General features: G+C 34.1%; 6 protein-coding genes, 1 long non-coding RNA gene, 2 other non-coding genes and 1 pseudogene across 68 annotated transcripts; 4 read left to right on the forward strand and 6 right to left on the reverse strand.

Annotated features, from left to right (window-relative positions):
- Window positions 1-841: 841 nt before the first annotated feature.
- Window positions 842-1,910, forward strand: LOC110673024 (amino acid transporter AVT6C-like). The gene is made up of 2 exons (XM_021835998.2): window positions 842-1,371; window positions 1,455-1,910. Exons 1-2 carry the CDS (start codon window positions 911-913, stop codon window positions 1,540-1,542), a joined length of 549 nt encoding a protein of 182 aa, XP_021691690.2. The 5' UTR covers window positions 842-910; the 3' UTR covers window positions 1,543-1,910.
- Window positions 1,911-2,005: 95 nt separating this feature from the next.
- On the reverse strand, window positions 2,006-29,998 carry LOC110656451 (putative disease resistance protein RGA3). Of its 23 annotated transcripts, XM_058151887.1 has the most exons (9): window positions 28,940-29,579; window positions 18,934-21,208; window positions 18,708-18,841; window positions 4,147-4,334; window positions 3,874-4,041; window positions 3,511-3,769; window positions 2,925-3,339; window positions 2,585-2,699; window positions 2,006-2,492 (listed from the first exon to the last, which is right to left on the reverse strand). In XM_058151887.1, the coding sequence occupies exons 1-2, from the start codon at window positions 29,557-29,559 to the stop codon at window positions 20,767-20,769; spliced, it is 1,062 nt and encodes a 353-aa protein (XP_058007870.1). In that variant the 5' UTR covers window positions 29,560-29,579; the 3' UTR covers window positions 2,006-2,492; window positions 2,585-2,699; window positions 2,925-3,339; window positions 3,511-3,769; window positions 3,874-4,041; window positions 4,147-4,334; window positions 18,708-18,841; window positions 18,934-20,766. The 23 variants fall into 23 exon arrangements, 2 of the variants coding, with proteins under 2 accessions (XP_058007870.1, XP_058007869.1); XM_058151886.1 differs by lacking the exon at window positions 28,940-29,579 and having other exon boundaries at window positions 18,934-21,206; XR_009150763.1 differs by lacking the exons at window positions 3,874-4,041; window positions 28,940-29,579 and having other exon boundaries at window positions 3,515-3,575; window positions 18,934-19,487.
- LOC131182758 (small nucleolar RNA R71) lies at window positions 6,926-7,031 on the reverse strand. The gene has a single exon (XR_009151018.1). It is a non-coding gene; the product is annotated as a small nucleolar RNA R71 (small nucleolar RNA).
- An 18,212-nt stretch (window positions 29,999-48,210) lies between the features above and the next one.
- LOC131182392 (uncharacterized) lies at window positions 48,211-50,492 on the reverse strand. The gene is made up of 3 exons (XR_009150765.1): window positions 50,247-50,492; window positions 49,351-49,418; window positions 48,211-48,448 (listed from the first exon to the last, which is right to left on the reverse strand). It is a non-coding gene; the product is annotated as an uncharacterized LOC131182392 (long non-coding RNA).
- A 1,585-nt stretch (window positions 50,493-52,077) lies between these two features.
- Window positions 52,078-115,268, reverse strand: LOC110668080 (putative disease resistance protein RGA3). 37 transcript variants are annotated; one of them, XM_058151849.1, is made up of 10 exons: window positions 112,005-115,268; window positions 111,779-111,912; window positions 111,239-111,425; window positions 110,966-111,133; window positions 110,787-110,861; window positions 110,603-110,667; window positions 110,201-110,350; window positions 110,018-110,120; window positions 109,677-109,792; window positions 109,096-109,584 (listed from the first exon to the last, which is right to left on the reverse strand). In XM_058151849.1, coding segments are annotated over exons 1-2 (3,114 nt in total). In that variant the 5' UTR covers window positions 115,117-115,268; the 3' UTR covers window positions 109,096-109,584; window positions 109,677-109,792; window positions 110,018-110,120; window positions 110,201-110,350; window positions 110,603-110,667; window positions 110,787-110,861; window positions 110,966-111,133; window positions 111,239-111,425; window positions 111,779-111,910. The 37 variants fall into 37 exon arrangements, 36 of the variants coding, with proteins under 36 accessions (XP_058007853.1, XP_058007868.1, XP_058007832.1 ...); XM_058151848.1 differs by having other exon boundaries at window positions 110,018-110,350; XM_058151859.1 differs by lacking the exon at window positions 110,966-111,133 and having other exon boundaries at window positions 110,018-110,432.
- Window positions 72,596-73,736, forward strand: LOC110668046 (amino acid transporter AVT6C-like; annotated as a pseudogene).
- On the forward strand, window positions 75,493-78,309 carry LOC110668082 (amino acid transporter AVT6C). The gene is made up of 5 exons (XM_021829171.2): window positions 75,493-76,053; window positions 76,509-76,661; window positions 76,811-77,014; window positions 77,113-77,578; window positions 77,675-78,309. The coding sequence occupies exons 1-5, from the start codon at window positions 75,630-75,632 to the stop codon at window positions 77,799-77,801; spliced, it is 1,374 nt and encodes a 457-aa protein (XP_021684863.2). The 5' UTR covers window positions 75,493-75,629; the 3' UTR covers window positions 77,802-78,309.
- On the reverse strand, window positions 86,341-89,189 carry LOC110668086 (uncharacterized). 2 transcript variants are annotated; one of them, XM_058151889.1, is made up of 5 exons: window positions 88,597-89,189; window positions 87,377-87,455; window positions 87,171-87,229; window positions 86,837-86,941; window positions 86,341-86,744 (listed from the first exon to the last, which is right to left on the reverse strand). In XM_058151889.1, the coding sequence occupies exons 1-5, from the start codon at window positions 88,630-88,632 to the stop codon at window positions 86,529-86,531; spliced, it is 495 nt and encodes a 164-aa protein (XP_058007872.1). In that variant the 5' UTR covers window positions 88,633-89,189; the 3' UTR covers window positions 86,341-86,528. The 2 variants fall into 2 exon arrangements, with proteins under 2 accessions (XP_058007872.1, XP_058007873.1); XM_058151890.1 differs by having other exon boundaries at window positions 87,377-88,291; window positions 88,381-89,189.
- Window positions 101,498-104,197, reverse strand: LOC131182182 (putative disease resistance protein RGA3). Its single transcript, XM_058150860.1, has one exon. It carries the CDS (start codon window positions 104,195-104,197, stop codon window positions 101,498-101,500), a length of 2,700 nt encoding a protein of 899 aa, XP_058006843.1.
- Window positions 107,448-109,084, forward strand: LOC110668083 (uncharacterized). The gene is made up of 2 exons (XR_009150766.1): window positions 107,448-108,465; window positions 108,548-109,084. It is a non-coding gene; the product is annotated as an uncharacterized LOC110668083 (transcript).
- Window positions 115,269-135,339: the final 20,071 nt, after the last annotated feature.

Genomic DNA, 135,339 nt, shown 5'->3' on the forward strand with positions numbered 1-135,339 from the left:
CGGAAAGTTTGTTTGAAAATGGATGAAAGGACTAAATAGTTGATGGTGGCAAAATGTGGGAATGTTTTAATGAATTTTTAAAAATAAAAGGGTTGACTTACTAATAATGACAATGCCTAGAGATTAAATTGTAAATCTCTTTTTTATATAACATGGCATTTATAAATTGATTTGGTGTATATATCTAGATAAAGATAAATGTATGATAAATAATGCTAAATGATTATCTCATTAATTTTTTTTTAAATTTAGGTTTAAATTTAATAATTTAAGATTAAGAATTAGAATTTAGCGTTAAAAGTTTAGATTTCAGGATTTATAATTTAAAATTTTAGTGTTTAGAGTTGGAGTTTAAAATTTTAGGTTTTAGGATTTATATTTTTAAAATTAAGATTTTAGGGATTAAAGTTTGAATTTTTAATTTTAGAATTTGTGCGCTTACATAGCAATGATGTGGCAGTGCTGGTGTGTCGATGCCGTACCGCTGACATGGCAAGATGCAGGGCTGGATCTGGTGGAATGAGCACACGTTAAGGATCTGTGAGCTCAGCTGCAAAACTTTGACGGATCTTGACCCATCTCCGCCGAATCTTACAGAAGCGACTTCGGATGGAAGTGCCGACGACAAGAATGTGTCAGTCGGCGTTCTGCGTATCTCCGGGGACATGAAGATTGCGGAATCTGTTGAATTTCTTTCCGTGTTGTGATCCGGGTTGTGATTTGACCTGAATGGATCTTGGCTTCTAGGCCACTCCAGGCGACTGGACTTGTACCGATGCTGTCGCCTGGAGGTCTTCTGTGGATTGGCGGTCTCTTGTTTCACAATTTTTTTTAAACATATTTTGAAAACCAATTTGGCGATCTCTGCACTCATTGAAGGGAAAACCAATCTGACGAATGTCTTTGATGAATGTATGAAGTTCATCCGATTGTTTTAGAGCTTGGCAAACCTTCTTATATGATTTCAGCAGTAATCTGCGCTGCCATCTACTTCACCATAGGCATTATCGGGTACCTTTTGTTTGGAGAATCAATCGTGGTTGATATATTAGTAAATTTCGATAGAACTTCTGATACAGCAAGTGGTGCATTACTGAATGACATAGTTAGATTAAGCTATGCATTCCACCTTATGCTGGTGTTTCCTCTCTTGAACTTCTCCTTAGGGGCAAACATCGGTCAATTTCCTTTCCCCAAGAAGTCTTTGCTGGCAAGAGACACAACCAGATTTGTGTCCCTCACTCTAATCTTATTAATCTTCACTTACCTGTTAGCAATAGCCATTCCAAATGTATGGTACTTCTTTCAGTTTGTGGGATCAACCTCTGCAGTGTGTCTTGCCTTTATTTTTCCAGGTGCTATTGTGCTAAGGTACTAATCTCCATCAGAGTTGCATCTTCTTTGGCTATGCGCAATCTGATTTTTTTTTTTTTTTCCTTTCTGACGAATGACAGGGATACTCACAGGATATCTACAACTAAGGATGGGATCATAGTTGTCCTTTTCTTCACTTCTTTGTTGCCCAAATGTTTTTGTAGTTGAGGTGCCTGTTTTTTTGTGTATCTTAGAATTCAGCAGCCAAAATTAAGCAGGGTCTCTGAAAATTTAGTATGCAAACATGCAAGTTGAGCAGTTCATTGTTGCTATCTACTGCAACGAAGTTCTGGATATAATTTTTCATAATATCCTACAATGAGGCTACGAGGAGGAGCCCTCTTATCAAATTGAGTGAGACTCTTGGTGTCAGCAATCATCTCAGTTGCTCTATCCTATCTTTGATAAAAAATGATAATTCAGCTACCAATTCTATCAGTACATCACAATATTTGCAGAACCCATCTTTGTGCTTGTCTATTTCGTTTCATTTTATTTCTTGAAATGACATAAACAGAGTGTTTGTTTCAATCTCATTTCATTTTTTCCAGTCTCAATGTTATGTAAAACTATCACAATCATGGGTTATGAAACTGTGAAACAAAGTTCAGTCACAATGCAGCACACGGAAAAAAAAAATCGGTTGTAATATATGTTTCACAACTCATTTCAACATGTAGGTTGTAGACGTACATACTAGAATTTCATAATCAGGATTATCCTGAAATAGTGAAAAAATTTGAATTATTTCACATCCTTCTCTTATCTAAGAAGAAATAGGACAACTGCAACAAGGAGTGCTACAATGGGTAAGTCCTGTTGCATCTTCTAATGGTTCTAATTGCAAAGCAATTTCAATTGTTCATTTGGTCAATCTTTAATAGAAGTATTTTATCAAATTGGGACCTCAAAGCGCAAATTGCACAAGCAACAACACGAAGCTCGAAGTTTGAGTTGGTGATGTAAACTTTCTCTGCTCTGTTCAGTCTTTACAGCTTGAACTCAAAATTTAGCAGGCATAATCCCGTAAGGAGCGAAAAGGCCACAGTAACAATCTCTAAAGCTTTTTGGGTCTTTCATTTGAGACAAAATTGATGGCTCCAAAGTCCAAAGACATGCTGAAAGCACAATAACAAACATTTCATTTGTGATGATTGCAGTGACAGAAATTCAAATATCTATGGCAAATAAAATAGATCATCTCATTTACCTTTCTAGTCAGCTGAACAATTTTTTGTCTTCTCCCAATTGGCTCAAATGAAAGCAGAAAATGGCAGAAAAACAATGCAGCTGTACATCTGAGATGATCTTGCATCTTGCAATCTCTAATAAATAGTAAGATTATCAGAATTGATCTACATACAAGAATCTTTAAGTATCCCATTAGTAAATCCTTATCTCGTTGAATGAATGGATTAATTTTAATTCCTTTTCTTATATTTTCTTTGATCATTAGAGATTACTGATTTTCAAATTCAAAATATTAAAAAAAAAAGTTGAAATGATTTTTATATAACGGAATAACAATGGTTTCCAGCTACATAAAGTACCTCATGAAGTATAAAGTGGAGGACCATCTACCAATTTATCTTTCCTTGAAGTTCCAAAGCTTCCTTGTGAAGAAAATCACCAAAACAGCTAGCAAAGTTAATGCTGCAACAATAAACATGAAGTGATTTATAATTGAGATGGTTTAATTGAGTGTAAAGAATTTGGATAGTATCAAATTATACAAGTCTGCAGTATCTTCGTGTGCATGAATTCCACGAAGAAACTCGCAAACGATCGAACCCTTCCAGAATGTGGTGTTTCCCTTGAACATATATGGGAATCTTCAACACAAAATTTACAAGCCTCAAGATTTGCAAATGGCTCTGCAACTTCTGCATGCAAGTCAGCATGTGCACATAATTTAGCATGATCTTCTTCCCTTTTCCATCCAATACAATGTAGAGAATCTTGAATCTGGAAAATCTCCTAATTTTGAGTAAACTAAGTAAATAAATGGGGTGCATGAAGATCACATCTTTTGATGGACTTTCTGCGTTTCTTTTGCTAAATTATAAGCCAATGAAACATGGACAAAAAGGATATAAAGCACTTGAATTTTGGGAAGTACTAGTTTTGGAAAATTACCTACACTTTAAAGGAAACATGCCAAGGAAAGCTACATGCATTTTCTCATATCACAGCCATGCCCCCTGTTCATGTGAAAGGTTTCGAAAGTGGAAGTTTGTACAAATCATTACATAAAGGAAATATATCATAAAATAATGGAAAAACCATAGCATATGGGTTCAATAAGGGAAGTCAGACATACCAATGAAAAATGCAGTGAGTGCAGGAGATGGATTATTGATTTATAATCCAAAAGTTTCCATTTCCATGGAAGTAACTGAAAGAAAGGCATCCCATGAAATCATTAACAAGTGCTGGAGAGTCAAAAGGAAAAAAACTGAAACCAAAAGGTATAGACAAATGAATCATAATATTTCTCACGTGAACTGATATTTTGCATATTCCTCCCAAAATAATTAATTATAAATGCATCTCCTCATTTTCTTCTGTGATATTTGGGACCTGAGTAATCTTAAGGTGATGGAAACCATAGACTGAATAATGACAAAATTCATCTCTTCTTTCAGTTCAAAATAAACAAGCTTCAAGCTGTTCATATTTGTGATACTACCATTAGTTGAGGTCATTATTCACAAGAAGAAAGAAATCATCAAAATAATATTTGAAGAATGGAGATGAAAAGGATGGAAATACCTGAGAATTCACAAATAAAGCTTGTTCAGTGTCTACTCCCAAAGAGGAGAAAAAAAAGGTAAAGAATCCAATTTCTCTGAGAAATCACCAATTCTTAATTCCTCAATCAGGTGAGCCTGCCGAATATCTTCTCTGGAAAATAACTCAAATTTTGACGCACTGCTATTTTTAAAGAACGAAGAGAACACCTGAGAATTCGCACATAAAGCTAGTTCAGAGGTTTAGTTCACAATACACGTAGAAGATAAAACTCACGGAAGATTTTCTCATTAATAATTTACTAATATGAGCATGGAAATAAAAATCTTCTTTCTAGGAGCATGGAAATTACAGGAAGAGAACATAATCATTTGATGTGGGGATCTCACTAATCATAATCATAATCATGGAAATTACTAATCATAATCATGGAAATAATTTACTCTCACAAATAGTCATTAGGATTGGAAAATAAAATAACGTGGAGGATTAATGGCTCTAGCTAGTGTTATACTCATTTCATATAGGCATTTTAGGGTAGTTTTGCATCCATTTTGCCCTTATATTTTAGTATATTTTATGTTTTTAGCTTTATTTTAGCTTATTTGTTAACTTTAGATACTTTATATTTGATTTTTGTAATTTTATTATTTTTGATAGGATTTTGTGGCAAATCGAAGGCCAATGAGTGAATTAGGAAGTGATTTGAAGAAATTTGGGATTCTTTAAGCATGGAGGAAAGTTGAAGAAATCAAGCCTTGAAAGAGCAAACCAGCCGAAATTTGCTTAAGACCTTGCTTAAGGTCATGCTCAGGGTAAAGCGGCAATGCTTAAGGTGCAACACAAGTCAAGCATGAGCAGAAAAGTCCATTTTACTATAAGTCTGCCGAGATTTCTTTGAAGGTCCGCTTAACCTTAAGCATGCACACCAGAGGCTAAATTTGCTAAGAAGTCGCTTAGGGTTAAGCCAACCCTAAGCGTAATGCCCGTAACGTGAATAGTCTCACTGACTTGGATAATTTTACACCTCATTTTCTATCCACTCCTTGTCTTTTATTTACTTTTAGGGTAACTTGTAGGTACAATATAAATTAATCATTTCCTTATTTTTTCCAGAAAGAGTAAAGAGTAAGTGTAGTAAAAACAAAAAGGAAAGAAAATTATATAGAAAGAGGGAGAGAAGACGCCATTCTCTGGAGGAAGAGGAGCTGTTGCACGAGTTTGGAGCTCCAGAAACCAGAGACCTTGGTTCTTCCACCTGGGTTTTCCTATTTCAGTCCTTTTATCATGTTTTTCTTTATTCTTCCATCTATATTTCTTGTAAATACCATCATGAGTGAGTAATTTCTTTAGATTTCAGAGTTGGGAAATATGTTTTAGATTAATTTGTGGATTTGGACTGGGTATTTCCTTATTTTACATGAATATGAGTTTTGATTCCTTGTGTGCTTGATTTACTTGCCTAATGTTGGTACCCATTGGGTATTGTGTTAATCTTTGATTGAAGGACCGAAAGGTGAAAGTCATTGATAGTTAATCAAGGATTGGAACTTAAAATCACCTAGATTTAAAAATAAACTAGGACTTTAAGAGGAATTAATTATTGGTTACAAAACTTAATGGGTTTTAAAATAATCAAATACATACGAAAGTAGGTTTGGTTATTTTAGAATACGCTTTGATTTGCTTGAAAAAGATATCAAAGGGATTTAGAATCAATTTCCTTCAAACTCTATTTTTCCCTAAAAATTGGAACGCCCAAGACAAATCCCAATTAATTTATGCATAAACCCCCAACTCTGGAATCACTTTTACCATAATTAGACTTTCGTTTAAATTACCCATTGTTAATTTTAGTTTAATTGCGAGCTAGAATTAGAATTTATTTGTTTGCTCTTTACCCATTTCAATTAGATTAATCAATTTACCTTGCTCATTTACTTTGCTCATTTACATTTACCTTTTATTCATTAATCATTAGCCCAAATAATCGCTTCATTCATAGTTTAGTAATCAAACAGCAAATCCTCGTGGGAACGATACTTGATTCATCACTTTATTACTTGAGACGACCCGTATACTTGCGGATTAGTCACATCAAGTTTTTGGCGCCGTTGCCGGGGATTTGATTTTTGCTTGATATTGAACAATTGTTTGTTTGGTTAATTTGGGCATTTTATTTTATTTTCTTTTTACCATTTTACTTTGAGAACTTGTTTATTTTTGTTTTTCAGGTGCTATATTTTATGAGAAGGACAAAAAGTGAAGAAATCAATCTATTCTTTGACCCAGAAATAGAGAAGACAGCAAAAGCTTTAAGAGCAGAATCTAAAAGGAGAAAAGCTGAAATTAAAGCTCAACAACAACAAGAAAGAGCACAAGAGCAAGAGCAAGTACAAGAAGAAATGGCTGACAACAACAACAACAACAATAACAACCGCTCTGTGAAGGATCATGCCTATCCTAACATTGGAGATTTCATGCCAAGTATCACAAGACCAAGGGTAGAAGCTAATAATTTTGAATCAAGCTCTGACTCTGTCAAATGGTACAACAAGCACAATTTGGAGGAAATCCAAGTGAAAGTCCACATGTGCATCTGGCACACTTTCTTGAGATCAGTGATATGTTGAAGATAAATGGAGTTTCTGATGATGCAATTCGACTCAGATTATTTCCTTTTCTCTCAAGGACCGAGCTAGAGAGTGGTTACATTCTTTGCCACCGGTTCTATCACAACATGGGATGAACTTTCTCAAGCATTTTTAGCTCAATATTTTCCACCAAGCAAGACAAATTAAGCCGAGAAATGAGCTAACTTCTTTTAAACCTAGAGATGATGAGAGCTTGTATGAAGCATGGGAGAGGTACAAAGATTTGCAAAGGAGATGTCCACATCATGGGATTCCTAAGTGGATGCTTGTTCAACACTTTTATAATGGAGTTTCACCAGCTATTAGGAGTACAATTGATGCATCTTCTGGAGGTGACCTTATGGAGAAATCTTAAGATGAAGCTTTTTCTGCTCTTGATAAAATTGCTTATAACAACTACCAATGGAGTTGTGAGAGGAATGAGATCAAGAAACCAGCTGGTATGTTTGAGCTTGACGCCATGAATATGATTAATGCTAAGTTTGATGCTTTGACAAAGAAGATGGACAAGTTAAGTATGAAAGTAGATTCTTCAGCCGGAGGTTCTAGTAATTCACTAGAAATTGGGGTGCGCAAATGTCAATTGTGCAACAGATTTTTCTGCACTTAATCAAGATTTTTCAAATGAGCAAGTGGATTATGTGGGAAACTACAATCAAAGACTGTGGTAACCCATTTTCGCAACTTATGATCCAAAGATGGAGAAACCACCCAAATTTCTCTTGGGAGGTAGACAAGGGCAAAATCAGAATTTTCAAAGAACCTTACGGATATCAACAAAATCAGAATTTTCAGCAGAAGAGGTCCTCCTCCCGGAATTTCTAAACCTCAAAATGCACCTGCTCCACCTCTACCACAACAAGCACAACTAGACAAGACAGCTAGATTGGAATCTATGATTGAAACTCTACTTGTGAGCCATCAAAGTCAACAAGAAATGATTTCTCAATTAGCATCTAAAGTGGATCAAATGGCAACACACAACAAGATGTTAGAGAATCAAATAGCTCAACAAGCTAGCTCTTCAAGTAACAAAGCATTTGGGAAGCTTCCTAGCCAACCGTAAAATTCAAGGGAGCATTGCAAGGCTATTACATTGAGAAGTGGAAAAATATTGGAGAATGGGGATAAAAATATTGAAGAGAAAGTTGAAGAAAAGAAAAGAGAGAAGGAGATGAACAAACTGAAGTTGAAGTTAGAATTGAAGTGAGAAAGAAAATTCGTGGAAGAAAAAGGAAGTAAGGAGAGGGAGAGCAAAGAAGAGGAGCCCAAATATGTTGCACCTAAAGCCTACATGCCACCTTTACCATTCCCACAAAGGTTTGAAAGCAAAATTGGATAAACAATTTGGGAAGTTTTGGAGGTATTGAAGTCTTTGCATGTGACTATTCCTTTCACTGATGCCTTAGCACAAATGCCTTCATATGCCAAATTTTTGAAGGAGATTTTATCTAACAAGAAGAACTTGGAGGAATTTGAGACTGTAGCTCTTACGGAAGAAAGCAGTGCCATTTTGCAAAATAAGCTTCCACCCAAACTGAAAGATCCTGGGAGTTTCTCCATACCATGTCACATTGGGGATATTAGTATAGATAAGGCTTTGTGTGATCTTGGAGCCAGTGTTAGTCGATGCCATTGTCTATCTATGAGAAAGTGAAGATTGGAGAAATGAAGCCTACTACCATATCACTACTGATTAGCAGATATAGGTCTATTAAATTTCCAATTGGGGTAGTTGAGAATGTTCCTCTGAAAGTTGGGAAATTTTTCATACCAGTGGACTTTGTGGTATTGGAGATGGAGGAAGATGTACACATTCCTATTATTCTTGGTAGACCTTTCCTTGCTCTTCTGAGGTGTGATTGATGTAAAAAATGGGAGACTTACATTAGAAGTTGGGGAAGAGAAAGTTGAATTTAATTTGTTTCAAGCAATGAAAAAGAAAGATGATTCAAACTCATGCTTGAGAGTTGATGTGATAGATGAAGAGGTTAGAAAAGTGCTTAAAAAGCAACATCCTAAAGATCCCTTAGAAGCTTGTTTGGTTCATAACATCAAAAAAGGGGATGAAATTGAAGAAGCTGCAGAATATGCTACAATTTTGGAAGGAAATCCACCATTGCCTATGGCTGATATTGAAAAGATTGGGAACTTGAAGCAAGAAACGACTTCATCATCAAAGTTTGAAAAAGGTGAAGCACCTAAGGTAGAGTTGAAACCTCTTCCAACAAATCTCAGGTATGCTTTTCTAGGTCAAAATTCTACATATCCTGTGATTGTTAGTGCTAAATTGACTGATTGTGAGGTTGAGAAATTATTGAGAGTTCTTAGGAAGCATAGAAGGATAATTGGTTATACCATTGATGATATTAAAGGAATACATCCTTCTGTGTGCATGCATAGAATTTTGTTGGAAAATGACCATAAAGCCTCTCGAGAATCACAAAGGAGATTGAATCCAAACATGAAAGAGGTTGTGAAAAAGGAGATCTTGAAATTGCTTGATGCAGGTATCATTTACCCTGCTTCGACAAAGAATTGGGTAAGTCGATTCATGTTGTACCTAAGAAAGGGGGCATCACAAAGAGTTAAAAATGAAAATGATGAACTAATACCTACAAGAATCAGAATCGGATGGAGAATCAGATAGACTATAGGAAATTGAATAAGGCAACTAGAAAGGACCATTTTCCATGACCATTTATAGATCAAATGCTTGAGAGACTAGCTCATCATTATTATTTTTGCTATTTGGATAGCTATTCAGTGGTTCTTTCAGATCCCTATTCACCTGCATGATCGTGATATAACTACCTTCACATGTCCTTATGGTACCTTTGCATATCGAAGGATGCCATTTGGACTATGTAATGCCCCTGCTACATTTCAACGATGTATGATGTCCATATTTTCTGACATGATTGAGGGTATTATGGAAGTGTTCATGGATGATTTTTCCTGTATGGTAGATCTTTTGATGAATGATTATCTAACTTGTCTAAGGATTTGCAGAGATTTGAAGATTTCAATTTATTTTTGAATTGGGAAAAGTGCCATTTTATGGTACAATAATGAAATCTTTTGGGCCATCTTGTGTCAAACAGGGGTATTGAGGTGGATAAATCAAATGTAGAAGTTCTAGAGAAAATGCCACCCCAACATCCGTGAAGGGAGTGAGGAGTTTCTTGGGGCATCTGGATTTTATAGGAGATTCATCAAGGATTTCTCTAAGATTTCTAAACCTCTTACCAATTTATTGAGTAAAGATGTGGAATTTAATTTTGATACTAATTGTATGAATGCTTTTTGCAGGATAAAGGAAGCTTTGATATCTGCTCCTATTATGCAGCCACCCGATTGGTCAATACCTTTTGAGTTAATGTGCGATGCTAGTGATTATGCCATTGGGGCTGTTTTGGGACAAAGGAAAGATAAGAAGGTGTATGCAATATACTATGCAAGTAGGACCTTGGATGATGCTCAAATAAATTACTCTACTACAGAGAAAGAGTTTTTGGCGAGTATTTGCAGTAGACAAATTCAGGTCCTATCTTGTGGGGTCTAAGGTAATAGTGTACACAGATCATGCAGCTATCAAGTATCTCCTTCAGAAAAAAGAGGCTAAACCTAGATTGATAAGGTGGGCGTTACTCCTTCAAGAGTTTGACTTGGAAATTAAAGATAAGAAAGGAGTAGAAAATGTGGTAGCGGATCATCTATCTAGATTGAGGCAAGAACAAGGAGACAATCTGGGAAAAGAGCCCCAATAGATGATTATTTTCTGATGAGCAATTGTTAGTAATCATGAATGCAAAAACCCCTTGGTATGCAGATTTTGTGAACTATCTAGTGTGTGGAATCCTTCCACTGATTTAACATGGCAAAAAGAAGAAATTTCTTTTTGATGTGAAGGATTATGATTGGGAGGAACCATTTTTGTTCAAGAGATGTGGAGATGGGCTGATTAGAAGATGTTTAGCTGATGAGGAGATAGGGAATGTTATCAAAGATTGCCATTCTTCACTTTATGGGGGTCATATGAGTGTGACAAAGACTGCAGAAAAAGTTCTTCAAGCAGGGTTCTTTTGGCCACACATGTTTAAGGATGTGAGGAAGTTTGTAAATGCATGTGATAGGTGTCAAAGGATGGGTAATATCTCAAAGAGAGATGAAATGCCCCTCCAAAATATATTGGAAGTGGAACTATTTGATGTGTGGGGCATTGATTTCATGGGACCCTTTCCATCATCCTTGGGACACAAATACATTTTAGTTGGAGTAGATTATGTGAGCAAATGGGTTGAAGCTATACCATCTCCAACTAATGATGTAAGAGTGGTGATTAAATTCCTTAAAAAGTTCATTTTTACAAGATTTGGAACTCCACGTGCCATTATAAGTGATGGAGGTACTCATTTTTGCAACCATCAATTTGAAAGATTATTGCAAAAATATGGTGTGAAGCATAAGGTTGCAACACCCTACCATCCACAAACTAGTGGTCAAGTGGAGATTTCCAATAGAGAGCTGAAAAGAATTCTTGAGAAAATAGTGAATTGTTCGAGGAAAGATTGGTCACTAAAGTTAGATGATGCTCTTTGGGCCTATAGAACAGCCTTTAAAACCCCTATCGGAACTACCCCATTTAGATTGGTTTATGGGAAGGCTTGTCATTTACCTTTGGAGTTGGAGCATAGAGCATATTGGGCCATAAGGACACTGAACTTTGACTTAAAAACTGCAGGAGAAAAAAGAATGCTGCAACTAAATGAACTTGAGGAGCTTAGATTGGATGCTTATGAAAATGCCAAGCTTTACAAGGAAAGAACTAAGAAATGGCATGATAAGCATATTAGGAGGAAAGAATTTCAAGAAGGTGATGTTGTTCTCCTATACAATTCTAGGTTAAGGTTATTTCCAGGAAAATTGAAGTCAAGATGGTCAGGGCCCTACACTGTCATAAAAGTATACCCCTATGGAGCTGTTGAGATAAGCAATGAGACCTCAGGGACTTTCAAAGTTAATGGGCAGAGATTAAAACATTATATTATTGGAGAACCCACGCAAAAGTTTGTAGAGGTTTCATGGCTTGGTTCTCCAGTCAGGGATACTTAGGAGAATTGGAGTGGAAGGTCAAGCTTAAGACCTTAAACAAGCGCTTCTTGGGAGGCAACCCAAGCGTATCCTTTTATAGTTCATTAATTTTCCATTTCATTTTCATTTCAGTTTTCACCCTCATTAATCTCAAAAGTGACATTTGTTTATCTTTTGTAGGCCATTCATGAAGATTGGGCAAGTTTACACTTGTTGCAAAAACAAAGAATTAAAGGGAAGCAAGTATAAGCAACATTCTGCACTTTATGCAAGGCTCGTGAACAAGATAACACCTTTAAACTTGTGCTAAATTGCTGATATTGCAGTCTACTTGATAGCATATGTTTGATTTTGTGTTTTGTGTAAATTCTGTGAAATGCAACTTGAATGAGGATCAATTTTGATATTTAGGACTGATGAGAGCTTTATTGAAGTGCAAAAATAATGTTTGTTAAGTTTCACCTTTTAGTGTATATATAATTTTGTAGTCTGATAGGAATTTGCATGCTTTTGTGGAATTGCTGCTAATTTCTGCAATCCGCAGATTCATGCTACTGTTCATGCTACTGTTCATGCTGCTAAAAAGGTCAATTTCTACATTTTTTCTGCAATTCTTGGTTGATTGGAACTTGTCTGAAATGCTGCTGAAAATATGCTTTTAGTGTAAGTTTAGAAAGGAGACCATTTCATTTAAATGTGCAAAAAGGATAGTCACAATTGGTGCCTAAAATGAACAATAATTGCAAAAGCTAAATGAACATGTGCTATGCTTACTAAGTTTATGAGAGAGATGAACTTAAATCCCTCAATTTTATGGTGTTTGTGTGTATTTGGTAATTGTTGAGGGTTACAATAGCATTCCATAGCTTTTGGACTGATTTTGGTAAGCAAAACCATAATTTTGCCCAAAACCTGCCGAAACTTGCTGATGACATTGCTTGTCAAGCAAAGTCTTAAGCAAATTCTGCTGAACCTTATGCTTAACCCCAAGCATGGCCCAGAATACCACATGTCTACCCCACATTTTAAAAGGCCCAGCATTTCCGCCAATTTTCCAAAAACCTCGCCAACACTCCCGATAAACCTCATCGACTCCTTCCTCACGCCATTTTTTCCGGCAATTTTTACAGGAAGCCGAAAAGTTTCCTCCTTTTCATTAAAATGGTAAGAACCAAAATGTGGTCCTCTCACAAACCCAAACTCGATGAGACTTGACATTCTGTCAAATCTAAAATGGGTACTCCATCCTCATTACCCACAAACCCTAACCCCAGCCCCAGTCCGCCATTACCTCAGTCCCCACCACCACAAACGCCGCCATTACCACAATCACCACCACCTCAGTCACCGCCCCCGCCCCCAAGCCAAATACCACCTCTCATTCCGCCGACTCCCCTCTCGCCGCACTCCGAGCCGCAAAATGAAACACAAATTCCTGACACCCATTCCCCAGAACCTGCGCCTACCCAAACAAAAACAAAAGGGAAAACAAAAAGGGCCGCAGGTAGACTCAAAGAAACCCCTGTCGGAAAAAGGAAACGAGTACCCTCTATCCCTTTCGACTTAAACTCTCCACCTCAGTCCTCTGAACCAGTTAGCAAAAGGACTAGGTCTTCCTCGCAAACCCCAAAGACCAATGGTCCAAACACCAAGAACTTGCCTCCCTTACATTCTCCAAAGACTGCGTCATCTGCAGATACTATAGAGGAGGTAATTTCTCCATTACCTTGGGCTTTTAGGGATATGGATATGAAAAAGGCCTATGAGAAATTACTTTCTAAAACTATTTTGGCAAACAAGTATATGGATGAGCAGATTTTGAAAGAATTAGGCATTTATGATTCTGTATTTGCCTATTTGGATGTTATTAGCTGGATTGATTTTGCTAAAATTAGGGAACCAGTGTACAAGGATCTAACCCTCGAATTTTTGAGTTCCCTAAAGTTGAGTTTCAAACCAACAGTGCCTGAACATAAAGATATGATATATTTTCGATGTGCTGGAATTGATAGGGAGTTAGACATAGGTGCTTTGAATGCCATTTTTGGTTTTCAGGATTCGGGGTATAAAAACATTGAGTGGCAGCAAACTGTTTATGACCCTGTTCAATTCTGGAAAGATATTGCACCTTTTGGAGGTTATTATAGACAGAGGACTGCAAAAGCCTCTAGGATAGTTGACCATGTATTGAAATACCTCCATAGGTTCATTACTTACACTGTTTTAGGAAGGGGACACGAATGTGATTGTGGGTCTGGGATTTGTTTCTATTGTGGTGCATGAAGGAGAGAAAACAAGTAAGTACAGCCCATTTCATAGCTACTCATTGGCACCAAATTGTCACCAAGCATACTAAAGGTAGTATTGTTTTTGGGGGGTATATAACTGCCATAGCAAAATCATTTAGCTTTGATGCTAGTCTATATAAATTGCTGCCAGTTTCTGGGGAATCATACATAGACAAAGACCATGTTGCTGCATATGGATGTTTGTGAGAAAATAGGCCACACATATGCTCATACAGTGAAGACTCGATACCCCACCATCAAAAACCCCACCACTTTTGCAGCTGCAGTAACCACAACCAACCTCTACCCCACACTTCTCAGACATGTTATCCATCTTAAAATCCTTGGAATCCAGGATAACAAATTTCATCGCCCAAACATCCGCTCCCTCACGATACCACAGAAATTCTTGCTTCCTTGAAAAACTTAGAAATCAAAATTGAAGCCATGGGTCAAGAGCAGGTTAACCAAAAGAAGAAGCTAGAAAAGAAACTTAAAAAGAGATTTTTATCTCTTAAAAAGAAACAGAAGCAACATCAACTTCAAATGCTGGAGCTTTACAACACACTGGCCCAATCCTACAACAATTTATATCATTGGGGCCAAGCCATGTTTCAAGAAATGAAAGACTTAACAGAAAACTTGGAAACCGCCTCAAGCTTGGATCACAATGAACCAAGCTGCAGAACACAAGGCGGACTCGATGCAAAGAACAAAGGCTTGATAGCAGAACTTGATCAGTAGCAGCAGTTTTAATTTTTGTTTTTAAGTTTATTTTTGTAATTTGTTTATTTTAATTTTCAAACTTTGGTCATGGTTGTAATACTTTGGTACTTAGTTTTTATTATTATCTCTGTACTTCTTTCCCTTAGTTTACTTTATTTTATCTTCTGATATGGACATAAACACTCTGTGAATGTTTCTTAGTTTAATTTTTGATTTAACTGTTACATTTTATTTCTTTACACTCTTTCATTTTCTTGACCATTATTTTTGCACTTTATCTTTTCTTCAATCCTAATTTTGCTGACATTGATGAGTTGCACAAATTTTCTTTGAGCCGCATCTGTTTCCCATCATTTGGAGGTAACAGTTTACCCTTTTACCATTTATGCTTATGGTATGTTGCCAATGCTTCTGCTTTCGCTTTACCCTACGCAGCAGGTTAAGCAACATTTTAAGCAGTGTAAATCATACATTTGGGATACTTTTCCGCATTTTTTCTCTCTAAAGCTTCATTGTTAATATCACTTTGAGCTAATTTTGGAATCTTGACCTTATATTGATTTAATCCCCAATTGTATAAATTTCATTAAATTGATTAGTTCACACAATTTTGCCCACCTTTGCATTCCTTTTAGACATTGAGGACAATGTTTCATTTGAGTTTGGGGGTGAGGGCAAAATTTTTGCAAAATTTTTAAAAATTTTCATTCATTCATTTATTGCATTTCATTCATCCATATATAGATAATCCATACACTTATACATAAACCACACACATGTCTATACTCATACACATACATTTGCATATAGTTTTCATATAGATTACACTTAGTTTTAATTTGATTTATGCATTCATTTTAGGATCATGCATATCATAAAAACAAATTTTTACCTTGTCCTTAGAGGATTGAGAATTGCTTTGAAGAGCAATTGAGCTTACTTTTAGAAGGGTTTGATGGATTGAAAGTTCTAGATAGGTGCAAGGTTATTAGATTCTTGCCTTAGTTTATATCTTCTTAGCCAAGGGCCACCCAATCAATTGCATTGACGTTGAGTGCTTATAGAAAACTCTAGGGTGAGAAGTAGCTAATTGATGTCTCACCAATCCTAGAACAATCTTTCTAAACCTTTCAAGGCGAAATCATAGCATACACTTGAAAAAGAAATGATCTAGGCATTCTTTGAATTTTAAACCCATATTTTAGCCTTAGCCAACCTCACTTCAAAATTTCCCTTTGAAACCAATTTGAGCCTACATTTATCCCTCTTATTTCTTTGGAACCCACATTAATCCCTAGCCATAAACCCAAACACTTACCTACCCTCCATGAGAATAATTCTTTGAGTGATAGATACACTTTAAAAAAATAAAAATAAAATAATAATAATAATAATAATTAGTTGGGAGAAGTGATTCAAAGTATAAAAAAAAAAAAAAAAAAGCTAGCAAATTCAATTATGGTATGTAAAGTAATTCACCACCCAAGTACACAAAGAAATGAGTTTGGGGGTGAATTGAAAGGGACAATTATAATTCAAAGTCAATGTCATTTATGTAGTCCCTCCAAAAGCTTCAAAATTATATGCTAGCATTGGTGAATAGTTGTAAAGTTCCTTCTCCCAAATTGATTCATCTAAAAAAAAGAAAAAAAATTGTGTATCTTGATCTTTTAATAATTTGATTATTCTCATATTTTGTTACCTTTATCCTTTCCTTGTTAGCCACATTATCACCCCCTTAGCCCCATTACAACCCTTGAAAGTCCTTTTGATCTTTTGATAGTGTTTTGCTACATTAGTGGAGATTGGAATAGGAGAATTGCCTATGGGATTATGATATCATTAATCCATTCATTTATTTCCATTATTATTTGAGACACTTTAGTTTATGGATTACCCTATAGTCTATTTAGGCATGATTATTCTTTGTGATTGATTGGTTTGGGTTTAATGATATGGATAATTGACCCAAGGCTAAGCGGTGATAACTTTGGTTAGGATTGAATTCTTTGCATCTTGAAAGTGGGTATATGGTTTGTTGGTGGCTAAAGGTAAGCTTGAGAGTTTGGATAAGTAATTTTCATAAATTTAAGGTAAAGTACCCCAAATTGCATTAATTGTTTTAATTTGCTTGAGGACAAGCAAAGGTTTGAGTTTGGGGGAATTTGTTATACTCATTTCATATAGGCATTTTAGGGTAGTTTTGCATCCATTTTGCCCTTATATTTTAGTATATTTTATGTTTTTAGCTTTATTTTAGCTTATTTGTTAACTTTAGATACTTTATATTTGATTTTTGTAATTTTATTATTTTTGATAGGATTTTGTGGCAAATCGAAGGCCAATGAGTGAATTAGGAAGTGATTTGAAGAAATTTGGGATTCTTTAAGCATGGAGGAAAGTTGAAGAAATCAAGCCTTGAAAGAGCAAACCAGCCGAAATTTGCTTAAGACCTTGCTTAAGGTCATGCTCAGGGTAAAGCGGCAATGCTTAAGGTGCAACACAAGTCAAGCATGAGCAGAAAAGTCCATTTTACTATAAGTCCGCCGAGATTTCTCAAGGTCCGCTTAACCTTAAGCGCATGCGACTGAGGCTAAATTTGCTAAGAAGCTGCTTAGGGTTAAGCCGAACCCTAAGCAGAATGCCCAGAACGTGAATAGTGCTGCTGACTTGGATAATTTTACACCTCATTTTCTATCCACTCCTTGTCTTTTATTTACTTTTAGGGTAACTTTTAGGGACCATATAAATTCATCATTTCCTTATTTTTGCCAGAAAGAGGAAAGAGGAAGGGGAGGAAAAACAAAAAGGAAAGAAAATTATATAGAAAGAGGGAGAGAAGACGCCATTCTCTGGAGGAAGAGGAGCTGTTGCACGAGTTTGGAGCTCCAGAAACCAGAGACCTTGGTTCTTCCACCTGGGTTTTCCTATTTCAGTCCTTTTATCATGTTTTTCTTTATTCTTCCATCTATATTTCTTGTAAATACCATCATGAGTGAGTAATTTCTTTAGATTTCAGAGTTGGGAAATATGTTTTAGATTAATTTGTGGATTTGGACTGGGTATTTCCTTATTTTACATGAATATGAGTTTTGATTCCTTGTGTGCTTGATTTACTTGCCTAATGTTGGTACCCATTGGGTATTGTGTTAATCTTTGATTGAAGGACCGAAAGGTGAAAGTCATTGATAGTTAATCAAGGATTGGAACTTAAAATCACCTAGATTTAGAAATAAACTAGGACTTTAAGAGGAATTAATTATTGGTTACAAAACTTAATGGGTTTTAAAATAATCAAATACATACGAAAGTAGATTTGGTTATTTTAGAATACGCTTTGATTTGCTTGAAAAAGATATCAAAGGGATTTAGAATCAATTTCCTTCAAACTCTATTTTTCCCTAAAAATTGGAACGCCCAAGACAAATCCCAATTAATTTATGCATAAACCCCCAACTCTGGAATCACTTTTACCATAATTAGACTTTCGTTTAAATTACCCATTGTTAATTTTAGTTTAATTGCGAGCTAGAATTAGAATTTATTTGTTTGCTCTTTACCCATTTCAATTAGATTAATCAATTTACCTTGCTCATTTACTTTGCTCATTTACATTTACCTTTTATTCATTAATCATTAGCCCAAATAATCGCTTCATTCATAGTTTAGTAATCAAACAGCAAATCCTCGTGGGAACGATACTTGATTCATCACTTTATTACTTGAGACGACCCGTATACTTGCGGATTAGTCACATCAGCTAGCTCTTAAATGCTCATGTTTTTATGAAAAGACGGAAAGTATAAGAAAGAAGACTAACCCTTTTTACAAGCTCAAGAGCTTAAGGGTGGAGTTCTGTTTCCCTTAATGTGATGTTTTCAGCAGAGGTTAAGGGTAGCAACAATGAATCCAACTTTTCCTCCAATTACTAAACTCTCCTCAACCCAGTCTCTTCTGCAGAATCATCAAAATAATAATTAATTAATTAAAATATAAGATTATCATCTTCAAGAGAGATAGAGAGGTCAGATGATGGGTAAACTTACATATATGTATGTACGGGAGATGAGAAATCTTGGACCACTCAGAGCCACTCCCCTTGGCGCAATTTGCCCTAAGAAAGGGACAGTCACAACTACTAATTTTCGTTAATTTGGAGAGTCGTCGCATGGCTGTAGCTGTAGGTAGATACTTCAAATTGTCACAATCCCAAAAGCTAAGGTATTTTAGTGATGATAGGTTGCCCAACCACTCTGGCAAAGCTTCCATTCCATTGAAACGAAATATACGTAATGTCTTCAGGGTAGTGAGGCTTTGAAGTTGATCTGGCAGAGACTTGATTCTACCTCTAGCATCCCCATATATCCATAAGGTTTCAAGGGATGGGAGCTCTTGGATTGAATTCAGATAAGGGAAAGAATCCAACTCCTCCGAGAAACCACCGATTTGTAAAAATGTTAATCGAGTGAGGCCGCCTAATATATTCTTTGGAAAATAACTCAAACTTTGGCACTCTGTTATTCGCAAACGCCTAAGAGAATGAAATTCGCTAAAATATTCGGGAACTGATGTCAGCGCTTCGCATCTAAATATTTCCAATTTTTCTTCACAATCTTCGATTCTTAGTCTTACAAGCGATGAACAATCACTTAATGGAATTTTTGTCAACAGGGGACATTCCTCGATGGTAAGTTCTTCAAGGCACGAAAATACAACTGTTTCACCTCTCTCATCTACTGGCGCTGCCTTCCATTCAAGTAAGCTCTTCAAATAACGGAAACCTAAAACCTTCAATGCTGGAAAGGGCCTCACTCCATTGCTCGTGCTTCCATCGCCAATGCCATAGAATTCATTTCCTATACTTCTGATCTTATCCATTCCAGATATCCGAAGTACTTTAAGACGAGGAAGATGTCCAAGCATTGGGAGTTGTTCACACCACTTACAGTTCCGCAACATAAGCTCCACCAAATTATCGAATACTCTGGAAGAATTTCCGTCACTTGGAATTTTCATCATCAACAGCCATGGCGGGAATTTTTCACCCAAATAATTCTGTATCGTTATTCCCTCTATATTTGGGTGAGGCTCAAGGCCTTCCAACACTTCCACATCATTGCACCGTACTTCTCGTCCATAACTCCATTCAAATTGCAGGGTTCTTATTTTTGTTTTCCTCTGCAGATTTGATTTCTTAGCTTCTTCTTTGTCTCTCACCTCCTCAAGATGATTTAGTGTCAACTCCCCGCTTAGCTGGTTTAAGCATTTTAGTTCTTCAATGCTACCTCCCTTATCTGGACCCACAACAAAAAATGAGAGTGTTTCAAGACAAGTTAAACGCCCCACCATAGATGGCATATGGTCATCTTTAGAAAATTCAATATGCCTCAAGCTGATCAGATTGCACATTTTATTTCTAGGAACCTCTTTAAGCGAATTGCACCAACTGAATTTCAATGTTTGCAAATTGTAGAGCTTAGTGATGGATTCAGGCAACACTTCAATTTTAGTCCTTGAGACAATAAGATATCTTAAATGTTTCAACCAATTGAAGATGGCAACTCTTCAATATTAGCATCTTCCAAGTTTAGAGTCCGCAACCTTTTCAACTTCCAAGATCCATCAAAGGCAATTCCCTTTATGAATAAACTACGCAACTTCTTAGCATCCCTTTTTGAAAATGCTATCAAAGTTGTTGCATTTTGACAATCTACATATAAACGACGAGTGGAAGATATATCATCACCAGTTGTACAATTCTCCAAAGTCAACGTTTCAGACTTGGTCAAAGACAATGCAAGATCATGCACAAGATCATGCATCTTGCACCGATAAATATTCTCAAATATATCCCTTACCACATCTTGGAAAAAGGAATTCTACAGCAAGGCATTAAAATAGTTGTTGCCCTCATCTTGACTAGACGACCCAAGAAAACCTTCAGCCATCCAAAGCTGAACTAATTCTTTCTTTGCAATACCAAAATCTTTGGGGAAAATTGAACAATATGCAAAACATGGCTTCAAAAATGGAGGCAAATGATCAAAACTTAGCTTTAGTACAGACTCAACATTATCCTTGTTATCTGATGAATTCAAAACATTACTATTCATAATTGACAACCATGCTTCCTTATCCCTTCCGAAACCCCCCATCGTTCCACCTAAAACTTTTGCGGCTAATGGCACTCCTCTACATTTTTTTGCAATCTCCTTTCCAATGCACTCCAAATCTAAAGGTATTGATGCTTCTCCATTTCCAAATGCCCTTTCCTTCATTATGGACCAACATTCATCATCAGACAACAAATTCAATGTATGCCTGTGTCACGACCCAAAATTCTGAACCGTGACCGGCGCATAATTTAAGTATTCTTAAATCATGCAAGCCTTATCAGAGTATCTTGAATGAATATATATTGTCACTTACTAATCCCAAAAATAGACAAAATCCAAATAAACAAAATGCTGAATAAACATCATAAATATCCCATAGGTAAACTGCGGAGTCTCTACAGATTTCAAATAAAAACTTAAACTGTTCAATAAACTAAACTAATTATTAGCCCGAGAAAGTATGAATTCGGGCATACCATGAGAACGAATCAAATTTGTCCCTCTCCAGAAAATGGACTGAATATTGGATCAGCTGCAGAATTCTACTGATCTGAAACAAATAACAGACAGAGAAAACGTGGTTTGAGCTAGATGCTCAGTGAATGATAATTATAGCACACAACGGAATAGGAACAGGCAGACGCTTGATTAATTTCACAATAAATTTCTATTCAATAAAATCATGCTCATGCTGTCAAAATCATTAATAAAATAATTTCATAAACATATATATATATAATAAATTCATTCAATAAAATTTTATGGTACAGTGCACCAGGGTGATGATACCCCACATTACCAAAGGCCAGATGGTAAGCGCGCTACCAGATATTAGATACCTTCCTCCTCCTTCACAGATATCAATGCATATGATACTAATGCAAGCCATAAACTGCAATGATGCATGACTCGATAATGCAACCTAATACCGTGATAGTCCACACGGCGGGGCCAGATAACAGAAACAGATACTGGGCACAGGTACCAATTCAAAACAGAAAATCAATTTGTACAAATCAATCAAAATCAATAAAAAATTTCAGATAGCAAATAATAACTGATAGTGCAATTTCAATAGTGTATTTCAATAGTTTTAGAGAGTCAATAAAATCAAATCAAACTCAAATCAATTCAATAAAATCAAATCAATCTCAAATCAATTCAGTAGCACATCAGTAAATTTTATAGTCAAATATCAATCAGTATAAATACATTAAAGGCCTGTTCCCGGAATCCTAATGGGTCTAATGCAGAGATAGTTGGCAAAATCAATTATTTAATCAAAATCGAAATAAAATTCAATAATAAAATAAAACTCTAGAAAATCACATATAAAATCATTGTTAAAATATTAATTTAAAATTTTATTTAATAACAAACTTAATGCTAAGAAATTTTAAAAGGGACAAAAACGGTGCCATGTACTATAATTACCACTCACCTGGAACCTTCAAGACAATAATTATTTTCAATGGAAGGGAGACAATTTTAACTGACTGATTGAATATTTGAATCTCCTACATACCCAAAATATAAAAGAAAAATATTAAATAATAATAAAATAAATAACTTATATATATATATATATATATATATATATATATATATATATATATATATATATATATATATATATATATATATATATAGGGATGAACAGTGAGGCACCGAAGATGAACAGGGACGCTTCCAAAAACAAAAAATATATATATATATGAACAGGGACGCTTCAATTGTTATGTCAACAGGGACGCTTCCAAAAACAATATATATATATATATATATATATATATAAAATCTAAATTTAAAGATATTATCTCACAGTAATTATGATCAATCCAATTCAATACTAATGATCAAAGAAAAAAAAAAATTTCTAGGGTAGTTGTAACAAATCAATGAAAGAAAATAAAATCAAATCCATCCATTATTGAATAAAGAATGAGAATTTTTACCTTGAAAACAGAATCGAATGTGATGAATAGAGAAGGAAAAACTTAGGGATTCTCTGTTTGAGAGTATTTGATAGAAAAAGGGGTGACAAACAGGTTTTGAGAGCATAGTTTAGCAGAAGAGATGATTAGGGTATATATATATTTCAAGAGTTCTATTAGGTGTAGAATGGAAATAGAGTTATTATTGAACTGGGTTGTTCAGATTGCAGATATATATTTAATTTCAAAAATAATATATATATATGTAAAAATAAATAAGCAGACCATCTAATAAAAAATATATATTTTTTTATAAATATATTAAAATAATAATAAATAATAAATGTATATGGGTTTCCACATACTTCCCCCCTTAAAAAAAAATTCGGTCCCCGAATTTGAATAGACAAAATTCTAACCTGAAGAATCAAATAAGTGAGGATATTTGGCTCGCATTTCAGATTCTACCTCCCATGTGGCCTCACTACTTGAGTGATTATGCCACAAGACTTTGACCAAAGCCACTTCCTTAGACCGAAGTTTCCTAATTTGTCGATCTAAAATCTTTACTGGTTGCTCCTCATATGACATATCATCCCTAAATTGCATGGTTTGAGGTTGTAAAACATGAGATGGATCTGGTACATACTTCCTAAGCATAGAAATATGAAAAACTGGATGTACATGTGCAAAACCAGGTGGAAGGGCTAAGCGGTAAGCAACTACTCCAATTCTCTCCAAAATTTCAAATGGACCAACAAAACGAGGGCTAAGCTTCCCTTTCTTCCCAAACCTCATGATTCCTTTCATAGGGGAAACTCTCAGAAATACATGATCACCAATCATAAATTGTACATCTTTACGCTTAGGGTCAGCATAACTTCTCTGTCGACTTTGAGCAGTCAAAAGTCGATCACGAATTAGTCGAACCTTCTCTGAAGTTAATTGTATCAACTCTGGTCTAGTAAGCCTTCTTTCTCCAACTTCATCCCAACAAACCGGTGACCTACACTTTCGACCATATAATGCCTCATATGAAGCCATCTCTATACTTGCCTGATAACTGTTATTATAAGCAAACTCCACTAAAGGCAAGTGATGATCCCAACAGCCACCCAAATCCATAACGCATGCACGAAGCATGTCCTCTAATGTCTGTATGGTCCTTTCTGACTGTCCATCCGTCTGAGGGTGAAAAGCAGTACTAAAGTCTACTCGTGTTCCTAAAGCTTCTTGGAATTTCTTCCAAAATCGAGAAGTAAACTGAGTACCACGATCAGAGACAATGGAAACTGGAACTCCATGAAGACTAACAATCTTGTTTATATACAACTGTGCAAGTTTAGCAAAGTCATATGTAGTCTTCACAGGAAGGAAATGAGCAGATTTTGTCAATCTGTCCACTATCACTCAGATTGCATTGTAACCACCTCGTGTACTAGGTAAACCCACAACAAAATCCATGGCAATATGCTCCCACTTCCACTCAGGAATAGGCAATGGCTGAAGTAACCCAGATGGTCTCTGATGTTCTGCCTTAACCTGCTAACAAGTCAAACATTTAGCAACAAAGTCTGCAACATCCCTCTTCATGCCACCCTACCAATAATGCTCCCTTAAATCACGGTACATCTTAGTTGAACTTGGGTGTACTGTGTAAGCAGAATGGTGTGCCTCCTCCATGATTTCTCTTCTCAACTCATCAACATTGGGGACAAAAAGTCTAGTGCCATAACGAAGAACTCCATCATCATTCAACATGAATCCTTGAGCTTGGCCTTGATGAATACTATCTATAATCACACACAGCTAAGAATCCCTCTTCTGAGCAGCCTTAATTCGATCAATCAAGATAGGCCTAACTCGAAAATGTGCTAAGAATGATCCAGCTATGATTTTAAACTCTACTCCCTGATCTAGCAACTCATGTTATTCACCAATCAAAGGCCTCATCTTGGTAGATATATGGGCTAAACTACCAGAAGACTTCCTGCTTAGAGCATCAGCCACTACATTAGCTTTTCCAGGATGATATTGTATGGTGCAATCATAATCCTTCAGCAATTCTACCCATCTCCTTTGCCTAAGATTAAGATCACATTGGTCAAATATGTATTTGAGACTTTTGTGGTCAGTGAAGATTTCACAAGTCTCACCATACAGATAGTGCCTCCAGATTTTCAAAGTAAAAATTACTTCAGCCATTTCCAAATCATGAGTTGGATAATTCTGCTCGTGTCTTTTTAACTGACGAGAAGCATATGCAATAACCCGTCCATGTTGCATCAAAACACATCCTAAACTAATCCTAGAAGCATCACAATATATTACATAACCCCCTGATCCAGATGGGAGGGCTAACACTGGTGCTATAGTTAAACGAGTCTTAAGCTCCTGAAAACTTTTTCTCACAAGCCTCAGACCACTGAAATTTCACATTCTTCTGTGTCAACTTAGTTAAAGGTGCTGTAATACGAGAGAAGTCTTGAACAAACCATCTATAATACCCTGCTAAACCCAAGAAACTACGAATCTCTGACACAGTTGTGGGTCTAGGCCAATGAAGCACTGCCTTAACTTTTTTCTTATCAATGCACACCCCATCCTTAGATACTGCATGGCCTAGGAAAGCCACACTATCTAACCAAAACTCACATTTTGAGAACTTGGCATATAGCTTGTGTTCTCGTAAGGTCTGAAGGACAATTCTCAAATGCTGCTCATGCTCCTCCTTACTCTTTGAGTACACTAGAATGTCATCGATGAACACTATAACAAATTGATCTAAGAAAGGCTTGAAAACTCTATTCATGAGATCCATAAAAGCGGCCGGAGCATTGGTAAGACCAAAAGACATTACAAGAAATTCATAGTGTCCATACCTAGTCCTAAAGGCCGTCTTGAGTATGTTTTCTTTCTTGACCCTCAATTGATGATACCCAGATCGAAGATCAATCTTGGAAAAATACTTTGCACCTTAAAGTTAGTCAAACAGGTCATCTATGCGTGGAATAGGATACTTATTACGCACAATTACCTTATTCAATTGCCTATAATCAATGCACATTCTCAAAGACCCATCATTTTTCCGTATAAATAACACAGAAGCACCCCATGGAGAAACACTAGGGCAAATAAACCCCTTATCTAGTAGGTCCTGTAGTTGCTCCTTCAACTCCTTAAGTTCTGCGGGTGCCATACGATAAGGTGGCATAGATATGGGCTCAATTCCAGGAACTAAGTCTATACCAAACTCTACCTCTCGCTACGGGGGTAAACCTGATAAATCTTCTGGAAACACATCAGGAAACTCCTTAACCACTGCAACATTCTCCAAACCTGCACCTTTTATTTGAACATCTCTAACATAAGCTAGATACCCTTTACACCTCTTTCGCAATAATCGTCTAGCACTCACTACAGAGATAAGATTACTAGAGGCTATACTGCGATCTCCCTGAAATTGAAATTCTGCCTCCCCAGGAATTTTAAAGAGTATAACTTTATTACGACAATCCAATGAAACATGATAAGTGGCTAACCAATTCATGCCTAAAATCACATCAAACTCAAACATATCCAAAGAAATAAGATCTGCAGCTAATTCCCTATCTCCAGTGTGCACTATACATCCCCTATACACCATATCAGTGTCTATTGCATCCCCCATAGGTGTTGATACAGATAAAAGATATTCTAACAAAGTAGGTGGTGTACTAAATATCATGGAAAAGTATGGAGAAACAAAGGAATGGTTGTGCCCCAGTCTTAGCCATAGGCGTCTGTTCAGATGTCTGATTAATAGTTTGAGGTGGTACCTCCCCAGTTGGATCAAGGTTTGCACCATTAAGACCCTTGGCCCTAGTTCTCCTCTTACGTCTAATAGACCCAGGCACCTATTCATATTAATAAACAAGCATTAAATTTGAAAATGTGAGCCAAATTAAGACAGGTGAAAAAGTACGAAGGACGCAGATATCTGAAGCAATGATAAACTGAAAAGACGTTAAGGATCCTATGCTCCGCAAGTTTGCTAGACCTTAACCGAGCTCTGATACCAACTTTGTCACGACCCAAAATTCTGAACCGTGACCGGCGCATAATTTAAGTATTCTTAAATCATGCAAGCCTTATCAGAGTATCTTGAATGAATATATATTGTCACTTACTAATCCGAAAAATAGACAAAATCCAAATAAACAAAATGCTGAATAAACATCATAAATATCCCATAGGTAAACTGCGGAGTCTCTACAGATTTCAAATAAAAACTTAAACTGTTCAATAAACTAAACTAATTATTAGCCCGAGAAAGTATGAATTCGGGCATACCATGAGAACGAATCAAATTTGTCCCTCTCCAGAAAATGGACTGAATATTGGATCAGCTGCAGAATTCTACTGATCTGAAACAAATAACAGACAGAGAAAACGTGGTTTGAGCTAGATGCTCAGTGAATGATAATTATAGCACACAACGGAATAGGAACAGGCAGACGCTTGATTAATTTCACAATAAATTTCTATTCAATAAAATCATGCTCATGCTGTCAAAATCATTAATAAAATAATTTCATAAACATATATATATAATAAATTCATTCAATAAAATTTTATGGTACAGTGCACCAGGGTGATGATACCCCACATCACCAAAGGCCAGATGGTAAGCGCGCTACCAGATATCAGATACCTTCCTCCTCCTTCACAGATATCAATGCATATGATACTAATGCAAGCCATAAACTGCAATGATGCATGACTCGATAATGCAACCTAATACCGTGATAGTCCACACGGCGGGGCCAGATAACAGAAACAGATACTGGGCACAGGTACCAATTCAAAACAGAAAATCAATTTGTACAAATCAATCAAAATCAATAAAAAATTTCAGATAGCAAATAATAACTGATAGTGCAATTCCAATAGTGTATTTCAATAGTTTCAGAGAGTCAATAAAATCAAATCAAACTCAAATCAATTCAATAAAATCAAATCAATCTCAAATCAATTCAGTAGCACATCAGTAAATTTTATAGTCAAATATCAATCAGTATAAATACATTAAAGGCCTGTTCCTGGAATCCTAATGGGTCTAATGCAGAGATAGTTGGCAAAATCAATCATTTAATCAAAATCGAAATAAAATTCAATAATAAAATAAAACTCTAGAAAATCACATATAAAATCATTGTTAAAATATTAATTTAAAATTTTATTTAATAACAAACTTAATGCTAAGAAATTTTAAAAGGGACAAAAACGGTGCCATGTACTATAATTACCACTCACCTGGAACCTTCAAGACAATAATTATTTTCAATGGAAGAGAGACAATTTTAACTGACTGATTGAATATTTGAATCTCCTACATACCCAAAATATAAAAGAAAAATATTAAATAATAATAAAATAAATAACTTATATATATATATATATATATATATATATATATATATATATATATATATATATATATATATATATATAAAATCTAAATTTAATGATATTATCTCACAGTAATTATGATCAATCCAATTCAATACTAATGATCAAAGAAAAAAATTAAATAAATTTCTAGGGTAGTTGTAACAAATCAATGAAAGAAAATAAAATCAAATCCATCCATTATTAAATAAAGAATGAGAATTTTTACCTTGAAAACAGAATCGAATGTGATGAATAGAGAAGGAAAAACTTAGGGATTCTCTGTTTGAGAGTATTTGATAGAAAAAGGGGTGACAAACAGGTTTTGAGAGCAAAGTTTAGCGGAAGAGATGATTAGGGTATATATATATTTCAAGAGTTCTATTAGGTGTAGAATGAAAATAGAGTTATTATTGAACTGGGTTGTTCAGATTGCAGATATATATTTAATTTCAAAAATAATATATATATATGTAAAAATAAATAAGCAGACCATCTAATAAAATATATATATTTTTTTATAAATATATTAAAATAATAATAAATAATAAATGTATATGAATTTCCACAGCCTGTAATGAGTAGATGTCTCCATTATGGATGCCACTTGCTCGCTACGAGTTGTGACAACAATAGCATTTCCAGTGTTTCTACTAACTCTTACTAAGCGAGTCTTTAAACCATCGCATCTCTCTGATACCTCATTCCACACGTCATCAAGAACAAGTAGAAAATTTTTTCCCTCTAATTCCTTTTCGAGCTTCTGAAGTATTGCATCTTTGTTGGTCAACCCACCCATGTTTGCATTGAGAGTTTGCAACATCTCCCCTAAAATCCTTTGGTCATCAAAGTTATAAGAGACACAAACCCATATTTTAAGATCAAAAAACTTTTTTTCCATTACTTCTTGACACACCAATTTAGCTAAGGTTGTCTTTCCCAGACCGCCCATCCCCACTATGGACACGATGGTAAGAACTTGTTGGTCATTGGAACAATTCAACAAGTTCACAATTTTAGAGACATCAGCTTCCCTACCCACAACTGGGTGGTCGAGGACCGAGTCTGTGACCCGATCCAAGTCGATTTGAGGCATTATTCTATCTTTAGTTACAACTTGAAGTCCATAAACCATGGCATCATTCTTGATCTTATTCAACAACTCATTTATATTCTTAACTTTGCGGGCCATTTTGAAATGCCATGCAGCTTTCTTAATGCGTTTGGAGAATGAAAAGAAGTTGTTTACCTCCCTTCCCGATTGCTCTTGCATTTCAACCTTCCGTCGAAGATTCTCATAGGCTAATTCATCGAAAACATCTTCAGCCTCATAAGCTACCTCTCGGAGCTTCTTCAGCCAAAGCTTCACAGGCTCCCTCTCCGTTTGTTGCTCCTCTGCATCTTGAAGCGCAGCACGAATCATTGTGAGAGATTCTTGGAGGCGTTTCAAGTCATCCTTGAGATTCCAAGCAAGGATGATTTCATCAGTAATGAGTGAAACCACCCTGGACAGAGTTCCATTCACCAAACTCGGGACAATGTCAGCCATAGTCCCTTCTTTCAAAGATTGAAGAAAAGAGTTTGATCAAAATTTGAAAACAAGAAGACGATTGTGGTGGTAGCTAGCGATATGATTCAACGCTAATCACTCTACGAATATATAGGTCCGTGTGAACTTTCCAAGGGTGGCAGTCATTTTCAAATGTCAGAATTGATAATTATTTGTTTTTTTTTTGAACAGAAATTGATAATTTTGTTTATAAATTAATAATTGTGTTATCATTATGATAATGATTATTTATGATCTAATACTAAAATTATATAATGCATGATAGTAGGCTCTGTATTCATGTGTATGCATGTTTACAATTAAAACTTCTAATATCCAGTATCTTAAAAATGAAGTAATTTTTTTTAACAATGGGTTATGACTGAAATTTAAACTCAAAAACACAGAAGTCTGAAGAAAACTCTCATATCATTGAATTAGTTCATAAAAATGAAGCATTTTAATATCACAACAAACAATAAATTATATTATATGATGGTAGAAATGAGGAAGTTAAACCTAAAATTTCTTATTTATTTTAATTTTGACAAGAGCATATTAATTTCTTTTTCTAATAAGCAGTGCGGGTGGTTGGTGGTAGATCAAGTCAATTGTGGCTTTGCCAGCATTTTCCTCGTTTCTACTTCTCTCTTTATTACTTTTCTCTTTATTTCCTTATCCTCGGTCCTCTGCCGAAGACTTTGTGGTGGGTCAAGTGCTTTGCTGCCACAATAAATTACGTTAATTATGAGAAATTTTTATTTAAATTCCATCTATATCTTATATATTAAATTTGTAATAAATTAAATTTATAAAAAAATTCATTAATTATACACGTCTAGCTGGAGCCAGCTCATCTAAAAGAGACCAAACGGTCTTAACTACGTTAAAATATCAATTTTTTTTTATTATTATTCATCTCTCTTTCTGATCTCTTATATAATTTTTAAGAGTAATTTATGATTTACTCCTTAAAGCATAATAAAATTTTCATATTAATTTTTAATGTATTTTTAATAATAATTGAGTCCTCAAAAATTAATTTCTTAATAAATTAATCTTTGTCTTTTAAATTGCACCTTTAACCACTTTTCACTTAAAAAAAAAATAATAATTAAAATTTTATTTTATTAAAAAATAATTTTTAAATTTTATTTTATTAATTAAATAATTTTTATATCGAAATTTTATATTTAAGTAATTATTTATTTTATATTTAATAATTATATAAAATTATTTTTAATAATAAAAACTAAATTTAAATTTTTTGTTTTTTATAAAGGCAAGATGGGCTAATTAAAAATTGAGTTGATTTAGGGCTTTTTTTTTTCCTATGGATAAATTACACAATGATATCTTAATTAAGAAGTGTATTGTAACGGACTGTGGGGACGGCGATACGTAACGCCTGCAGGTGCCGCCCGTCCCACATCGGAAATGGGAGAAGGGAATCTGGGCCATATATGTGAAGTCACTAACAGTCAGCTTTTGGGAGCGAAACCTCCCAAGGGACAATCCGTGAGGCCCACGCCAAAGCGGACAATACCGACTGGTGGCTGGTCGTTACAATTGGTATCGAGCCGGACTCCTCCAAGACGCAGTGGGTGCGAGGACGCCCCAGCGGTGGGTTGTAACGATCGTGGGGACGGCGACACGTAACGCTGCAGTGCCGCCGTCCCACATCGGAAATGGGAGAAGGGAATCGGGCCATATATGTGGGGTCACCTAACCGGTCGCGCTTTTGGGAGCGAAACCTCCCAAGGGACAAATCCGTGAGGCCCACGGGCCAAAGCGGACAATACTGACTGGGCTGGGCTGGGTACTCCTTGTAACCTTATTTAGCCAGTATAATATATTTAAAAATGGGCCAAAGTAAGTTACTGGGTTTTGTATTTTAAAAATTAAAAATAATAAAATTTTATATTATAAATTAAAATTTAGACACCTTACTGTTATACATTCTTAAATTGAGGTGCCATCAGTGTAATTTTTTTTTAAATAAAAACTTATCCTATTTGAAGCCTAAACATCGTCTTCTTCTAGTTACAATAAAGCCGTGGTACAAACAACAATTTTATTGTATAATTTTTCCACATTGAACCCTACCCGCAATTAGGGGTCAGGGGTCACCACCGCCGTTTGATTGATTTAGAATCTAAATAGTAATGATTTAATTTAAAACTGAAATTAATTAAATTAATGAAGGTTTCTAATTACATAAATTAATTAAGTATCATACCGGGGACCATCTTCCAACATTTTCTCTTAATGAATTGAAATTCCAAATCTACCCTGTGAAGAAAATCAGCAAAAGAGCTAGTGGATCTGGAGCCAGCAAATATATTGCTGCAACAATAAACATGAATTGATTTTACAAGGATGGTATTTTTTATTATACCAGTCCACAGTACCATCAACTTCAAGTGCTTGAGGTCCACCAAGAACTCTCACATAATTGAACCTCTCCAAAATGGGGCGTTTCCCAGCAATATATATGCATCATATGAAACTTCAACATACATGATATGTGTTAGCAAGCGCACGAAATCGTATAAATAATACAGTGATTAATCAAATATTATTTTTAAGAGAATTGAAATTAAGTATTGAAAATACATGTTAATCCTACTATTATTTAGACTACAGAATTAATAAATGATTAATTAACTAATAAATAGGGAAATATATTATGAATTGAATACTTTAAGTGGTCTTCATGTGGCCTAATCCAAAAATCAAATTAAATTTAATGCAAATAGTCTTCAAGTGGCCAAAAGTGCCAAAAAATGAAACTAATTTATTCTATTAAATAAAAAATAAATTTTGAAACATAAAATTATCAAGAACAAATAAATCAAACTAAAGTATTAATAAATAAAATAAAAATAAGCTAAAATCAATAAAATATTAATAAAATGTCCTTAATATTTTACACAAATTAACACCATATCAAATTCCCCAAATTCAAGTATTTACCTCTCTCAAGCAAAGAAAATCAAAGCCCACTTCTTAAACCAACAAGCACAGTATATGCAGATTCTCAAAATAACTTCAAGGAAAACAATGCAGCCATAACTCATCAAAATATTGAAAAAATCAATCCTCCATTAAAGCATCATTGTTTAACCAAGTTTACATCACTACCATAAGCATGCATTCATAAATTAAGTACACAACAATTACTTGTAAGTAGCTAAATTCATATACAATCAATAATCTCCAACTACCTCTAACTAAATGAATAAAAATTTAGATCAACTTGACCTTTTTCCAATCTCATAAATAAATGTATCATTCCTATCTCCATTAATGCAGACATTCAAAGGATCAATAGGTCTTTATGATAAATATAGAGACTTTAGTTAACAAAAGTGCAACAAAGGATTAGTCTTGGTAGTTGGTGGTGGGTCAAGTCAATTGTGGCTTTGCTAGCATTTTCCTCGTTTCTACTTTTCTCTTCATTTCTTTATCTTCAGTCCCCTCCTAAAGTCTTTGTGGTAGGTCAAGTGCTTTGCTGCTACCATACGTTATGTTAATTATTCATGGCGGGTTGGAACCAGCTGTAGAAGACTGCTGAGCTAGATTAAAATAAGTGGCTTGTCATATAAGTTGTTCCACAGCTATTGTAATTTATTTTTCCTCTTTTCTTTTTTCCTTTCACATGGGCAGCATGTGTGCTAGACTTGTATATAAAGACACAGACTCTGTATTCTGTTTTCAGATGAATATATAGCAGTTACCATTTTTTCTCAATTCTTTCTAAGCAAGTTTGTTCATGGTATCAGAGCCAGGTTCAATTCTAGGGTTTGTTTCTTTGAGAAAATCTAAAGAAGCTGGAAGATTGAGTTGAGGAAATGGATGAAGAAGTTGTTAATTGAGATCAAAATTCTGCGACGGTAGAACGCGAAGCTACTCAGAATCAGGGTAGCGGAGATCCAATGAGTTTGCTAGGGTCCGACCATCCAGGTATGATTTTAGTTTCGACACCTTTGATAGGGAGTAATTTTCGATCTTAGTGTCGTGCTATGAAAATAGCATTGGGAGCCAAACAAAAGTTAGGGTTTGTGGATGGTTCTATTCTGGAACCAGAAGAGGGATCTGAGGGTTATGAGAAGTGGAAACGATGTGACTACATGGTTACATCCTGGATCTTGAACTCTATGTTTTTTACACCTTCTCATTCTTCCTTTGTTCATAATGTGTCTACTATTCATGAACCTACAACTTTTTCACAAGCTTCAACAGACATTAATTGGATTCAAGCTATGCAACAGGAGCTGTCTGCTTTGGAAAGGAATGAAACTTGGGTGTTAACACCTTTGCCAAAAGGGAAAAAGGCTATTGGGTCTAAGTGGGTATATAAGGTGAAGTGTAAGCTTAATGGTGAAATAGAGAGGTTCAAGGCTAGATTAGTTGCTAAAGGATATAATTAGGTAGAAGGACTTGATTACAAGGATAGGTTTTCTCCTGTAACTAAACTAGTTACAGTGAGAATATTCATTGTATTAGCAACTATTAAAAGATGGCCGATTTTATCAGTTAGATATAAATAATGCATTCCTCTATGGATACTTGGATGAAGAGATATATATGCATCCACCACAGGGGTATGAAAAAGCTAAACCTGGTCAAATCTGTCTTTTAAAAAGATCTTTGTATGGATTGAAGTAGGCTTCTAGACAATGGAACCTGGAATTTACTAGTTTTCTTCACTCTCTTGGATTTCTTCAGTCCAAGAATGATCATTGCTTTTTACAAAAACAGATTCCAACCAATTTATGGCTCTTTTAGTGTATGTAGATGATGTTATAATTACTGGCACTAGTTCAGAAGCTATTGCTACTATTAAACAGGCTTTTCATTCCAAGTTCACAATTAAAGACTTGGGATTTATGAAGTACTTTCTGGGATTGGAAGTGGCACAGTCAAGTTCTGGTACAGTTCTTAGTCAAAGGAAATTTATACTTGATGTGTTAGCAGATTCAGGTATGACAAATGCAAAATCAGCTTTGTTTCCTTTGCCTAAAGGTCTGCAATTGTCTACAGATTCTGGTGACTTATTATCTGAACCAGATTCTTATAGAAGACTTATTGGGAGGCTATTGTATATTAATATAACTAGACCTGACATCAGTTAAGCAGTTCAACATTTATCTCAGTTTATGTCAATGCCTAGGAAGCCTCACATGGATGCAGCTATGCATGTTTTAAGATACTTAAAATCCTGTCCATCTAGAGGATTATATTTTTTAGCTGATTGTGATTTGAGGTTATCAGCATATTGTGATGCTGATTGGGCATCATGTGTGTTTTCTAGAAAATCCCTTACTGGTTTTTGCATCTTTCTTGGTAATTCTCTTATCTCTTGGAAGACCAAAAAGCAAAATACAGTCTCCAAATCATCTGCAGAAGCTGAGTATAGAGCCTTAACTTCAACAGTTTGTGAATTATTATGGATTTCTTATATTTTTAAAGATCTGCAGATTCCCATTCAATTGCCTATTTCATTGCGATGTGACAATCAAGCTGCTCTACATATTGCAGCCAATCTAGTCTTCCATGAGAGGACTAAACATATTGACATAGACTGTCATATTGTTAGGGAACAGTTGAAGAAAGGTTTTATTGCTCCATCTTATGTCTCTTCACAATTACAGTTGGCAGATATTTTTACCAACCCTCTAACCTCTGAGCTCCATAGTCAGTTTGTTTCCAAGTTGTCTCTTATGTCACTTCCACATGATCCAACTTGAGGGGGGGATGTAGAAGACTGCTGAGCTGGATTAAAATAAGTGGCTTGTCATATAAGTTGTTCCACAGTTGTTGTAATTTATTTTTCCTTTCACATGGGCAGCATGTGTGCTAGACTTGTATATAAAGACACAGACTCTGTATTCTGTTTTCAGATGAATATACAACAGTTACCATTTTTTCTCAATTCTTTCTAAGCAAGTTTGTTCACCAGCTCATCTGAAAGCGGCTAAACTTAGATAAAATATCAAAATTTTTCCATTTAGGAAAAATTACTATTTAATCTCTGTATTTTAATGAAATTAACTATTTTATCCATATATTTTGAAAAATATAGTATTTAGTCCCTATATCTTATATATTGTATTTATAATAAATTAAATATAGATAAAAAAAATTCATTAATTATACATGTCTGACTGGAGCCAGCTCATCTAAAAGCTACCTAACTACGTTAAAATATAATTTTTTTTTTTATTATTATTCATCTCTCTTTATGATCTCTTACATATTTTTTAAGGGTAATTTATGATTTACTCCTTAAAGTATAATAAAATTTTCATATTAATTTTTAATGTATTTTTAATAATAATTGAGTCCTCAAAAATTAATTTCTTAATAAATTAATCTTTGTCATTTAAATTGCACCTTTAACCACTTTTCACTTTAAAAAAAATTTAAAAATTTAAAATTTATTTTATTAACAAATAATTTTTAAATTTTATTTTACTAGTTAAATAGTTTTTATATCTAAATTTTGTATTTAAGTAATTATTTATTTTATATTTAATAATTATATAAAATTATTTTTAATAATAAAAACCAGATTTAATTTTTTTTATTTTCTATAAAGGAAAGATGGGCTAATTAAAAATTGAGTTGATTTAGGCCATTTTTTTTTCCTATGGATAAATTACACAATGATGTCTTAATTAAGAAGTGTGTAACAATATAGTACCTAAACTTTAATTTATAACACAAGATTATTTATTTTTAATTTATGTAATACAAAACACCCTGTAACCTTATTTAGCCGGTATAAGATATTTAAAAACCGGCTAAAGTAAGTTACAGGGTTTTGTATTACAAAAATTAAAAAAATAAAATTTTATATTATAAATTAAAATTTAAGTACCTTACTGTTATACATTCTTAAATTGAGGTACTATCTGTATAATTTTTTTTTTAAATAAAAACTTATCCTATTTGAAGCCTAAACATCGGTATCTTCTAGTTACAATAAAGCCGTGGTACAAACAATAATTTTATTGTATAATTTTTCCTACATATGGAGCCTACCAGCAATTAGGGGTGACCACCCCAGTTTAATTGATTTAGAATCCAAATAGTAATGATTTTATTTAAAACTGAAATTAATTAAATTAATGAAGGTTTCTAATTACATAATTGAACCTCTCCAAAATGAGGCATTTCCCAGCAATATATATGCATCATGTGAAACTTCAACATACATGATAAGCGTTAGAAAGCGCACAAAATCGTATAAATAATATAGTGATTAATTAAATATTATTTTTAAGAGAATCAAATTTAAGTATCGAAAACACACGTTAATCCTACTATTATTTAGACTACAGAATTAACAAATTATTAATTAACTAATAAATAAGGAAATATGTTATAAATCAAATACTTCAAGTGGTCTTCATGTGGCCTAATCCAAAAATCAAATTAAATTTAATGCAAATAGGCTTCAAGTGGCCAAAAGTGCCAAAAAATGAAAGTAATTTATTCTATTAAATAAAAAATAAAATTTGAAACATAAAATTAACAAGAGCAAATAAATCAAACAAAATTATTAATAAATAAAATAAAAATAAGCTAAAATCAATAAAATATTAATAAAATGTCTTTAATATTTTACACAAATTAACACAATATCAAATTCCCCCAAATTCAAGTATTTACCTTTCTCAAGCAAAGAAAATCAAAGCACAAATTTGGGAAAGAAACTATTGGACATAGGTGTCTTAACCCATGTTTTGATGATAATAAACAATTAGTGTGCTACTAATATACTTTGGAAGTGTTTGTGTTAAGTTTGTAGGCCATAGACTCAAAATTGCCAAATTGCTTCAAATCAAAGTTAAGGAAGAGCAACATAAGGAAGTAAACATTTATAGAAACCTACAATGTAACTTTTATTTATTTTATATCTTGTAATCTCATTTTATTAATTATGTTGGCTCAAGTCTAGGTGGTACTAAGAATATCTTGTTCAACTTAGTTTTCACCTAATTTTTAATCAAGGGAAAATTAAATAAATTTTTCAAAAATGAAAAATTAATTTTGAAAAGTATTTTACTTGCAAAATACATTGAATTAGCTTTCCAATGGTTCAAACGGATCAAAAATCCGAGTTTGGATCAAAAAGTTATGAGTTTTTTAAACTCTTAATTTCTTAGTGTCTTTACTTGTAACTTTTTCTTGACCAAGGGGGACTAAAATGAAATCTTCACATTTGAGAAATATAAATTTGTTTTTGAAAGTGTTTTCATTGAAAATTTTATCAAATTAGCTTTCCATCGGTTCAAACGGATCGAAAATCCGAGTTTCAGTAAAAAAGTTATGCATTTCTGAAGCCTAAGTGCCCTTTTGACACTTTCTGTCCAGATAGCACTTCGACAGCCGAAAGTAGGAAGTTCGACAGCCGAAGTTCACTCTTTAAATCATAGTTTTTGAGCGTTAAAAGTCATTTTGTCCAGAGAGCACTCCGGCAGCCGAAAGTGGGAACTTCGACAGCCGAAAGTGACTTTTTAAAAGCTATTTTTTTGCGCTTCAACCTTTGGCAGCCAAAGTAAACAACTCCGGCAGCCGAACCTAGATTTCTGTAACTCGATAAAATAGAGCTTTGGGAGGTTGAACGGCTAGTTTTGCATTTAATGCACCCCCAACGGCTATTTTCTTGTAAAAACTATAAATAGGCACCATTTATGACTGAAAACAAGTTTATACAACAACAATCTTCTAGAAATTTATTGTATTCTAAAGATTTTCTTCATTCTCTCTCTCTAGAACTTGAGCTACCATAGTTAATATTGAGAACTTGATATTTGAGTTATAAATTCATTGTTCTGAGAGTTACTTCAAAGTTGTTGTGAGCACTTATTGTAATTTTGAGTGTGATAGAGCTTTAAATAGCTCTTGAGTGTAAAAGGATCTGTAAAAGAGCAAGGGTTTACATTTGTGGTGATTGTAAGGGCTTTATTCTTCACCCAAAGAAGAATTTTAGTGGAGTTAACTCTCAAGGAGGGCCTTGAGGAGAGGATATAGGCTTGGGATAGCCGAACCTCTATAAATCTCTTGTGTTATCACTCTTCCGTTTCTCTTCTTTGTGTTTAAATTTCTTTTAATCTTTAATTTTTCAATTAGAACCCAATTCACCCCCCCCCCCTCTTGGGTTGCTACAAGGGACAACAAGTGGTATCAGAGCAAGTCTCTATTCTACAAGATTTAATCATCTTGGAGTAAAGATCAATGGCAACCCTCAATGCATAAGAAGGTCAATCAGTGGTAAGACCTCCTTTCTTTGATGGTAATGACTTCTTGTATTGGAAAAATAGGATGTATTATTTCCTTAAATCAGAAGGGTTGACTTATGGGATGTTGTAGAAAATGGGCCATTCACCCCAACTAAAATTGTTGATAGTGTGCATGTAGCTAAGCCTAAGGGTGAATGGAGTGAGCAAGAGAAAAGAAGAGTTGCTTTAAATGATAAGGCTATTCATGTTCTATTTTGTGCATTAAGTAGAAGTGAATATAATAAAGTGTGTATGAAGTCTACTGCAAAAGAAATTTGGGATGCTTTAGTGGTTACTCATGAAGGTACTAGTCAACTAAAGGAGAATAAGATGGATTCCCTTATCTACCAATATGAATTGTTCAAGATAAGTCGGATGAAACCGTAAGTGAAATGTATGATAGATTTGTGGAGATTATAGGAGGAATTAAATCTCTTGGGAAGACATTCACAATTGAGGAGCTAGTAAAGAAGATTTTAAGAAGTCTTCCTAAGGAGTGGCTACCTAAAGTAACTTCACTCAAGGATTCCAAGGACTTGAGCAAGGTACAACTCGATGAGCTCTTAGGAAATCTCATTGACTATGAGATGACGCTCAAAAGAGAGCAAGTGGAGGAACCTAACAAAGCCAAAAAGACCATTGCCTTCAAAGTATCTTCTGAAAACTCAAGTGATGAAGATGATGAGTTTGATGAGGAAGAATTGGCTCTAATGACAAGGAGAATAAGGAAGATGCTCTTCCAAAACAAGAAGTTCATCCCAAAGAGGAACTTCAAGAAGGACAAAGGAGAAAGTAGCAAGAGGGATCTTCACATATGCTTTGAATGCAACAAACCGGGTCACATTAGAACGGATTGTCCCAAATTGAAGAAGCTTTCAAGAAGTTCAAGAAGAAGGCACTTAAAGCAACACGGGATGAATCAAGTGACTCCGAAGATGAGGAGATTGGTGATCAAGTTGCCCAAATGTGCTTCATGGTAATGGAGGAAAGCTCTAATAAGGTGTGCTTAAAATCCTCAAAGCTTGAAAGTAAGTGGTACTTGGATAGTGGATGTTCAAGACACATGAACGGAAATGCCAATCTCTTCCTTTCACTTGAAAAGAAAGATGGAGTTGGGCAAGTGACTTTTTGGTGATAATGATAAAGGTAAAATTATGGGAATAGGTAAGGTTGGTAAGAAAAACTTCCCTATTCTTGACAAAGTGCTTTTGGTTGATGGTTTAAAACATAATTTACGTAGTGTTAGTCAATTATGTGATAAGGGTTGTAGAGTTGTTTTTGAGTCCAAATCTTGCTTTATGTCTAGGATGAGTGATAACAAAATGTTGTTTATTGGTGAAAGAATTGAAAATATTTATGTTATCGATTTGCATGCTTTGTCTAACAAAGATGTCAAGTGCTTTGTTTCTATTAGTGATGACTCTTGGACTTGGCATAGAAGGCTTGCACAAGCTAGCATGAACCTTCTTGCAAACTTGAACAAGGATGAGCTAGTTGATGGGCTACCCAAGATCAAGTTTCAAAAGGATAAGGTGTGTAATGCATGCCAAATGGGTAAGCAAGTCAAGAGCTCTTTTAAATCTATTCATAAGGTATCTACTTCTAGACCTCTTCAATTGTTGCATATGGATTTGTTTGGTCCTACTAGAGTAGCTAGCTTCGGTGGTGCATATTATGCCTTGGTGATTATTGATGACTTCTCTAGGTATACTTGGGTTGCATTCCTTGCTCATAAGGATGAATTTTTTGATATTTTTGAGAGATTTTCAAAAAGGGTTCAAAATGAAAAGGGTTTTCAAATATCTTCTATTATGAGTGATCATGGTAGAGAATTTGAAAATGAGAAATTTGATAAGTTTTGTAACTCACTAGGGATCACTCACAATTTTTCTTCTCCTATGACTCCCCAACAAAATGGTGTTGTTGAAAGAAAAAATAGAATTCTTTTAGACATAGGGAGGACAATGTTAAACGAATATAATTTACCTACTTATTTTTGGGTAGAAGCCATTAATACGGCTTATTATGTTTGAAATAGAGTTTTGATTAGACCTATTTTAAAGAAAACCCCTTATGAGCTATGGAATGGCAAAAAACCTAAAATGGGTTATTTTAGAGTTTTTGGTTGTAAATGCTTCATTTTGAATACCAAAGATAACTTAGATAAATTTAGCTCTAAAACTGATGAAGGTATATTCTTGGGGTATTTTACATCTAGTAAAGCATATAGAGTCTTCAATAAGAGAACCTTAATTGTTGAAGAGTCAATGCATGTTGCATTTGATGAAGCTAACCCCTTTGGTCCTAGAAAGGATATTTCTTGTGATGATGATGTTGTAGGTAATCTTGATGAGTTAACTCTTTAAGATCCTCAATTTAGTGGAATTCAAGATCAACACATGGAAGATCCCTTGAAGGACTTGGGAGTTGATCAAGTTGAGCTTCAAGAGCAACAAGGTCAACCATTTGCATATCAAGAAGTTCAACAAGATCTACCAAAAAATTGGACATTCAAGAAGGATTATCCTCAAAACCTAATCATTGGTGATACATCAAAAGGGTTAACAACTAGATCCTTTCTTAGAAATATATGTAATAACCTTGCATTTATTTCTCAAATAGAACCTAGGAGCATAGATGAGGCCATTAATGATGAGATTTGGGTACTTGCAATGCAAGAGGAGCTCAATCAATTTGAAAGGAATAAGGTTAGCACCTTAGTTCCTAGTTCAAAGGACCATCCATCTATAGGCACCAAATGGGTGTTTAGAAACAAATTAGATGAGGATGGAAACATAACTAGGAATAAACCTAGGTTAGTAGCCAAAGGCTATAACCAAGAAGAGGGCATTGACTATGATGAAACCTTTGCCCCCATAGCTAGGTTAGAAGCCATTAGAATCTTGCTTGCATATGCATCATACATGAATTTTAAGCTTTTCCAAATGGATGTTAAAAGTGCTTTTCTAAATTGTTTTATTGATAAGGAGATATATATTGAGTAACCTCCTGGTTTTGAAAATCATGAGTTTCCAAACCATGTTTTTAAACTGACTAAAGCCTTGTATGGTTTGAAACAAGCTCCTAGAGCTTGGTATGAAAGGCTTAGTAACTTTCTTTTACAAAATGATTTTTTAAAAGGAAAAGTTGATGCAACTCTTTTTGTTAAAAATCATGTAAATGACATTCTTGTAGTACAAATATATGTTGATGATATTATATTTGGTGCTACTAATGAGTGTTTGTGTGAAGAGTTTGCTAATACAATGAAGAGTGAGTTTGAGATGAGCATGATGGGAGAACTCAAGTTCTTCCTTGGGCTTCAAATCAAACAAGCTAAGGATGGCATCTTTATCAACCAAGCCAAGTACACCAAAGAATTGATCAAGAGGTTTGGAATGCTGAATAGCAAGCAAAGTAGAACTCCAATGAGCACAAATACCAAACTTGACAAGGATGAAAAAGGAAAATCAGTTGATGAAAAGCTCTATAGAGGTATGATTGGTAGTATTTTGTATCTCACAGCTAGTAGACCGGATATTATATTTTCCATATGTTTATGTGCACATTTTCAATCATGTCCTAAAGAGTCTCATTTGCATGCTGTTAAACGTATTCTCAAATACTTGAATGGTATATTGCATTTAGGTCTATGGTATCCTAGAAATGCATCCTTTGATTTATGTTCATACTCGGATGCCGACTTTGCTGGAAGCATCCTTGATAGGAAGAGTACCTTAAATACTTGTCAACTCCTAGGACACTCTTTAGTTTCTTGGTGTAGCAAGAAACAAAATACGATTGCACTTTCTACGCCCAAAGCCGAATATGTGGCTGCGAGTTTTTATTGTAGCCAAATACTTTGGATCAAACAATCAAAGTATCTCTTGATTACATTCCTATTAAATGTGATAACACAAGTGCAATCAATTTGACCAAGAACCCATACAACATTCTAGAACCAAGCATATAGACATTAGACATCATTTTATACGTGATCATGTATTGAATGGTGATGTTGTTTTTGAGTTTGTTGATACACATCACCAATTAACTGATATCTTTACAAAACCTTTGTGTGAAGATAGGTTTAATTTCATTAAGAGAGAATTAGGCATGCTTGACAACCTTGATGCTTAAGATTGTGATTTACTGTTCACATTATTGTTCATGTTACTGTTCACATGAACAAAATATGGGTTTCCTATTTTTGGCTACCATATGATCACAATATTATTCCTCATTAATTAAGATTGTTCTCCTTTATTATTCTATGAAGGTTATTTGCCAAGATTCTGTTGATGCTCTGAATAGACTCCTTGATGGTTTTACAAGTCCTATGCAAATGAAATTAGTAAATTTGCATTGAAGTCCTCTTGACTCTTTATAGGCTGTTCTTTAGAATAATTGTTATATTGCCATAGTTCTTATATCTTTTGGCATGGTGGTACACCTTTGAATGATGCCATAACTTTTGTATATCTTTCCTTCTAGAGTGTATTTTGATGATGCCAAAAGGGGGAGATATATAGCTAGTGGATGAATTAGCTAAGTGATACATGCATTTTGCATAGTCATTTAGGTTAGATTTCATGGCCATTTCATTCACTTGTTAGTCATTTTTAGCCAATTTTATTAGTTATTTAGATAGTTTTCCATAATTGTCAAATTTTGGGTTAATTTGTGATTTTGTTTTGTTTTGTAGGTGAAAATGGTGTTTTGAGAGACTAAAAAGTAATTGCTCCAGTGAGCAGTGATTCTCAGAGCAAAAATTATCAAAATAAAGCTTAAAAGTTGAAGAATGCAAAGTGGTCAAAATGTGCATAATCTACTGCATAAGTTGTGCAGTTTTGCACAGGGAGAAGAAGTAATTTTCCAAACCTGTCGAAATCTGCATAAGTTAATGCATAACTTATGCAAATTCATGCCCTGTTTATGCAACTTCACGGAAAACTGCATAACTTATGCAGTCTCGCATCCTGCTCATGCAACTTCACGGAAGAGCACCCAAACTTGCCGAAATCTGCACAACCAGCTGCATGACTTATGCAGTCTCATGCCTCACTCATGCAATATCATAGGAAGCACCTGGCATTACCAAATTTGCTCAGAATCTGCATAGGAAGCTTGCACAACTTGTGCAAGTCTTCATAATGAGCTGGCAGAAGAATTTTTACACATGAATCCCTTCCTCAAACACACCATTTTTAGGGTTATTTGTCAGAAAGTATAAATAGTGCCCTTACCTCATTTTTGGCAAAAAGAAGAAAGAGAGGAAGACAGAAAAAGGGGCAGAAAAATAGAAGAGTAGTCGACTTCCATTCTTGGGGAGCAGAATCTAGCTTCTTCTTCTCTTCTTCACCATTTTCTACATTTCTCCAACTGGGTTTCTTTAGTTTTAGTTTATTTTCATGATTTATTGCCTCTTTTACTTAGAATTTCTTGTGTTAAACATGGATTGTGAGTAGTTTTCTTTGATTCTGGAGTAAGGAATGTAATATTTTAGTTATTTTTGTGGATTTGAACTGGGTTAGTCCAAATTTAATGAAATTTATGAGGTTTAATCCATTTCTTGTGTGCTTATTCACATGCTTAATGAAGGGCCCCATTAAGTTATGTTCTTAATCCTTGGTTGAAGCACCGAAAGGAGAAAACCAAATGATAGTTAATCAAGAAATTGGACTTAATTAGCTTAGATCTAGAAATAGACTAAGGGTTAAAAGGGTTTTAATAGATTGATTAAAGAACCTAATGGGTCTTGGTTAATTTTAACTCCACGAAAGTAGGATTAAGTTAATTAAGGCACTCTTTGTCTCACTCGAAAGAGTTTTCAAAGGATTTTAGAATTAATCTCCTTTAAACCCATAAATTTCATAGATTGGGCTAGCTAGGGAAAATTCCAAAATGACTTAAATATAAACCCTTAACTCTAGAATCGTCTTTTATCAATTATTGCTTAGAATTTTACTTTTGAGTGTTTAGTTTAATCTCATTTTATTAATTTTCATTATTAATATTATCAATTTCTTTATTTTGTGAATTATTAAATTAGTCATTGTTTGAATTTAGTTTTGCATTTTCATACCTTATACTTTAAATTCTCAAATTTCTTTTATTTATTTGATTAAAATATAATTTTAACATATTTTATTTTACATCAAAAATTCAATTGAAAACACAACTCTCCGTGGAAACGATATCTTTTTCTATACTACTTGAACAATCCGTGCACTTGCGGTTGGGACACATCACTAAGTGGATGAATAATTTCAAATTTTAAGCTTTAAACATGATATATAAATGATGATTTAGTAGGATACATGTTTTGGGTATACTTATGTGATGCTTCTTGGTAATCCTTTGATACATATTCTAAATTGTTTTTGATATAACAATAACTTTGCATCATCATTCACCTAGGACTCATGGCATTGCATTTATTGAGTCAAAGCCTCTCTTATGTGCTCTCCAAATTCTATTTAGTAAGGCAAAAACTGTTTTTGAAAGGGGGAGTACATTAAGGGGGAGAATTTATGAAAAACACACACTTCACTTGTGCTTAATTTTTCTCAACCACTAATTGTTTGTCATCAACAAAAAGGGGGAGATTGTTGGACCTAGGTGTCTTAACCCATGTTTTGATAATAATAAACAATTAGTGTGCTACTAATATACTTTGGAAGTATTTGTGTTGAGTTTGTAGGCCATAGACTCAAAATTGCCAAATTGCTTCAAATCAAAGTTAAGGAAGAGTAACATAAGGAAGCAAACATTTATGAGAACCTATAATGTAACTTTTATTTATTTTATATCTTCTAAATCTCATTTTATAAATTATGTTGGCTCAAGTCTAGGTGGTACTAAGAATATTTTGTTTAACTTAGTTTTCACCTAATTTTTTATCAAGGGAAAATTAAATAAATTTTTCAAAAATCAAAATTAATTTTGAAAAGTATTTTAGTTGCAAAATATATTGAATTAGATTTCCAATGGTTCAAACGGATCAAAAATCCGAGTTCGGATCAAAAAATTATGAGTTTTTTAAACTCTTAATTTCTTAGTATCTTTACTTGTAACTTTTTCTTGACCAAGGGGGACTAAAATGAAATCTTCACATATGAGAAATGAAAATTTATTTTTGAAAGTATTTTCATTGAAAAGTTTATCAAATTAGCTTTCCATCGATTCAAACGGATCGAAAATCCGAGTTTCGATCAAAAAGTTATGCATTTTCGAAACCTAAGTGCCCTTTTGACACTTTCTGTCTAGAGAGCACTTCGGCAGCCGAAAGTGGAAAGTTCAGCAGTCGAAGTTCACTCTTTAAATCATGGTTTTTGAGTGTTAAAAGTCATTTTGTCTAGAGAGCACTCCAGCAGCCGAAAGTGGAAACTTCGGCAGCCGAAAGTGACTTTTGAAAAGCTATTTTTTGGTGCTTCAACCTTCAGCAGTCGAACCTGGGTTTTTGCAACTCGATAAAATAGAGCTTTGGATGGTTGAACGGCTAGTTTTGCATTTAATGTACCCCCAACGGCTATTTTCTTGCAAAAACTATAAATATGCACCATTTATGACTGGAAACAAGTTTAGACAACAATAATCTTTTGGAAATTTATTGTGTTCTAAAGATTTTCTTCATTCTCTCTCTCTAGAACTTGAGCTACCATAGTTAATGTTGAGAACTTGATATTTGAGTTGTAAATTCATTGTTCTGAGAGTTTCGTCAAAGTTATTGTGAGCACTTATTGTAATTTTGAGTGTGATAGAGCTTTAAATAGCTCTTGAATGTAAAGGGATTTGTAAAAGAGCAAAGGTTTGCTCTTGTGATAATTGTAAGGGGTTTATTCTTCACCCAAAGAAGAATTTCAGTGGAGTTAACTCTCAAGGAGGGCCTTGAGGAGAGGACGTAGGCTTAGGATAGCCGAATCTCTATAAATCTCTTGTGTTATCATTCTTCCTTTTCTTTTCTTTGTGTTTAAATTTTTTTTAATCTTTAATTTTGCAATTAGAACCCAATTCAACCCCCCTCTTGGGTTGCTACAAGGGACAACAGAAACCACTCCTTAAACCAACAAGCACAGTATATACAGATTCTCAAAATAAGGAAACCAATGCAAGCATAACTCATCAAAATATTAAAAAATCAATCCTCCATTAAAGCATCATTGTTTAACCAAGTTTACATCACTACCATACATCACAACAATTACTTGTAATTAGCTAAATTTATATACAATCAATAATCTCCAACTACCTCAAACTAAATGAATAAAAATTTAAATCAAATCGACCTTTTTTCAATCTCATAGAATGCAGACATTCAAAAGATCAATAGGTCTTTATGATAAAGATAGAGAAACTTTAGTTAACAAAAGTAAAACAAAGGATCAGTCTTGGTAGCTGGTGGTGGGTCAAGTCAATTGTGGCTTTGCTAGCATTTTCCTTGTTTCTACTTTTCTTTTTATTTCCTTATCTTTAGTCCTCTCCTAAAGTCTTTGTGGTGGGTCAAGTGCTTTGATGCTACCATACATCATGTTAATTATTCATGGTTGGTTAAACTTAGTTAAAATATCAAACTTTTTTTATTAAGAAAAAATTACTATTTAGTCCTTATATTTTAACGAAACTAATTACTTAGTCCTTATATTTTGAAAATTACACTATTTAGTTTTTGTATTTTTCTTTTATTAAACTATTTAGTTCTTCTATCAATTTTTTCGTTATTCATATAATTCAAATTACTATTTAATCCCTCTCTTTTAAAGAAACTAATTAGTTGATCCCCGTATTTTGAAAAACACTATTGTTTAGTTTCACTATTTTAGTGAAACTAATAAGTTAATCCATGTATTTTGAAAAATATAGTATTGGATAAAAATAGAAATACAGTATTTTGAAATTTTACTATGTGGAGACTAAATCTGAATTTACATTTTTTTTTTAATTTTCAATTCCCTGAACATCATTTTTGTGTTTTCAATATTGAGAAATAATTTTCCTTGACTACTTAGAAATTTAAGAAAATTGATAAATATTTTTGTGTAGACAGCTTATATTATTTTTATTAATAGGTAAAAACAAAGAGAGAATGAGGGAGAGAAGGATGCAGACTTAGTGTCACATCCTTATTCTCTACTGTAGATTTCCTTCCCTTGCTTCCCCAGAACCATCGAGTCTAGCCAATCAGAGCTCTAAGATCCATCAAACTAATATCCACTATTCACCATAAATTTCCTGCAAAACTGATGAGTTGGGTGGGGTGAGTATAAACTACCCAGTGAGATGGCATTTACAATATACATCATGCAACAACAAAAAATATAGAAGAAATAAGCTAAATGGATAGATGAAAAAAATAATAAGAAGAAGAAATTAGAATAAGCTGAATAAATTGAATAATCAAATCAACATGCTATGCAATTCTAGAATCTCCAAATCACTCAAATTATATTCTTCCTAGTTTCTAAGTATTCCTCACAGATATAAAAATTATCGATAATTGGTGTTTGATATCCAAAGATATGCCGGAGTATCAAAATAGATATAAAAATCATAGCAATGCTGTGTCAAATCTCGCAGTGGCGGCTCCACCCTCTCTATGGACAGCCCTTTCCTACTTCACTAAACTGGACTGCTGGCACCCCTCTAATGGAAGCAAATATGCTAAATATAATTTTATATCTCATAGTGATACAAGAGCTTATCATGATTGTCAGTACCATAGACCATCTAATTCATAAACTCCAATAACCAACTTCTACGAAACAAATCATTGCTACCCAAAGTAGCCAAGCAATTCCATCATTAATACCCATAATCTCATAATTCTTCTTATAATTATAAAATATTAAATCACATCTGCTGAACTTTGCTACTATCATTTATCTCTCTGTACAAGCTATTAGTCTCATCATCATTTACCATTTATTTCAATTTCATAACCTCCAACTCTCTTTCTAGACTTGCTAGTATGCATGAAATATTGGAATGGCAATGAGCAACAATAGAATGGAATTAGATTGAACAATAAAGATGAATCAAATAATCAACAATAATATCGAAAGCAAATCACAATTTTCAATTTTCAAAGGATAAGAATCAATTGAGAAGCAAATTTATGCCATGTATTATAAATACTACTCACCTGACCTCATGATACCAACTAGTAAATATCACCTTCCATCCACTTAAAACCATAATCAAAAGCTCCTCCTAAAACCACAATAATCATAATCAATCATAACTTCACTTTCCCAAATTTCTCAAATCCACAAGCCATTAATCATATCAATATTTTCAATTATCCAACTTATAGCTCTATAAAAATTATAATATCAAAAATAATAATCAATTCCATAATTTCCTTAATCATTAAAATATACTCATACACCAAAAATCCAACTAAAATTCACATATATTTCTCAAAAAATATTCCATAATCACTCAAAAATTCAACAAATACCATATTCAATCTCAAAATAATCTTAGTTCCATCAAAATTACTTATTCAATTTAACCCAACCATTAATACCCAATCTGGTAGCTTGTGCATTCAAATTTATATATAATGATCCAACCGTCAGATAAATCCCAAATTTAACCATATATTCAAGACATCCCTATATAACATCAGTAAAAATTTTAACATCAATTCATCTATATATCATGAGATATCAAAACATTCATTCAACCCTTCAAAATCTGAATTTTGTAGAAATCAGTCTTACTCAGACAGCTCATGCAAAACAATTTATATGTCATAAATCACAAGTTCAAAATTCACAAAATTTTAACACAACAGCCTCAACATCCCATATATCATTTTTACCAAATTTCATAATTTTCTAAGCATCCTAAGTATTTATTTTCCTTAAATTTTAGTAGCCAAAATTTATAATTCCAATTGCAGACAGCCTGTGTTTAATAATATATTTCTCCAAATCTAACCGTTGAAAAATCACCAAATTTTAACCATAACTTCTACACATACAAACCTCAAACATACCCAAAAATCAACGGTGAAAGATGAGCCAAACTCACCTGGACAGAAGAAAAATATGCTACCTCTGCTGACCCCTGTTTTTGCTACTGTTCACCTTCTTCTCCATTTCTCTCCCTCAAATTCCTTGTAACCCAGATAAAAAATCCTTCTTTTCCCCTTGTTAGTGTTCTTTCTTGCTAGAAAAACTCGGAAAAAAAATCCAGCACCAACTCCCTCTTCCCTTCTCTTCTTCTCCTTCTTCCTTTCTTTCTTTCTTTTCCTTTCTTTTTCTTCCTCTCCTCTTTCCCAATTATTGTTCCCATTTCGTTTTTTTTCTTTTTCTTTTATAGAGCCTGCTGGAGAGTCACGTGGGTTGCAACCTGCTGTCCCAATTTTTTAACCAAATTTCATTTTGGTCCTTCAACTTTCCATAAATCCTATTTTCCACCCCAAAACTTCTGCAACTTTTCCTTCAAGTCCAAGTTCAAATTAAATTTTTCTCCCCAAAACTTTATAAATTTTATTTCCATTCAAATAATAATCATATTTAATATTTCTTCAAAAATTAGGGTGTTACACTTAGGGGAGAAGAAATTTGGAGAGAGAGAGAAATAATGGAAGACAAGAGAGAAATAAGTAGGAGAGAATTTGAGTAGCTTAAGTATAAATAATAATTATGGGAGTAAGTAGTTAACGGAGTCAAATTATAGGACTAACTAATGTATTTTTCCAAAAGATAGAGACTAACTAATTAGCTTTACTAAAATAGGTGGATTGAATAGTAATTTGATCAGCATTGACTAACGAAAAAATTGATAGAGGGACTAAACAGTTTAATAGAAGCAAAATACATAAACTAAATAGGATATTTTTTAAAATACAAAAATTAAGTAGTTAGTTTCATTAAAATACATGGACTAAATAATAATTTACCCTTTTATTTATTCATATCTCCCTTTCTCGTCTCTTATATATATTTTTTGAAATAATTTACTATTAACTTTTTATGGCATAACAAAATTCGCATTATTTTTTAAGTACTTTTTTTAACCATAATTTCATTATCAAAATTTAATTATGTTAATGAATTAATTTTTATCATTTAAATTGCAGCTTTAACTGCTTTTCAATTTAAAAAAAAATAGTAATTAAAATTTTATTTTATTAATAAAATACCATTAGACTACTGCAGATGGAAAAGAAATAGAAATTGAAAGAATTCACAGATAAAGCTAGTGCAATGTCCACACCAAAAGAAAACAAAAACAGTAGATCAAAGGAAAGGGGGGGGGGGGGGGAGAGGAGCTGAGCAGAGAAGAAAGGACAATTTAAGAAGAGAGAAATTTAGAATAATTTTCGTGAAATTTAGAATAATTTTCGTGAAATTCTCTATGAATGATATCTCTATGTCTGGGGGAGGCTCAAGGCCTTCCACCACTTCCTCATCATTGATTTGTCATTTCTCTTCCATCACTCCATATAAATCACAGGGCTTTTATTTTTTTTTTGCCCTCTTCTTAGCTTCTTCAGTCTCTCACCTCCTCAAGTTAATTTATTTCCAACTTCATTTTCATATACGTTCAATAATAAGCAATCTTTGTTTTCTCTCATTCTCTGTTATTCTTAAGAGTAACAGGGAGGATACATCACAACATTTGCAGAATTCATCTTTGTGCTTGTCCATTTCATTTCATTTTATTTCTTCAAGTGACATAAACAGAGTGTTTGTTTCAGAGTCTCACTTCATTTCTTTCTTTTTTCCAGTCTCAATTTTATCTGCAAAACTGCCACAATCATGGATTATGGAACTGTGAATTAAAGTTCACTCAGAATGTACCACACAGAAAAGAAATCTATTGTAATATGTATTTGAAAACTCATATCAAAATGTAGCAAGTAACAAAGTATAACAACATACATATTAGAATTCCATAATCAAGATTATCCTGAAATAGTGAAAAAATTGAATTATCTCACATCCTTCTCACATCTAACAAAATATAGAATAACACGGAACAAGGAGTGCCAGTATGGATAAGTTCTTTTGCATCTTCTAATGGTTCTAATTGCAAAGAAAATTCAATCGTTCATTTGATCAATCTTTAATTGAAGGATGATTTCATATAGAGAGCTCAAAGCTCAAGTTGCACAAGCAACCGTTGTCACTAGTTTTTTTTTTTTCCTCTTGCTTGGTCATCTAATCAGTTTTAGCTGAAGGATGTTGGCAACGCGACAAGACCTCAAGGCAGAAATTTTCTGTTCAGTCTTACTGCTTGAGACAAAGTTGATGGCTCCAAAGTGCAAAGACATGCTGAAAGCACAATAACAAACATTTCATTTGGGATGATTGCAGTGACTGAAATTCAAATATCTATGGAAAATAAAATATATCATCTCATTTACCTTTCTAGTCAGCTGAATAATTTTTTGTCTTCTCCCAGTTGGCTTAAAAAGAAAGCAGGAAATTGTCGAGAAAATAATGTAGTTTTGCATCTGAAATTATCTTGCATCTTGCAATATCAAATAAACAGTAAGATTATCAGAAATGATCTACATACAAAGATCTTAAAGTACCTCCATTTGTAGTCCTAATTTACTTGAATGAATGGAGTAAATTTAATTTCTTTTCTTATATTTGCTTTGATCATTAGAGATTACTGACTTTCAAATTCAAAATATTAAAAAAAAATGCTGAAATGATTTTTATGTAATGTGTTGTCCCAAAATAGTCCAAGAGGGGGGGGGGGGGTGAATTGGACTTAAATAATTTTTCGGCTCTTGCTTGTAGCCTAATGAAAAATTGTGGCTTTGTTCAACTAGGTGCTCATTTATATATAGTGAAAGTGATATGTATTTCAATAATGTGTCCATAAATTTCAATTCAAGCTTCAATCAATATTTATAGCAATCTTTGACATAACATGCATCACAAAATATTCAACTAATTTCTCAACCTACTCAATATATCTTCAAGTATATCAACTCAATCTATTCAATCAACATTCAATATCATGCATAGAAATTAAATTTCACAAAAGTAAAGAGATTAAGGTTAGAGAAATCAAACACAATGATTTTTATAGTGGTTCGGCTTAACTAGCTTACATCCACTCTCTCAAAGAACTCTATTTGAGTCTTCTCTCTAATATTTACTCTTTTAAAGGCAAGAGACCAAAAGCCCTTTACAACTTTTTTAACACCAAGCTTTTACTAAGGTAGCTTGAACCCTTGACAAGTACTATCTGAAGCACTCACACTCTCAAGCTTCAATAGGTGCTTGTACAACCTCTCTTAAATGCAATTTAATGTTTTAATACTCACTCTCTCTCAATACAAATCAAACTATAAAGAAGAGATGAGTTGATTTGCCAATGGTAGCTCAAACACTTTAAAGCTCTTGAAAGAAAGCAATAAATGAAAAATCATGATTGGAGTACAATTGTAAGCTTTCATCAAATGTAAAATGAAGTAAAGAAGGTGTATTTATAGTCCTAAATCATTTTAAACTGTTTGAAACCTTTTTGGAACGTTATACACTATGTTATAGGCAAAATAGTAGATATTTTATCTTTTTGTGCGAAGTTGAGCAACTCTAATCATTTAGCAAACTAATGAAATATTTGGCGACAGTAGTAAACTAGTTAGCAAACTAATGTTTTAGCAAACACATTAGCAAACTAATAGTTTAGCAAACAAGTTAGCAAACTAATTTACCAAATGCCTGTTTCAAATTGTAATCTTTAAAAATCTAATTTAGACCTAATATATATATATATATATATATATATATATTCCAATAGCAATATCCAAGGTCATGATGAGAGAATTTTATAAAGTAATTGAAAGAAAAATTAATTTTGAGCTCTATTTGACTAAAACTTTCATCTATTCTTTTTACACAAGTCCTAAGACTTAATTTCTAACTCTATAACTTTCATACCTTTACTTTGAGTTTCAGCTTTCATAATCTTGTTCTTTCTCAACTTTGATTCATCTTGAGATGCCTTTTAGTGCTCTTCCTCCTTTGATGCAACCTCAAAGATTCTTCATGAATAAGAGAAAGAATCTACACATCACTTAAAATTGAGTTAGATAGATTCTATTTGAGTTTTGTTATCATCAAAATCAATGCTCATTTTGAGCTACACGGTGTCAACAATCTCCCCCTTTTTGATGATGACAAAACTCAATTGAATCATCAATCAAGAATAAATAAAAGTGTGCATAAGTTTATGTATATCCAAGCATGTTAGTATGCGGGAATTGCTACCCCTAAATGTATGCACACAAGTTCAAAAAATAAAAGTATTAACAGCTATACAAAACTCCCCCTGAATTTATGCTACAAGAAATATTCATGAGATATCCATAGTTTCAATATGCAAAATATTAAACTTAATAGTTTGCACACATAAGCCACAATAGTTTGCATACACACTTCTAAAACAAAAGCATACTTCCATTTTCAAAATATAAGCACACATCCAATTTCCCAAAATCCAATTTCCCAAAACAAAAGCACACATCCATTCTCCCCCTTTTTGTCATCAGCCAAAAAGGAAACAGGAGATACTAATAAAAAAAAAAACCAAGTAAGCACAAACTGAAAATCAGTAAGATAAATAGTAGCAAACTGAAAAACCATTCAACAACAGTAGTAAACATATTAGTAAAATAAAAATGCAGATCATGTTCTAAACATTAAGCCTTTTGCTCCTTCAAATAGCTTTGGAAGGCACCATCTTCTTCTTGGAGGGTTTAGCAGCAGGTGGCTGAGAAACTTGGTCAGCCAAAGGCTCATGCTCCTATGACTCATCCTCATCAGATGGGGTTTGAAGGGCAGCAACCAGATTCTGATATGGATTGGACACCGTAGACTTAACTCTTTTCTTGCTCTTCTTAGCCTGAGAAGCTTCAGCTGCAGAAGGTTTAAGTGGAGCACTCTCCTGTTGATCCTTTAGAGAGTATTCCTTCTTCTGTGTAGACTCAACTACAGGTTCTACAATTTGTTCACTCTCAAGTTCAACAGTAGGCTCAATTACAGGTTCTACAACCTGTTCACTAACATGCTCAACAATAGGTTCAACTGTAGGTTCTACAACCTGTTCACTTTCATGTTCTACAGCAGCAGTAGACTTACCAAGCCCAGTACCTTCACACTTAACATTACCATGATAAAAAACATGAGCATCATGAGTAGAAGGGTCACCTGTAGGTATATCAGTCTCAACTTTGGTTGCAAAATCAGTTTCCTGTGCTTGCCTAAGATCTGCAATCTGTTTCTTTAACTCCTCATTTTAAGTAAGTAAATGACTTACTTTGTAATCAACAATATCCATAAATTTTCTCAGAAGTTCAATAGACTGATTTGATGTACTGAATTTCTCATTAATAAATGTTCTTAGTCCTTGAAGCTCACTCATAATCTCACTTTGGGAATCTAAATCAACTTTAGCTTTAGAAGATCCACCTTTTTCAAAACGTTTCTTTCTTCCATCAGTATTAGAATGAATTTCTCTAAGCACAATTAAATCTGCCCTAGAACTCTCCTTAGAGACATTTATCTCCAATTCTTTAAACACGGCAGTTAAGAGGTGTGCGTAGGGTAATTTACCAATCCCATAAGCTTTACACATATTCTTGAAAATCAGATAGGCCAAATTCATTCTTACTTTATTAACAATATGCCACTTGATGCACATATCCAAGTAACTCAAATATCCATAGCTGCCAGATTTAGGACAAAATATATAATTCACCATACTGTGAATAATCTTAATGTGCTGAAAGGCTTTAGTGCTAGTGGATTTTTCACTAGTGGCAGTGTTGGTAGGAAAAACTTCACTTTCAAATTCAGTCAAATTAAAACCTGGACCTAGCAACATCTCAATGAGCAGAGATTCTATTTCCATCATTCAGCAGTTTCAAGGCTTTAGCAATCAATTCAACAGAAATGTCATATGCTCTGTCATTCAAAGAAACCTCAAATATGTCTTCTTCATCAATTACTTTTAAAGTTCTATAGAATTCTTGGACTAGTCTAGGATAGTAAACATCAGTGCATTAACAAACATTCATCCATTCTTAAAATTCAAAGAGTTCGTTAAATTGAAAATCAACCTGATCAAAATTGTCCCATTTAATGAACTTACAGTCTAGAAGCGCTTTGTCAACAACAGAGCCTGATGATTTTGCAGCACCCTTTTTGCATTGAATATCAATCCCACGCATTTTCCTTCCCTTTTTCTTTTCTGGTGCCATCACCGCAGGTTCGACTTCCTTAGATGGGTCAGAGGATACACTGTCGGACTCAGGTACTAGTGTTTTCCTCTTTTCTTTCAATTTCTTCTTTAATGCGACAACAGGGAGTTCTTCAGATGAAGAAAAGGACGGCGAGGCAGCAGCAGCAGGGGATTTTCGTTTGCTGTGAGCCATAGATGGTGAACTAGAGGCGATGAAGAATTGGAAATTTAAAATGGGTTCTGGCGCAGTGAGGAATGAATGCGGGATTAGAGTTTTAAGTGATGATTAGAGAGTGAGATTGGCGCTTTGATGAAAATGGGTCAGTGTTAATGACAAGAAAATTGGTAAGAGTAGTACCATAAATCAATGCAGAGGAGAGAGAGAGTCGGGTATGGCGAGAGAAAAAAAAACGAGTTGATAGGTGAACGTTTCGTGTAGCAGTGGGTAAGATTGATTTTTCTTGAGTCCCGCGCTTTTCCTCTTCTAATTTGTTTTATTTGAATTTTATTTTTATTTTAAATGTATATATATATATATATATATATATATATAACAGCGAAGAAAATATGAATGGGTAAGTGCATTGATTGGCGCACAGAAAGTTCAAAACACAATCACTTTTTGGCTTAAAATTTGAACAGTACACGTTACAACAAACTAATTTTAGGCACGCAACAGTAGCATACAACTTAGTAAACTAATTTCACGAGTACAAAAATAAGTTAGATACTATTATTTAGAGTTTTCTTAGCAAATTTATATCACAGCAAATTACTCACACATTAGATAATATGCAGATATATTAAATCTATATGAATTGAATTTCAAGCAAGTGGTTTACTCATGTCAATTTCCCTTCTAATTTTGCAAAAAGTTTCCTCATTGAGTGGTTTTGTAAAAATATTTGCAAGTTAATTTTCAGAAGTAACAAATTCAATTTTGATATCTCCATTTTGAACATGATCTCTAATAAAATGATGTCTAATCTCAATATATTTTGTTCTTAAATGTTGGACCGGATTTTTTATCAAGTTTATGGCACTTTTATTGTCACACCTAATTGGAACAAGATTATATTTTAAACCAAAATCTTCCAATTGTTATTTCATCCATAAAATTTGAGCAACACAACTACCAGCAGCTATATATTCAAATTTCACTGTGACAGAGCCACTGAAGTTTGTTTCTTACTGTGCCAAGAAACTAGTGCAAAACCAAGAAATTGACAGGTACCTGAAGTACTTTTTCTATCCAATCTAGCCCCTGCAAAATCTGAATCACTATAACCTACGAGATTAAATGATTTACATTTTGGATACCATAAACCAATTGAGTGTGTGCCAATGAGGTATTTGAAGATTCTTTTAACTGCACTTAGATGGGATTCTTTTGGAAATGATTGAAATCTTGCACACAAGCAAACACTAAAATGTATGTCTGGTCTAGAAGCAGTAAGATATAAAAGAGAGCCAATCATACCTCTATAAAGCTTTGTATCTACTTCTTTACCTTTTTCATCATTGTCCATTTTAATTGTTGAACTCATAGGAGTGCCCATGCTCTTCAAATCTTCCATTTTAAATTTCTTCAACATATCCTTGATGTATTTTGATTGATTTATGAAGATGCCATCTTTTATTTGCTTAATTTGAAGTCCAAGGAAGAATGTGAGCTCCCCCATCATGCTCATCTCAAATTCATTCTGTATAATCTTAGAAAATTTCTTGCAAAGAGATTCTTTAGTAGCACCAAAAATTATATCATCAACATATATTTGCACAATGAGCATATCATTATGATGCTTCTTAACAAAAAGTGTTGTGTCCACTTTGCCTCTTTGGAAATCATTTTGTAAAAGGAATTTACTAAGCCTTTTATACCATGCTCTAGGAGCTTGTTTTAAACCATATAAAGCTTTAGTAAGTTTATAAACATGATTTGAATGCTCATGATTTTCAAAGCCTGGAGGTTATGTAACATACACTTCCTCATCAATATAACCATTTAAAAATGCACTCTTGACATCCATTTGATAAAGCATAAAATCCTTGTAACATGCAAAGGCACACAACATTCTAATAGCTTCAATTCTAGCAACCGGAGCAAAGGTTTCATCAAAATCAATACCTTCCTCTTGGTTGTAGCCTTGAGCTACTAGTCTAGCTTTGTTTCTAACAACATTGCCTTTTTCATTCATTTTGTTTTTGAAAACCCATTTAGCACCAATAATTGAATGATTTTTGGGTTTAGGCACCAAATTCCAAACTTTGTTTCTCTCAAATTGATTGAGTTCTTCTTGCATGGCAAGAATCCAACTTTCATCATTTTGAGCTTCTTCAAACATTTAGGTTCAATTTGTGAAACAAAGGCAACATTACCAAAATATTTTCTCAATTGTGCTCTAGTCATCATCCTTTGAGATGGATCATCAATGATGTCTTCTTAGGGATGATTTCTATGGAATCTCCATTCTTTAGGTAAATCTTCATGTTGGGGTTCATTCACTTGTAATTCTTCCAAATTTAGCATTTCTTTATTGATTTGATCATTGTTGGAATTATGGACATCTATTGTGGTATCTCCTTGAGTTTCTTCATCTTTGTCATCAATTTATTCCATTTCTTGACTTGATTTTACATTATCTTTTCCAAACACCTGCTCATTATTATCATAAAAAACATCTTTCCTTCTAATAGAAGGGTTAGCCTTATCAAACAAAACATGAATAGTTTCCTCAATAACTAATGTTCTTCTATTAAACACCCTATATGTTTTACTCTTTGTTGAATACCCAAGAAAGATTCCTTCATCGGATTTAGCATCAAATTTCTTCAAGTTATCCTTCTTGTTATTTAAGATATAGCACTTACATCAAAATGCTCTGAAATATGAAATATTTGGTTTTCTTCCTTTCCAAAGCTAATAGGGGGTCTTTTTTAAATTGGTCTAATCAAAATTCTATTTAACACATAGCAAGAAGTATTAATAGCTTCAGCCCAAAAATACTTTGGCAAATTATTTTCATTCAACATAGTTCTAGTCATTTCTTGCAAAGTCCTATTTTTCTTTTCTACAACCCCATTTTGTTGTGGTGTTCTAGGAGCTGAAAAATTATGGTTGATTCCATGTTTATCACAATATTTCTCAAATAAATGATTTTTAAATTCAGTTCCATGATCACTCCTTATAGATGTGATACAAAAACCTTTTTCATTTTGAACCATTTTACTAAAAGAGGTGAATTTCTCAAAAGTTTCATCTTTGTGAGCAAGGAAGAATGTCCATGTATATCTGGAATAGTCATCAACAATAACTAAGGCATATGTCTTCCCACTAAGACTAGCAGGAGACACGGGTCTAAACAAATCAAGATGAAGCAATTCTAATGGCCTAGTGGTAGAAATAATATTTTTAGATTTAAAAGATGCTCTAGTATGCTTTCCTAGTGCACATGCCCTACATTGAAATTCATTTTCATAGTTAATCTTAGGAAGACCTTTAACAAGTTCTTTCTTAGACAATTTTGAGAGTGTATGCATGTTTGCATATCCTAATCTTCTATGCCATAAACAACTAGAGTTATCAAAAGATACTAGACATGTACCATGATTAGTTTTAAAGTTATTCATGTCAAGCAAGTAAACATTATTAGATATATTGGCAATGAACAATGTGTCATTATCTAAGTTATTGATTGTACAAAGAGAAGAAGTGAACTTTACCTTAAAACCTTTATCACAGAGTTGGCTTACACTTAGCAAGTTGCATTTCAAACCTTCAACAAGTGACACATCTTCAATGCAAGGTTTGGTTCCAATTGTGCCATTTCCAATTATTTTTCCTTTTCCTTTATCTCTAAATTTCACATGTCCTCCATCTACCATTGTGATTTTTAAAAACTTGTCCTTTTTACCGGTCATGTGCTTTGAACAACCACTATCTATATACCATTTTTCACTTTCCTTCATCCCTTTGAAACAAACCTGAAATTTAATCATTTAGCTTTAGGTACCCAAGCAACTTTGGGTCCTTGGGGGTTAGTGACTTTATGTAAGGTTCCCTTTGGCACCCATACCTTCTTTACCTTAAGGAGACCCTTCCTAAGTGCACAAGAACTAATCATATGATCTCTTTTATTGCAATAATAGCATGTGACATTAGGTAAGGAGGATGTAGATGCTTTAATGAAATGATTCTTGTATTTACCATAGTTCATGAAACCATCAAAACCAATTCCATATTTTTCATTTGAAATTCTTTGGTTTTCAAGAAGTACATCTAGAGTTTCTTTTCCTTTTGTAAATTTTGCCAAATCATTTGCCAAAGATTCTATTTTAGCTTCAAGAACCTTATTTTTCTCAATGAGCTTTTCACAAGTTTCTTTTGAGTTTTTGAACTCCAAATCTAGCTCTTTAAACAAAGTAATTTGTTCTTTGTAAAATTCATTTTCTTTATACACGTTGGACATGGCAATACTTTGTGATCTTAATGATTCAATTTCTAAATTCATTTTAGTGCACTTTCCCTTATAGTTTCTATACTCATCATATACTTTAGCAAATGTAAGTTCAAGTTCCTCTACATTAGGAGGTTCAAGAGAGTTTACCTCATTATCACTTTCTTCTTCCTTTTGTGAACTTTCGACTTTCTCTTCAAATGCCATCATACAAAGGTGAGCAGTCTCCTTGTCACTTAATTTATCATTTGAAGATTCTTCACTATTGCTCCATACTACTTTCATAGCTTTCTTGCTCCTGTCTTCTTTTCCTTTTTTCTTTTTGAGAAATGGACATTTGGGCTTGATATGTCCTGGTTTGTGACACTCATAACATACAATTTCTTCTTTTGAATCCTTGAAACATTTATCCTTGGGAGTATACTTTTTCAAGAATTTCTTGTATTTACTTCCTCCCTTCTTGAAAGCTCTTTTGAATTTCCTTGCAAGCATAGCCATTTCATCTTCATCATCATCATCACTTGAAGCACTTGAGTTGTCACTTAAGTCAACTTTAAGTACAACTCCTTTCTTCTTATCTTCATCTTTATTTGACTTGAGAGCAATGTTTTTCTTCTTCTTTTGCTCATTTTCAACTTCATCTTTCTTATATACCATCTCATGTGCAATGAGAGATCCAATGAGTTCATCATAGGTGAATGTTTTAAAATCCTTGGTATCTTGGATAACTGTAGTCTTTGCTTCCCAAGATTTTGGAAGTGATCTAAGAATTTTCTTCACAAGTTTGGCTTCCTCAAATCTTTTACCAAGTGCTTTGAGAAGATTAACAAGATCGGTAAACCTTGTACTCATATCCGCAATTGATTCTTTTGGCTTCATTTCGAATAGCTCATAATCTCGGATAAGGAGGTTTGCTTTGGACTCCTTGACGACATCCGTTCCTTCATAAGTGACCTCAAGCTTTTCCCAAATTTCCTTAGCAAATTGACATCCTGAAACACGATTGTATTCATTAAGGTCAAGTGAGCAATGCAAAATATTAATAGCTTTAGCATTTACAGAAATTTTCTACTAATCATTGTCATCATATTCATCTTCATTTTTAGGAACTTTAGTATTTCCTTAACCATTCTTTCGAGGACCATGTGGACCATTTTTATGAAGATTCTTATTTATGTTCAAGGGAAACACCTCATTTTGGAAGGGTTCAATCATTTGTGAGTTTCTTGGTGGAATTCATGCACACGAAGATACTGTGGGCTTGTATAAATTGATAGTATCCAAATTCTTGACACTCAATTAAACCATCTCAATTATAAATCACTTCATGTTTATTGTTGCAGCATTAACTTTGCTGGCTGTTTTGGTGATTTTCTTCACAAGGAAGCTTTGGAAGTTCAAGGAAAGATAAATTGGTATATGGTCATCCACTTTATCTTTCATGAGGTACTTTATGTAGCCGGAAACCATTGCTATTCCATTATGTTGACCCCGTGTAGCTCAAATGAGCATTGATTTTGATGATAACAAAACTCAAATAGAATATATCTAACTCAATTTTAAGTGATGTATAGATTCTTTCTCTTATTCATGAAGAATCTTTGAGGTTGCATCAAAGGAGGAAGAGCACTAAAAGGCATCTCAAGATGAATCAAAGTTGAGAAAGAACAAGATTATGAAAGTTGAAACTCAAAGTAAAGGTATGAAAGTCATAGAGTTAGAAATTAAGTCTTAGGACTTGAGTAAAAAGAATAGATGAAAGTTTTAGTCAAATGGAGCTCAAAATTAATTTTTCTTTCAATTACTTTATAAAATTTTCTCTCATGACCTTGGATATTACTATTGGAATATATATATATATATTTTTTAAGGTCTAAATTAGATTTTTAAAGATTACAATTTGAAATAGGCATATGGTAAATTAGTTTGCTAACTTGTTTGTTAAAATATTAGTTTGCTAATGTTTTTGCTAAAACATTAGTTTGCTAATGTTTTTGCTAAAACATTAGTTTGCTAACTAGTTTACTATTGTCGCCAAATATTTCATTAGTTTGCTAAATGATCATAGTTGCTCAACTTCACACAAAAAGACAAAATAATAGCTATTTTGCCTAGAACAGAGTGTATAACGTTCCAAAAAGGTTTCAAACAGTTTAAAATGATTTGGGACTATAAATACACCTTTTTTACTTCATTTTACATTTGATGAAAGCTTACAATTGCACTCCAATCTTGATTTTTCATTTATTACCTTCATTCAAGAACTTTAAAGTGTTTGAGCTACCATTGGCAAATCAACTCATCTTTTCTTTATAGTTTGATTTGTATTGAGTTAGAGTGAGTGTTAAAACATTAAATTGCATTTAAGAGAGATTGTACATGATCTTCTTCCCTTTGCCATCCAATACAATATAGATAATCTTGAATCTGGAAAATCTCCTAACTTTGATTGAACTAAAGTAAAAAAATGGGGGGCATGAAGATCACATCTTTTGATGGACTTTCTGCTTTTCTTTTGCTAATATGAGCCAATAAAACATTGACAAAAAGGATATAAAGCATTTGAATTTTGGGAAGTACTAATTTTGGAAAAATACCTTTCCTTTAAAGGAAACATGCCAAGGAAAGCTAAGTGCATTTTCTCACATCACAGTCATGCCCCTGATCATGTGAAAGGTTCCAAAAGTGGAAGTTTGTAGAAATCATTACATAAAGGAAATATATCATAAAATAATGGAAAAACCATAGCATATGGGTTCGATAAGCCAAGTCAGACATGAAAATGAAAAATGCAGTGAGTGCAGGAGATGGATTATTGATTTATAATCCAAAAGTTTCCATTTCCATGGAATTAACTGAAAAAAGGCATCCCGTGAAATCATTAACAAGCGCTGGAGAGTCATAAAAGAAAATAATTACTGAAACCAAAAGGCAAAGAAAAATAAATCATAATATTTCTCACCTGAACTGATAATTGCATATTCCTCCAAAAATAATTAATCATAAATGCATCTCCTCATTTTCTATAGTGATATTTGGGATCTGAGAAATCTTAAGCGGATGGAAACCATAGACTGAATAATACCAAAATTCATCTCTTTTTCAGCTCAAAATAAACAAGCTTCAAGCTGTATATATTGGTGTTACTACCATTAGTTGAAGTCATTATTCACAAGAAGAAGAAATCATCAAAATAGTATTTGAAGAATGGAGATGAAAGGGATGGAAATACCTAAGAATTCACAAATAAAGCTGTTCAGTGTCCACTCCCAAAGAGGAGAAAAAAAAGGTAAAGAATTCAATTTCTCTGAGAAATCACCAATTCTTAATTCCTCAATCAAGGGAGCCCGCAAAATATCTTCTCTGGAAAATAACTCAAATTTTGACACGCTGCTATTTTTAAAGAACGAAGAGAATGCCAGAGAATTCGCACATAAGCTAGTCCAGTGGTTTAGTTCACAATACACATAGAAGATTGAATTCACAGAAGATTTTCTCATTAATAATTTACTAATTCGAGCATGGAAATAAAAATCTTCTTTCTAGGAGCATTGAAATTACAGGAAGGGAACATAATCATTTGATCTGGGGATCTCACTCTTACAAATAGTCATTAGGATTGGAAAATAAAATAACTTGGAAGATTAATGGCTCTACCTAGCTCTTAAAAGCTCATGGTTTTATGATAAGAAGGAAAGTATAAGAAAGAAGACTAACCCATTTTACAAGCTCAAGAGCTTAAGGGTAGAGTTCTGTTTCCCTTAATGTGATGTTTTCAGCAGAGGTTAAGGTTAGCAAAATTGAATCCAACTTTTCCTCCAATTACTAAACTCTCCTCAACTTAGTCTCTCCTGCAGAGTCAGCAAAATAATAATTAATTAATTAAAATATAAGATTATCATCTTCAAGAGAGATAGAGAGGTCAGATGATGGGTAAACTTACGTATAAGTATGTACGGGAGATGAGAAATCTTGGACCACTCAGAGCCACTCCCCTTGGCGCAATTTTCCCTAAGAAAGGGACAGCCACCAATACGAAGTTGCATTAATTTGGAGAGTCGTCGCATGGCTGTAGACGGAAAGGAATGCAGTTCATCAAATAAGTAACTCAATTCTTCACAATCTTGGATTCTTAATGGAATTGTTGTCAACAGAGGACATTTCGTGATGATAAATTCTTCAAGGTAAGAAAATACAACTGTTTCAGCTCCCTCATCTACTGGTGCTGCCTTCCATTCAAGTAAGCTTTTCATAGAACTGAAACCTAAAACCTTCAATGCTGGAAAGGGCCTCACTCCATTGCTCGTGCTTCCATCGCCAATGTCATAGAATTCATTTCCTATACTTCTGATCTTATTCATTCCAGCAATCCAAAGTTCTTTAAGACGACGAAGATGTCCAAGCATTGGGAGTTGTTCACACCACTTACAGTTCCTCAATCTAAGCTCCACCAAATTATCGAATACTCTGGAAGAATCTCCGTCACTCGGAATTTTCATCATTAACAGCCATGGCGGGAATTTTTCACCCAAATAATTCTTTATCATTATTCTCTCTATATTTGGGTGAGGCTCAAGGCCTTCCAACACTTCCATATCATTGCCACTTGTTTCTCTTCCATATCTATCTGATTATAATTGGTAAGTTTTGTTACCTCTTGTTTAACAATTTCTTGATCTGCAGGTTGAATTTACATGTTGCATAGATATCCATAGCACTTACTTTACAATTATGGGTAAGTGTGAATGTGATGCGAAAGCAGCAATAGCTCATCATTTCAATATCACTTGTTTACTTCATTTGAGTTTTTAGGGTTATCAATGATATTATTCAAGGTTTATCAAAGTCTTAATTGGCTGTGAATTGTTTGATTATGGTCTGTTTCCTTCTGCCGAAAATGTTCTTGTTTTGCAGAGTCCTCAGCTGCAGATTTCATGTTTGAATAAATGTTTCTATGTATCAGGAAGCAAATGTTTGAGTAGTTTACCCCTTCTTGAACCCCAGTGTACCATGTTAACAAAACATAATCTGAGTTCTGGCCTTAAAACTTGAATAATTTGATCACTTCTTTGCGCTCTAGGATTGAAACACTTTTCTATCATATCACCACGGACGCTGTCTAATAAATTATGTACTCTTCTCCTACGGGATGTTCTGTGTGGGAATCAATCTGGTGAAACCTTACACTTAGGCATTCTACAAGAATGGTTTGGTATCCATTGGTGGAACTCACGAGCTTATGCCATTCTATTCCTAGTGCTTATTGTGATGCTTCCCCTGGTCTACGCCGAGTAGGTGAGCCTTGTATTGATTGATTTTCACAGAAAGGAAAATGATGGAATTCTGATATGTCTTAGTTTTGTCATTGAGATTTTTGCTTCTTTCTCCCAGATTCACTAAAGTTCACTTTAGGAGTCTCCTTTCTCCTTGCATTAGTGTTTGTCGACACCATATTTTGGCCGACCTCCGAAGTCAAGGGACTTTTAAATCGACTTTATAAGCCGCTCTCAGCCGATGTCCTTCGATAACAAATGACTTTTCCGAACTCATCGATTTCTCGACCACGGAATAAACCGATTCCACACTTAGTTAACTGTTTTCCGATCTCTTATCAGATGGGTTCGAATTGATGACGGGTCTCCGTACCATCCAGTCTTGCCTCCGATCTCTCTTTACAAATATTGTGGAACTTCATTTAGCTGATGTTAGAATCGGGCTTCTCACTTGAATGTCCCAGATATTCCTTAAAATAAAGTTAGGTTTGTGTCCGGTCTAATGACAATCCCGATCTTAAGAATTCAAATCAAGTTTTTCCAATTCTAATGTTCTAAAGTTTTACCCGGTGTTTGGTCATGACTGAGTCCGATCTCATGCTTACGTGTAATGTTTTTCCGATCTCTTATACTTAGGTTAATGGTTGCTTTCAAGTTTAATGTTCCAATACATTCAAACAATTAAGTATTCATACAATTTGAACGCTTGCCGATCTCATCAAGAAATTGAACCAAAAAAGGACTTCAATTTATTTCAAAGATAAAAATTTACAAGTCATTCGGCTGGAGGGTATCCCTCAGCCTGCTCTCTAGGTACATCATCATTTCTCTCATTCTCTCTCTCTCTCTCTCTGGCTCCCCGTTGCTCTCATCTTTGGCCTCTGGGGCGAGCTCATTCATCCAGGAGAAGTCTTCTTCAGGATACCGCTTCCTCAGCTCAGCCAGAAGATCATTATAGGCGTTCACATAAGCCCCGACCTCCTTTGTGGTGCTCTCCTCTTCCTTAGCTTAGAGCTCCTCATCCTTGGCTCAGAGCTCTTCCTCCTTCGCCCGAAGGTTTTTAGCATAACGAGCGAGATCAGCAGACCGACCAGCTCAGGAGTCTTCAAGTTCTCGCTCCACCTCCGTTATCCTCTCCTCATAATGCTTCATCTTATCTTCCATTCCGACGATGTAGTCATTAGCAGTGGAGAGCTGAGCTTGTGCAGCTGAGGCGTCCTGGACCGCCTTAAGGATATCCTTCCTTAAGGTGTGGACCTTTTCTCTGATTACGTGCTGGTTTGCAATGGCCTCCAAGCCTAAGCTCATTGTCTGAGCTAAGATATCATCGATGCTCTCCTCTGCCAACCTGTTCCGATCTTCTTGGAAGCAGATGGAAGCTCTCATGACTTTGGCTAGGCCGAGATTCCCTCTTGTATAGCGGTTCCTTTCCAGCGATTGGATCAGGAGTTGAGCACCCCGGGAAAGTGTCCTAACCGTAGGACCCGAGGCCTCCCCTTCCACATTGGGGGAGATCGAAAGAGGCAGGGGAGGCGAAAGCTCGATTTGTTGAGGAGCAGGAGCGACGACCTCTACCTCAGGGATCAGTTGCTCCTGAGATCGGGGAGGAGAGCTTGGCACCTCTACTAATTCACGACGAGGGGTCTGAGCATCAGCAACGATGGCCCCCTTCATTGCCCGCACTTTTCTAGAGACCTCCCTCTTTCGCTTGCGGCTCTCTTTGGAAGCATCGCCGCCAGCGTACCTGCACAGAAAGGAAGTCAGTGAGTTTGCTAATATTCAAAGGCCAGAGATATGGATAGTACCAGGGCCGAGGTCAGAGAGCTGAAGTTCGTAGTCTTCGTCAGTGATTAGCAGCATCATCCAATACTTTAGTTCGGCCATAATCGCGTCTAAGCATGAGAATTTCTGGGTGGACGCCTGAGACTTTAACTCTTTCACCAGGGCATCTTCATCCTTATTTAAGGTGATCTTCTTTGGGATCAGAGCAACCAAGTGTTGCCAACTCCGTGGGATACCCTCAAAGCCGTTCGGAATCTTGCTCCTCAATATGAAAAAACGGTCCTTCCAATTCTTCAATGAAGAAGGGAGATCGGTAAAGAGGGAGCAGTTTGGCTTAGCCTGAAAGAACCAAAACTTGTCATTCTTCCTTCGGGCAAGCCTATATAGCTCGACAAAGACTTTAGCCGTGGGTTCCAATCCCTTAGCTCGGCAGAGGCATCGGAAAGCTATTAGAGTTTGCTAGGAGTTTGGATGCACTTGAGCTACCGAGACGTGGTGGAACTTTAGGACGGCTTTGTAAAATTCGTCCAAAGGAAAATGGAGCCCGGCATTCAGCTGCTCTTCGTATACTATTATGAGATCGACTTCATCAAAGAAGTGATCGGCCCGATGGTCACCATAGCACTTGATCAGTTCGAAGGAGTCGATCCGCAGGTTGTACTCTTGGCTTATAGATTAAAGATCAGTTTCTCTCAGGACCGAAGGCAACTCATCCACTGGCAGGTTTTCTCTTTTGGAATATGCTCCTCGCCTTGATCTGGCAGCCGGACCAGTAACCGGAACGATGGCCATGCTGGTTCGATCGCCTGATCTAATTACATCGCCCTCTTCCGAGGTCCACGAAACATGGACGGAAGGCAGGCTCGCAGCTCTCTGACCCTCAGCGCCTCTCATTTTCAAGAAAACAAAAGAAGTTAACCAAGAAAAGAATCAAAATCCTTACCGGAATGTGATCGGTGCCAAAAAAAACTTGAAGAAACGAGAGAATGCCGAGATTGCTAGCAAAGTTCTGAAAATGACATAAGGGAGCAATTGATTTACCCTCCCCCTATTTATACCTATCTGAGCATTTAATGCTCACGAAGTCCCAAGCGACGCATTGGTTAGCGGAATCGGGTCGCTTTTCTGGCACGTCGGGGGAAGGTTCCAGAAACACGATAATAAAATCGAATAAATGAGATCAGTTAGTTAGGGTTATCGGATTGAGCAAACTTTCAAAATCATGGATCGGCTAAACGGCGATTCATTTAGAGATCAGATCGGATATGCATATCAGAGATCAGAAAAATAACTAATGCAATAATAAAATAAAAACCTTCAAATAAAATTTCATTTCATTTCCAAAAGATCGGATTACATCATTTGGGCAATCTCAAGAGATCGGATTACATTATTAGGGGAATCTTTAAAGATCAAATTACATCATTTGGCGATATCTAAAGATCAGCACTATATCTTACCTAGTAAGGGCCTATGTCAAAGCCTAGTCTTGTGGCTGAATCAAAAGATGTGTTTGATCAGAAAGCCAGCCACAAGTATTGGATAGATGTGCAGCTCAGATAGGGTGACTATGACTCTCATGATAGTGAGCGGAGTCATCGCCGATGTCATCGACCAGAACCGAGCTATAGTCGGGACGCCCGATGTGGTGAGGAGCCAAATGAACTTCAAGAGGCGGTCATCGACATTAAGATTGAAATTAGTAGTCCTCTTGTCCGAGATCGGTCCACTAATTACACCAGTAGACCAATTCGAGATCAGCACAATCATCACTTTCAATCTTGATCGGTAAATTAGTCTGGTTCCCTCACTGTCATTAGATATTGTCCTCATGGTTTTTCGATCGCGAGGATCATAAATTTTCAGGCGAAGTGCAAAGAAAACAGTCGGAAAAAGATCAAAAACAGTCACCATAATCAGAAATATTACCGAAAAAGCTAGAATTGGAGAAATGGAGAAACTGAAGGAGGAGAAGTGAAGTGTGGAGGGGATTTCCCTGTTGGTACATATATATAGGGGCTAGGCATTTATTGCATACAGAAACCGAAGCGGATGCATCGGTAATAGAAGAATTAATGGCATTGACCAAAACAAGTTAGATAAGGAAGAAAGATCTAGAATGGGAGAGATCAGGGAATGAGAAGGGACCTGATACTAGAGAGATCAGAAGAGGAGAGGGTCATAATAGGGAGATCGGAAGAAATAGAGATCGAAAAGCAAGAAGAGATTGAATAGCTTTCAAATAACTCTCTTCATAATCAGAGCCGAGTTAGTTAAAGTGTTACAGGCGTGATCAAATCTTCACCGCACGCCTCATTTGCAACAATGCCTACCTAGCTGACAGACGCCAAAATAGTTATGGCAGTTCTGTACACCTCAATCTTCACCGTTGATCATACTTGTAAGGACGGACCTGAAGCCCTTGGATCAAAAAGCAGACGACAGGATCGACACTTTTTATTCCCAGCCCTTGGTTCCATCTTGTAAGGAAAGACCCAGAGCCGTTGGATTAAGAGAAGAAAGGACGGATATTCTGAATGAAATCTCAACCTCCATTTTGATTCTCTTTAATTCTCAGACATCGGATTGTGTCCTTTGAAATCTAGACCCTCCGTCTCCCCTGATGAGATCCTTACCCTTCATAAGGAGCACCCATTCCCTATAAATACCTGCATATAATACTGTAGAAGGGACGAAAGAAAAGTGGTGGTGATTATAGTGGAAAGACTCTGAAATTTGATTCAGTCTTGCTACTCTCCATTCTGAGCTTTCGAAGTGTGAAAAAACTTCAGAAACCAGTTTTCTTAAGTATTTTCATCGAAAAGAGCTCTGAGTCCTGAAACTTCCATTCTCAGTTCCTCTGCAATCATCTTCACTCCACCTCATTCCCACCACCCTAGTATTTGACTTTACCTTTCGGGTTCAGCATCGTTTCGACCTATCCTCATTACTCCGGGTAAGCTCAAGTTCTCTCGCAGTCAGCTCCCACCTCTATAAGATTTGTGGACACCGGAGTTACCTCATCTGTCTCCTTAACTTCCCACAGGTAAGTGTTCAGACTGTTATTTTGTCGAATATTCTTATTTTATTTTCTCTCTTAAAATTTCTTTTATATCTAGTCACACTAAATCTCTAAATAGATTATCTAGGCCAATATTCATTCCCTGGGTCTTCTTTTTCTATTCATTCGTAAACTTTATTTATCATCTCTTAGTTTTCATTTCCTTCGAAAATAGACGTTCAAGTCATAGGCAACTTGTAGATACTCAAAAGAATATAAGCAGGGGTATTTCGACATGAAAACTTTCGGTCAAAAAAAAAATAAAAATGACAAAGGAAGATAGGTGTAGCATGGGTCGGGCAGGTTGGAAACAAGAATAGGTCAAACAAATAATTTGTGAGGTCGAGCCAAGGAACAAGCCCAGGTGATAATATAATAGATCGGGAATCAAGATAAGCTCGGATCCCGAGCGAGCAATTAAAAGAGATCGGATCAAGGAGTTCGGATAAAGTGATCACACGAAAGGTCGGCAAGGAGTTCGGTCTTTCGCCCACTATCTAGTTATAAGGTCCCATAGGCTAGGAAAAGCTTTACATGGATTTTTTGTGTCTTCGGTACTCCATTCCCAAAAAAGAGGGGTCCAGAAGGACCCTTTACTTAAATCCCTAGTCCCAGGTTCTTATAAAACGCCATTCTAATAAACACATTAAGAGTTCGGGGGGAGAGTTCTTACCCGAACTCAGTCTAAATTTTAACGCAACACATTAAGAGATCGGGGGAGAGTTCTTACCCGAGCTCAGCTTAATTTTTAAACGCAGTATGATACATTAAGAGATCAGGGGAGAGTTCTTACCCCAGCTCAGCTTAATTTTTAAACGCAATATGATACATTAAGAGATCGGGGGAGAGTTCTTACACGAGCTCCGCTTAATTCTTAGACGCAATATATTAAAGAGATCGGAGGAGAGTTCTTATCCGTTTTCTCGGCGAAAACCCTATTAAAATGTGGAGATCGGAGGAGAGTTCTTATCCGAAATCTCCCGCTTAAATTTTTAAACAGAATACACTAAGAGATCGGGGGAGAGTTCTTACCCACATTCTCGGCTGAAATCTTACAAAATATGAGGAGATCGAAGGAGACTTCTTATCCGAAATCTCCCGCTTAAATTTTTAAACAAAATACACTAAGAGATCGGGAGAGAGTCCTTACCCAAATTCTCTTAGCTTAAATCCAAATTAAAATATCAAAACTCCAAATATGCGAATTAACCCTCAACAAGACTCTGTTACGTTGCATCTAATCACTAAAGGGTCATCTCATGTACTCGTGTTCTTGGGCAACCCTACATGGTGAAATATCAAATATTCCTTTTATCCTTATGAAAGATTAACATCGTCACTCCAACCCCCAAATTACCAATTTTAATTCATAAAGAGCATAATGTTAAATCTGCTTACCCTTGTTGAAGGACGCGGTGGGGTGCCTAATACCTTCCCCACCCGCATATGGACCCCAAACCTAGAATCTCTATTTTTGAAGTGTTTCTTTTTAATTTACCTTTACAAATGATTTTCTTTAATTTTCCTTAAAATTAAAGTGGCGACTCCTCACTTTTCCCACTTTGGTGAGAGTTCATCTAGGCGACCGCAAAATACCTTGCGACAGTGTTTGTAGCCATAAGTTCAGCAATGACAGTTTATGCAATGTGGCAAGGGAAGACTCAGAAACTTAGACTATTCCCAGATTTTGCCAATCAAGCATCCTTGTTTGATCTTTTCACCACAATCCCAGTCTTTGTAACTGGTTTGGGATTCCATGTTAATGGTAACCATTAAGGTTTTCAATTTGGTAATTAGCAAATTAATGAATGCGTATTAATTAACTTGGTTTAATGAATGCAGTTCACCCCATTAGATCAGAACTTGGAAAACCTTATGATATGAACTCAGCTGCCAGGATTTCCCTCATCATTGGCATTGCAATTTACTTTGCAATTGGTTTCTTTGGCTACTTACTATCCGGTGACTCGATCATGCCTGACATTCTAGTAAACTTTGATCGAAATTCTGATACACCAACCGGTTAAGCTATGCAATCCACTCGGTTTTCGTATATCCTGTGATGAGCTTCTCTTTGAGGGCTAAAATAGATGAACTGCTCTTCCCCAAGAGGCCTATATTAGCCATGGAGACTACAAGATTTGTGTCTCTAACTTGTGTTCTATTAGCTGTTACTTATATAACAGCAATAGCCATACCCAATATATGGTATTTTTTCTAGTTCATGGGATCAACAACCATTGTTTTTCTCTCATTTATTTTTCCAGGCTTGATCATTCTCAGGTAATAATACTACTGATTACTAATCTCTTGTGCTCTTTGTTAAGTCTTTGCCAACTACTAATAAGCCTTCTTTTCACAGGGATGTTCATGGTATTTCTACAACAAGGGATAGGATCATGGCAGTATTAGTGATAATTCTTGCTGGGGTGAGCAGCTTCATTGCCATATATTCCAACCTGCAAAATTCCAGGAACAACAAATGATGAATTTTTCCTTTCCTTTTCCTTGTTCTACATCTCTTGCGAGAGGAAGGGGTGAATTTTCTTACCACCATATATGTTGAATTCAAAACAAATTTTCATGGTGGTGAATTGTCAACTAAAACATAGATTAACGGTTGTATTCTGATTATTTATTATGTATAAAATTAGATGATTAGATTGTGATCATTGATTATAGTGACTTGCACATGAGTTTCATTATAATTAAAGATTATGATATATTTATTGTATATGCAATTGTTGCATAAAAAAATTTTCCTAAAATAGAACCATTTTGATGAATTTTAATATTTTATACTGCTTCTTAATCTACATTATCATGTGTTTTTCAAGGCACAAAAACTATTTTTGGATTGCTTTACAAGACAAAAGGACCCCAACCGTCAACTAGAATCGATAAAAACAAGGTCCCTTAAAGGCTTGTGAAAATGCTATCTTTGATTGTCTTTGTCTCCACCACTGGATGCCGCGGGCTATGCTAATGTTGACTTCTTCGATTTTATTAAATAACTTGCCAATCATGCTGAAATTAGAGATTTACAAATAAAGAAAAATAATTAATTTAGGCACACTAAGTCTCATTTGTCTTGTATGATGCTAAAAAATCTTGTAGTATTATCCAATAAAATTAAATCTTAATTGATTCTTATCTATTAGATTAATTTTATTAAATACAAATGATAATGAATTAGATATTTTTAAATAGTTATAAATCAAACCCTATTGAGATGAGTTCGAATAAATTAAATATTCGATATCCATTATAATATTAGATATTTTTAAATAGTTGATCAAATCGAATCTATTGATATGATTTCGGATAATGTATAAATTTAAAACGATTTTGAGTTTAGAAAATAAAGCTTATATTTCATTCAAATTTTATATATTGGATATCTATTATATGAAACTGATTAAATAAATAGTTAATTAATTATAAATATATATTTTATTAAATTTTTTTCTAAAATGCTTGAATATTAAATTTTAAATAAAGAATCTAAATATTTTCATATGATTATTGAATTTTAAAATATAATTATTAATAAAAAAAATTCATATGTGAATATGAATTATTATGAATGAAATTAATCATATCATCTTAGGCATGATAAATTAGGCAAAATTAATAATGATTAGATTTAATAAAAAATGAAAACGAATTATATATGATAAGCATTGACAACATGTAATTAAAGGAGGGAGCTATACGAATTGACTTTGTAGGTATATATTATATATAAAGTAGAAAGTCGACATCGATGAGATGATGCTGTGTCAGACATATATATATATATATATAATTATTCAAATTAAGAAAAAAATTGAAACTTTTAAATAAAATCTCATAATATATATTTAAATAATAAAATAATAATAAAATACTATTTAAAGTCATATTTTTGTTTTTCTTAAAAGTTATTCTATCTTCCAACTTACTCATTATTCTATCTTCGAATTTATACCGCTGACACGTTATTCTATCATGAAATTTTAAGTCAATTTGGATACCCTTTATTATCAAATTCAATAATTATTTTACTTTTTTTTACGCATACCAGTTACCATATCTTTTACCATATAAAATTAGCTCAAACCCCAATTAAGGGTACCTAAATATTATTTTCGATAAAAAAAAATTCATAATTGAAATATAAATAACACAATTAAAAAATTAAGGAACGTTCTTTTAAATCAATAATATATATTATTACATTAGAAATCAAATCAACAACATAGAGGGTGACATCATTTTGAAGTGAACTGGAATCAATTGGATTGGTTCCGTGGCTGACCTTTGCTAGACATGACCCATGTGGCCACAATGGCCCAAGAGCCATTTGATTTATGGCTACCTTCAGCGTCCAAGTTCAACTACTACTTTCAATTGACACGCTTTGTGTCCATATTTATTGATTTTCAAAATTATATTGTCCCCACTCGACTCCAAGCTGTCCTTTTCCGCTAATCTTTCTCTCTTTGTTCCAATCTTACCATTCTCTTAGCCACCTAAAAAATTGCCATATCCCAACTCTACCAATGTCATTTTGGTCATTGGACCACCCGCATCCCAACCCCCATTCCAGTATAATTTATAAATTAATGTACATTAATGACTAATTATGTACAACAATACAACGTGTAAAAAAAACCATCTTCTAGCCGGAATATTCTATCTGGGGATGTCACCGACAATCGGAGTAGATGTTCCGCTTCTGCCGGAGCATAAGGTGACTGAGAAACGTGCAGCATCGGTGTCTGGAGCAGTGTTCAATGTATCGACTAGCATAATAGGTGCAGGAATTATGTCCATACCTGCCACCCTTAAGGTGCTGGGTGTAATTCCTGCTTTTGTATTGATTGTGGTTATTGCTTGGCTTGTTGACATTTCTGTGGAGTTCTTGATGAGATACACATATTCCGGCGAGTCAAAAACATATGCCGGCGTCATGAGGGAGGCCTTTGGGCCGGTCGGATCTGTGGCTGTGCAAATATGTGTCATGATCACTAATCTTGGATGCTTGATCATTTATTTGATCATTATTGGTAAGTATGGATCAACTTGAGCTTAATTTTCATATGTTGTTTTAATGGAGCATTAGTACTTGTTTTTGTATTCTGAAGATACCATCTAGTACTTAATGAAACTAATCAGCAGAGTTCAAACTTTTAGAATTGTTCTTATCAAAGTTTGTAAGTCACAGTTATCTTTTTAGATGGGTTTGGTTAACCCATTATATATTTAAGACTCAATTAAGCTAAATTTTGCCTCACTTTAACGCTCATAAGCTTGTTAATTTGGTGGGTAATAGTGTTGTCCATTGGTTTCAGTTCTTGTTCTGTTTCACTCATATTATGATCAGGCTTTCTGTTCTTGAATTTCTATCTATAATGAATCAAGATTCTTATAGCTTATATTCTCGTGCTTTTTAATTTGCCAAAATTTACTTGGTTTCTTGTAGCTCATAATACAATTGACAATTGTCCCTTCTGTTTTTCAGGGGATGTCCTGTCAGGAAATGTTCATGAGGGGTCAGTGCACTTGGGGGTGTTGCAAGAATGGTTTGGCATTCACTGGTGGAATTCACGCGCTTTTGCACTCTTCTTCATTGTTGTTTTTGTTATGCTTCCTCTGGTCTCCTTCAGGCGTGTAGGTGTGTACACTTCAAACCTTTGTTATATCTGGGTTCTTGAACCTGCGTAAACAGATGTAATTGAAGTATTTGCAGTTAAATTTCTTGTTTTCAACTCGATACTACAAGATCAAGTACTATACTAAGTATTTTGTGTGTTTTGTTTACAGAATCACTGAGGTTCAGCTCAGCTATATCAGTTCTCCTGGCAGTAGTGTTTGTTGGGATTAGCTCAGTTTTGGCAATCTCTGCACTCATTGAAGGGAAAACCAATAGTCCAAGATTGTTGCCCCACCTAGACAATCAAGTTTCCTTCTTCGACCTTTTCACTGCTGTGCCAGTGATTGTGACAGCCTTCACCTTTCATTCCAATGGTTAGAATAGCTTTTTGATATCTTAATTCTTTTAGCTATATGCTATTCTTTGAAATGGTTCTTTCTGACCAATGTCTTTGATGGATGTATGTATGCAGTTCATCCGATTGGTTTTGAGCTTGGCAAACCTTCTGATATGATTTCAGCAGTAAGAATTTCACTAGTAATCTGCGCTGTCATATACTTCTCCATAGGCATTTTTGGGTACCTTTTGTTTGGAGAATCAATCATGGCTGATATATTAGTCAATTTCGATAGAAGTTCTGATACAGCAAGTGGTGCATTACTGAATGACATGGTTAGATTAAGCTATGCATTGCACCTTATGCTGGTGTTTCCTCTCTTGAACTTCTCTTTAAGGGCAAACATCGACGAATTTCTTTTCCCCCGGAAGACTCTATTGGCAAAAGACACTACCAGATTTGTGTCCCTCACTCTAATCATATTAATCTTCACTTACCTATTAGCAATAGCCATTCCAAATATATGGTACTTCTTTCAGTTTGGGGGATCAACCTTTGCAGTGTGTCTTGCCTTTATTTTTCCAGGTGCTATTGTGCTAAGGTACTAATCTCCATCAAAGTTGCATCTTTTTGGGCTATACCATCAAAATTTATGAAAAATCTGATTCTTTTTTTTTTCCTCTCTGACGAATGACAGGGATACTCACAGGATATCTACAACCAAGGATAGGATCATAGCTTCAACAATGATAATTCTGGCTGTGGTAACGAGTACAATTGCCATATCAACCAATATATATAGCATGACGTCAAATAAGTCATAGTTTCCTTTTCCTCGCTTCTTTCTTGTCCAAACGTTTTTGTAGTTGAGGTGCCTATATTTTTGTGTATCCTTAGAATCCAGCAGCCAAAATTAAGCAGGTTCTGTGAAAATTTAGTGTGCAAACTTGCAAGTCGAGCAGTTCATTAGTGTTGCTATCTACTGCAACGAAGTTCTGGATACAATTTTGCATAATATCCTACAATGAGGCTACAAGGAGGAACCCTCTTATGATATTGAGTGAGACTCTTGGTGTCAGCAATCATCTCAGTAGCTCTATCCTATCTTTGATTAAGATATGATAATTCAGCTACTGATTCTATCAGTACATTACAACATTTGCAGAATCCATCTTTGTGCTTGTCTGTTTCATTTCATTTTATTTCTTGAAATGACATAAACAGAGTGTTTGTTTCAGTCTCATGTCTTTTCATTTTTTTTTTTCCCAGTCTCAATGTTATCTGTAAAACTATCAAACTGTGAAACAAAGTTCAGTCAGATTTCTGTTGTAATATTTATTTCTCAACTCATATCAATATGTAGGAAGTAACAAAGTGTTAGAACAGTAGGCAAATTTGAGGCGGTCACACAAATCATATAGTTACATAGTATAAAAAAGAAAATAAGGATAATACAGGTTTTAATTAATGTGGTTCGAACATAAGGTCTACGTCTTACGGGTAAGACAAGAAAAAATATTAAACTATAATGAAAAGAGTAATATACAATCACTCAGAACTTTTAAATTCTAACTCCAGTGTGTTTCTCGAATATTTCACAACTCTACCGCAAGAGTATATTTAAAATTTAAGTCATATAAAAATAACACGAAATTTTAAAACATACATACTAGAATCTCATAATTAGGTTTATCCTGAAAATAGTGAAAAAATTGAATTATTTCGCATCCTTCTTACATCTAACAAGATATAAATAACTGCAACAAGGAGTGCCGCAATGTACAAGTCCCGTTCCATCCTCTAATGGCTCTACTTGCAACACAACTTCAATTGTTCATTTGGTCAATCTTTAATTGAAGTACTTTTTCAAATTGGGAGCTCAAAGCTCCACTTGCACGAGCAACAGTTATCAGTAGTTCTGGTTTGCTCTTGCATTTGCTCTTGCATCTAGAATTCGCTAATTCTCTTCCATCTCCACATAGTTCCAATGGCCAAGCGAGACTACTAGGTTCTCTATTCAATTTTAGCAGAAGGATGTTGATAGAGTTAGGAACAATGGAAATGTAAAGTGTAACACCCCAATTTTAGAAATAATAATAAAGACTAATTTATAAAAGATTTGGGGAGAAAATTTTACTTTTTAATTAGACTTAAAAGTGAAATTTTAGAAGTTTAGGTGAAAAAGAAAATCTTGAAAAAGTTTAAGAACCGAAAGGAAATTATTTAAAATAATAATAATAATAATAAATGATTTTCTAGAATTGTATTCCTCCACCATACCAGTGGGATACGTGGCACTAATCTTCTCATTTCAAAAAAAATGCCATTCTTTTTCTAGGAAGTTCCATCTCCATTATTCTTGTTAGAAAATAGATGAAATAGAACAATTCCAGAATAGAACAAGTCTGGAATATTAACTCAAGAACTGTGAATTAGCACAGAACTAGAAATGGAGCCCAAAAGACACACTTTCATATGTGTGTTCTCATATCTTAATTCATTGATAATGAGGGCTTATATAGATACAGAATATTGCATTGAAATACTTAAAAGTCACTTAGAAAAACTACCCACATAAAGCAACCCATATTCCTAGATTGACCATTTTAAATACTACTAAAAATAGTAAACACAAAATATAAGAAACTTATTAACTTCAACACTCCTCCTTAATAAGTTTTCTTGATAACCCCAATCTTCTCTCTTAATTCTTCAAACTTTGCTTTTCCCAAGGACTTGGTCAAAATATCAGCTAGTTGATCATTTGAACTACAATGGACAAGAGAAATTTCCCCATCTTTTCTCGCTTGTCGAATTGCATGATACTTAACTGAATATGCTTGGTTCTACCATGTCGAATCGATTCTTGGCTATTAGAATAGTGATTGATTGTCCACCTTGATCCTTTGTTGGATCAAGAAAGCGGTCTTGAGCTAATTGTCTTGATTAGCCTTGTTACATTGTAGCTCAAGAGATCTTGTGCATTTTAGATCTAAAAGAACTTTTCTAAGCCGCATACTTGATTAGCGGCATTGCAGCCTATATACTCTGCTTTTTGTAGATTGAGCTACCACATCTTGCTTTCTTGAAATCCATGAAAAACTCCCGATCCAAAGAGAAAAAATAGCATGTGGTGCTCTTCATATCATCTAGACATCCAGCCCAGTCACTATCCACATATCCACACAACTTTCCATCTTGAACTTGTGTGAAAGAGATACCATAGTCCATAGTACCTTTGACATAACGAAGAACTCTCTTTGCTGCAACTAGATGATTTTGAACTGGTGCTTGCATAAACCTTGATAGCACACTTGTTGCAAATAACATATCTGGTCTAGTGGCAGTCAAGTAGAGTAAACTACCAATTAGACTTCGGTAGTAGCTTAAGTCAACTTCTTCTCCTTTTACATTCTAGACGACTTACGATTTTGAGCTAATGGAGTGCTAACAGCCTTGCAATTCTCCATCTTGAACTTCTTCAATAAATTTTGAGCATACTTCCTTTGGGAAATGAAAATGCCTTGTGAGGATTGGCAAATTTCCATCCCAAGAAAATATGTCATTAGACCAAGATCTGTCATCTCAAACATTTGTTGCATCTCCTTTTTGAATTGATCAATCAGACTTGAGCTAGTTCCTGTAACTAACAAGTCATCAACATAAATAGAGACAATTAGCAAATCACCATTTTCAGTATTTTTTACATACAAAGTTGGCTCATTTTCACTCTTCACAAAGCCACAATGAGCTAAGTAAGAATCTAGTTTGATGTTCCACGCTCTTGGAGCTTGCTTAAGACCATACAAAGCCTTATGAAGCTTGTACACCTTATCTTCCATGCTGGGAACTTTGAAACCTTCAGGTTGTTCTACATACAGCTCCTCTTCAAGTTCACCATTTAGGAATGCCGATTTGACATCCATATGATAGATTTCCCATTGTTTTTGAGCTGCTAATGCCCAAAGAAGCCTAATAGTCTCATGTCTCGCAACTGGAGCAAAAGTGTCTCCAAAATCAATACCGGGTTGTTGAGAATAACCCTTCACCACAAGTCTGGCCTTGTGCTTGTTAATTGATCCATCTGGATTTAGCTTGAGACGATACACCCATTTTACTCCAATAGCTTTCTTCTCACTTGGTCTATCAACCAATTCCCAAGTTTGATTCTTGGCAATCATCTTCATCTCCTCCTTCATTGCAACTTTCCATTCTTCCTGTTTAATAGCTTCTTCAAAGCTTGAAGGTTCCTCCATAGCAAGACAACATTGCTCATAAATTTCAGAAAGTGATCTAGTCTTTTGAACTAGTGGCTCTTCTTCCTGCAATCTGCCTTTTTGTGCTACTGCCTTTTTTGTTAGACCAGAAATGGAAGACTGATCTACATTGTTGTTAGCACAAGGAAGTTGATTTGTGCTACACTGTCCAACTTCAAAATTGGACGATCTTGAGCTAATCACGCCATTAGAGAGCTGAGTGCTACTGTTTGAGCCAATAGCACTGGAGTCTGCAGAACTAGGCCAAGTGGGAACTTGATCTAATTCAATTTTCTTCAACTCCCAATTCCAGTGAGATGTTTCATCAACCACAACATCCCTACTAATCTGAACTTTGTTGGAAACAAGATTATAAACCCTGTAACCCTTAGATGCAGTGGAGTAGCCTAAGAAAATTCCTCTTTCTGCCTTTTGATCTAGTTTGGTTCTTTTAACTGCTGGAACATGAATATAGCAAATAGATCCAAACACTTTCAAATGTTTTGCTGTTGGTTTCTTTCCGGACCAAGCTTCAACTGGAGTGAATTGATCTACTGCCTTTGTAGGAAGTCTATTTAACAAATAGACTGCTGTTGATGTTGCTTCAGCCCAAAACTCTTTAGGTAGGCTCTTTTCTTCTAGAAGACATCTTCCCATCTCTACTACTGATCTATTCTTCCTTTCACACACACCATTCTGTTGTGGTGAGTAGCTCACTGTCAGTTGATGATCTATGCCACTGTTAGCACAAAAATTTTGGAAATCATGGGAAACATACTCTTTCCCATTATCAGATCTCAAGACCTTCAACTTGCATCCACTTTGCAATTCCACCATGGATTTGAACTTCTTGAAAACTTCAAGAACATTCCCCTTATTCTTCAAAAAATAAATCCATGTCATCCTTGTAAAGTCATCAATGAATAGCACAAAATATCTACTTTTGCCAAAAGATTCCATGCTCATTGGACCACAAATATCTGTGTAAACCAACTCCAACTTGTTCTTTGCTCTCCATGAAGAACTAGAAGGAAATGATTGCCTTTGAGACTTTCCCAATTGACAAATGCCACAAACAGCTCCATCATCAAAGGAAACATACAAATCTCTTGTCATTCCTTGAGATTGCATTTCCTTCAAAGCACCCATGTTAAAGTGCCCATACCTTTTATGCCATAGAAAAGACTCATCCAATTTTGCATAGTTAACACTATCACAAAATGAATTCCAATTTAATGGAAAACATTTCTCCACCATAGCAACTTTACACATCAAATTACTATCTTTGTCATAAACAAAACAATGTTGGCCCTTGAAAGTTAAGGAATAACCATTGGCCATCATTTGAGGTACACTCAAGAGATTTTTAGCTAGAGAAGGAATGAATAAGACATTGTGAATAAGCTTTGTACCAACATTAGTTTTCATAGAAACAGTGCCTCTTCCTTGAGCTTGAACTACTTGTCCATTCCCAAGAGTGACTTTGGTGTTGACTGATCTATCAAGCTTGCTAAACATGCTTTCCTCCTTGGCCGTATGACTAGTACAGCCACTATCAATCAACCAAGTGTGTTGACTGACCTCTTTTGTGACTTGAGCTATAAAAGCATTTCCGACTCATCTTGATCATCCGTATAGTTAGCTTGTCGCTTATCTGATTGGTGTTCAGTTCTTGGCACGATAGTTGTTGTCTTGATTCTGCTTTTGATTTACAATCCCTCTCAAAGTGTCCAAACTTCTTGCAAAATCTACATTGAGCCTTGGACTTATCTTTCTTCCAGCAATCTTTCACCAAATGATTAGTTTTACCACAAAAAGAGCATGAGAGAACCTTGCCTTTTCCTTTTCTTGTGCTAGTAGACCTCCCTTTATCAGATTGTTGTTCCAATCCAGCATTCTGAGTTGAGCTAGTAGATCTGGTTTGATTAGCTTGAAAGGCTCCTTCACTTGACTCATTCTCCCTTAAATTAGTTCTCTGCTCTTGGGCTTGTAATTTGCCAATTAGTTCAAAGAATAGACAAATTGGAAAGATCACAAGACTCCTCAATAGAAGAAATCTTTGGTTCAAATCTTGCTGGCAAGCTAATCAAGATTTTCTCCACCACTTCAGCATCTTCAAACTTTTCTCCAAGCAGCCTGATCTTATTCACCAATTCCATCAACTTTGAGGCATATTGCTTCACGGTTTCATCTTCTTTCATTCTAAGCATCTCAAACTCTCTTTTTAGAGTTCAAAGTTTGACTTTCTTCACCCTATCACTCCCTTCAAACTCCTCCTTAAGTTTATCCCAAACTTCTTTTGGAGTTTCATAAGCCATAATTCTAGTGAAAATCACATCTGTCACACTTGAATGAAGACAAGTCAAAGCTTTCGGCTTTCTTACACTTGCTTCTTCAAAATTCTTGATTTGATTCAAAGTTGGATTAGGACCAAGGGGAGGCGGATCTGCTCCATTTTCAACAGCATCCCACAAATTCAAAGCCTTTAAATAAGACTTCATTTTAATCTCCCAAATATGGTAATTTTCTCCATTAAACATTGGAGGACCATTTCCAAGAGAGTTGTTACTAGAGGCCATTTTCGGGTTGTGTTTTCTCTCACCCAAAACCTGAATTTCACTCACAAAGAAAAAAGTGTTTGAACCCTTCACAAGTCCCTCAAGAACAAGGAAGCTCTGATACCACTTGTTAGAAAATAGATGAAATAGAACAATTCCAGAATAGAACAAGTCTGGAATATTAACTCAAGAACTGTGAATTAGCACAGAACTAGAAATGGAGCCCAAAAGACACACTTTCATATGTGTGTTCTCATATCTTAATTCATTGATAATGAGGGCTTATATAGATACAGAATATTGCATTGAAATACTTAAAAGTCACTTAGAAAAACTACCCACATAAAGCAACCCATATTCCTAGATTGACCATTTTAAATACTACTAAAAATAGTAAACACAAAATATAAGAAACTTATTAACTTCAACAATTCTTATCAAAAGAACCATAGCTCTTCTTTCAAATTTCATTCTTTTCTTCCATGGATTCATCCTTGTTAAAGGTTAACTCCATCACTTTTAAGAGATTAAAGAACCAAAAAAAAAAAAAGATTTAAGGAGAATGGTGCCATGCTTGTGTGGAAGATATGGCAAACAAAATAAGAGAAAAAAGTGTTTCAGCACTTCTCCATGAGATATTGTGTTTTTCTTAAGAAAGGTGAGTACCCAAACTTTAATTCTCTCTCAGTATTTTAATTTTCTTAAACTTGTCAGTTGTCATAGATTTTATTATATTTCTCAATACCTCTAGAGAGATGATGGATATGTTTATAGGAAAATTTGGGGCAACTATAGCATAGGGGATATTAACCTGGCATAATTAGGTTTTGATACACATAATAAAGCTGAAATGAGAATATTTTTACACTTTAATTAATCACAACAAACACAAATTGCATTTGGAGAAATGTTTAAAACTGAATCCTCATCCTACAACTCCTTCCGCTTGTATTTTTAAGAGAATACAAGAGTCTCCAAGGCTGGAAGGACTGAAAAGAGAGAGAAACATAGTCAGAACTGTAGAGAGTATGTAACCACATGGAAAATTGAGGCCACTTGCCAATATCATCTCCATCTCTAGCAACCAGCAGTAGCTGGGACAGCAACTGGCCTTGAATCTTCTGCTTTCTCATGTTCCATGTTAAGAATCTTGTTGTTGATCAAGTTATGGAGAGCAATTACACTTCGGATCAGGGAAGGATAGATAACCAACGTCATATAATTGGTTTTAACAGCAAAAGCCTTGATTAAATTAGCTACTTTGAGGTTTGGAAGTAGATTGAATACATGCTGTGAATGGAACAAATATGTGATATTTTAGAAAGATAAACGTTGGGGTCTCTTTAAAATACTCTGTATATAATTGATATTTTAGAGATCCTAATAGCCTTAAATTGGGTATGATATTGATAGGTTAAATCAATTTAATTTATTTATATGGTTTATAAGGTTAGGAAAAAAAATTATTAATTACAAATATGTGCCAATAAAAATAATAATGTGTGGGTTTTAGAGCATCTCATTTGATAATTATGAGTAGTTGTGCGGGTAACTCAAGGGCTGTGTAACTTGCAGCCACCAGAAGACATATTTTCCTTTGGAAAGATCGTAATTTGGTTTGACCGTGAATTTGGAGAAGGGGACAGGACATAGAACTTCTTACTTGGTGCCTGAACATGGGTGCTGATAGAAAAGTGATGAATTGTTCGACAATTCACGTGCTAAATGGGCAACGTCTTCACTAATAAAATGAGAGATATAAATCAGACCATGCACACTTGTATTAATAAATCAAAGGGTAAATGGTGGGGACAAGTTCCCACAAATGAAATGAGTTTGGAGAACCACAAAATTTCTCTGAGAAAGCTTAATGTAAATTACTGAAAAAAAATAAAAGTAATAAAAATAAAAATTCGTAAATGATTTTCTAGAATTAGAATTGAGCTCAAGCTCCTATAGCATTACATTTTAAAGTCGTTAACGATGCAGAATTAAGAATTACGTGGACCTGATCCTCCATCCTCCATGTTAAAATAAAGGTACATAGGCAGCCTTCGAGCACGATTCAAAGTAGGTAAAATTTTGTTCTTTTTGTTTTCAATGTTCCATTTTTTCAGTTTCCTAAATATTTGGATCCAAAATAATATTTGTAAATATGATGTCTTAATATATAATTTGATTTATTAATATATTTAATTAGTCGCTCCGGAAAAAAAAATTATGTTTATAGTAGGTATTTATAGTTGATCAATTGTTTCTAGAAACCTATAGTTTAGTTTCAGGTTTCACATGTTTTAGTTAGGAGAATGGTGTGACATAAAGTGATTGATTGTGAAGAAATATATGAGTTTGTATTGAAATGAAATGGCAGAACGTTTACAAACAAATATCTTAGTTACAATGACAACTCTCTTCCTCAACAATTCTCTAATGGCGATAACACTGTTGGAATATAACAGTACAAAGAAGCAAGAAGATAAAAAGCTAGCCGCAGCTTATAGTTGCAATTCAACACAATGATATCTGCATGCACCTATTCTTCCTTATAGATTCTCGCCTGTTTCTATTTGCACATGTCATTCTGTTAGCAGCTTGCTCCCCCATGCTTCTCTCTTCCTCACAACTGCGCACAGAAACTTCAGCCGATCTTCTACTAACTTCTGTCACAATTCCAGAACATGCTGCCAACTCTTGGCCTCTTCAACTCTTCTAGTCCTTCTGGTTCTACGACACATTCCTAACAAATGTTGGCAACGTGATGAGAACTTGAGGGCTCAAAGCTTGAGTTGGTGATGTAAACTTTCTCGATTTCTGTTAAATCTTTATTGCTCAAACTCAAAATTTGGTAGGCATAATCTCGTAAGGAGCAAATAAAAGGCCACAGTAACAATCTCCCAAGCATTTTTGGTTTTTCACTTGGGACAGTTTGATAGCTCCAAAGCCCACAGACATGCTGAAAGCACAGTAGCAAACATTTCATTTGTGATGATTGCACTGACTGAAATTCAAATATCCATAGGAAATAAAATAGATCATCTCATTTACCTTGGTACTCAGTTGAACAATTTTTTGTCTTCTCCCAAAGACTGAAATGAAAGCAGAAAATTGCAGACAAAACAATGCAGCTGTGCATCTGAAAATATCTTGCATCTTGCAAAAAATAGTAAGATTATCAGAATTGATCTACATACAAGGATCCTAAAGTAATTCCATTAGTAATCTTAATCTCCTTGAATGAATGGACTAATTTTAATTTCTTTTCTTATATTTGCTTTGATCATTAGAGATTACTGATTTTCAAATTCAAATATTACAAAAAAAAAAATTGAAAACTGTTTTATATCTCAAAATAATAGTGGTGTCCAGCTACGTAAAGTACCCTATGAAGTATATCGTGGAGGATCATCGGCCAATATATCTTCTCCTGAAGTTCCAAAGCTACCTTGTGAAGAAAATCACCAAAAGATCAAGTAGACGTACAAGAGCCAGCAAATTTAATGCTGTAACAATAAACATGAAGTGATTTTTTTAACTGAGATGGTTTAATTGACGGCAATGACAAATTGGATTGGTATTAAATTATACAAGTCCACAGTATCTTCAATTGCATGAATTCCACCAAGAAACTTGCAAATGATTGAACCCTTCCAAAATGAGGTGTTTCCTGCAACATATATAATAAACTTCAACACGAATTACAAGCCTCAAGATTTGCAAACAGCTCTGAAACTTCTGCACATAAGTAGGCTTCTGCATATAAGTTAGCATGATCATTCCCATTGTCTGTCTCAAAATATACATAACATTGCAGGCAATCTTGTACAATATTGCTTAAGGTAGATGATACAAACTTGAAATGCTGAAAGAAAATACATTCATGCACATACTTTTAAGTAAAGTAAATAAATCGGGGAGCAAGAAGATCACATATTTTCATGGATTCTGTGTTTCTTTTGCTAGAGTTTGAGTCAATGATACATGGGCAAAAGGATATAAAGCACTTCAATTATGTCAATTGCTAGTTTTGGAAAAATACCTATATCTTAAAGGAAACATACCAGGGAAAACTACCTGCATTTTCTCTTATCACAGCCATGCCCCTGTTCGTTAAGGGTTTCAAATTGGAAGTTTGCAGAAACCATTGTATATCATAAAATGATGCATGAGTTCATTATGGCATGTCAGACCTACCAACGAAAAATGCGGTAAGCGAAGGAGATGGTACATGTGAAAGGCAAAGCAATAGCCAATAACTTGTGTGTTTTATTGATTTATAATCCAAAACATTCCCTTTTCCATGGGGCTAACCGAAAAAAGGCATCCCATAAAATCATTAACAAGTGCTGGGACGTCATAAAAATAATTAATGAAACCATAATGTATGGAAAAATAGATCGCATGCAATATTTCTCTCCTGAACTTAAGCCAAAAATCTTCTGATGAAGGCAATCGACCCTTGTGTATGACTGTAGACTTCAAACACCATGAGATGATCATTTACTGATAAACAACATCCTGTAGTAAGAACTTTGAATTGAATATAAGATAGTTTGCATATTACTCCCAAAAATAATTCATTATAAATGTACCTCCTTATTTTCTATTGTGATATTTGAGACTTGAGAAATCTTAAGCTGATGGAAACCATAGGCTGAATAACGCTAAAATTCATCTCTTCTTTCAGTTCAAAATAATCAAGGTTCAAGCTGTATATTAGTGTTAAAAACATTACTCGAAGTCATATTCACAAAAAGAAGAAATCATCAAAATAATATTTGAAGAATGGAGATGAGAAATCGAAATACCTGAGAATTCACACATAAAGCTTGTTTAGTGTCCATTCCCAGAGAGGAGAAAAAAAGGCAAAGAATCAAATTTCTTCGAGAAATCACCAATTCTTAAATATCCCTCAGTCGGGTGAGCCTACCAAATATATTCTCTAGAAAAATACTTAAATTTTGACACTCTGCTATTTGTAAAGAACAAAGAGGATGCCTGAGAATTCACACACGAATCCAGTTCAGTGGCTTAGTTCACAATACACATGGTGGATCAAATTCATAGAAGTTTTTTTTTTTTCATTAATAATTTGCTAAATATGAGCACTGAAATAAAATTTACTTCTAGGAGCATGGAAATTATAGTCAAGAGAACAGAATAATTTGATCTGGTGAGCTCACTCTTACAAATAGTCATTAGGATTGGAAAATGAACTAACTTGGAGGATTATTGGCTCTAGCTAGCTCTTAAATGCTCATGGTTTTATAAAAAGATGGAAAATACAAAAAAGAAGACTAACCCTTTTTCGCAGCGGTCTGGGGTAGCAACCATCATCTACGACACCAACTTTTCCACTTCTTTCTTACTCTTCTCAGGGTAAACGTAATTCTTCTGACGAACCAACAAATAATAATAAATAAATAAATAATTAAATAATTAAAGCATAAGATCATCATGTTCAAGAGAGATAGACAGGCCAGATGATTGGTAAACTTACGTATATTTAGGGCTTTTGATAAAAAAGGTGTAATTAAAATAAAAAAAATATTAAAAATAGGTGAGTTTAAAAATAATTATAAAAAAGGAGTAAGTTTTGTTGAGGTGGGACGCTAATTATATTAGCGTTTTTAATGTTCGGATACTATTTATAATAACGTCCGCATCAAAATTTTTAAAGGAAAACTGGATGCTATTCAAAATTGCGTCCGGCTATCCTTTAAATAATAAAAAATTAATTAATAAAAAATTTAAAGGTTGGACCCTACTTATAGTAGTGTCTAACCTTTTTTTTTAATTTTTAATTATTTTATTTTATATTTTAAATAAAATATAAATATTATTTTAATAAATAAAATTATAATATATAATATTATATATTATAATATTTTTATTATAAATATTATTTTTAAATTTAAAATTAAATTAAAATCTAATAAAATAAAAAATTAAAATTAAAAAAATAAATAATTAAAAAGATTTAAGAAAAGTTGGACGCTGCATATAGTAGCGCAACTTTTTTTTAATTTTTAATTATTTTATTTTATATTTTAAATAAAATATAAATATTATTTTAATAAATAAAATTATAATATATAATATTATATATTATAATATTTTTATTATAAATATTATTTTTTAATTTAAAATTAAATTAAAATTTAATAAAATAAAAAATTAAAATTAAAAAAATAAATAATTAAAAAGATTTAAGAAAAGTTGTACGCTGCATATAGTAGCGTTCAATTTTTTTTAATTTTTAATTATTTTATTTTATATTTTAAATAAAATATAAATATTATTTTAATAAATAAAATTATAATATATAATATTATATATTATAATATTTTTATTATAAATATTATTTTTTAATTTAAAATTAAATTAAAATTTAATAAAATAAAAAATTAAAATTAAAAAAATAAATAACTAAAAATTTTAAAAAAAGTTGGACGTCCAACTTTTTTTTAATTTTTAATTATTTTATTTTATATTTTAAATAAAATATAAATATTATTTTAATAAATAAAATTATAATATATAATACTATATATTATAATATAATATATAAATAAAAATATTATAATATATAATATTAATTATTATAATTTTATTTATTAAAATAATATTTTTAAAAATAAATAATTAAAAATTTTAAAGAAAAATTGGAAGCGTCCAACTTTTCTTAAATCTTTTTAATTATTTATATTTTTAATTTTAATTTTTTATTTTATTAAATTTTAATTTAATTTTAAATTAAAAAATAATATTTGTAATAAAAATATTATATATTATAATATTATATATTATAATTTTATTTATTAAAATAATATTTATATTTTATTTAAAATATAAAATAAAATAATTAAAAATTAAAAAAAGTTTAACTTTTCTTAAATCTTTTTAATTATTTATTTTTTTAATTTTAATTTTTTATTTTATTAAATTTTAATTTAATTTTAAATTAAAAAATAATATTTATAATAAAAATATTATATATTATAATTTTATTTATTAAAATAATATTTATATTTTATTTAAAATATAAAATAAAATAATTAAAAATTAAAAAAAGGTTGGACGTTGCTACAAGTAGCGTTCAACTTTTCTTAAATCTTTTTAATTATTTATTTTTTTTAATTTTAATTTTTTATTTTATTAAATTTTAATTTAATTTTAAATTAAAAAATAATATTTATAATAAAAATATTATAATATATAATATTATATATTATAATTTTATTTATTAAAATAATATTTATATTTTATTTAAAATATAAAATAAAATACTTAAAAATTGAAAAAAGGTTGGACGCTACTATAAGTAGCGTCCAACTTTTCTTAAATCTTTTTAATTATTTATTTTTTTTATTTTATTAAATTTTAATTTTATTTTAAATTTAAAAATAATATTTATAATAAAAATATTATAATATATAATATTATATATTATAATTTTATTTATTAAAATAATATTTATATTTTATTTAAAATATAAAATAAAATAATTAAAAATTCAAAAAAAGTTGGACGGTGCTTCCTTTAAATTTTTCTTAATTAATTTTTTATTATTTAAAGGAAAGCTGAACGCTATTTTGAATAGCGTCTAGCTTTCTTTTGAAAATTTTTGAAATTTTTGATGCGGACGTTATTATAAATAGCGTCCGAACCTTAAAAACGCTAATATAATTAGCGTGTCGCACTCACCTCGTCTACCTCAACATAATTTACCCCTTTTTTATAATTATTTTCAAATTCACCTGTTTTTGATATTTTTTATTTTTAATTACACCTTTTTTGTCAAAAGCCCAATATTTATATTCGGGAGATGAGAAATCTTGGGCCACTCAGAGCCACTCCCCTTGGCCCAATTCCCCCCAAGAAAGGGACACCAAAAAATACGAAGTTTCGTTAGGTTGTAGAGGCGTTGCATGGCTGTAGCTGTTGGTAGATACTTCAAATTCTCACAATCCCATAAGGTGAGGGATTTTAGAGGTGATAGGTTGCCAAACCACTCTGGCAAAACTTCAATTCCATTGAAATGAACTATAGTTAATGAGTTTAGGGCAGTGAGGTGTTGAAGGTGATCTGGCAGAGACTTGATTCTACCTCCAACATCCCCAAATATGTATAAGATTTCAAGGGATGGGAGGTCTTGGATTGAATTCAAATAAGGGAAAGAATCCAACTCCTCCGAGAAACCACCGATGCTTAAAAACCTCAATTGGGTGAAGCCGCCTAATATTTTCTCCGGAAAAGAACTCATACTTTGACACTATTATTTCTAAACGAGTAAGAGTGTTACGACCCAAAATTCTGAACCGTGACCGACGCATAATTTAAGTATTCTTAAATAATGCAAGCCTTATCAGAGTATCTTGAATGAATATATTGTCACTTACTAATCCAAAAAAATAGACAAAATGCTGAATAAACATCATAAATATCCCATAAGTAAACTGCGGAGTCTCTACAGATTTCAAAAAAAAAAAAAAACTTAAACTGTTCAATAAACAAAACTAATTATTAGCCCGAGAAGACATGAATTCGGGCATACCATGAGAACAAATCAAAGTTGTCCCTCTCCAGAAAATGGACTGAATATTTGGATCATTTGCGAAATTCTCTTGATGCAAAACGGATAATGACGAGAAAACGTGGTTTGAGCTAGATGCTCAGTGAATGATAATTATAGCACACAACGGAATAGGAACAGGCAGACGCTTGATTAATTTCATAATAAATTTTCTATTCAATAAAATCATGCTCATGCTGTCAAAAATCATTAATAAAATAACTTCATAAAATATATATATATATATATATATATATATATATATATATATATATATATGAAATTCATTCAATAAAAATTTTATGGTACAGTGCACCAGGGTGATGATACCCCACAACAACAAAGGCGGATGGTAGCGCGTTACGGATATCGATACTTTCCTCCTCCTTCACAGATATCAATGCATATGATACTAATGCAACCATAAACTGCAATGATGCATGACTCAACAATGCAACCTAATACCGTGATAGTCCACACGGCGGGGCCAGATAACAGAAACAGATACTGGGCACAGGTACCAATTCAAAACAGAAAACCAATTTGTACAAATCAATCAAAATCAATAAAAAATTTCAGATATCAAATAATAACTGATAGTGCTATTCCAATAGTGTATTTCAATAATTTCAGAGAGTCGAATAAATCAAATCAATCTCAAATCAATTCAATAAAATCAAATCAATCTCAAATCAATTCAATAAAATCAAATCAATCTCAAATCAATTCAGTAACACATCGGTAAATTTTATAGTCAAATATCAATCAATATAAATACATTAAAGGCCTGTTCCCGGAATCCTAATGGGTCTAATGCAGAGATAGTTGGCAAAATCAATTATTTAATCAAAATCGAAATAAAATTCAATAATAAAATAAAACTCTAGAAAATCACATATAAAATCATTGTTAAAATATTAATTTAAAATTTTATTTAATAACAAACTTAATGCTAATAAATTTTAAAAGGGACAAAAACGGTGCCATGCACTATAATTACCACTCACCTGGAACCTCCAAGACAATAGTTATTTCAATGGAAGAGAGACAATTTCAGCTGACAGAATGAATATTTGAATCTCCTACATACCCAAAATATAAAAGAAAAATATTAAATAATAATAAAATAAAATAATTTTAATATATATATATTGAGTGGACGGACGTGTACGAACAAGGATACAAGGTTTGTATGAACAGGGGATTCAAATGTTTATATATATATATATATATATATATATATATATATATATATATATATATATATATATATATATATATATAAACATTTGAATTCCCTATTCGTACGTCCACGTCCGTCCAATATATATATATAAACATTTGAATTCCCTGTTCGTACGTCCACGTCCGTCCAAGGTTTTCATATATATATATAATAATATAAATTGAAGGTTATTATTTCACAGTAATCATGATCAATCCAATTCAATACTAATGATCAAAGAAAAAAATAAATAAATTTCTAGGGTAGTTGTAACAAATCAATGAAAGAAAATAAAATCAAATTCACCCATTATTGAAAAAGAATGAGAATTTTTACCTTAAAAACAGAATCGAATGTGATGAATAGAGAAGGAAAAATTTAGGGATTCTCTGTTGAGAATATTTGATAGAGGTGACAACCAGGTTTTGAGAGCAAAGTTTAGCAGAAGAGATGATTAGGGTATATATATATATTTCAAGAGTTCTATTAGGTGTAGAATGGGATAAGAGTTATTATTAAACTGGGTTGTTCAGATTGCAGATATATATTTAATTTCAAAAATAACATATATATATTTTTTATAAATATATTAAATTATTGTTAGCTTATTAAAATAAAATAATAATAAATAATAAATGTATATGGGTTTCCACATACTTCCCCCCTTAAAAAAAATTCGATCCCCGAATTTGAATAGACAAAATTCTAACCTGAAGAATCAAATAAGTGAGGATATTTGGCTCGCATTTCAGATTCTGCCTCCTATGTGGCCTCACTGCTTGAGTGATTATGCCACAAGACTTTGATCAAAGCTACTTCCTTAGACCGGAGTTTCCTAATTTGTCGATCTAAAATCTTTACTGGTTGCTCCTCATATGACATATCATCCCTAAATTGCATGGTTTGAGGTTGTAAAACATGAGATGGATCTGGTACATACTTCCTAAGCATAGAAATATGGAAAACTGGATGTACATGTGCAAAACCAGGTGGAAGGGCTAAACGGTAAGCAACTGCTCCAATTCTCTCCAAAATTTCAAATGGACCAACAAAACGAGGGCTAAGCTTCCCTTTCTTGCCAAACCTCATGATTCCTTTCATAGGGGAAACTCTCAGAAATACATGATCACCAATCATAAATTCTACATCTTTGCGCTTAGGGTCAGCATAACTTCTCTGTCGACTTTGAGCAGTCAAAAGTCGATCACGAATTAATCGAACCTTCTCTGAAGTTAATTGTATCAACTCTGGTCTAGTAAGCCTTCTTTCTCCAACTTCATCCCAACAAACCGGTGATCTACACTTTCGACCATATAATGTCTCATATGGAGCCATCTCTATACTTGCCTGATAACTGTTATTATAAGCAAACTCCACTAAAGGCAAATGATGATCCCAACAGCCACCAAAATCCATAACGCATGCACGAAGCATGTCCTCTAATGTCTGTATGGTCCTTTCTGACTGTCCATCCGTCTGAGGGTGAAAAGCAGTACTAAAGTCTACTCGTGTTCCTAAAGCTTCTTGGAATTTCTTCCAAAATCGAGAAGTAAATTGAGTACCACGATCAGAGACAATGGAAACTGGAACTCCATGAAGACTAACAATCTTGTTTATATACAACTGTGCAAGTTTAGCAAAGTCATATGTAGTCTTCACAGGAAGGAAATGAGCAGATTTTGTCAATCTGTCCACTATCACCCAAATTGCATTGTAACCACCTCGTGTACTAGGTAAACCCACAACAAAGTCCATGGCAATATGCTCCCACTTCCACTCGGGAATAGGCAATGGCTGAAGTAACCCAGATGGTCTCTGATGTTCTGCCTTAACCTGCTGACAAGTCAAACATTTAGCAACAAATTCTGCAATATCCCTCTTCATGCCACCCCACCAATAATGCTCCCTTAAATCACGGTACATCTTAGTTGAACCTGGGTGTACTGTGTAAGCAGAATGGTGTGCCTCCTCCATGATTTCTCTTCTCAACTCATCAACATTGGGGACACAAAGTCTAGTGCCATAACGAAGAACTCCATCATCATTCAACATGAACCCTTGAGCTTGGTCTTGATGAATATTATCTATAATCTCACACAGTTGAGAATCCCTCTTTTGAGCAGCCTTAATTCGATCAATTAAGATAGGCCTAACTCGAAAATGTGCTAAGAATGATCCAGCTATGATTTTAAACTTTACTCCCTGATCTAACAACTCATGTAATTCACCAATCAAAGGCCTCATCTTGGTAGATATATGGGCTAAACTACCAGAAGACTTCCTGCTTAGAGCATCAGCCACCACATTAGCCTTTCCAGGGTGATACTGTATGGTGCAATCATAATCCTTCAGCAATTCTACCCATCTCCTTTGCCTAAGATTAAGATCACGTTGGTCAAAGATGTATTTGATACTTTTGTGGTCAGTGAAGATTTCACAAGTCTCACCATACAGATAGTGCCTCCAGATTTTCAAAGCAAAAATTAGTGCAGCCATTTCCAAATCATGAGTTGGATAATTCTGCTCGTGCCTTTTCAACTGACGAGAAGCATATGCAATAACCCGTCCATGCTGCATCAAAACACATCCTAAACCAATTCTAGAAGCATCACAATATACTACATAACCCCGATCGGATGGAAGGGCTAACATGTGTCAGAGTAGTTAAACGAGTCTTAAGCTCCTGAAAACTTTTTTCACAAGCCTCAGACCACTGAAATTTCACATTTTTCTGTGTCAACTTAGTTAAAGGTGCTGCAATACAAGAGAAATTTTGAACAAACCGTCTATAATACCCTGCTAAACCCAAGAAACTACAAATCTCTGACACAGTTGTGGGTCTAGGCCAATGAAGCACTGCTTCAACTTTTTTCTTATCAACGCACACCCCATCCTTAGATACTGTATGGCCTAGGAAAGCCACACTATCTAACCAAAACTCACATTTTGAGAACTTGGCATATAGCTTGTGTTCTCGTAAAGTCTGAAGGACAATTCTCAAATGCTGCTCATGCTCCTCCTTACTCTTTGAGTACACTAGAATGTCATCGATGAACACTATAACAAATTGATCTAAGAAAAGCTTGAAAACTCTATTCATGAGATCCATAAAAGCGGCCGGAGCATTGGTAAGACCAAAAGACATTACAAGAAATTCATAGTGTCCATACCTAGTCCTAAAGGCCGTCTTGAGTATGTCTTCTTTCTTGACCCTCAATTGATGATACCCAGATCGAAGATCAATCTTGGAAAAATACTTTGCACCTTGAAGTTGGTCAAACAGGTCATCTATGCGTGGAAGAGGATACTTATTACGCACAGTTACCTTATTCAATTGCCTATAATCAATGCACATTCTCAAAGACCCATCCTTCTTCCGTACAAATAACACAGGAGCACCCCATGGAGAAACACTAGGGCGAATAAACCCCTTATCTAGTAGGTCCTGTAGTTGCTCCTTCAACTCCTTAAGTTCTGCGGGTGCCATACGATAAGGTGGCATAGATATGGGCTCAATTCCAGGAACTAAGTTTATACCAAACTCTACCTCTCGCTCCGGGGGTAAACCTGATAAATCTTCTGGAAACACATCAGGAAACTCTTTAACCACTGCAACATTCTCCAAACCTGCACCTTCTACCTGAACATCTCTAACATAAGCTAGATACCCTTTACACCTCTTTCGCAATAATCGTCTAGCACTCACTACAGAGATAAGATTACTAGAGGCTATACTGCGATCTCCTTGAAATTGAAATTCTGCCTCCCCAGGAATTTTAAAGAGTACAACTTTATTATGACAATCCAATGAAACGTGATAAGTGGCTAACCAATCCATGCCTAAAATCACATCAAACTCAAACATATCCAAAGAAACAAGATCTGTAACTAATTCCCTATCTCCAATGTGAACTATACATCCCCTATACACCATATCAGTGTCTATTGCATCCCCCATAGGTGTTGATACAGATAAAGGATACTCTAACAAAGTAGGTGGTGTACTAAATCTCATGGAAAAGTATGGAGAAACAAAGGAATGACTGGAACCAGGATCAAACAAGATTTCTAGCATCAAATGAGCAAATAGGAAGTGTACTGTCACTCTTGCATTAGATGCCCGAGCATCCTCTTTGAGTCAAAGCAAAAACTCTAGCTTGACCTCTACCACGGATGTCCGTCTCGAGTTTGAGCAAATCCTCTACCACGAACCTCTACCACCACGTCCACGACCACGGAACCACGATTTCTGCCACTATACTGTGAAACTGGTTGAACCTGAGAGGGAGCAGAATGTGTTGCTTGACCAGCACCCTGAGTTGTCTCACTAGTAGGACAGTCCTGTCTACGGTGTCCCAGCTGTCCACAACCAAAGCATGCTCCAGTGACCCAATGACAAGTGCCCTTATGTGGCTTACCACAATGATGACAAAGAGTGGTAATAGGCTCAGTGCTAATCTGGTTATACCGAGCATTCCCTGTATGTGTCCTCTGCTCACGTCCCTGACCAACTCCAGATTGATGTGCCCTATTGCCAACTGTAGACTGAGAACCCTGCTTATTATCCTGATAAGAACCTTGATGACTCTGTCCTCTGTTAAATTGATTACCTTGACTATCTTTCTTAAACCGCTTGCGCTGCTCACGAGCCCAACGTTCATCATCATACATCTCCATCTGTCTAGCCCGATCAACCACCTCCTCATATTTAGGTAGTCGTAAAGGAGCTACACGATCAATTAGCCTGTCTCGTAAGCCCCTTTCAAACCTGCGAGCCTTCTTCTCCTCATTTGGAATCAAGTGTTTACCAAAACGGGATAATTTTGTAAACTTCATCTCATACTCTGTAACTGTCATTTTACCGTGCTTCAAGGTTTCAAACTCCAAAGCCTTAGCCTCTTGAACACTAAGAGGGAGAAATCGCTCCAAGAAGAGAGAGTGAAATTCAGGCCAGAGGATAGAACCTTCAGGTCTCCCATTCTTCTTAGAGATATACCACTCACGAGCAACTCCCTTAAGCTGATTTCCTGCCAACATCACCATCCTAGCACTACTGCAACCCATAGTGTCATGACACCTCTCCATGTCATCTAGAAAATCTAAGGGATCAGCTAATGCATCCTCTCCAGTGAACTCCTTTGGTTTTAGCTTGAGAAAATCTGTAGAGTCAAGGAATCGAGCCCTATCCTGAGCTGGTGCTGAAGTAGAGCCAACCACTGGTTGTTGTGGTTGAGTTGTAAGGTACTCAGCTATAGTATTAACAGCACGATTCACTGCATGTAATCCATGCACGGATCTCACATAAGAACTTGACCAGCCCTAGGTGCTTGAGCTGCAGTAGCTAATTGGAATGGTTGTGCCCCAGTCTTAGCCATAGGCGTCTGTTCAGATGTCTGATTAATAGTTTGAGGTGGTACCTCCCCTATTGGATCAAGGTTTGCACCATTAAGACCCTTGGCCTTAGTTCTCCTCTTACGTCTAATAGACCCAGGCACCTATTCATTTTAATAAACAAGCATTAAATTTGAAAATGTGAGCCAAATTAAGACAGGTGAAAAAGTACGAAGGACGCAGATATCTGAAGCAATGATAAACTGAAAAGACGTTAAGGATCCTATGCTCCGCAAGTTTACTAGACCTCAACCGAGCTCTGATACCAACTTTGTCACGACCCAAAATTCTGAACCGTGACCGGCGCATAATTTAAGTATTCTTAAATCATGCAAGCCTTATCAGAGTATCTTGAATGAATATATTGTCACTTACTAATCCAAAAAAATAGACAAAATCTAAATAGACAAAATGCTGAATAAACATCATAAATATCCCATAAGTAAACTGCGGAGTCTCTACAGATTTCAAAAAAAAAAAAACTTAAACTGTTCAATAAACAAAACTAATTATTAGCCCGAGAAGACATGAATTCGGGCATACCATGAGAACAAATCAAAGTTGTCCCTCTCCAGAAAATGGACTGAATATTTGGATCAGCTGCAGAATTCTACTGATCTGAAACAGATAACAGACAGAGAAAACGTGGTTTGAGCTAGATGCTCAGTGAATGATAATTATAGCACACAACGGAATAGGAACAGGCAGACGCTTGATTAATTTCACAATAAATTTTCTATTCAATAAAATCATGCTCATGCTGTCAAAAATCATTAATAAAATAACTTCATAATATATATATATATATATATATATATATATATATATATATATATATATAAAATTTATTGTGAAATTAATCAAGCGTCTGCCTGTTCCTATTCTGTGAAATTAATCAAGCGTCTGCCTGTTCCTATTCCGTTGTGTGCTATATATATATATATATATATATATGAAATTCATTCAATAAAAATTTTATGGTACAGTGCACCAGGGTGATGATACCCCACATCACCAAAGGCCAGATGGTAAGCGCGCTACCAGATATCAGATACTTTCCTCCTCCTTCACAGATATCAATGCATATGATACTAGTGCAACCATAAACTGCAATGATGCATGACTCAACAATGCAACCTAATACCGTGATAGTCCACACGGCGGGGCCAGATAACAGAAACAGATACTGGGCACAGGTACCAATTCAAAACAGAAAACCAATTTGTACAAATCAATCAAAATCAATAAAAAATTTCAGATATCAAATAATAACTGATAGTGCTATTCCAATAGTGTATTTTAATAATTTCAGATAGTCGAATAAATCAAATCAATCTCAAATCAATTCAATAAAATCAAATCAATCTCAAATCAATTCAATAAAATCAAATCAATCTCAAATCAATTCAGTAACACATCGGTAAATTTTATAGTCAAATATCAATCAATATAAATACATTAAAGGCCTGTTCCCGGAATCCTAATGGGTCTAATGCAGAGATAGTTGGCAAAATCAATTATTTAATCAAAATCGAAATAAAATTCAATAATAAAATAAAAATCTAGAAAATCACATATAAAATCATTGTTAAAATATTAATTTAAAATTTTATTTAATAACAAACTTAATGCTAATAAATTTTAAAAGGGACAAAAACGGTGCCATGCACTATAATTACCACTCACCTGGAACCTCCAAAACAATAGTTATTTCAATGGAAGAGAGACAATTTCAGCTGACAGAATGAATATTTGAATCTCCTACATACCCAAAATATAAAAGAAAAATATTAAATAATAATAAAATAAAATAATTTTAATATATATATATATTGAGTGGACGGACGTGTACGAACAAGGATACAAGGTTTGTATGAACAGGGGATTCAAATGTTTATATATATATATATATATATATATATATATATATATATATATATATATATATATATATATATATATATATAAAATATAATATAAATTGAAGGTTATTATTTCACAGTAATCATGATCAATCCAATTCAATACTAATGATCAAAGAAAAAAAAAATTTCTAGGGTAGTTGTAACAAATCAATGAAAGAAAATAAAATAAAATTCACCCATTATTAAAAAAGAATGAGAATTTTTACCTTGAAAACAGAATCGAATGTGATGAATAGAGAAGGAAAAATTTAGGAATTCTCTGTTGAGAATATTTGATAGAGGTGACAACCAGGTTTTGAGAGCAAAGTTTAGCAGAAGAGATGATTAGGGTATATATATATATTTCAAGAGTTCTATTAGGTGTAGAATGGGATAAGAGTTATTATTAAACTGGGTTGTTCAGATTGCAGATATATATTTAATTTCAAAAATAACATATATATATTTTTTATAAATATATTAAATTATTGTTAACTTATTAAAATAAAATAATAATAAATAATAAATGTATATGGGTTTCCACGAAGAGAATGCAATTCACTCAAATATTCAGGAACTGATGTCAAAGCTTCGCATCTAAATATATTCAGTGTTTATAGAGAAGTGAAGGAATTTGGCCCATTTGGAAGACAAGTTAATTTACTACAACCACCAATTGATATCTTTGCAAGAGACGAAAAGGAGTGGAGTTCATCAAATAAGTAACTCAATTCTTCACAATCAACGATTTCCAATCTTTCAAGCGATGAACGATTACTTAATGGAATTTTTGTCAACCGAGGACATTTCCTAATGGCCAATACCTCAAGGCAAGAAAATACAACAGTTTCGCCTCCTTCATCCACTGGTGGAGCCTTCCATTCAACTAAACTCTTCATAGAACCAAAATATAAATCCTTTAATGAAGGAAACGGTCTCACTCCATTGCTCGTGCTTCCATCATCAATGCCATAAAATTCATTCCCTATACATCTGATCCTATCCATTCCATGCATCAAAAGTACTTTAAGACGACAAAGATGAGCAAGTTTTGGGAGCTCTTCACACCACTTACAATCATACAATCTAACTTCCACCAAATTATCAAATACTGAGAAAGAATCGCCATCACTTGGAATTTTCATCATTAACAGCCACGACGGGAATTTCTCACCCAAATAATTATTTATCTCTATAATCTCTATGTTTGGGTGAGGCTCAAGGCCTTCCAACACTTCCTCATCATTGCTTGTGAATTCTCTTCCATCACTCCGTGTAAATCGCAAGGCTTTTATATTTGTTTTCTTCTGGAGGTTTGATTTCTGAGCTTCCTCTTTGTCACTCACCTCCTCAAGATGATTTATTTCCAACTTCCCGCTTAGCTGGTTTAAGCATTCTAGTTCTTGGATGCTACCTCCCCTATTAGGACCCACAACAAACAATGGCAGTGTTTCAAGACAAGTTAACCGCCCCACCATAGAAGGCATATGGTCATCTCTAGAAAATACGACATGCCTCAAGCTGATCAGATTGCACATTTTATTTCTAGGAACCCGCATAAGTGAATTGCACCAAATGAATCTCAATGTTTGCAAATTGTAGAGTTCAGTAATTGATTCAGGCAACGCTTCGATTTTAGTCTCTGAGATGTCAAGGTACCTTAAATGTTTCAACTTGCTAATTGAAGATGGCAACTCTTCAATATTAGCACCGTTCAAGTTTAGAGTCCGCAACCTTTTCAACTTCCAAGACCCATCAAAGACAATATCCTTTATGAATAAACTTCGCAACTTCTTAGCACCCCCTTTTGAACATGCCATTAAAGTTGTTGTATTATCACGATTTACATATAAACGACGAATAGAAGACATATCATCATTCGTTGAACAATTCTCCAAAGTTAATGTTTCAGACTTTGAAAAAGACAATGCAAGATCATGAACAAGATCATGCATTTTGCACCATCTAATATTCTCATGTTGATCCCTTTCCACATCTTGAAAAAAGGAATTCTGAAGCAAGACATTAAAATACTTGTAGCCCTCATCTTTATTAGATGGCTTAAGAAGACCTTCAGCCATCCAAAGCTGAATTAATTCTTCTTTTGCAATCTCAAAATCTTTTGGGAAAATTGAACAATATGCAAAACATGACTTCAAGTATAAAGGCAAGTGATCAAAACTTAGTTTTAGTATAGACACAACATTATCCTTGTTATGCGATGCATTCAGAACTTCACTTTCTTCAATTAACAACCACGCATTTTTATCCCTATTGAAACCCATTGTCCCGCCTAGAACTTTTGCAGCTAACGGCACTCCTCTGCATTTTTTTGCAATCTCCTTTCCAATGGCCTCCAAGTTTGAGCCTAGAGGGATTAATGGTCCATTTCCTAAAGCTCTTTCCTTCACAATAGACCAACATTCATCATCAGACAACAAATTCAATTTATGCCTATATGAAGTAGAAGTCACAACTTTTGATGCCGCTTTCTCACTCCGAGTAGTAACAACAATAGCATTTCCATTGTTATCACTATTTTTTTCCAAACGGATCTTTATATCATCCCACCTCGTTACTACATCATTCCATACATCATCAAGAACAAGTATAAATTTTTTCCCCTCTAATGCCTTTTCAAGCTCCTGAAGTATCGCATCTTTGTTGGTCAACCCACCCATGTTTGCATTGAGAGTTTGCAACATTTCCCCTAAAATTCTTTGGTCATCAAAGTTATCAGAGACACAGACCCATATTTTAAGATCATAAAGCCTTTTTGCTATTACTTCCTCACACACCAATTTAGCTAAGGCTGTCTTTCCTAAGCCGCCCATCCCCACTATGGGAACAATGGTAAAAACTTGTTGGTCACTTGAATAACTCAACAAGTTCACAATTTTAGCAACATCAGCTTCCCTCCCCGCAACTGGGTTGTCAAGGACCGAATCTGTGACCCGATACAAGTTGATTAGACGCATTATTCTATCTCTACTTACAGCTTGAAGTCCAAAACCCATAGCTTCATTCTTAATCTTATTCAACAAGTCATTTATATTCTTAACTTTGCGTGCCATTTTGAAATGAAATGCAGCTTTTTTAACATAACGAGTGCCTTTGGAGAATGAAAAGAATTTGTTTACCTCCCTTCCCGATTGGTCTTGCATTTCAACCTTCCGTCGAAGAATCTCATTGGCCAACTCATCGAACACATCTTCAGCATCATAAGCTGCTTCTTGGAGCTTCTTCAGCCAAAGTCTCACAGGCTCCCTCGTCGTTTGTTGCTCCTCTGTATCTTGAAGCACAGCACGAATCATTGTGAGAGATTCTTGTAGGCCTTTCAAGTCATCCTTGAGATTCCAAGCTAGGATGATTTCATCAGTGATGAGTGAAACCCCCTGGACAGTGCTGCATCTACTACGAAACTCAGGACAAAGTCAGCCATGGTCCCTTCCCTTCTTGCAGAGATTGAAGAAAAGAGTTTGAGCAGAACTAGAAAACAAGAAGATGATTATGGTGCTAGCTACCGCTATGATTCACTCTATATGAATATATAGGTCCACGCCAAATTTGCAAGGCCGGCAATAATTTTTTTAATGTCAGAATTGATAAGTTGAAGAGCTTAATAATTTTGTTTTCAATTATTGATGATCCAATGCTAAAATTATAAAATGCATGACAGCCATTGCAAATATATATTGAAAGGAAATTGGATGAAAAGTTCATTTGATTATAAAAATTAATTAATATTATATTAAATTATAAAATTAATTTCTAATTACAATCTCTTCAAAAAAAAAAAAAAGGCCAAAAGTGTGATTATTTATTTATTTATTTCATTTTACCGTTAAAGAGATACAAACAAATTCTCTAGTGTCCATATAACTAATTGGGGCATCGATGTATAGGTTGGTTCAAGATCAAAGTATTGTATAATTAAAAGTTTTGTTTCATCCCAATGAATTTTTAGCTCAATTAAGATTGTGAAATATTGTATTTGAATTCATAATTCACTGTAATTTTTTAGAATAATTAACTATGAAACTTAATTTGAGCTTTCATATAAAACTTAAGAACCTTCATGTGATAATTTTTTTTTATTGATCAAAACTTTTATAAGAAAAGTTTATAATTTAAAATTAATAAAATTATAACAATAATTAATTTTATATAACAAAATTTTCTCTATCAATACTGTCAATATATTATAATTAAGAATTGAAATATAAATTTAAAAATTTAAAGGAACGAACTGTATTTCACCTTAAATTTAGAAAATTTTTACAGTTAAAACTTATAATACCAAATATCTTTTAAAAATGAAGCATTTTGAATATCATATCCGTTGGCACTAAGTGAGATAATTTAATGAGTCAATATTTTATTTAAATCCCTTGATTTATAGTGCCTGAATTATTAGGCTATAAATACTTAAAATTATACACCGCTAACAATTTAAACTTTTAACATAATAATAAGCATTTAATCTTACTATAAATAATTAATTATATTATATCATGGTAGACATCATGAGGTAGATAAACACAAATTTTCTTATTTATTTTAATTTTTGCATGAGGATACTAATTAAATTCCACTTATCAATTATTACAATTTTTTTTTCTTTTTCTTAACATATATATATAATCTTAAAAATTAGGGGGTGGAAGACATCCATAGGTTGGTTGGTGAGTTATACATTAAATTAAAATTGTACCACCACATTTGAAAGTGAGGAAACTGTTTTTAAAGATCAACTTGCTATTGGGAAGTTAAGCATCTTTTTATATACCAAACAAAGACTATATTCTAAAGAAATATTAAGCTTGTTGGATTTCATTTCATTAGAATAGTGCTTGAAATGGTGAGTAAGGTATTGATATTCTTTAATTAGACAATTCGCTAAAAAGCAGAAAAGTAACTACAAAATTTTATAAAAATGGAATAACTGATGAGGTGAATTATATTTCCCAACATCTTTATCAGATTGTGTTCTTTGTTTTCATATGGAAAACAATATCTAGAGAGATAAATAGAAAATAATCTTAATATCTATTCATGGGGAAATAATCCAAATTAAAAAAAAAATTGGGATAGAAAACATCCAATGGTTAGGTGGTGAGATATACATTTGAAATTGAGGGAGCAGTTTTTATATATCAACTTGCTATTGGGAAATTAAACTGCTTTTCATATACTACATATATGCGTTTTGGTGTAATTGTGTTTATTATGAAGTTGGAAGGAGTACTGAAAATTAAATAAAGATAACTATTTAACGAAAATAATACTAATTGTGTTCAAGGAAAGAAAAATAAATTTCAAATTTATTGATATTAATTGTTAATCATTAAAAAAAAATTCTAAGAAAATCTGAATTATATAAATATTTATAAACTAATATTAATACTATTATTAGGATTAGAAATCTCAACACAATCATTCTAAATAAAATATTATTTCCTAAGTATAATAAAATTCTTAAATAATGTAAATTTTTAATTAAATTGAAAATTGAAAATAATGTAAATTAAATAATCTCAACACCAATTTGTCTTGCCTGATACCAAATTGAAAGACCAAAACTATTCAAGATGGGTTTATTACCAAGAATCCCCATGAAAACAGAAAAACAGGAGTTAAAAGTTTTGGATATCAAACATTGTGAAAAGAATTCATCTAATATGGAAAAGAATTCATTTGAGTTTATTGCGAATTGTTGGGTGTAAGGAATTGAAAATACACCTTTTGATTTTGCTTATTGGAGAAATTAATGAGTTTCAAATCAATAAGATTGAATTTCTAAAGCATGCAGATTATACTTAGAACAAAGGTGATGGGTTTCACCTCTACACCATGCTCTTTACTGGCTCATGATGTTTTTTCTCTTTGCAAATTAGGTTTGGAAACATTTTTATCAAGAATTTAGGCAGGGCTATTAACCTCAAAGCATTGCATGATGATTTCTCGGCATTTAAGAGCATCCTATCTTGAAAGGTAGCTACGGATTCCATTGCTAGTCAAAGGGCCATGGCTTTGTTTTTAATCATTTTTGTTTAATCTTCCAAGCTTGTAGAGTCATCTGGGATGTTGAAGAAGCTTTTGGGCAAATTCATTATTTTAAAGTTTAATGGAGGATTAGGGACAACAATGGATTAATGGAGGGTAATTTTGGACTTTTGGAATTTTCTCTTCCTTTGAACTAATTTTTTAACGGAAAGTTTGTTTGAAAATGGATGAAAGGACTACATAGTTGATGGTGGCAAAATGTGGAAATGTTTTAATGAATTTTTAAAAATAAAAGGGTTGACTCACCGATAATGGCAATGTCTAGGGATTAAATTGTAAATCTCTTTTTTATATAACATGACATTTATAAAATGATTGGGTGTATATATATCGATAAAGATAAATGTATGACAAATAATGCTAAATGATTGTCTCACTAATTTTTTTTTTAAATTTAAGTTTAAATTTAATAATTTAAGATTAAGAATTAGAATTTAGAGTTAGAAGTTTAGATTTCAGGATTTATAATTTAAAATTTTAGTGTTTAGAGTTGGAGTTTAAAATTTGAGGTTTTAGGATTTATATTTTTAAAATTAAGATTTTAGGAATTAAAGTTTGAATTTTTAATTTTAGAATTTGTACACTTACATAGCAATGACGTGGCAGTGCTGGTGTGTGGATGCCATAACGCTGACATGGCAAGATACAGGGCTGGATCTGGTGGAATGAGGACACGTTAAGGATCTGTGAGCTCAGCTGCAAAACTTTGACGGATCTTGACCCATCTCCGCCGAATCTTACAGAAGCGACTTCGGATGGAAGTTCCGACGACGAGAATGTGTCAGTCGGCGTTCTGCGTATCTCGGGGACGTGAAGATAGCGGAATCTGTTGAATTTCTTTCCATGTTGTGATCCGGGTTGTGATTTGACCTGAATGGATCTTGGCTTCTAGGCCACTCCAGGCGACTGGACTTGTACCGATGCAGTCGCTTGGAGGTCTTCTGTGGATTGGCGGTCTCTTGTTTCACAATTTTTTTTAAACATAGATGTTACACAGGTGGAGGGCGCATATTTTGAAAACCAATTTGGCGATCTCTGCACATATTGAAGGGAAAACCAATCTGACGAATGTCTTTGATGAATGTATGCAGTTCATCCGATTGTTTTAGAGCTTGGCAAACATTCTTATATGATTTCAGCAGTAATCTGCGCTGCCATCTACTTCACCATAGGCATTATCGGGTACCTTTTGTTTGGAGAATCAATAGTGGTTGATATATTAGTAAATTTCGATAGAACTTCTGATACAGCAAGTGGTGCATTACTGAATGACATAGTTAGATTAAGCTATGCATTCCACCTTATGCTGGTGTTTCCTCTCTTGAACTTCTCCTTAGGGGCAAACATCGGCCAATTTCGTTTCCCCAAGAAGTCTTTGCTGGCAAGAGACACAACCAGATTTGTGTCCCTCACTCTAATCTTATTAATCTTCACTTACCTGTTAGCAATAGCCATTCCAAATGTATGGTACATCGACCAATAACCTCTGCAGTGTGTCTTGCCTTTATTTTTCCAGGTACTAATCTCCATCAAAGTTGCATCTTCTTTGGCTATGCGCAATCTGATTCATTTTTTTTTTCCTTTCTGACGAATGACAGGGATACTCACAGAATATCTACAACTAAGGATGGGATCATAGTTGTCCTTTTCTTCGCTTCTTTGTTGCCCAAATGTTTTTGTAGTTGAGGTGCCTGTATTTTTGTGTATCTTAGAATTCAGCAGCCAAAATTAAGCAGGGTCTCTGAAAATTTAGTATGCAAACATGCAAGTTGAGCAGTTCATTGTTGCTATCTACTGCAACGAAGTTCTGGATATAATTTTTCATAATATCCTACAATGAGGCTACGAGGAGGAGCCCTCTTATCAAATTGAGTGAGACTCTTGGTGTCAGCAATCATCTCAGTTGCTCTACCCTATCTTTGATAAAAAATGATAATTCAGCTACCAATTGTATCAGTACATCACAATATTTGCAGAACCCATCTTTGTGCTTGTCTATTTCGTTTCATTTTATTTCTTGAAATGACATAAACAGAGTGTTTGTTTCAATCTCATTTCATTTTTTCCAGTCTCAATGTTATGTAAAACTATCACAATCATGGGTTATGGAACTGTGAAACAAAGTTCAGTCACAATGCACAACACGGAAAAGAAATCGGTTGTAATATATGTTTCACAACTCATTTCGGCATGTAGGTTGTAGACGTACATGCTAGAATTTCATAATCAGGATTATCCTGAACTAGTGAAAAAAATTGAATTATTTCACATCCTTCTCTTATCTAAGAAGATATAGAACAACTGCAACAAGGAGTGCTACAATGGATAAGTCCTGTTGCATCTTCTAATGGTTCTAATTGCAAAGCAATTTCAATTGTTCATTTGGTCAAATCTTTAATAGAAGTATTTTATCAAATTGGGACCTCAAAGCTCAAATTGCACAAGCAACAACACGAAGCTCAAAGTTTGAGTTGGTGATGTAAACTTTCTCTGCTCTCTTCAGTCTTTACAGCTTGAACTCAAAATTTAGCAGGCATAATCCCGTAAGGAGCTAAAAGGCCACAGTAACAATCTCTAAAGCTTTTTGGGTCTTTCATTTGAGACAAAATTGATGGCTCCAAAGTCCAAAGACATGCTGAAAGCACAATAACAAACATTTCATTTGTGATGATTGCAGTGACAGAAATTCAAATATCTATGGCAAATAAAATAGATCATCTCATTTACCTTTCTAGTCAGCTGAACAATTTTTTGTCTTCTCCCAATTGGCTCAAATGAAAGCAGAAAATGGCAGAGAAAACAATGCAGCTGTACATCTGAGATGATCTTGCATCTTGCAATCTCTAATAAATAGTCAGATTATCAGAATTGATCTACATACAAGAATCTTTAAGTATCCCATTAGTAAATCCTTATCTCGTTGAATGAATGGATTAATTTTAATTCCTTTTCTTATATTTTCTTTGATCATTAGAGATTACTGATTTTCAAATTCAAAATATTAAAAAAAAAAGTTGAACTGATTTTTATATAACGGAATAACAATGGTTTCCAGCTACATAAAGTACCTCATGAAGTATAAAGTGGAGGACCATCTACCAATTTATCTTTCCTTGAAGTTCCAAAGCTTCCTTGTGAAGAAAATCAACAAAACAGCTAGCAAAGTTAATGCTGCAACAATAAACATGAAGTGATTTATAATTGAGATGGTTTAATTGAGTGTAAAGAATTTGGATAGTATCAAATTATACAAGTCTGCAATATCTTCGTGTGCATGAATTCCACGAAGAAACTCGCAAACGATCGAACCCTTCCAGAATGAGGTGTTTCCCTTGAAAATATATGGGAATCTTCAACACAAAATTTACAAGCCTCAAGATTTGCAAATAGCTCTGCAACTTCTGCACGCAAGTCAGCATGTGCACATAATTTAGCGTGATCTTCTTCCCTTTGCCATCCAATACAATGTAGAGAATCTTGAATCTGGAAAATCTCCTAATTTTGAGTAAAATAAGTAAATAAATGGGGTGCATGAAGATCACATCTTTTGATGGACTTTCTGCGTTTCTTTTGCTAAATTACAAGCCAATGAAACATGGACAAAAGGATATAAAGCACTTGAATTTTGGGAAGTACTAGTTTTGGAAAATTACCTACACTTTAAAGGAAACATGCCAAGGAAAGCTACATGCATTTTCTCATATCACAGCCATGCCCCCTGTTCATGTGAAAGGTTTCGAAAGTGGAAGTTTGTACAAATCATTACATAAAGGAAATATATCATAAAATAATGGAAAAACCATAGCATATGGGTTCAATAAGGGAAGTCAGACATACCAATGAAAAATGCACTGAGTGCAGGAGATGGATTATTGATTTATAATCCAAAAGTTTCCATTTCCATGGAATTAACTGAAAGAAAGGCATCCCATGAAATCATTAACAAGTGCTGGAGAGTCAAAAGGAAAAAAACTGAAACCAAAAGGTATAGACAAATAAATCATAATATTTCTCACGTGAACTGATATTTTGCATATTCCTCCCAAAATAATTAATTATAAATGCATCTCCTCATTTTCTTCTGTGATATTTGGGATCTGAGTAATCTTAAGGTGATGGAAACCATAGACTGAATAATGACAAAATTCATCTCTTCTTTCGGTTCAAAATAAACAAGCTTCAAGCTGTTCATATTTGTGATACTACCATTAGTTGAGGTCATCATTCACAAGAAGAAAGAAATCATCAAAATAATATTTGAAGAATGGAGATGAAAAGGATGGAAATACCTGAGAATTCACAAATAAAGCTTGTTCAGTGTCCACTCCCAAAGAGGAGAAAAAAAGGTAAAGAATCCAATTTCTCTGAGAAATCACCAATTCTTAATTCCTCAATCAGGTGAGCCTACCGAATATCTTCTCTGGAAAATAACTCAAATTTTGACGCACTGCTATTTTTAAAGAACGAAGAGAACGCCTGAGAATTCGCACATAAAGCTAGTTCAGAGGTTTAGTTCACAATACACATAGAAGATAAAATTCACGGAAGATTTTCTCATTAATAACTTACTAATATGAGCATGGAAATAAAAATCTTCTTTCTAGGAGCATGGAAATTACAGGAAGAGAACATAATCATTTGATGTGGGGATCCCACTAATCATAATTATAATCATGGAAATTACTAATCATAATCATGGAAATAATTTACTCTCACAAATGGTCATTAGGATTGGAAAATAAAATAACTTGGAGGATTAATGGCTCTAGCTAGCTCTTAAATGCTCATGTTTTTATGAAAAGAAGGAAAGTATAAGAAAGAAGACTAACCCTTTTTACAAGCTCAAGAGCTTAAGGGTAGAGTTCTGTTTCCCTTAATGTGATGTTTTCAGCAGAGGTTAAGGGTAGCAACAATGAATCCAACTTTTCCTCCAATTACTAAACTCTCGTCAGCCCAGTCTCTTCTGCAGAATCATCAAAATAATAATTAATTAATTAAAATATAAGATTATCATCTTCAAGAGAGATAGAGAGGTCAGATGATGGGTAAACTTACATATACGTATGCACGGGATATGAGAAATCTTGGACCACTCAGAGCCACTCCCCTTGGCGCAATTTGCCCTAAGAAAGGGACAGCTAAAACTTCTAATTTCCGTTAATTTGGAGAGTCGTCGCATGGCTGTAGCTGTAGGTAGATACTTCAAATTGTCACAGTTCCAAAAGCGAAGGTATTTTAGTGATGATAGGTTGCCCAACCACTCTGGCAAAGCTTCCATTTCATCGAAACACCATATATATAATGCCTTCAGGGTAGTGAGGCTTTGAAGTTGATCTGGCAGAGACTTGATTCTACCTCTATCATCCCCATATATCCATAAGGTTTCAAGGGATGGGAGGTCTTGGATTGAATTCAGATAAGGGAAAGAATCCAACTCCTCCGAGAAACCACCGATTTGTAAAAACGTTAATCGAGTGAGGCCGCCTAATATATTCTTTGGAAAATAACTCAAACTTTGGCACTTTGTTATTCGTAAACGCCTAAGAGAATGCAATTCGCTAAAATATTCGGGAACTGATGTCAGCGCTTCGCATTCAGATATTTCCAATTTTTCTAGAGAAGTGAAGGATTTCAGTCCACTTGGAAAGGGCCTCACTCCATTGCTCGTGCTTCCATCGCCAATGCCATAAAATTCATTTCCTATACTTCTGATCTTATCCATTCCAGATATCCAAAGTACTTTAAGACGAGGAAGATGTCCAAGCATTGGGAGTTGTTCACACCACTTACAGTTCCGCAACGTAAGCTCCACCAAATTATCGAATACTCTGGAAGAATCTCCGTCACTTGGAATTTTCATCATCAACAGCCATGGCGGCAATTTTTCACCCAAATAATTCTCTATCGTTATTCCCTCTATATTTGGGTGAGGCTCAAGGCCTTCCAACACTTCCACATCATTGCACCCTACTTCTCGTCCATCACTCCATTCAAATTGCAGGGTCCTTATTTTTGTTTTCCTCTGCAGATTTGATTTCTTAGCTTCTTCTTTGTCTCTCACCTCCTCAAGATGATTTAGTGTCAACTCCCCGCTTAGTTGGTTTAAGCATTTTAGTTCTTCAATGCTACCTCCCTTATCTGGACCCACAACAAATAATGAGAGTGTTTCAAGACAAGTTAAACGCCCCGCCATAGATGGCATATGGTCATCTTCAGAAAATTCAATATGCCTCAAGCTGATCAGATTGCACATTTTATTTCTAGGAACCTCTTTAAGTGAATTGCACCAACTGAATTTCAATGTTTGCAAATTGTAGAGCTTAGTGATGGATTCAGGCAACACTTCAATTTTAGTACCTGAGACATTAAGATATCTTAAATGTTTCAACTTGCCAATTGAAGATGGCAACTCTTCAATATCAGCATCTTCCAAGTTTAGAGTCCGCAACCTTTTCAACTTCCAAGGTCCATCAAAGGCAATTCCCTTTATGAATAAACTACGCAACTTCTTAGCATCCCTTTTTAAAAATGCTATCAAAGTTGTTGCATTTTGACAATCTACATATAAACGACGAGTGGAAGATATATCATCACCAGTTGTGCAATTCTCCAACGTCAACGTTTCAGACTTGGTCAAAGACAATGCAAGATCATGCACAAGATCATGCATCTTGCACCATCTAATATTCTCACATGCATCCCTTTCCACATCTTGGAAAAAGGAATTCTGCAGCAAGGCATTAAAATACTTGTTGCCCTCATCTTGACTAGACGACCCAAGAAAACCTTCAGCCATCCAAAGCTGAACTAATTCTTCCTTTGCAATATCAAAATCTTTGGGGAAAATTGAACAATATGCAAAACATGGCTTCAAAAATGGAGGCAAATGATCAAAACTTAGCTTTAGTACAGACTCAACATTATCCTCGTTATCTGATGAATTCAAATCATTACTATTCATAATTGACAACCATGCTTCCTTATCCCTTTTGAAACCCATCGTTCCACCTAAAACTTTTGCGGCTAATGGCAATCCTCTACATTTTTTTGCAATCTCCTTTCCAATGCACTCCAAATCTAAAGGTATTGATGCTTCTCCATTTCCAAATGCCCTTTCCTTCATAATGGACCAACATTCATCATCAGACAACAAATTCAATGTATGCCTGTAATGAGTATATGTCTCCATAGATGTCTCCATTATGGATGCCACTTGCCCGCTACGAGTTGTGACAACAATAGCACTTCCAGTATTCTTTCCACTAACTTCTTTTAAACGATTCTTTAAAGCAACCCATCTCTCTGATACCTCATTCCACACGTCATCAAGAACAAGTAGAAATTTTTTTCCCTCTAATGCCTCTTTGAGCCCCCGAAGTATTGCACCTTTGTTTTTCAACCCACCCGTGTTTGCATTGAGAGTTTGCAACATCTCCCCTAAAATCCTTTCGTCATGAAAGTTATAAGAGACACAAACCCATATTTTAAAATCAAAAAACTTTTTTTCCATTACTTCTTGACACACCAATTTAGCTAAGGTTGTCTTTCCCAGACCGCCCATCCCCACTATGGACACGATGGTAGGAACTTGTTGGTCATTGGAACAATTCAACAAGTTCACAATTTTAGAGACATCAGCTTCCCTACCCACAACTGGGCGGTCGAGGACCCAGTCCGTGACCCGATCCAAGTCGATTTGAGGCATTGTTCTATCTTTAGTTACAACTTGAAGTCCATAACCCATGGCTTCATTCTTGATCTTATTCAACAACTCAATTATATTCCTAACTTTGCGGGCCATTTTGACATGCAATGTAGCTTTTTCAACATAACGAGTGCCTTTGGAGAATGAAAAGAAGTTGTTTACCTCCCTTCCCGATTGCTCTTGCGTTTCAACCTTCCGTCGAAGATTCTCATAGGCTAATTCATCGAAAACATCTTCAGCCTCATAAGCTACCTCTCGGAGCTTCTTCAGCCAAAGCTTCACAGGCTCCCTCTTCGTTGGTTGCTCCTCTGCATCTTGAAGCACAGCACGAATCATTGTGAGAGATTCTTGGAGGCCTTTCAAGTTATCCTTGAGATTCCAAGCAAGGATGATTTCATCAGTAATGAGTGGAACCACCCTGGACAGTGCAGCATCAACCAAACTCAGGACAATGTCAGCCATAGTCCCTTCTTGCAAAGATTGAAGAAAAGAGTTTGATCAAAATTTGAAAACAAGAAGACGATTGTGGTGGTAGCTAGCGATATGATTCAACGCTAATCACTCTACGAATATATAGGTCCGTGTGAACTTTCCAAGGGTGGCAGTCATTTTCAAATGTCAGAATTGATAATTATTTGTTTTTTTTTTTTGAACAGAAATTGATAATTTTGTTTATAAATTAATAATTGTGTTATCATTATGATAATGATTATTTATGATCTAATACTAAAATTATATAATGCATGACAGTAGGCTCTGTATTCATGTGTATGTATGTTTACAATTAAAACTTCTAATATCCAGTATCTTAAAAATGAAGTAATTTTTTTTAACAATGGGTTATGACTGAAATTTAAACTCAAAAACACATAAGTCTGAAGAAAACTCTCATATCATTGAATTAGTTGATAAAAATGAAGCATTTTAATATCACAACAAACAATAAATTATATTATATGATGATAGAAATGAGGAAGTTAAGCCTAAAATTTCTTATTTATTTTAATTTTTACAAGAGCATATTAATTTCTTTTTCTAATAAGCAGTGTCGGTGGTTGGTGGTAGGTCAAGTCAATTGTGGCTTTGCTAGCATTTTCCTTGTTTCTACTTCTCTCTTTATTACTTTTCTCTTTATTTCCTTGTACTCAGTCCTCTCCCGAAGCCTTTGTGATGGGTCAAGTGCTTTGCTGCCACAATAAATTACGTTAATTATGAGAAATTTTTATTTAAATTCCATCTATATCTTATATATTCAATTTATAATAAATTAAATTTATAAAAAAAAAATCATTAATTATACATGTCTGGTTGGAGTCAGCTCATCTAAAAGTGATCTAGCTACGTTAAAATATCAATTTTTTTTATTATTATTATTCATCTGTCTTTCTCATCTCTTATATATTTTTTAAGGGTAATTTATGATTTACTCCTTAAAGTATAATAAAATTTTTATATTAATTTTTAATGTATTTTTAATAATAATTGAGTCCTCAAAATTTAATTTCTTAATAAATTAATCTTTGCCATTTAAGTTGCACCTTTAACCACTTTTCACTTAAAAAAATTAATAATTTATTTTATTAACAAATAATTTTTAAATTTTATTTTATTAGTTAAATAATCTTTATATCTAAATTTTGTATTTAAGTAATTATTTATTTTATATTTAATAATTATATAAAATTATTTTTAATAATAAAAACCAGATTTAAATTTTTTGTTTTTTATAAAGGCAAGATGGGCTAATTAAAAATTGAGTTGATTTAGTGCTATTTTTTTCCTATGGATAAATTACACAATGATATCTTAATTAGGAAGTGTGTAATAATATAAAAAATAATTATTCATTTTTAATTTATGTAATAGAAAATCCCCTACCACCTTATTTAGCCGGTATAATATATTTAAAAACCGGCTAAAATAAGTTGCAGGATTTTGTATAAGAAAATTTAAAAATAATAAAATTTTATATTATATATTAAAATTTAGATACCTTATTATTATAAATTCTTAAATTAAAATATTATCTATATATATATATTTTTTAAATTATCCTATTTCAAACCTAAACATCATCCTCTTCTAGCTGTAATAAAGCCGTGTTACAAACAATAATTTCATCATATAATTTTTCCAACACCTGGACCCTACCCGCAATTAGTGGGCTCTTATACCACGTGATCACAGTACCTTCAACTTCAAGCGCTTGAGGTCCACCAAGAACTCTCACATGATTGAACCTCTCCAAAATGAGGTGTTTCCCAACAGTATACATGCATCATATGAAACTTCAACATAAATGATGTGCGTTAGCAAGCGCACGAAATCATATAAATAATATAGTGATTAATCAAACATTTTTTTTAAGATAATTGAAATTAAGTATAAAAACACACGTTAATCCTACTATTGGTTATGGTTAGACTATAGAATTAACTAATAATTAATTAACTAATAAATAGGAAAATATACTATGAATCAAATAGTTAAAGTGGTCTTCATGTGGCCTAATCCAAAAATCAAATTAAATTTAATGCAAATAGTCTTCAAGTGGCCAAAAGTGCCAAAAAAATGAAAGTAATTTATTCTATTAAACAAAAAATAAATTTTGAAATATAAAATTAACAAGAGCAAATAAATCAAACTAAAGTATTAATAAATAAAATAAAAATAAGCTAAAATCAATAAAATATTAATAATATTTTACACAGATTAACACTATATCAAATTCTCCCAAAATCAAATTCTCCCAAATTCAAGTATTTACTTTTCTCAAGCAAAGAAAAACAAGGTACAAATTTGAGAAAGAAACCACTCCTTAAACCAATAAGAACAGTATATATAGACTCTCAAAATAACTTAAAGAAAACCAATGCAGTCATAACTCATCAAAATATTAAAAAATCAATCCCCCATTAAAAGCATCATTGTTTACAAAACACATCTGGAAACTTTCTTACCACATAAGGTAATTCTGATTCACATATGTTCTCCACAACCTCTTTGATATGGGCTAATAACTCTCTACATCATTTTCGGAGCATTTTGCTAGCTTACATTTTGGAGATCATCCCCTTGACTGCTAATGTCTGATCTCCCTAAAAAACTACCTCTAACCTATTTGGTCCTTTGAACTTTACTGCCTTGTTTCTACAGTTTAAGGCGGTATAATTGACTGAAAACCAATCCACTTTCAAAATGACATAAAAAAATATCAATTCTAGGACCACTAGCTGAAAAATATTTATCCTTCACTATCACTGGACAGGCATAACAAATCATCTCTATCATTGAAGGTTCACACTTAGGCTCACTGACAAGCAACGAACATTGCAAACTTGAAACTACTAAACCCAACCTTAGAACTATTTCAAGGTTTGAGATGCACTAGGATCAATCAAAACATGTATATCAAAACTTCCAATGCACAGGTTATCAATTGGCTTTCTGTAGTGTCATGATAAAAATCTGTACTAGTGTTGTTGAACACTTTCCTTAAGAGCCTACCATAGAGGAAAAAAAACCTCGTCCTCTACCATATCCTTTTCCTGTTGAGGGACTCACAGAAGTCTATCTTGCTGTCAATTGAGCCACACTACCTGACTCAATTTGCTGTTGTGAAGCCACCCTTTCTATGTTAGGACACTGATGCCTACATTTTATATCATCATCTAGGTATAATATTGCACCTAATTTACCCTTATTTATACATTTTATAATAGAAATTAGCCTTTATTTAGTTAATTTTATATTTCTACTCTTAGTTTAATTTTTGAGATTTATTTATTTTGTAGGTTAAAATTTGGAGAATTTTTATGATATTTTAATCAGAATAACTATTTGAAGGAAATCAGAGTTGAATTGTAAAATTTTAAAAAGAAAATTTTAAAATTAAATTTTAAAGAAATAGAAAACTCCCATATCATTGAATTAATTGATAAAAATGAAGCATTTTAATATCATATCAAACAATAAATTATATTATATGATGGTCAAATTTCTTATTTATTTTAATTTTTACAAGAATATATTAATTAAATTGCACTTCACATCTTTTTCTAATAAGCAGTGTCGGTTGTTGGTGGTAGGTCAAGTCAATTGTGGGGCTTTGCCAGCATTTTCCTCGTTTCTACTTTTCCCTTTATTTCTTTGTCTTTAGTCCCTCTCCGCAAGTCTTTGTGGTGGGTCAAGTGCTTTGCAGCTATCATGCGTTAGGTTAATTATTCATGTCTTTATTCATGTCTGGTTGAAGCCAGCTCATCTGAAAGCGACCTCACTAGGTTAAAATATATTTTGTTATTATTATTATTATTATTATTATTATTATTATTATTCATATATCTCTTTCTCATCTCTTACGTTGATGTGTTTTTTTTTTTCCTCAAATTTACGATTTACTTCTTAAGGTATAACAAAATTCTCATATTAATTTTTAATATATTTTTAATAATAATTTAATTCTCAATATTTAATTCCTTAATAAATTAATCTTTGTCATTTTAATGGTACCTTTAACTACTTTTCACTTAAAAAAATTTAATAATTAAAATTTTATTTTATTAAAAAATACTTTTAAAATTTATTTTATTAATTAAATAATCTTTATATTTAAATTTTATATTTATTTATTTATTTTATATTTAATAATTATATAAAATTATTTTTGATAATAAAAAGCAGATTTAGATTTTTGTTTTTAATAAAGGCTAGATGGGCTAATTAAAACTTGCGTTGATTTTGGGATTTTTTTTTCTTAAAGATAAATTACACAATAATTTTTTAATTAAGAGATAATTTTAATTTTAATTTATAGTACAAAACCATTCATCTTTAATTTATATAATACAAAACCTCCTTAACCTTAATTGGTCAATACAAAATATTTAAAAGCCACCTAAAGTCAGTGGGAGAATTTTGTGTTACAAAAATTAAAAATGATAAAATTTTGTATTGTAAATTAAAATTTAAATATTTTATTATATATTTTTAAATTAAAATACTATTTTATATAAATTATTATTATTTTTTAATTAAAATTTATTTTATTTAAAATCTAAATATTATTTTTTTAATTATAATAAAATCGTTACACATCCATTAACTTTATCATATAGTTTTCCTATAAATGAACTCGGACCCGCAGTTAGTGGGCTCTCATACCCCGTGAACCCTTTTATCCCATCACCAGTGATGCCACTAGAGGTCACCGCCACAGTTTGATTGATTTAGAATCCAAATAGTAATGATTTAATTTAAAACTGAAATTAATTAAATTAATGAAGGTTTCTAATTACATAAATTACTTAGTTAAGTAAAATATAGAGGACCATCTTCCAACATTCTCTCTTAATGAATTGAAGTTCCAAATTTACCCTTGGAAGAAAATCTGCAAAAGAGCGGGTGGATCTGGAGCCAGCAAATTTATTGCTGCAACAATAAACATGAAATGATTTTACAGTGATGGTTTAATTGAGTGCAAAACCAGTTTGGGTTGGTATTTTTGATTATACCAGTCCACAGTACCTTCAACTTCAAGTGCTTGAGGTCCACCAAGAACACTCACATAATTGAACCTCTCCAAAATGAGGAGTTTCCCAGCAATATATATGCATCATATGAAACTTCAACATACATGATAAGTGTTAGCAAGCGCACGAAATCGTATAAATAATACAGTGATTAACCAAATATTATTTTTAACAGAATTGAAATTAAGTATTGAAAATACATGTTAATCCTACTATTATTTAGACTACAGAATTAACAAATGATTAATTAACTAATAAATAGGGAAATATATTATGAATCAAATAGTTCAAGTGGTCTTCATGTGGCCTAATCCAAAAATCAAATTAAATTTAATGCAAATAGTCTTCAAGTGGCCAAAAGTGCCAAAAAAATGAAAGTAATTTATTCTATTAAACAAAAAATAAATTTTGAAACATAAAATTAACAAGAGCAAATAAATCAAACTAAAGTATTAATAAATAAAATAAAAATTAGCCAAAATCAATAAAATATTAATAATATTTTACACAAATTAACACGATATCAAATTCCTCCAAATTCAAGTATTTACCTTTCTCAAGCAAAGAAAATCAAAGCACAAATTTGGGAAAGAAACCACTCATTAAACCAACAAAGACAGTATATGCAGATTCTTAAAATAACTTAAAGAAAACCAATGCAGTCATAACTCATCAAAATATTAAAAAATCAATCCCCCATTAAAAGCATCATTGTTTAGAAAATATATCTGGAAACTTTCTTACCGCATAAGCTAATTGTGATTCACATCTGTTCTCCACAACTTCTCTAATATGGGCTAGAAACTCTCTACATCCTTTTCGGAGCATTTTACTAGCTTATATTGCGGAGATCATCTCCTTGACTGCTAATGTAACACCTCTAATATTTAAATTTATTATTTTGTGGAAAAATATTAATATTTTATTTTATTTAAATTTTAAGAAATTATTTGAAATTTTTTGAATTTTAGAAATTGGATTCGATTTTCCGAAAATATAAAACTTTGATGATTTTTAAAAATTAATTTAAAGACCATGTGTTAAAACTAAAAATATATTTGGACTCTACGAATTTTTTTGAGTTTTCTAGAATTTTTTCGAAATTTTTGGACCTCGTTTTCGATCCCAAGGCAGAGTAAAAATTTAAAATTTTATATCATAAATCAAACCAGCAGAATCGAACCAGACTGAATCGGACCTATCGAATCGGACCGGCCTCCCTTCTTCTTTTCTTCTCTTCCCTACGCGTCTCGACCCTTCTTCCTCTCTCTCCCGTTTTCTCTCTCCTCCCTCCTCCCTACGCCGGCCAGCCACAGCCCCAGCCTCCCTAGCTCGCCGGCGCGCCGCTTTGCCCTTCTCTCCTCGCCGGCCACAACCTGGAACGCCGAGAAAGTGCGCGCGAAGACACCCGACATGCAGCGCTCCGCTTCAGCTTCCCGGCCAGAATCCGGCCGATCCGGCCACTGTTTGGGCCGGGTCTTATGTCAAACACCATCTACACCTCGAGAGCTTTCTATAGACACCAAGAACACCAAAATCCATCAAGCGGTTTGTCTAATTTTTGTCCGGAAAGTTTTAGTCCATCTCGACTTTTGGGCTAGATTTCTCTCAAACCGTGAACCTCACGAGAAAACCGAGAGTACCAGAGCGTTCCACTCGTCGAGAGCTTCACGGCAATATAAATTTCAAAATTTTTCGACACCGTTTTTCGGTGGGTCCTATGAAACTTCGTAGTGTTTTTCGAGCATTAAATGAGCTTAGAAAATTTCGTAAAAATTATATACTAACCCCCGTGTTGTGGGCTTCGTGTAGGTATCTTCAATTCGTGGAAATTCGACAGTTGCCTGAGTCTGTGAATTTCCGGCCAGACAGACAGGCTACCGAAAAAGTCTCAGAATTTGGTCGAGATTTTGGCTACCCCACCATCGTCAGACATCTCGAGCGCGTTCCCGAGATTGGAATAGGCTTAGGTAAATCCAAACCTTACTTTTTCGTAATTTTCTAGTGCTTGAATGGGATAAAAAAATTCATAAAATATTCGTGGTAATTCAGAAAATTATGATTCTTTTTCTATTAGCTTAGTAATATTGTTAAAGACCGCGGAGCAAAGTTTTAGAATTTTTAGAGCTTATTTGGATAGTTTTTTGTAAAAAGGGTCAATTATAAGGACTAAATTGTAATTTTACATATTATGATTGATGACTGTTTGGATGGGCCCAGGAGGGGCTGTGTGATGTGATTGAGTTGTGGGTGTATGGTTTGTGGATATAGAAGTGTGTTTTAAGCCCTTTTGCAGGTTGGGTAGGTCCTAGGTATAGGGGAGACTCTGCCGGATTTTTAGCACGACTTATGACATCTTTGGTCTTTTTCTTAATTTGTATTGAGTCAAATGTATTAAATAATTGTAATAAAATTGTCAGGTGAGCCTGAATAGCCTTCCTCCTCCACCCAGCAGCCACAGTGACTGCAGTTAAGTCTGTGAGTAAAATATTAATTTTAATTATAATTTCGATATTATTATATGTTCAAGAATGTCCATGCATCACTTATATGTATGTATCTATGTAGTTAAATAATAGGCACGTTTTACGTTGCATTCATAAGTGTTGAAGTATCATGGATGTTGTTGTGGTAATTTGGAGCAGTGTGCGTGAGTTGGCGTGCGTGTGGTATGATGTTGGCTATGGACAAGACGGGTAGACATAGCTTGAAATCTTCGCTGGGACCCGGTCTTTCGGGGTAGACACGGCTTGAGTTCTTCGCTGGGACCCCGATTTGGTTTATTAAGCGAAAGTCCGGATAGAGTTCTTCGCTGGCACAGGTTGGATTAAGAGGGTTGTATAGGGAATCAGTTATGTATTGTTTGACCTTATTGGGTGTGTGAGTGCTCCAGATTACCTTTTTGCTATTATGATGTGAAAATATTGGCGATGTTATATTTCACTCTACAGGGTGCATTAACTTTAGGTAGCTACAGAAATTATGCTTAAAATTGACATTTTACTATCTGAGTCGAACGCTCATTCCTGTTCATTATTTTTCCAGGCTACAGGAGGATTATTGTTGTGGTTAACCTACTTTTCTTCTTCGCAGTTCGTTTATTTATGTTTGTATAATTCTGTTAACTCTTAGAATTTTCGCATGTGCTAGAAATATTTATTTGATTTGGATCTGTAATATAATTTGTCATGTTGGACCTGTAAACTTATTATACGCATGTAGGTTGGACTAGATGAGGGAGCTGAGCTCCTATTTGACTTTATGTTATTATGAGTATGTGGAGGGTGAGTTGAGCTCCCCAATTGATTATGTATCATGTTTACAGGTCAGGTGAGTCAAAAACTCCCCGTTGAAAGATCCACTTTATGGCCGGACTCTGTCCTGTTGAATTCTTGAAATTGGGCCCAAATGGGCCTTAGAGTTGGGTTGAGGAATAGTTAGGCTTACTACGGGCCTCGGGGGCTTTAGGCTGACCTAGGTCCTAGTGCTGGTCCGGCCCATAGGTTGTGTCATGACAGCTAATGTCTGATTTCCCTAAAAAACTACCTCTGACCTATTTGGTCCTTTGAACTTTACTGTCTTGTTTCTACAGTCTAAGGCGGTATAATTGACTGAGAGCCAATCCACTTTCAAAATGACATCAAAAAATATCAATTCTATGACCACCAGCTGAAAAATATTTATCCTCCACCATCACTGGACAAGCATAACAGATCATCTCTATCATTAAAGGTTCACACTTAGGCTCACTGACAAGCAACGAACATTGCAAACTTGAAACTACTAAACCCAACCTTAGAACTATTTCAGGGTTTGAGATGCACCAGGATCAATCAAAATATGCATATCGAAACTTTCAACGCACAGGTTACCTATTGGCTTTCTGTAGTGTCATGGTAAAAATCTGTGCTGGTGTTGTTGAACACTTTCCTTAAGAGCCTACCATAGAGGAAAAAAAACCTCGTCCTCTACCATATCCTTTTCCTGTTGAGGGACTCACAGAAGTCTATCTTGCTGTCAATTGAGCCACACTACCTGACTCAATTTGCTGTTGTGAAGCCACCCTTTCCATGTTAGGACACTGATGCCTGCATTTTGTATCATCATCTAGGTATAATATTGCACTTAATTTACCTTTATTTATACATTTTATAATAGAAATTAGCCTTTATTTAGTTAATTTTATATTTCTACTCTTAGTTTAATTTTTTAGATTTATTTATTTTGTAGGTTAAAATTTGGAGAATTTTTATGATATTTTAATCAGAATAACTATTTGAAGGAAATCAGAGTTGAATTGTAAAATTTTTAAAAAATAGAAAACTCTCATATCATTGAATTAATTGATAAAAATGAAGCATTTTAATATCATATCAAACAATAAATTATATTATATGATGGTCAAATTTCTTATTTATTTTAATTTTTACAAGAATATATTAATTAAATTGCACTTCACATCTTTTTCTAATAAGCAGTGTCGGTTGTTGGTGGTAGGTCAAGTCAATTGTGGGGCTTTGCTAGCATTTTCCTCGTTTCTACTTTTCCCTTTATTTCTTTATCCTTAGTCTCTCTCCGCAAGTCTTTGTGGTGGATCAAGTGCTTTGCAGCTATCATGCGTTAGGTTAATTATTCATGCCTTATTCATGGCTGGTTGAAGCCAGCTCATCTGAAAGCGACCTCACTAGGTTAAAATATCTTTTATTATTATTATTATTATTATTATTATTCATATATCTCTTTCCCATCTCTTACGTTGATGTTCTTTTTTTTTTTTTTCCTCAAATTTACGATTTACTTCCTAAGGTATAACAAAATTCTCATATTAATTTTTAATATATTTTTAATAATAATTTAATTCTCAATATTTAATTCCTTAATAAATTAATCTTTGTCATTTTAATGGTACCTTTAACTACTTTACACTTAAAAAATTTAATAATTAAAATTTTATTTTATTAAAAAATACTTTTAAAATTTATTTTATTAATTAAATAATCTTTATATTTAAATTTTATATTTAATTAATTATTTATTTTATATTTAATAATTATATAAAATTATTTTTGATAATAAAAAGCAGATTTAGATTTTTGTTTTTAATAAAGGCTAGATGGGCTAATTAAAAATTGCGTTGATTTTGCGGTTTTTTTTTCTTAAAGATAAATTACACAATAATTTTTTAATTAAGAGATAACCGAAAGTCAGTGGGAGAATTTTATGCTATAAAAATTAAAAATGATAAAAATTTTATATTATAAATTAAAATTTAAATATTTTATTACATATTTTTAAATTAAAATACTATTTATATAAATTATTATATTTTTTTAATTAAAATTTATTTTATTTAAAGTCTAAGTATTATTTTTTTTAATTATAATAAAATCGTTACACATAGGTTAACTTTATTATATAGTTTTCCAATAACTGAACTCGGACCCGCAGTTAGTGGGCTCTCATGCCCCGTGAACCGTTTTATCCCATCACCAGTGATGCCACTAGAGGTCACCGCCACAGTTTGATTGATTTAGAATCCAAATAGTAATGATTTAATTTAAAACTGAAATTAATAAAATTAATGAAGGTTTCTAATGACATAAATTACTTAGTTAAGTAAAATATAGAGGACCATCTTCCAACATTATCTCTTAATGAATTGAAGTTCCAAATCTACCCTTGGAAGAAAATCTGCAAAAGAGCGGGTGGATCTGGAGCCAGCAAATTTATTGCTGCAACAATAAACATGAAATGATTTTACAGTGATGGTTTAATTGAGTGCAAAACCAGTTTGGGTTGGTATTTTTGATTATACCAGTCCACAGTACCTTCAACTTCAAGTGCTTGAGGTCCACCAAGAACACTCACATAATTGAACCTCTCCAAAATGAGGAGTTTCCCAGCAATATATATGCATCATATGAAACTTCAACATACATGATAAGTGTTAGCAAGCGCACGAAATCGTATAAATAATACAGTGATTAACCAAATATTATTTTTAACAGAATTGAAATTAAGTATTGAAAATACATGTTAATCCTACTATTATTTAGACTACAGAATTAACAAATGATTAATTAACTAATAAATAGGGAAATATATTATGAATCAAATAGTTCAAGTGGTCTTCATGTGGCCTAATCCAAAAATCAAATTAAATTTAATGCAAATAGTCTTCAAGTGGCCAAAAGTGCCAAAAAAATGAAAGTAATTTATTCTATTAAACAAAAAATAAATTTTGAAACATAAAATTAACAAGAGCAAATAAATCAAACTAAAGTATTAATAAATAAAATAAAAATTAGCCAAAATCAATAAAATATTAATAATATTTTACACAAATTAACACGATATCAAATTCCTCCAAATTCAAGTATTTACCTTTCTCGAGCAAAGAAAATCAAAGCACAAATTTGGGAAAGAAACCACTCATTAAACCAACAAAGACAGTATATGCAGATTCTTAAAATAACTTAAAGAAAACCAATGCAGTCATAACTCATCAAAATATTAAAAAATCAATCCTCCATTAAAGCATCATTGTTTAACCAAGTTTACATCACTACCATAAGCATGCATTCATAAATTAAGTACTAATTAACTAAATTTATATACAATCAATAACCTCCAACTACCTCTAACTAAATGAATAAAAATTTAAATCAAATCAAGTCAATTGTGGCTTCGCTGGGATTTTCTTGTTTCTACTTTTCTCTTTGTTTCCTTTTCAGTCCTCTCCTAAGTCTTTGTGGTGGGTCAAGTGCTTTGCTGCTGCCATACATCATGTTAATTATTCATGGCTGGTTGGAACCAGCTCATCTGAAGGCGGCTAAACTTAGTTAAAATATCAAAAAAAATTTTATTAAGGAAAAATTACTATTTAGTCCCTGCATTTTAATAAAACTAATTATTTAGTTTTTATATTTTAAAAAATATACTATTTAGTCCTTGTATTTTTTTTCATTAAACTATTTAGTCATTCTATCAATTTTTCGTGATTCATATAATTCAAATTATTATTTAATCATTCTATTTTAAGAAAACTAATTAGTTAGTTTCTATATTTTAAAAAATACTACTATTTAATCTTACTATTTGAGTGAAATTAATTAGTTAGTCCATATATTTTGAAAAATATAGCATTGGATAAAAATAGAAATATAATGTTTTGAAATTTTACTATGTGAAGACTAAATCTGAATTTACATTTTTTTTTTTCAAAATTTTCAATTCCTTGAACATCATTTTTGTGTTTTCTCTGTTGAAAAATAATTTTCCTTAATTACCTAGAAATTTAAGGAAATTGATTAACATTTTTATGTAGACAACTTGTATTATTTTTATTAATAGGTAAAAATAAAGAGAGAATGAGGGGGAAAAGGATGCAAGCTTAGAGGACAAGAAATATGAAGAGAGAGAAATAAGGAAAGACAAGAGAGAAATAAATAGGAGAGGATTTGGGTAACTTAAGTATAAATAATAATTATGGGATTAAGTAGTTAACGTAGTCAAATTACAGGACTAATTAATATGTTTTTCTAAAAGTTAGGGACTAACTAATTAGCTTCACTTAAATAGAGGGACTACATAGTAATATGACCAGTATTAACTAATAAAAAAATTGATAGAGGGACTAAATAGTTTAATAGAAGCAAAATACATGAACAAAATAGGATATTTTTTAAAATACATAAATCAAATAATTAATTTCATTAAAATACATGGACTAAATAATAATTTATCATTTTATTTATTCATATCTCTATTTTTCGTCTCTTATATATATTTTTTGAAATAATTTACGATTAACTTTTTATGGTATAACAAAATTTGCATTTTTTCTCAAGTACGTTGATTCTCAAAATTTAATTCTGTCAATAAATTAATTTTTATCATTTAAATTGCAGCTTTAACTGCTTTTCACTTTTAAAAAAATTTAGTAATTAAAATTTTATTTTGTTAACAAAACACCATTGGACTACTGCAGATGGAAAAGAAATAGAAATTGAAAGAATTCGCAGATAAAGCTAGTGCAATGTCCACACCAAAAGAAAACAGAAAGAGTGGACCAAAGGGGGGAAAACTGAGCAAAGAAGAAAGGACAATTTAAGAAGAGAGAAATTTAGAATAATTTTTGTGAAATTCTTTATGAATAATAACTCTATGTTTGGGGGAGGCTTAAGGCCTTCCACCACTTCCTCATCATTGCTGTTGATTTGTGATTTCTCTTCCATCACTCCATATAAATCACAGGGCTTTTATTTTTGTTTCCCTCTTCTTAGCTTCTTCAGTCTCTCAACTCCTCAAGTTGATTTATTTCCAACTTCATTTTCATATATGTTCAATAATAAACGATCTTTGCTTTCTCTCATTCTTTGTTGTTCTCAAGAGTGACAGGGAGGATACATCACAACATTTGCAAAATTCATCTTTGTGCTTGTCCATTTCATTTCTGTTATTTTTTGTGGCTTTGAATTTTTGGATATATTTTCATGGGTCCAAATTATGACCCGACCCGAAAGTTTCACGTTGCGACCCAATTGGGATAAAATGTGAGATTTGTGGTGGTAGCCGAGGGCAACGCCCCTGCGGTATAGACCAGTATATATATTGTAATATCCTACCCTTAGAAGTAGAGTTGTGAGATATTTGGGAAATACACTGGGGTTAGGGTTTGAGAGTTCTGATTGATTGTATCTTGTTCTTTTCATCATAGTAGAACATTTTTCTCTTATCTTGCCCATGGACGTAGACCTTACGGTTGAACTACGTTAAATCCTGTGTTATTCTTCTTCTCTTTTCAATACTGTATGATTGTGCGATTTGTGTGTGTGCCTTAGATTTGCGTGCTTGTTATAACAAACTGGTATAAGAGCTTTGTGTGCAAAACCTAGGGTTTATAGATGGCGTCGTCTTCAACAAAGTATGAGATGGAGAAGTTTAATGGTAGATCAAGTTTTAGTCTATAGAAGATTAAAATTAAAGATTCCTTGATCCTACAAGGTCTATGGAAGGCAATCGGTGATAACTTTCCAGAAGGTATGAAAGAGGCGGAGAAAATTAATCTAAAGGAGAGAGCCTTGAATGCAATTTTCATGAGCATAACTGATAATGTCCAACTCGAGATTGCTGGTGAAAGCTCAACATCTGCAGCATGGAAGAAATTAGAGGAGTTATACTCTGCCACATCGCTGACCAACTGCCTGTATCTAAAGAAAAGACTTTACAATATAAGAATGAGTGAAGGTATGCCCATTAAAGAACACCTGGATGAATTTAATTCAATCATTATGGATATGAAGAATATTGATATTGAGATTGATAGTGAGGATCAGACCCTTATTATGTTATGTTCTTTGCCACCCTCCTATGAAACTTTTGTTGATACTCTGTTGTATGGGAAAGACAGTATTTCACTAGACAATGTTACTAATTTTCTAAAATCGAAGGAGTTGAAGAAGAAATTTCCAGATAATAGATAAAGATTTGAGGGGGAAGGTTTGGTGAGCAAGGAAAGAACACATTCAAGGGAGGGTTCTTCCAGCAGGAAGAAATCTAAGGCCAGATCTAAGTCAAAAATGAAAAAGGCTAACTGTTTTGAGTGCGGAGAGCAAGGTCACTACAGAAGAGACTGTCCCAAGTTGAAAAATAAAAAGGGAAAGCAACCAGAAAGTTCTGCAAATGTGGTTGATAGTTTTATTGATTTTGATGGTGATGACAGTGCTGGAGAAATTTTATCTATGAGTTCAGATCATGGACAAAATTCCTGGATTCTTGATACTGGTACTACTTATAACATGTGTCCACACAGAAACTGGTTTGTCACTTATAAACAAATGAGTGGCAAGGTGTTTCTGGGCAATGATCGTGCATTATCTGTTGAAGCAATTGGTAACATCAGATTGAGGATGTTTGATGGCGTTGTCAGAACTATAGAGTGTTGGCATGTTTCAGAACTAAAGAGGAACCTGATTTCTCTTGGACACTTGACTCTCATGGATTCAGATACCATACAAAGAATGGAGTTCTCAAAGTGTGCAAGGGCTCTATGGTACTCATGAAGAGCAGTTTGGTTTCAAGATTGTATTTTCTTCAGGGCAGTACAGTTAAGGGGAAGCTGCAATAGCATCCAGAAGCAATAATTAGAATCAAACTCAATTGTGGCATATGCGTCTTGGTCATATGAGTGAAAGAGGATTATCTGTGTTAAGCAAGCGGGATTTGTTGGACGGGCAGAAAACAGAATCTATGGACTTTTGTGAACACTGTGTGTTTGGCAAATAGACCAGGGTGAAGTTCAATAAAAAGGCAGCGTGCAAGACCAGAGGAATGTTGGATTATATCCACTAAGATCTATGGGGTCCTAACAGAATCCCTTCCAAGAGCGATGCCAGGTACTTCATGACTTTGATTGATGATTACTCTCAGATGGTGTGGGTGTATTTTCTGAAAATAAAAGATGAGGCATTTTCAACCTTTGTAAAGTGGAAGACGAAGATTGAGAAGCAGACAGAAAAGAAGGTCAAGCGTCTTAGAACTGGTAACGGGTTAGAATTTTGCAATCGTGAGTTTGATGCATTTTGCAGCAATAAAGGTATAGTGAGACATCGCACTTGTATAAGAACACCACAACAGAATGGTATTGCAAAACACATGAACAGAATGCTTTGTGACAAAGCATAGAGCATGTTCTTACATTCAGGATTGGGAAATGATTTCTGGGCTGAAGCAATTAATACAACTTGTTGCTTAGTTAATAGATCTCCATCTACAGCTATTGAGTGCAAAACTCATTTTGAGATCTGGTCCGGTTCACCTGCTGATTACTCTTAGCTGAGAGTATTTAGTTGCCCTGCTTATGCTCATATGAGAGATGGTAAGCTTGAGCCGAGGGCAAGAAAATGCATATTTCTAGGGTATGCATCTGAAGTGAAAGGCTACAGGTCATGGTGCAATGATCGAAAGTCTCCAGGATTAATTATCAGCAAGGATGTGACATTTAATGAGTCTGCTTCATTGGATAGTCAGAGGGAGAAGTCAATAGCAGAATCAGATCACGGTGTCAGAGAACAGGTGGAGCTTAATATTGATACTTCAGCAGTTCAGTCCAATGATTCAGAGGATGAGGTGCAAGATCCTGATCAACAAGAGGATGCACCTGAGCAACAGCAACAGGAACCATATAACATTGCAACTGATAGAGAGAGAAGACAGATTAGACCACCGTAGAGATATACATATGCATATCTAGTTGCGTTTGCCTTGTCAGTTGTTGAAACAGTTGATGTGCGTGAACCCATCAATTATAGAGAAGCTATTTCATGTTCAGATACAGATCAGTGGGTCGGTGCTATGAGTGAAAAAATTGAATCTCTTCACAAGAATAAGACTTGGGAGCTTATAACATTGCCTAAGGGACAAAAAGTGGTAGGTTGCAAATGAGTGTTAAAGAAAAAGGAAGGCACTCTAGGGGTTGAAGCACCTCGATATAAGGCATGGTTGGTAGCAAAAGGCTTTACTCAGAGGGAGGGGATTGACTTTAATGAAGTGTTTTCTCCAATTGTGAAGCACAGTTCTATCAGAGTCTTAATTGCTATGGTTGCTCTTCATGATCTAGAGCTTGAGCAACTAGATGTGAATACAACATTTTTGCATGGTGAGTTAGAGGAGCAAATTTATATGAGTCAGCTTGAGAGATTTCTCATTCCAGGTATAAAAAATCGTGTTTTCTTACTTAATAAATCTTTATATGGTCTGAAACAGTCTCCTAGGCAGTGGTACAAAAGATTTGATACATTCATGGTTCGTAATGACTTTAATCGTAGTTCATATGAAGGTTGTGTGTATCATAAGAAGCTTTCAGATGATTCCTTTATTTATTTGCTGTCGTATGTGGATGATATGCTTATTGCTACTAAAAGCATATCACAAATTAACATTCTGAAAAAATAGTTGAGTGATGAGTTTGAGATGAAAGATTTGGGTGCTGCAAAAAAGATATTGGGAATGGAAATTACCAGGGATAGAAGTGTTGGGAAGCTTTTCTTGTCTCAACAGGCCTATTTTGAGAAAGTGCTTAACATGAATAATGCTAAGCCTGTGACTGTTCCGTTTGCTGCCCATTTCAAGTTATCTGCAGACATGTCACCCAAAACAGATGAGGAGATGGAGCACATGTCCTGTGTTCCCTATTCGAGTACTATTGGTAGCATCATGTATGCTATGGTATGCACCGGACCTGACATTTCACATGCAGTTAGTATTGTGAGTAGATACATGGCATGTCCTGGGAAAGAGCATTGGCAGGCAGTGAAATGGATCTTGAGGTATTTGAAGGGTACTACAGATATTGGTCTGACATTTGATAGGGCCAAGATGAGTGATTCAGTTGTTAGCTGTGTGGATTCAGATTTTACAGGGGACTTAGACAAGAGGAGATCTTTGACAGGTTATTTGTTTACTCTTTCTAGAAGTGCTATCAGTTGGAAAGCAACATTGCCAGCTACAATTGCTTTGTCTACCACAGAGGCTGAATATATGTGTCACGATCCAACCTATGGGCCAGATCGGCACTAGGACTTGGGCCAGCCTAAAGCCCTTGAGGCCCGTAGTAAGCCAAACTATTCCTCAACCCAACTCTAAGGCCCATTTGGGCCCAATTTCAAGAATTCAACCGGATAGAGTCCGGCCATAAAGTAGACCTTTCAACGGGGAGTTTTTGACTCACCCGACCTGTAAACACAATATATAATCAATTGGGGAGCTCAGCTCACCTTACTCATACTCATAACAACATAAAAATAAATGAGAGCTCAGCTCCCTCATCCAGTCCAACGAACATGCATATTACAGACCCAAATCAAATGAATATTTCTAACACATGCGGAGTTCTAAGAGTTAACAGATTTATACAAACATTAATAAATAACCTGTGAAGGAGAAAAGCAGGTTAACCCCAACAATATCCTCCTGTAGCCTGGAAAAATATTGAACAGGAGTGAGCGTTCGACTCAGAGAGTAAAATATCAATTTTAACCATAATCTCTATAACTATCTAAAGCTAATGCACCCTGTAGAGTGAAATGCAACATCAGCAATATTTTCACATCATAACAGCAAAAAGGTAATTTGGAACACTCACACACCCGATAATGTCAATCAATACATATATGGGAGCTGATCCCCTATATAGCTCTCTTAATCCAACCTGTACCAGCGAAGAACTCAGCTTGGACTTCCACTTAAATAACCAAATCGGGGTCCCAGCGAAGAACTCAAGCCGTGTCTACCCCGAAGGACCGGGTCCCAGTGAAGATCTCAAGCCGTGTCTACCCGTCCTATCCATAGCCAACACCACATCACACACACGCCAACGCACGCACATTGCTCCAAATTACCACAACAACATCCATGGCACCTTAACAGTTGTGAATGCAACATAAAACGTGCTTAGTGTTTAACTACATAGATATAAACATATAAGTGATGCATGGGCATGCTTGATCATATAATAATATCGAAATTACAATTAAAATTAATATTTTACTCACAGACTTAATGATCCTTGTGGTGACGGCGAGAGAAGAAGATCATCGGCTCACCTGACAATTTTATTACAATTATTTAATAAATTTGACTCAATACAAACTAAGAAAAAGACCAAATACGTCCTAAATCGTGCCGAAAATCCGGCAGAGTCTCCCCTATACCTAGGACTTACCCAACCTGTAAATAGGTTTAAAACACACTTCTATATTCACCAACCATACACCCACAACTCAATCATATCACACAGCCCCTCCTGGGCCCATCCAAACAGTCATCAATCACAATATGTAAAATTACAGTTCAGTCTTTATAATTGATCCTTTTTGCAAAAACTACCCAAATAAACTCTAAAAATTCTAAAACTTTGCCCCGCGGTCCTTAGCAATATTAATAGGCTAATGCAAAAAGAATCATAATTTTTTGAGCTACCACGAATATTTTATGGATTTTTAATCTCATTTAAGCACTAGAAAATTACGAAAAAGCAAGGTTCGGGTTTACCTATGCCGATTCCAACTCTGGGGACGTGCTCGAGACGTCTGACAATGGTGGGGTAGCTAAAATCCCGATCCTATTCCAAGACTTTTTCGGTAGCTGGTCTGTCTGGCCGGAAATTCACAGACCCAGACAACTGTCGAATTTCTGCGAATTGAAGGTATCTACACGAAGCCCACAACACGGGGATTAGTATAAAATTTTTACGAAATTTTCTAAGCTCGTTTAGTGCTCGGAAAAATACTACGAAGTTTCGTGGGACCCACTGAAAAACGGTGCCGAAAAATTTTGAAATTTATATTGCCGCGAAGCTCTTGACCAGTGGAGCGCTCTGGTACTCTCGGTTTTCTCGTGGGGTTCACGGTTTGTGAGAAATCTAGCCCAAAAATAAAAATGGGCTAAAACTTCCCAGACAAAAATTGGACAAACCGCTCGATGGATTTTGGTGTTTTTGGTGTCTATGGAAAGCTCTCGAGGTGTAGATAGTGTTTAACACAAGACTCGGCCCAATCGGTGGTCGGATCAGCCGGATTTGGACCGGGAAGGTGAGGCGTTGCGCTCGCGCAGGGGAGGAGTTCGCACGCGTTTTCCGGCCGCCTAGGACGTCGGCTGGCCGTGGGGACTCGATGGGGCGGTGCACCGGAGAGGTGGGGAAGGCTAGGTGGCAGCGGCGCGGCTTGGGGGTGAGGGAGGAGAGAGAAAATAAGAGAGAGAGGAAGAGAGGAAAACACGCGCGGGAAGGAAAAAGAAGAAGAAGAAGGAGCTGGCCCGATTCGGCCGGTCCGATCCGGTCCGGTTGATTCGTCCGGTTCGATTCAGGGTACCCAAAATTGAATTTTTACTCTACCTTGGGACCAAAAACGAGGCCAAAAAATTTCAAAAAAATTCTAGAAAACTCAGAAAAATTCATAGACTCCAAATATATTTTTAGTTTTGCCACATGGTCTTTAAATTAATTTTTAAAAATCATCAAAGTTATATATTTTTGGAAAATCGAACCCGATTTCTAAAACCCGAAAAATCTCAAATAATTTACCGAAATTTAAATAAAGTAAAATATTAATATTTACCCATAAAATAATAAATTTAAAAATTTGGGGTGTTACAATAT

The sequence above is a fragment of the Hevea brasiliensis genome, chromosome 8 (assembly GCF_030052815.1).
Source record: "Hevea brasiliensis isolate MT/VB/25A 57/8 chromosome 8, ASM3005281v1, whole genome shotgun sequence".
Classification (NCBI taxonomy): Eukaryota; Viridiplantae; Streptophyta; class Magnoliopsida; order Malpighiales; family Euphorbiaceae; genus Hevea; species Hevea brasiliensis.

What these genes read in the sequence shown, in the direction of transcription:
- LOC110668086 (XM_058151889.1), bottom strand. Translation starts at nt 88,632, where the DNA reads ATGGACACTAAACAAGCTTTATGTGTGAATTCTCAG. An exon ending in CTTTATGTGTGAATTCTCAG is followed by an intron (nt 87,456 to 88,596) that starts GTATTTCGATTT and finishes TATATGTTGCAG; the next exon opens with GAAACACCTCATTTTGGAAG. An exon ending in ATTGAAGATACTGTGGACTT is followed by an intron (nt 87,230 to 87,376) that starts GTATAATTTAAT and finishes TTCACAAGGTAG; the next exon opens with CTTTGGAACTTCAGGAGAAG.
- LOC110656451 (XM_058151886.1), bottom strand. Translation starts at nt 20,296, where the DNA reads ATGTGCAATCTGATCAGCTTGAGGCATATTGAATTTTCTAAAGATGAC.
- LOC110673024 (XM_021835998.2), top strand. Translation starts at nt 911, where the DNA reads ATGTATGAAGTTCATCCGATTGTTTTAGAGCTTGGCAAACCTTCTTAT. An exon ending in CCAGGTGCTATTGTGCTAAG is followed by an intron (nt 1,372 to 1,454) that starts GTACTAATCTCC and finishes GACGAATGACAG; the next exon opens with GGATACTCACAGGATATCTA.
- LOC110668080 (XM_058151870.1), bottom strand. Translation starts at nt 115,116, where the DNA reads ATGGCTGACATTGTCCTGAGTTTGGTTGATGCTGCACTGTCCAGGGTG.
- LOC131182182 (XM_058150860.1), bottom strand. Translation starts at nt 104,197, where the DNA reads ATGATTCGTGCTGTGCTTCAAGATACAGAGGAGCAACAAACGACGAGG.
- LOC110668082 (XM_021829171.2), top strand. Translation starts at nt 75,630, where the DNA reads ATGTACAACAATACAACGTGTAAAAAAAACCATCTTCTAGCCGGAATA. An exon ending in GGTCTCCTTCAGGCGTGTAG is followed by an intron (nt 76,662 to 76,810) that starts GTGTGTACACTT and finishes TTTTGTTTACAG; the next exon opens with AATCACTGAGGTTCAGCTCA. An exon ending in CCAGGTGCTATTGTGCTAAG is followed by an intron (nt 77,579 to 77,674) that starts GTACTAATCTCC and finishes GACGAATGACAG; the next exon opens with GGATACTCACAGGATATCTA.